This window comes from Mirounga angustirostris, unplaced genomic scaffold (assembly GCF_029215605.1).
Source record: "Mirounga angustirostris isolate CCGP_5_RB_7025 unplaced genomic scaffold, mMirAng1.0.hap1 SCAF_7, whole genome shotgun sequence".
NCBI classification, from domain to species: domain Eukaryota; kingdom Metazoa; phylum Chordata; class Mammalia; order Carnivora; family Phocidae; genus Mirounga; species Mirounga angustirostris.
Window position 1 is genome coordinate 27,286,569 of NW_026991715.1, and position 127,642 is coordinate 27,414,210.

Sequence of the window (127,642 nt, forward strand, 5' to 3'; positions counted from 1 at the left end):
TGCAGAGGTGGGCTGTTCAGGGGGACCCTGGAGTGGGGGCAGGCTGCCCTCCACAGCCTTCAGTCTGCACAAACCTGGGTCCCCCAGGGAGAAAGGCTTTGTCCCACAGATACTGGTGAGCAGAGTGGTTTCCCCAGGTCTCAGTGGCACCGGGAACAGTTACACTTTCCGACCTGGGCTAAGGCTAGGTCCTGCCTCCTGCCAGCCTGACGGCTAAGGGTTTCCCAACAGGATGGGCCCACGCTGAAGGCCTGAGTTGGGCACTCTGTGTTTAGACTGCCCATGCTCAAAATTACCATCAAAGCAACTTTAAAAAAAGAAAAGGTCCCAAGGGCACCTGGGTGGCTCAGTCTGTTAAGCGTCTGCCTTCGGCTCAGGTCATGATCCCAGGGTCCTGGGATCGAGCCCCATATAGGGCTCCCTGCTTAGCGGGGAGTCTGCTTCTCCCTCTGCGCTGGCTCATGTGCTCTCTCTCTCTCTCTGAAATAAACAAAATCTTAAAAAGAAGAAGAAGAAGAAGTCCCAGAAGGATCCCTGAATCTGACCGGATCTTTCAGTGGAGACCTGGGAATCTGAACTTTTTATAATCCTTCCCACAGTGGGGCCAACAGGGAATCGGATGGAAGAAAAAGAATGAACTTCACTCTTTTCTTTTTATCCTGTTTGAGTTTTATATCCAAATCAAGCATTAGAGACCAGTTCATTGAAAAAACAAAACCCCCAAACTCGCACATCTGGTGGACTGTAGCCATAGCCCTGTCAGCCGAGCGCTTCTTCTGGTGACCCACAAGGGTCTGAGGACAGGAGCTGGGCAGACACTCAGGGTGGTTACCAGACAAAACTGCTGCAGTTCGAGCCGGCATGCCTGACACCAGGCTGCCCTCAGGGCCCTCTCACCTACCCCTGTAGGGAGCGCATCCACATCTTGGGAAGGCCTCCAGACCCCTCTCAATAATAAGTCCACAAGAAATCAAACTCTTTCCTTTATGCGACGCTGGATTTTCCACAAAGTAAAATCAAGATAAGTAAAGATGTGGTTTCTAGATAGTGCTTGACAAAACGGAGACCCGGGCTGGAGGCGTCATCACTCTGGCCTATAAAAGCTGCTGTAAGAGGCCAAGGCCACAAGCCGCTCAGCTTAGGCCAGCCTACGGGTCTGCTCCTCACTCCTCCTGTGTTGGCTCTAGGCTCCATGGCGCTCTGGTTGACTATGGTCATTGCTCTCACCTGCCTTGGTGGCCTTGCCTCCCCGGTCCCTGGGCCTAACAGCCTAGCCCTCAGGGAGCTCATTGAGGAACTGGATAACATCACCCAGAATCAGGTGAGTACCCTCTGGCCAGGGTCCTAGGTCTGAGGGTGCTGGCGTGGGGGACTCTCACACAAGGTACTGGTCATGGCTCAGGCAATGAAGGCTGGGCCCCATCCTAAGAAGCCCCTTGGACCGGGATGGGCCCAGCCATGAGGGAGAAGAGCCAGGTTGGGGGGCAGCAGTATGGATGGACCCATAGAGGGGTTTGGTGGAGCCCCCAGGGACCACCTGTTCCTCTGGCCTGGCCCTGCCTGCCATGGAAGCAGAGGAGGGGCCAGCTCCTACTCAGCCATTCAAGAAGAGGAAAGCAGAGAGGGGCCAGCACTCTCCTAGGACTCCTTAGCTTTTGCCATCTGGTTTGAGTGGAATCATGGGGCCATTATTCACAGCATTTTGGTTAAGCCCATTATTATAGAAGGATTCATTGGTAGTCCGCTCCTGTCCCCAGTGGTGATGGCTCACACTTTCTGGGCAATGACTCTGTGCCAAGCCTAGTGCTGGGTGCTTTTCATCTCCTTCCATCACTGCCAACCACCTCAAAAGGCAGGTATGATGACCCTATTTGACTGACTAAGCCTCATTAAGGTTGACAAAAGCCAGATTCAAACCAGGCCTGGCTGACATCCAGCACCCATGCTCCAAACTGCAGTGTCCCCCAGTTCAGAAGACAGGTTTTATATACTAGCCCCCACCGCCACCTATCTGACTGACCTGGCCACCCCCTCCTCCCTCACCCAACGCTGACCTGACTCCTTCCTGGAGATGTCCTACTGACTGGCCAGGTGTTTTCTGTGCCGTGGCCCTGGCTGCGGAAGGCTTCACACCAGACTTGTCCCTTACTGGTTGTGGCGCTCAGATTTTTCTCTCTCAGCCCCAAGACCCTGGACAATGGGTCTCCCCCACTATGCAGAGCAGGAAGTGAAGCTCAGGAACACTGGGGCGGTCCCAGGCCTAGCTCTGTGCTGCAGCGGGGATGCCCGTGGGGCTGGATCCCTCTGGAGATGTGGCCGGCGCTTACTGTCTTTCTGCTCCCTCAGGCATCCCTCTGCAATGGCAGCATGGTGTGGAGCGTCCACTGGACCTGGACCGGCAGCATGGTAAGGACCCCTGGATGCTGGGAGGGATGGAGCTGAGGCTGTAGGTCTTGTGCTCATCTTCTCTGAGCCTCCCTCACACGGCTCAGGGGTTCCAAGCAAGCTTCAAGAGCTACTCACAATTTGGAGTCCTCCCACCACCCGAAGCCACCTCTCTCAGGGCTCTCCGCCCCCTCCTCCTGGAGAGTCAGTGAAGGTGCCGGTGGGGGGTGGGGGTACCCAGCAGGGCCTGACACCCCTGTGTTCTTCTCCCTGCAGTATTGTGCAGCTCTAGAATCTCTGATCAACGTCTCCGACTGCAGCGCCATCCAAAGGACACGGAGGATGCTGAAAGCATTGTGCTGCCAGGATACGTTGGCAGGGGTAAGGCCCTCTGCCCTGTACCCCCCAACCCTGCCTCCACTCCTGCCAGCCCTGGGAGCTCCAGGGGAACCTCGCTGAGCGTCTGGAAAGCAAGTGTCCACTCTGGGGCTGGGTCCACTGTGGCAGCAGGAACATGGCCTTTGGCATTTCCAGGATCTGGGCTTGTGGGCTCCTGACTCCTACCTGAGCTTCAGTTTCCATATCAGTGAAATGTGGGTAATAGTACCCCCCCACACACACTTTGTGGGAATTAAATTAGCTGGTTCCTGGAAAGCCCCTGGCGGATGCTGGTCACCTTTGCTCTGGCGTCCCACTAACACACCGGTCTCTCTGTCCTGCAGCAGATCTCCAGTGAGCGCAGCCGAGACACCAAAATTGAAGTGATCCAGTTGATGAAAAACCTGCTCACACATGCCCGGCAACATTTTCGCCACGGGAAGTTCACATGAAACATGAAAACCTAGCATCCTTATTTGCAGAGGCAGACCTGACCATTTAAGTTACAGATTCATTTTTCTTTCAGATGTCACAAATTTCTTGGGGGAGAGGGGGGTGGGGAGGGAGGGAGACACGATTTCCTTAGCTTGGACCTCAGCCTGTGCTGCCTGCCTCCGCCCAGCCGAGCCCAGCCTGCCCTCCTCTCCCGGGCTCTGCGCTCCGAGGACACAAGGGGAAACACTGCCTCGCGGACTGCGCCCCCCTGAGAGCAAACCACAGGATTACAGTGGGGCGCGCCGTGGCAGACACGCCAGGGAGGGGGCCTTGCTGTTCACGCGCACGGCTAAGGCAGACAGCAGCAGCTCGGGCACATTTCTTCTTAGCCTTATTTATTATTGTGTGTTATTTAAACAAGTGTGTTCGTCTGTGCTGGGGACAGGGAGGGACTGTTGCCTTCAGAACCTGGAGCCAGGGGCCCAATGACTTGGGCATTAGGAGTCCCTGGGAATCAGCACTGTGTATAAAACTCTGCTACCTCACTGGGGTCCTGGGGCCGACATGGGACAGGGGAGAGGGCCAGAGAAGCTGCCCTTGTCTGCCAGGCAGCAGCTGATCCTCAGCGAAAGAGTAATTTATTGTTTTTCCTTGTATTTAAAATTAAGAAATAAAATATGTTATCAAAGAGTTAATAATATATAGAAGTGCAGCCTAGAAGGCTGCATTTGGTGTGTGTGGCCTGGTGGGGAGGGGGTCACTGAATATGTTCTTTCACTGACTTTGTCAAACTGGAAGCCAGAAATAAAGGCGGTGACAAGAGACTGGATGATGTTTGTGTTTTACTTTGGCCCTTGCGGACCCTGGTCTAGCCTCCTAAGACTCTGAAGAGCTCTTTGGGAGACAGGGCAGGTGGAGGAGGGGGTCTGAGAAGGAGTGCAGGGGGAGTGAGGGAGAGGACCTGGGCTGAAAGGAAGCAAGCCCCCAGGGGGGTGGCTGGCCTGAAAGACGTGCCCCCACCTACCACCCACAGGGAGGGAGGAGCAGCTCAGGCCGGGACATCTGGGTTCAAGGAGGACATGTGGAACAGGCAAGAGACCTCAGAAGTCATCTTATGATCAGAGGAGTGGCCCTCCTGTGTCTGGTACCACCCCCACACCCTCCAGCATCTCCCTCATGGCCTCTCTGAAGCTTGGGGGAGAGGAGGCAATGTGCCCAAGGTCATACTCCTGGTAAGGAGCAAAGCCAGGATTAGAACCCAGAACTCACTCCAACTCCAAAGCCCATACACTTAACCACTCTGCCTTCCTCTGTCCAAATGTCATCTGGCCTAAATGCATGACTTTTTTTTTAAGTAGGCTTCATGCCCAGCGTGGAGCCAGATGGCAGGGCTTGAACCCACGACCCTGAGATCAAGATCTGAGCTGAGATCAAGAGTCGGACGTTTAACCGAATGAGCCACCCAGGCACCCCACGACTTTTGTAACATTGGCATCAACCTGTTTGGGCACCTCCCCTGATAGGAAGCTCCCAGATTCCTTTCTAGGGACAGCCAGTCAGTCCCTGGACATATCTCATCGTTAGTGCACACTTACCACCTCTGTGAACAAAGATGCACCAACTGACTTACGGCCCCTGCACTATGGAATGACAAGTGGAGACCCAAGGTCACAGGGCCCTGGTCAGACCACCTCCCCAACCAGGTCTTTTTGCTTCTCCCCGGGCCCAGGCCAGCACCACGAGTGCCAGAAGCAGCAGGCCGTAGCAAGCCACGGCTAATGCTCACGCCCGTCAGGAGCGGTTTACACGGAATCTCTGAGAGGCGCCCAGAAGGATGCGATGCCTCTGCATCGGGTGGTGGGTCATCAGAGACCAGTCTCAAACACTGAATGGCAGGCGGGTACCTTGCCTGGGAAGCCCCGAGCCCTGTGGGAACACCCAGAGCGATGCTCAGAAGCCAGCGGAGGCAGCCACCCCGGGAGCCGCGAGAGGTGATGCTGTGTGTGATGCACACCACAGACGCCATGGCAGGACCCGTCCCGGGGCAGAGGTGCATGGCGGGCAGCTCCGGGAGCCACTCAGAGACGGCGGACCCCTTGCACCCAGGCAGAAGCGAGGGAAGACCTAGGGAGGGGGCATGGGAGCTGAGCGTGCCACGGGCTGTCGGGGGCAGGCGCTGGACCGTCTCTGTGGTCCCGGGAGGTCTCAGAACCTGTTTGGTCCCACTACGTTTGTGGCGGCCTGCACTCGTCCAGCCCCGGGGCTAACTGGGACCAAGACCCCACACGCACTCACGGGTTCGCACCAGAAAGAAGTCTCTGAGCAATGGAGGCTCCCCCGCAGCCGCTCTCCATTCAGAGTTCCAAGGGTTTTAAGGCCAGAGGATATTTAGGGAAGACTAAGTCCATTTTTATACAAAACTTAGCCATCCATTCTCTGGCCACATCACCTTTCACCACATCCTCTGCTCAACCAGAGTACTGGCCTGTCTGTCTGAAGGAGAATGCAAAGTCTTTGGGTGAAATTCCATGTGACTCTCCCAAGAACAAAGACCGGAGCTGAGGCTGGTGCGGGCAGGGCCAGTGACGGTTTCCTAAGGATGTATTCCAGTGGTAGTCAGGAGGGTGTACGGCCCTAGGAGGGCCGCAGAGGCTCCACCACTAGGGGTCCACAGCGCGCCACGTCCTCAGCTCCCCACAGCTCCCCGCCTGCCGCTCTGAGACTATGCCCGAGACAAGGAACCTGTGTTCACGGGGTGTGCAGTCAGCCAGTGGGGCCTCGGGCCATTCCAGGAATGGTGGACCTCACGGAGCCACAGAACCAAGCCAGTGTGGGTGGCCAAAGGGAGGTGGGCCCGGCCAGGAATGAGAGAGAAAGAGGCAGATGAAACAGGAAAAGAGGGTGCGTGTCAGCTGTCATGGCCGGGAGCACCACTACCTGGAGACTGAGACCCGGGGTATTTGCTGGGAGTTTCTCTAACCATGTGGTCTCACTTCTTCCATGCGGAGAGGCAAACCCTGGGCAGGGCCCAGACAGAAGGGCGGTTGGGAAGAGACAGGGTGCTTGCTGAGTGGGAGGGAGATGCTGGTCATGGGGCCCAGGGCGGGGAGCCCCTCTGCACCCCAGGAACTCCAGGCCCCAGAGGTTTCACTGGAAGAGGGGCCAGGGCTCAAGTGAGAAGTGAGACACACTTGAGTTTCCGGTGAACTCGGCACCAAACACCTCTGTTTGCTGCTCAGATGAGGTGTCAGAAAACATTGCGAGTCACTGCTGGGGTTTCTCCAAGGCTTGGCCCTCTGAAGTGCTCAGGACTCAGGAGGACAAGGGTTTGCGTCTTGCTTCCTTGTAACCCAGCAGCTTGAAGGCTGGGGTTTATCGAATCCATCGGCTCGTGGCTTTTTCATTATTATCAACAGGAAAGTGCCTTCTGCTTAGTATCTTAATTTAGCTGGTCAGTTTGAGCAAAACCGAAAACCGTTCCTCCCTTTAGCTGACTCCCTTCTGAGCAGGCCCTGCCGAGTCCAGGCTGACTGTGTTCCAGGCTGGTCACCTGGTCTCGGACCCACGGGCCAGTCACCTGGGCCTCCCTAGAGGCCCAAGCTGGGGTCAGAGCTGATGGCTGTAGCCATGGTCACCCCTCCCACGCACGCTGCCCAAGTCCTACACTGAAAAATAAAAGTCATAAAGCCTCATTATCTTCATTCATTTCTCAGCTCCACCCAACAGCAGCAGAGTAAAGGGTTTGCAACGAACTTTCCCAGATCAACTGATTTCTCAGCAGCAAGGGAGGGCCCCATGACGAAGCCATTTGAAATCCCAGAAGCGATTTTCTACCTACGACCTCACTTTCTGTTGCGCTCTCTCCCTGCCCCTGCACGATGCCTTCTCTTGTGGAAAGTGATTCTCTCAGAGCGGTCTTCAGACCCACCCCCAGCCTGTGCACCTCCTGGGCCGACGCTGCTGTGCAGTCACTGGTGACGCAAGGCCAGCATTAAATATAGCAGCTCACGTCAGTTCCGCTCGCTGCATTGCTTGGACAAGCTAGCAAGCCCGTGGCGAGGGCAATTCCTGAAAGCCAGCCCGCCGTGGAGGCCCCTGCAGGCCAGAGGGTCCATGTGCCCCGCTGAGCCCAGGGCCCCGGGCCAGAAGGAGTCCCAGGGACACCACATTAGACAGGCAATTTCTCATTTAGTGTCTCCTCTTTCTGCTCATCTGTTTTCCCACATGTTCTGTAATGAGCATATATTCATTTCCCACTGGGGGACAAAGACAAATTTAAGCAAAAAAAAAAAAACCGAAAACGAAACAACATGAGATTGGGGACTGGTCCGTGAACGTCCGGAAGGGGCCAGCAGCACTCGCAGGACAGGCTAGCCAGGAGCCCGAGCTCGGTTCTAAGCGCCCTCTGGGAGCTGGCTGTCTCAGGGGCAGAGCTGGGCACCGGCAGGGGTCCGGGACACAGGAGGTCCAGCACCACTCATCCCAAGGGCCAAGCCGGTCCTGTGTTGCCAAAGATAGAGGAAGACACACTGTTCTTGGGGGGTCCTCACCCAGCCCTGGTCTGCCAGCCTGGAGGGAAGGGGGTAAGATGGGAAAGAGTGGGCCGCCAGTCCAGCTCTGAGGCTGCAGTGACGGATGCCCCAGGGACGGATGGAGAGGTCCTGCACACTCCTCAGCCAGCTTCCGTCTCTCAGGAGAAGGACCTTCCACCTGCTTCTCAAAGAAAAGAGAAGCCAGCAGCCTAAGGAGCTACTTCAGCTCCACTCAGAGAAGCCAGAGTCCACAGCTGTACCTGCCTTGGCCCCCTTCTCCCTGCCTTGTTCGCTCCCTCTGAGAGGTCCTCTTTGCATCTGTACTCAGGATCCCATTCTCCCTGCCCTTGCCAGGGGATCCAAACAAGTCCCAGGTGTGCCCCTAACTTCCCTCATGGTTACTCAGGCCAAGTCTTGGCTGCCCTCTCTGTGAAATGGAGCTCCATTCATTCATTCATTCATTCATTCATTCAATAAGTACCCACTGAGGCCTCTACCAGGTGTTCTAGGCACTGAGGATCCATGATGAACAAAACTAAGGTCACTTCTGGTGGGAGGACAGACTCCGCAAACAAGGGAACACAGACAGTGCAGGCAGTGGTGAGGGCTTTGGAGGGCGCTGAGGCAGTGGGCTGGGTACTGTGAGGGGAGGTCAGAGAAGTCCTCCCTGATGAGGTCAGGCAGAACGGAGATACGGACAGAGGGAGGGAGGGAGAAAGCCATTGACTGAGGAAGACGTCCAGGGAGAGGGGACAGCTAGCACTGAAGTCTTGAGTGAGCATCAGGACGAGGAGAGCAGAGGCCAAGGACAGGGGCAAGAGGGACAGGTGGTCAGGGCTCTGAGGGCAGGAAGACTTTGCTCTGGTGGGATGGGGTAACACAGTCTGGCTTCCATTTAACAGAAGCACTTGGGCTGCTGTGTGAACAACAGAACGTGGGGACAAGGGATGGGAGCGGAACGACCAGTGAGGACACTCTTGTGGAAACCCAGGTGGGATAGGACAGGGGAAGAGTGGATGTGATCAGGTTCTGGAGATGTGTTATCTACATGACATATACTTATACATCATTTACATAAACACGTATGACATCTGAGATCATAAATAAGTGTATATTATGTAATATATAAATGTTAAATATAGAACTTTTCTACCCATATAAGTCTTAAAACGCCTTTATCAGGGGAAATTTCAAATGCATACAAAGTAACTCCCCAGTATCCACAGCCCAACTTTAAGTTAGCAACTCATGGCCAATCCAGTTCTGTCTCTATCCCCCCTGCCCCCTGCCCCCATCCACACGTCCAAGCCAGCATACCCTTCAGTGTGGATACAGTTCCAAGGCAGAGGCTTTGGTGCTGGACTGGATGTGGGCCCGGGAGGCATTTACCATGGTGTGAGCACCCTGAAGGATGGGGCTGCCATTTACTGAGCCAGGGAAGCCTGGGCTCAAGTGTGTCCCTGCTGACAAAGTACTGATCCCACGGGACCGCCCCCCTCACCCCCTCACAGCACACACCCCAGCAGAGTCTGCCATCCCATCGGGTGCCCCCCCCCCACCGCACCCCAGAAGCTATCTCAGTGATGTCGCTGATTATCTCCTGTCACTAAACCCAGTGGAAACACTTCTGCCCTATCTCATCCGCCCCTGAAGAACATCTGATGCCAGTGACCACTCGCTTCTCCTCCAAGACTCTCTCGTGCCTGGGCTCCCTCCCAGCCCCCCTGGCTGCCTGCCTCCTCTCCCTCCTTCTCTCCCAGCAGCGCAGGAGTGCCATGGTCATTTCTTGTCCCCTCTCTTCCAGAGGCCCTGGGCTGGTACCGTCCTTCCCCTGGGCTTCCTCACCATCTGTCTCTACAACCCTCAGCTCATGGTCCCTCTGTCTTCCCTTGGAAACTGCAGCTCCCAAGCCAGAAACCTGGGGCCTTCTGGGTCTGCTCGCTCTTTCTCACCCCCATATTCAGCACATCCCAAGTGAGATGATGATGGTGATGGTGATGGTGCTGGTTGGCATTCACCAGGCAACACACCAGACAGACACTGTATTTACTGCCTCAGATAATCTTCCCACTCCCCTATTATTAGCCCAGTTTGACAGAGAAGCCTGGGCAGGGAAACTTCCCCAAAGTCACCCCAAGACTGAGTGGCAGAGCTGGGACTCATAGGTAACAGGGCACGTGGCCTTCAGGGACACTGCACTGCTGGGAGTCACTCTCAGACCCGCAGCTCCAAGTGCCCCACGAAATCCGAGATCTGTGGTCCACGCCCCACCATCCCTGCCAGCTCCCAGTTCTGAGCTTGAGCTCGTACTGATGGTGACTGCAGTGCTCCAGAAGGTTCCCCTCCCAGGCCTGGGGCTCGCTCAGTTTCTCCAGGCCCCAGAGAAGCCCTTCTGGCCTTCCATGAACTGTCCCCCTGCCCCCCCGGCTAAGGCCTACTTATTCCAATCTCTACGAAATATCCCTCCTTTGGAGGAGCCTTACTTTCTGTCATGAATAAGCCTGGGAGGAGCTGGGAAGGGCTCTTCTGTGTGTTGTCCCACTCAGCTGATGGAAGAGGAGGGAAGAGGACAAGTGCAGGGCTCAGGGCAGGATGGGGCCACGGGGACGGCTGGTGCGGCAAGACTCCGCAGCCAGGGCCGGGAACCTGGGCTGCTCTGCTCAGCCCCCACCGGTCCCTGTTCTCCAGGGAGCTGTGGACGGTGGGAGGAGGCGGACGCCCCCTTCCTGTGCCCTTGGGCTTGGGGTGGGGAGCTGGGGTGTCCTCCTGGAGCACTGCTGGGGGTGTCTGGAGACGGCTGAAGCAGGAGCTCTGAGACCCCTGGGCTGCAGTCTCAGCTGTGTGCTCTGGAACTCCAGATCAGCAGTGGGGGCCGCAGGGTCAGCGGCCCTTCCTGTGGGTTCTTTCTGTAGGGTCCTGGGCCCAGCCTGCTCCTCCACCCTCCCAACATTTTCATAAACACCTGCTTTTCTGCACGGAGTGCTCTCTGCATAAGGTGCCCAGGGCTATCTATGTCCTGCGGTGACTCCAGAGACCTAAGTATGAGGGCCGCCGGGCAGCAACTAACGGTGACTCTTCCAAACAAGGATAAGGCCTCAACGACTAAGGAGACACATCCAGGAGGGACATGTGTGGGGTAGTGTCCCAGGGGCAAAACCTCCACTGGCCCTGTCCAGACTCGGCTTGGCCTAACAGATGGAGTATCACAGTCACGTGACCAAGCAAAGCTATGATTAATAACAATGACAGTAATAGTAACAACAATGCTGTCACTGACAGAGCACTCACTACGTGCCAGGCACTCTTCTGACAACTTAGAAACACCAACTTATTTGTTCCTCACAACAACCACATGAAGCCGGTTGCCGCCATCGCCCCCACTTTACGGAGGAGGCTGGGAAAGGCGAGGAGCCAGCCCCGTCGGGAGGCCCGGCCTGCCGTGCGCTGAGGCAGCCTCCAGCAGTAGCCACACAGAACCTCTCACGCACTTCTCGCAGGAATCTTAGGAGGGGCAGCCACATTATTCCCATGGCACAGCTGAGGAGACTGAGACCCAGAGAGAGTTAGTGAGCTGCTCATGGTCATAGAGTTGACAAGTGGTTTGTTTGCTGGACCCCAAAACCCAGTGTTCAAAACTGTTACGTTCTAGGGTCTGAAGGGAAAGCTCTGAGGCCACACAGGAGTCGGGGCTGGTGCTTGGCCCTCACGCAGGCCGAAGGGAAAGGAGTCTATGGCTGACATAGCCAGAACCCCGCAGAGCGGTCACCTTCTCCCTGGGCTTTGGTGCCTGCCCGCCTGCCTTGTGTAATCACTACGCGCAAGTCCTGAAGGCTGGGAGAGGCGGGTGGTGGCTGTCCTCCTCCCGGATGAGCAGGCCCCATCTCCCGGGCCTCTGTCCAGCCAGCCACAGGCGCAGCTGCCATGGGCCACATTGCAGGGACAACGGGTCCTTCCCTCCTACCCCATAAGGGGGCCTTCTGGTCACTCCCTGATGTTCTGGAAAGTTTACCCTTCTTTCCCTGGCCTTATCTAACCACTGAAACAAAACAAAACAAAGAAGCTCTATTCTGTTTCTGAGCTACTGCCTCTTGTATTACATACTTCTTCGGATTTACATCTGTGCCCCCACAGCCTTAAACCTGGGTGTAGCCCTCAGCGAAGGCATGCACTCACAAAAGCAACTGCTGAATACATGGACAGCTTTGAATCCTGCTGACCTCCCCTCCTGTCCAGCTCTCCCTCAACCCCAAAGCTCTAAGACATGTGCTCTGCACACTGGACTTCCCTCTGGGATGTCTGCACTTCAAGGTTTTAAATTCCTCGAAAACTTGGACCTTCCCTCAGAAAGAGAGTATGCACCATTTACTTCAAATAATAGTTAATCTGGATTTGAAGTCTGTACCTATTCTGGAAGGAACTCTGTCTCCCCATCTCTGTCGTGAAGACCTCACTTACCCTAGCAAAGAAACAAATAACCCAATTAAAAAATGAGCAAAGGACCTAAATAGCCATTTTTTCAAAGAAGATATGTGAACGGCCAATAGATGCATGAAAAGATGCTCATCATCATTAATCATCAGGGAAATGCAAATCAAAACCACAATGAGATACCCCTTCACCCCTGTTAGAATGATTATTATCAAAAAGGCAAGAAGCAACAAGTGTTGATGAAGACGTGGAGAAAAAGGAACCCTCATGCACTGTTGGTGGGAATGCAAACTGGTGCAGCCACTGTGGAAAACAGTATGAAAAATCCTCAAAAAATTAAAAATACAAGTGCCACATGATCCAATAATTCTACTTCTGGAAATACAGCCAAAGGATATGAAAACACTCCATCGAAGATATATATGAACTCCTATGTTCATAGCAGGTTTATTTACAATAGGTCAAGACATGGAAACATCCTAAGTGTCCACGGATGGATGAATGGATAGACAACTTGTACACACACACACACACACACACACAGGCACACACACACAGCAATATTATTTGGCCATAAAAAGAAGGAAATCTTGCCATGTGTGAAAACATGAATAAGTCTTGAAGGCATTATGCTAAGTAAAATGTTAGAGAAAGACAATACTGTATGATCTCATTCATATGTGGAATCTATAACACACACACACACACAAAACCAAACTCATAGAAAAAGAGATGATTTGTGGTCACCATAGCGGGTAGAGGAAGGGGGGATTGGCTGACAGTGGTCAAAAGGTACAAACTTCCAGTTATAAGATGAGTAAGTACAGGGGATGTAATACACAACATGATAACTGTAACTAACACTGCTGTATGGCATATTTGAAAATTGTTAGAGTAAGTCCTAAGACTTCTCATCACAAGGGAAAAAGCATTTTTCTTTTTTTGTTGTATATAAATGAGATGATGGATGTTAACTAAACTTATTATGGTAATCATTCCACGATCTATGTAAGTTAAATCGTTATGCCGTATACCTTAGACCCATACAGTGCTTATTGTCAATAATATCTCAATAAAACTGGGGTGCCTGGGTGGCTCAGTTGGTTAAGCGACTGCCTTCGGCTCAGGTCATGATCCTGGAGTCCCAGGATCGAGTCCCGCATCGGGCTCCCTGCTCGGCGGCGAGTCTGCTTCTCCCTCTGACCTCCCCCCTCTCATGTGCTCTCTCTCATTCTCTCTCTCAAATAAATAAATAAAATCTTTAAAAAAAAAATCTCAATAAAACTGAGGAGAAAAAAAGAAATACCTATTCACAAATTAAAAAACAACAACAACACTGGGGTGCCTGGGTGGCTCAGTCGGTTAAATGTCTGCCTTCAGCTCAGGTCATAATCCCAGGGTCTTGGAATTGAGCCTCGCATCGGGCTCCCGGCTAGGCAAGGAGTCTGCTTCTCCCTCTCCCTCTGCATCTCTCCCTGCTCGTGTTCTCCCTCTCTCCCTCTCTCCCCGCCTCAAATGAATAAATAAATAAATCTTAAAAAAAAAAAAAAATCGGGCGCCTGGGTGGCTCAGATGGTTAAGCGTCTGCCTTCGGCTCAGCTCATGATCTCAGGGTCCTGGGATCGAGTTCCGCATCGGGCTCCCTGCTCCTTGGGAGCCTGCTTCTCCCTCTGCCTCTCTCTCTCTCTGTCTCTCATGAATAAATAAATAAAAATTAAAAAAAAAAATCTTATGGGCACCTGGGTGGCTCAGTTGGTTAAGAGTCCAACTCTTGATCTCAGGCTCGTGAGATCGAGCTCACGTTGGGCTCTGCAGTGGGTATGGAGCCTGCTTAAGATTCTCTCTCTCCCTGTGTCTATCCCTCCTTCCACCACGTGCTCTAATAAAACAAAACAAAACAAAAAACTTACCCAGAGAGATCTGGCCTTTGTCCCAGCTCTTGGGAGGTAACTTCTAAAACCCTAGAGTAAAGAATTTGGTTGGCCTTTGTTGCCAGTTCCTGGGAAGGAGCCCAAAATCCTTGGGACTTCCCAAGTCATAAGAGTGTCCAGGCCCTGAGAGTTTATGCTAATTAGGTAACTCAGGGTGGGGACCAGGAGCCCATAGTGGTAATCAAGCGCGGGGCCAATGATCCATCAATTGCACAACACGCCAGTGAAACTCTGGACACCGAAGTTCAGGTGAGCTGCCCTGCTTGGGAGTCCCCTGCGCATTGTCACACATTGAGGTGCTGGGGAGGCAGCACGTTCTGACTCGATGGGGAGAAAACAGAGGAAGCTTCACGTTTGGGACCCTCCTAGCCCTCACCCGCTGTCTGTTCTGTTGGCTTGGTGGTACTGGTATCCTTTTGCTGTAACACAGCTATGACCTTATGTATAGTGCTTTCCTGAGTTCTGTGGGTCACTCTGGCGAACTACAGAATCTGAGAAGGTAGTGTGAACTTTAGACTTTATAGCCAGTTGGCCAAAAGTGAGGATGGACTGGGAATCCTCGAAATTTGCAGCCAGTGTCTTAAGTGAGGGCAGTCTCGTGGAGGCCATGCCCTTAACCTGGGAAGTATAGCGTAACTCCGCATAGTCTGCGTCAGAAGTCATTGCTCTGAGTTTAGCAAACTCGTGCCACGGTCCAGCAGAAGGATCCAAAATATGATTGCAGGGCCTTCCTCATACACTTATCTGGATCCTGTCCTTCACAGAGCACAAGGCACTGTAAAAAGATCCAAGGCGCAGGAACAACTTAGCAGTACTCTTTTCTACGTGACCTGAGAAAATCAGTAGGGAGAGGAAGGTCAGAGAGCAGGGGAAGGGAGTGGGTGGGATAGAGAAGCCAAGTCTCGGGAGGAAAAAGCCGAGCGGTGCTGGGGCACAGGAATCCTGCTCCACCTGCGTGAGCAGTGGGGCTGTGAGGACCACACCGAGACCCGGGAATTAGACTAAGGCAGCAGGGCAGGTTGGGGGGCATTGACAAAGACAACTGGTTTGTAAACCAGGAAGATTATAGTTCTTTTTCCTCCTTAGCTGAGGATGTATTCAAGTTCCATTTACAAAGTGGTCATTCCTGAAACCTCGAGATAGACAGGGTTTGCCGAGGGCCCCTGCATTGCTAAGGACGTGTGGACCTGATGTGACCCAGACCAAGCCCCACCTCGTGACACCAGTCTTTTGCCCAAGTCCTAAACCTGAAGGAATGTGGCATGCCTGAGGGCTGGGACAGGAGAGGGTCTATGCCCATTACTTTCCTTCTACCTAGAGAAAGAGCCCCAGATCAGCTTTTCCACAAGAGGAGAGTTTCCAGGATGCCACCCATACTTGGAAGACGCCAGGCTGAAACACTATTCAAGTCAAACTTTCTTGTTATTACTCTATCTTTCCCCAGGAGGACTGCACTAAAACAAATTCGGACACCTGTGGCCTCTTCCTTCTGTGCAAACAAAAAGCCAGCAGCAACCCCAAGCTGATAAGATTAATCTAAAGAGCAAATTATGGTGTAATTTCCTATGCTGATACTTTGTAGTTAATTTTAAAAAAAGGTTTCATTTTCCTATTGGTATGATTTCACAGGAACATTTTACCTGTTTCTGTGAGGTATTTTTTCTCCTGGAAGAGAGGTGCTGATTGGCCCCAAATGACTGACAACCTGGTGTAACGAAAATTTCCAATTTCCCTCATTTTCCCTCAGTTTCAGCAATTTTAAAATCTATATATAGAGTTATCTTTGTCAGAATTGCATTGTGAGCCTCTCCTAGTAAACTGATTTGTCTCATATTGTCACTGCAAACAGAGATCTATTAATGGGTCTCACCTCCCAACTGATTCCGACTCTGGTCTGCTTACTAGCACTCACCAGCACCTTCGTCCACGGACATAACTTCAGTATTGCCATTAAAGAGATCATCAAAACGTTGAACATCCTCACAGCGAGAAACGTGAGTAAGCTATCAGGCACCATCTCTCCAGATGTTCTGGAGATGCCGTGGGTACTTCTTAGACTATGAGAAGAACATCACAACTTCCAGAGAAGTTGGTGGTTGGTGGTTGGTGACAGACAGGGGAGCAGAGCAGAGATTTCTCTGCAGGAGCTTTTTTGTCCTGAGGGCAGTTTGCTTGGTTGGAGGGAGCGACAGCTGCCCAGCAAGGGTCCCCCCGTACAGTTGGAAGTGACTCTGTCTCTTGCCCTCTCGTTCCGGGCCAGGACTCGTGCATGGAGCTGACCGTCACAGACGTCTTCGCTGCCCCAAAGGTAAGAGCTGTCCCGGGGTCTGCTTTGGCACATGAGTGACTTGGGAGAGGAAAGCCATCCACAGGTGTTTGAACAAGAAACATTTTTTTTTAACAGAAAGTGAACAGACCCAAATTAACTACAAGGTGTTAGATGTTTTTAAGAATGAAAATTCTGATCTTTACTCTCAAGCATGTTTTAGTGTTTCTGGTTTCACTTGATTTAGAAGATGTATAATGGAAAGCTTGGATTTTTGTGATCCTAATTCCAAATGCTGGTCAAGGAACAGTTCCTTCTTTTCCTCCTATATCCCAGCCTAGTACCTGGAATACAGGAGGCGCTCAATAAATGCTTGTTGAAGGAGAGTTTTTCTAGCCCGCACATTTCTGAAAAACCAAATAGTGTCACAAAAAGAGATATGGAGATTACAGGTTGAGGGAGCTTTCATTTTGTCTAAGAGACTTCCTATAGCAACAGAAAAGGTATCGCCAGAGCCCCTCCTTTTCCGCAGCCTGGTCACCTAACAGCCCACTGGCTCCGGGGGTGGCTCTCCGGAGACCTTCTGCTGCAATGTCCTGCCAAGCCCCTTCCAGCCCGGTCCGGAACTGCCCTGCCACACGGGGGTCCCACACATCCCTGGCCCTGGCTGCTTGGGCATCTCGCCTTTCTGCCTCCAGCACCGTCTCACCCCCGCCCCTCTATCTTTAGTGGGAGGAGACAGATTTGACAGCTGATAGTGCATTTTCTCTGACAAACATATGACTACAGCCATGTCAATAGGTTTGGGCACATCAGTTCCTGTTTTCATGGAAACACAAGACTGAGAATGAAAAACCCAAAGCTTCAATTTGCCAGTGGTCTCCTAACCGCCTGCTTTCCATGCGGCCTAGAGGGGACGGGGTGGCCGGGAGGGTAGCTGCGCAGGTTAGCACAGCGACACCCCAAAGGCCGGGCCACAGAACACCCCCGTCCTGCTTTGTGAGGAAAACTGCTCCTCGGACTTTGTCTGGACCATCTCATCTCATTACACATTAGTTCAGGAATCTGATAGACAATACTACATAATACCGTAATATAATCAATATATATGATGTAATATTAATGCATAATGTATCATATTCTTTAATACTATATATCACGTAATTTTGTCCTTTAGAATCTCATCCTGTTTCAGACTCTGTCCATCAGGAGGCTGGAAGGACTTGGAGATCTTATATACACATAGAAGTATATAATATATAAATATCATCTATTAACATTTTATATACATAAGAAACAGCCAGGAGTCCCACCTGGGCTGTGCCCTGGGTTCCCCAGATGGCGCCACGCTGCCGAGAGGGTTCCATCAAAGCCAAGGGCTGGGCCCCAAAGTGCCGAGCGTCTCGAAGTGACACAGCCTGTAGCCTTAGCCACGGTTTTGCCGTTAACTAGCGATGTGGCCTTTGGCCACTGTCCATATCTCCTTGTGCCTCGGTTTCCACATGTGAAGATATGAAAGTGATTTTGAAAGTTGGTTGGAATCCAATTCGTGACTTAGTGGAAAGTGTTACTGTAAAATGATATAACTCTTGGTTAAAGGCAAAAACTGGTTACAGAGGAGAGGTAATTCTAAGAAGGAGGGGCCGGTAGCTGGAAAAGATCCAACTCTGTGATTCCAGTCTGGGCCAGCTCTAGACGACCAGGCCAGTCTCATCCTTGCCGAGGCGCAGGCTGGGCCGCACCACCTTTCCGCTGTTCGTGGCCATTCTCTTCATCAGTTATCACACGGCTCCTCACCTGGGTAGACATCTGCTGAAGCGAGTCCCCACCATCTTCCCTCACTCCTGCCTGTCTCACAGGCCTTCCTCCAACTGCTTCTATTCCTCCTGGATTACACCAGTCTCCTTCTTCCATTTTTTCTTTTCCTCCAAGATATTACAGATATTACAGAATAAGCAAAGATATTACAGAATAAGGAATATTACAGATATTACAGGATAAGGAAAGGCTGTTATTTTAAAAACCCACCAAGGTGGTATGTGGCAGGAAAAGTTACTTCTTTGTGTCCCCAAAGAAGGACACCTTTCCAAAATCCAAGACTTTGGTTATCAATTTTCTTTCTTTGGGGGATCAAGAATTCTATTATCTCCAAGTCGGGTGGGATCCTGTTCTTGGCGGTTGCTGGAAGGACAGTGCGGATCTGAGTCCTGGACTTCACAGGCAATGCCTGCCCAGTATCTCTGAAACTAAGGTGGTCTGAGAAAGAGCAAAGTGGAAAACAAGCAAGCTGGCTGGTCCGTGATGGATTTCTTGGGTAGACCATTAGTGGGAAGTATTTCCTCCTTTCCAAAGAGAGCTCAAGTCCATGATTCCTCAGAGTTCTACACCAACTCTCAAATCCTTTTTTTTTTTTTTTTAAGTAGAACTAAAAGATTTTCTCATGTATAGCACTGGCTCACTAAATTTGGGCCAAGTTGGGGATAATGAGTACAAGACAACGAGGACTAGACGTTTATGGCCCAATATGAAGCTAGTCAAGAACCATGTTAGAAATCGAACAGCGTCTCCGCCACAGAAGCAGCCCTAGATGGTGTTCCACCCTTTGCCGATGTTCCCGTGAGTGCTGGGCTTCTTTCTAGCATAGGCCTAAGCTCCCCTTTTCAGTCTCTCTTCCTGAGCAGTCCTAAACTGCAAGGTCCACTAGGCTGTCGGAGTGTGCCCCCTGAGCTACGCACGACACCCTCACGCGGCAAAACCTGGACAAGCAGACGCCAGCCGTCGGTACGGGGTAGGATCCTGTAGCTGCAATTCCAATGGAACTAAAACTTTAAGGTCTTCATGAAAACTGCCTCGAGAATTAGTTCTTTTGAAGTTTCTCCATTTGATTCAAACTCTTTTCAATTCCTATTTTATCCTAACTGCCTTTAGAAAACGCTTTCAAGAATCTGTCTAGAGGGTGTTTTCCTGTATTACAGGCCATATACTCAAAACTGAGGCGGTTTAATTTCTAGGCTCCAAGCTAAAGTTTTAGAAAAGTCTCACGAGATTGTGATGAAAAAAATAAGCGAAGGGGCTCTTCTCTTTTTGGTCTTCTTGAACCTCACTGTTCTCTCCCCAGCAGCACAGCTGTCTGCCTAGATGTACATACACAGCTAACGTGTGCCTTCTCCTTGGCTTCCCCGCCTCTGCTTCCCCACTAAGCCTCCAGAGATATGGAGATTGATGGGGGTTTCTTGACTCTCACAGCCCAGAGATACTGGTGTTGCTCTACTGGTGTAGTTCCAACTACAGTCAGAGCCCAGGAGGGCTCTTGGCCAGTTCATTAAGTGCATGTCCTTCCAAAGAAAGGCCTTGCCAATGGGCCATCAAGGCCCACAGGGCAACGGGGAAGCTTTTGTAGCCTAGGGTTCTAGTACCTGAGTCTGGGTCTAGATCTTCCTGGAAAAACCCTAAAATATGAAATGCACTTCTAGAAGTTAGCCTAAAGAAATAAGAGATGAACACAAAGATTTACACAGATGACTCAATGCCACTTTATTTTACAGAAGCAAAAAACTGCAATGGTAGGGTATTACCCGATTATGGTACAAATATGCTGTAGGCTTCCATGCAGCTCTCAACCCCGTGTTCTTATATACTACTGAATGACTTAACACTAGTACTATGTATTGTGTAAAAAGGCTACAAAACAGTATCAACAGTTGGTCCCCATTTTTTAAAAAGTATTTAAAAATGGGAAGATATTTATCAAGATATCCACAGTTATCTCTGGCTGGTGGGATTGAGTGAATGCATTTTTGCTGAATATATATTACCTTTACAGTAAACATATATTACCTTAATAATCAGAAAAAATATGCAAGAACTTTAAAAACTGCCCTGACAGTACTTCTCATCTAAATCCCCTGGTGGCTTACATTAATGTACATTGTGATTCAGGATTTCTGGGGGCAGGCGTGCGGTTCTGCATTTCCAACAAGCTCCCAGGTGATGTCCATGCTGCTGCTTCCTGGACCACACTTTGGGTGGCAAGGGACTAACGCATGTCCTCGCAAAGGCTGGAGACAGCTTGATCTGAGCTGGATCAGGCTCAAGCTAAGACTGCTCTCCACACTCCATGCTTTCATTCTTCAGTGCAAAGTGAGAAGACATACCAGGCCTGATTCAGACAGAGTCACGATCCCTCTGCCAGGTTCCCAAAAAGAGCTATTTTCCCACCTGTGCATTCCCTCATCTAAGGCCCAAACGTCCCCAGGAAGAGCCATGTGGCCAGACCCGCATTTGGGCTGCAGCATTCCCCGGAGATTCTGGCGCTTCACCTCCTAGGCCAACGGCCTCTTCCAGAAGCTGTGTCCACAGCCCAGCTCAATTGCACCCTCTTCCAGAAGCTCCCTCTGATCTCTCGCCTAGCCGTGATCTTGGCACACCTCTCCAGCTACATGGGCAGATGTCTCATCTCCTCACGTGGACCCTGAGCTTTGCACACACTGCCATCTCTCAGGGGGTGGGCTAAATGGAGAGTGCGGCCCAAAGCACCAGTGTCCCGGCCACAGGATGGGCAGTCATTTATTCAACAAGCTTGTAGGATTTCCAGGGAAACCTGGACTTTAAAATCTTACAGCAATGAGACAGAGCACAATCTGACAACAAGCTCATGTAGGCTTGCATGGTGGAGAGAAACGGACATAGATCACGGGTAGAGACAGATGGCTCTAGACTCAAATCCCCACTCTGTCATTTACTTAGCTGAGTGTCTTTACTCAGGTAGCCTTTCAGCAAAATTATCCAAGGGAAAAGAGAAGTTTGCTGCATTTGTAGGTAATTGGAAGAGGTTGTTTATTGGGACCAGCAGCCTTCATTCACATGAAAGGAATATCTGAATACCTGATCCAGAGTTGAGCAAACTCACTTTCTCCACTTGTCCTCCTGAAAAGAAGCAATCACAAGGAAAACTGTCTCTCCCATGTTCAAAACAGAGGTAGCGCATGGCTAACTGTGGCATTTCTCTTTCTAGAACACAACTGAAAAAGAAATCTGCAGAGCCACAACGGTGCTTCAGCAGCTCTCTACACACAATTGCTCCAATAGACTCCTCAAAGGACTTCACAGGAACCTCAGGAAAATGGCAAACACGGTAAGCTGGATCATGCCGACCACTTGGCTCCTGACGGATAGCAGCCTGACTCCTAACCGTTCCTCCTTAAGAGTCGTAATACCCTTGATTAATCAACCCATTCATTCACTTAGCAAATATTTGTTGAGGCTCTATGAGTGCAAGGTGCTGTTCTAGGCACTGGGGATACAGTGCCTGCTCTCACAGAATGCTCTAGTGGGGGAGTCAGAAAAGCAAACAAACATGTAATATTATGTCCAGTAGTGATAAGTGCTATGAAGAAAAATAAAGGAATAAAGAATATAGGGGTCATGAGGGAAAGGGCTGACAGTTGGTGACACCATCTGAGCAAATATTTGAATTAAGTGAAGGAGCAGGCTATATGACTAACTGGGGAAAGAACATTCCAGGCAGAGGAAATAGCTGTGCAAAGGCCCTGAGGTAGAAATGAGGTTCACGTGTTCAAAGATCAGTAGGAAAGCCAGGGTGGCTGGATCAGATTGAGCAAAGGGGATTTTTAGTAGATCACACATGGTCTCTGGATTCTACCCCAAGTATGGCAGGATTCACCCACAGGGTTTTGAGCGGAACAGAGACTACATGATTTAAAATGATCACTCTGGCTGTTGTGTGGTAAATAAACTGACAAGGGCTAAGCAGGGAAACAAGCTGCCCTACTGGGAGGCCATCACAGTAATCCAGGTTGGAGGTAACAGTGGTTTCAACAGACTGGGAGCAACAGAGGTTGTTAGATTTGGGATATAACTAAAAATAGAGCCAGAAGACCCACTGTGAGGGGTGAGGGAATGAGTAAAAGATGGCCTCTTGGTTCCTAGCCTGAGTCTTTTGGGAGATGGTTGGTGCCTAGAAAACTGGGCACAAAGCAAGGCTGGAGGTTGAGCACATGATTAAGAGTTCCATTTATCAATACTAAATTTGAGGTACCTCTTGGATAGCCAAGTGGAGATGCTGAAATTGTAGGAAAAGTCTGAGGCTTTGCAAAGGGAGAGGTCAGAACTCGTGATATAAAATGAAGAGTCCTCAGAAAGATGTTATTGAAAGTCCTAGATCTGAATGACATAGAGAGATCCAAGGACTGAGCCCAGAAGCACTCTCACAGAGGTCAGGAAAAGAGGTCCAGCAAAAGAGACTGAGAAGTAGCCAGTGAAGTAGGAGGAAACCGAAGAATGTGTGGTGCCCCAGATAGCAAGTGAAGAAACTCTTAATAAGGAGAGATCCAATGTGTCAAACGTACCGGAAGGGCAAGTCAGATGAAGATGAGAATGGCCACTGGATCTGGAATGAGAGCCTGACTGGAGTGGGTTCCACAGAGAATGCCGGAGGGCAGTGAGTACAGGAAACTCTTTTGAGGTGTTTTGCTATTAGACTGCAGAGAAATGGAACAAGAGACGAAGGGTACAAGTGAGTAAGGGAAGTTCTTTTGAGGTGGGGCATATATCCAGTATGTTAATACACCAGCAGGAATGATCCAGTGGAGAGGGGAGAATTGATAGTGTGGGAAAGAGGAAGAGCCCAGAATAGATGTTATCTAGTGTCAAGTGGAGGAACTGGGGACAGTCATCCCCTTGCTGGGCGTGTCACCTGATTTTTAAGGGAAGGTAAAGGAATAAGGGAGCTGACACTACACTTGTTCTCTGTTTTAATCCTTTTAATTATCCTATAAAGCAGGCACAATTGTCCCCATTTACCAAGGGAGGAAACTGTAGCTTTTATAAATGAAGCAGTTTGTCCTAAGCAATGTAATTAATAAGTTGACAGAGCTGAGGTCCAGACTGAAGCAGTGACCTGGGGTAGGTACCTGAAATTCTTTCCACCCGAGGTGCTGTCAAGCTGGAGGGTTGCTGTTTATGGGCAGGGGGTGAATGGAACGAACCTCTCTCTCCGCAGTCCAGGTGGCCACGCAGAAGGCCCAGTATGGCAGCAGGCAGGTCTGAGCCTCCCCCGCATGTTACACCCCTAAGTGGCACCTAGCTGTGGCACACCTCTCCAGAGTCTGCGGCTCCCCCCAGAGGTACACAGTTAGTAACCATTTCTAGGAGTTTATTAGCATGCACAGAAGACCAGCAAACCGTGCTGGCCTCGTGGCAGAGACAGACTCCCAATCAGACTAGACCGGAGGCCCTGTTTGGAAAGAACTGTTCGGGTGGCGTGTGCCAGAGGAGGCCTGACTCAAGTGGGCAGGCATGAAAGACAGACTCAGTGACTCAGCAATGCAAGCTAATGAAATATGTCTTTTGCAGACCTGTTCGGTGAATGAAGTCAAGAAGAGCACACTGAAAGACTTCTTGGAAAGGCTAAAAGCGATCATGCAAAGGAAATACTACAGGCATTGAAGCTGAATATTTTAATTTATGAGTTTTTAATAGCTTTATTTTAAAAATATTTATATATTTATAACATTATAAAATAAAGTATATGCAGAATCTAACAGCATGGTGTCACTTCAATGGCACTGGCTATATTTACTGGACAACTTTTAGGGAAACCAATTTAATTTACTAAGAGACTAAAATTGGTATAGAAGTAAAAGAAGAAAAACGGTTCCCCTCTCAAGGAGGTCCCTTCCAGAGGGGGATGTAAGGCACAAAATGATTAAAGAATACAAGGCCAACGCAAGATGTACATGATAGGAGAGCATGCAGAGTGGGTCCATGAGTACTACTAACCACCAACTAATCCTGAATAAAAAAAGGTGTTAACTGGATGCTTAGACAATCCTCCCCCTGGCCCACAGCTGTCACACTGAGTCGGGGCGGGGGGGCGGGAATGGAACTCCAGCACGCTACATGGCTCTGCCCTGAACAATATTTAAAGTCCTGATCATGTAAATTCCCTTGATGTTCAAGTCTTAGAACCAACCAACCAACAAAGCACGCACGACTTAGTTGTAATTAGAGAACAGACTGTGAGTGCTACCAACCTGACGATTCAAAAGGTACAGCTGCCTCTTCCGGGGATGGGGCCCGTAGGCGTCCAGAACGGTCCAGCGTTTGACAGGCCAGCCTCGGCTGTCCCGCAATACAGCCTCTACCAAAACTAGGCTGTCCCGAACCCCTGGTAATTGAATCGTTTACCTTTACACCAAGAAGGTTGGGAAAGCACCAACATCCGCATGCAGTGTGGGCCCAGGCCGACTTCGAGGAGCTCGAGCGGTGAGACCTAAAGTCCCCATGAGATTGTCTGAAATGAAATAAGCACGTCAGCAGGGCCTATGGTGGTTCCATGGGTGTTGATCAAGTGTGCTTTACTTATCGAGGAGCAGAAAATCATTGTCAAAGTGAGGAAGGCACAAGCACAGAGTCAGAAAGCTAAATTAAAACAATAAAGCGGGACGCCTGGGTGGCTCAGATGGTTAAGCGTCTGCCTTCGGCCCAGGTCATGATCCCAGGGTCCTGGGATCGAGCCCTGCATCAGGCTCCTTGCTCAGCAGGGAACCTGCTTCTCCCTCTCTCTCTGTCTGCTTGTGCTCTCTCTGTCAAATAAATAAAATCTTTAAAAAAAAAAATAAATAGGGCGCCTGGGTGGCTCAGTTGGTTAAGCGACTGCCTTCGGCTCAGGTCATGATCCTGGAGTCCCAGGATCGAGTCCCACATCGGGCTCCCTGCTCAGCGAGGAGCCTGCTTCTCCCTCTGACCCTCCCCCCTCTCATGTACTCTCTCTCATTCTTGCTCTCTCAAATAAATAAATAAAATCTTTAAAAATAAATAAATAAATAAATAAATAAATAAATAAATAAATAAATAAATAAAGCTTTTTGGGTAATAAAAAAAATCAAAAGGCTTAAAAAAAAAGTACAACTGAAAATGGTTGAGAGATAAAAGCAGAAGGGAAGAAAGGTAGGGCACTAATACCCCCAGCTCACTTGGGGAAGGGATTAGTTGACTAATACTGTCTAAGGATGATGGAATAAGAACGAGAGATTTAAGTATTCAAAACTACACAGGTAATACAAGGCCTACAAATAATTTACTATAAAAAATTTTGGAAGGGGTAGGATAAATGAGGTAAACCCTCACTTTTCAATAGGGAAATTAACACATACTATCCAACGCTGGAGAATCAAAAACTAGTTGGCAAGAGTGGTCATTAGATGATGCTGTAGCTGGGGATGGGAACATGGGAGCTAACTGTCCTACTCTTTTATGCACGTTTTTAAGTTTTCGTTAAAAAAGTGGGGGAAAAAACCCATAGTGAGTGAATTGAGAAATCTTTTTTTTTTTAAAGATTTTTATTTATTTATTCATGAGAGACAGAGAGAGAGAGAGGCAGAGGGAGAAGCAGGTTCCCAAGGAGCAGGGAGCCCAATGCGGGACTCGATCCTAGGACCCTGGGATCATGACCTGAGCCGAAGGCAGACGCTTAACCATCTGAGCCACCCAGGCGCCCGTGAATTGAGAAATCTTTGTTTTGGAATTATGCTAGTAGCCACCATAAAAACTAGAAACAAAAAAAGGAAGGTGGTTTGTTGGGAATAGGACTTGGAATAAGGACCGGTGAAAGCAAGACAGAAGACTGTTGGCTTTCCATGTTAAGTCTGTGACCATGTGCATAAATGAGAAAATGTTTTTAAAAACTAAAGAACTAAAGTTAAAAAGACAGACAATAACAAATATTGGCAAAGATGTGGAAAAGTTGGAACTCTCATATATCACCAGCGTGATAGGGAAATGGTACAACCACTTCGGAAAACAGTGGGACAGTTTCTCAAAAGGTTAAACACAGTTACTATACGACCCAGCAATTTTAATCCTAGGTATCTACCCAAGAAAACTGAAACATGTCCACACAAAAATCTCTACACCAACGTTCATCACAGCATTATCCATAATAGCAAAAAAGTAGAAACAACCCAAATGTCAATCAACTGATCAAAGAATAAACAAACTACGGTACTCCTGTGCAACAAAATACTACTTGGCAGTAAGAAGAAAGGAAGTACCGATATACACTACAGTATGGATGAATCTTGCAAACACTAGGCTAAGTGAAAGAAGTCAGACACAGAAGACTATATACGGGGGCGCCTGGGTGGCTCAGTCATTTATGTGTCTGCCTTCAGCTCAGGTCATGATCCCGGGGTCCTGGGATCGAGCCCCACATCGGGCTCCCTGCTCAGCAGGAAGCCTGCTTCTCCCTCTCCCACTCCCCCTGCTTGTGTTCCCTCTCTCGCTGTGTCTGTCAATTAAATATTTTTTTTAAAAAGGCTATATATGGTATGATTCCATTTATATGAAATGTCCAGAAGAGGTAAATCAATAGAGGGCAAAAGTGGATCGACAGTAGCCAAGCTATGGGAAAAGCCCAGTTTCCATCGACTGATGAATGGATAAAGATGGTGTGTGTGTGTGTGTGTGTAATGGAATATTACTCAGCCATCAAAAAGAATGAAATCTTGCCATTTGCAATGATGTGGTTGGAGCTAGAGTGTATTATGCTAAGCAAAGTCAGTCAGTCAGAGAAAGAAAAATACCATACGATTTTGCTCATATGTGGAATTTAGGAAACAAAACAGATGAACATAAGGGAAGGGGAAAAAAGAGGGAAGCAACTCATAAGAGACTCTTAACTACAGAGAACAAACTGAGGGTTGATGGAGGGGCTGGGAGTGGGGAGTGGACCAGATGGGTGATGGGCATTGAGGAGGGCACTCGTTGTGATGAGCACCGCGTGCTGTAAGTGATGAATCACTAAGCTGTACTCCTGGAACCATATTACACTATATGCTAACTGTAATTTAAATAAAAATTTGGAGGAAAAACAACACAGGTAAAAAGTAGAATACTGGTTGCCAGGGGCTGGGGGCGCTGGAGCAATAGGGAGCGACTCCTAATGAACACAGGGCTTCTTTTAGGAGAGAGGAAAATGTTCTCATAGTAGACAGTGGTAGCAGCTGTGTGACTCTGTGCATATACTAAAAACTACTGAATTGTATACTTGAGAAAGATGAATTCGATAGTATATGAGTATACTTACAGTATGTATCTTAATAAAGCTGTTATTTTTTTCAATTAAAAGGGTAAACAAAAACAGTGGCAAGTTGTTGAAACTTGCCTTTCGAAGCCATGCTCTCTGCAAGAATATGGATCTAGTAACAGTGAATGAGCACTCGCGTTTCATCCTCGCTTACACGTATGTGACAAAAATTAATACTAGTACTAAAATTATACCAAAACATGTAACATCTTTTTAACCCTTTCAAAATAAGGGAACAAATCAAAAGCTTAAAGTCTCACCCTGACCACAGCCAGTTTCACCCTGCCCACATAAAATACCAGCATGCCAAGGGCAGCAAGTAACTAAGAGAGTCATGGAGCCTTCTAAGGCCGTGCTGAAAACTTTAGTTTCCTTTCTTCTTTGATTGAGACTCATTTGCATTCAATGGCTAATGTGAGCTGTAGTCTGCCACAGGATATGAGTTGTGGGTTTTATTTGTGTACGAGGCCAGGATGGTAAGAGGAAAGATTGTTGGGAAGAAAGATTTAGAAGGGGCCATCGGAAGGACAGGTGGGCTCCAGGCAGGCCTGTCATAAACTTAGTTTCGATGGTTAAGATGCAACTAACATTTCTATTTACTTCCGGATGGGTGGTTCTGGGCTCTGCATGGAAACACCCAATAATGAGCCCTTGAGTTTACCCTGAGAGCGAGAGCATATGAGCTGAGGACACACATAAAAAGAATAAGTGAAGAAACGGGGATTAAGTGAAAGGTGAGACAGTTGTCATTTAAACTCATTCACTTAGGAAACTGAGCAGCAGCCAACGCTTCAGGGGGAAGGGGACAGACGTGCCTCTGCCTGACCCGAGCGACACACGACAGTCTCAACCGCTCCCTCCCGGCCATCAGCCATCTACACCCTTTTGCCGATGAATGTATTGTATCTCCGGCATGAGTAGCTAAGAAAACACTTACTGAATAAATGAACGAAAGAAAACATGTTTCACTCAAATCTATGGTTGAATGTCTTTTATTGAAGCATGGCGGGGAGGGGCTCCTGTTGCTACTGGCTGGTCCACGCCAGTGACCCGCCCCCACATGTCATCTCGGTGGGCCCGTCGGGCTGCCCAAGTCACCCGAGAGTGGGCCACTGCAGCGCAGAGGGCAGCACGCACCGCTCTCCCGCAGCGCAGCGCAGCCCGGCCTAACAGCGCGCAGGCGGGGCCCCTCAGCTCCTACCGGCTTCCACGGAGAGCAAGGCACGCACGTGCTCTGCTCCCGGAGCTGATTCCTTGGTTCAATTCCTCAGCTCCAGCTGCAGTTCCAGGGCGCTGGGCTCCTGTGGCCCAGGACCGAGCGAGCTTCCGGGGCCCAGGTGTGCACGCCACCTGTTGTCCCAGGCCCCGGCTAGCTAGCCCTTCACCACCTTTCCACAGGTGCTTTCTCTGAAACACAAACGACGTGAGGGACCCACTTAAAATCCCTCTGTGGCTTCCCACTCCCTACTGGCCTATCGCTTTCCTTTTCAGTCTCATCGGTGCAGATGGCCTTCTGCCCTACGTCCAGCATCCTATCCGTGCCCCCAGCAGCCAGATTCGTATTACTCCTGCTGCCGGGGACGCTTTATCCGACTTGTGACATCTTCAAAAGCACTTTCCCTGGGAAGAAGCCTCTTCTGACCTTGTGGTCAGGTAGGTATGTGCTAGATACCATCTCAGCTGCTCGGGAAGAACACCGGGACTGGCCGCTCACCATTTCCACTCCTGAATGACAGCCCTCGACATGCTGAGCTGCCATTCTCATTTCCAGGGTCACCTCTCCCTCCTGGGGGAGGCTGGAGCATCGCAAAGACCTTCCACCCAGTACCGCGTGGGCACAGAGTAAATACAGAAGACACCAGTGACGGAGTGGCACAGTTCGTGATGGAGTAGAAATCAAGGCCAACATAATATTTCTGTAATGACTCTGGTACTTTTAGGTTGGGTTAGGCAATATCCTCTCACTAAGATTAGCATCAACTCCGAGAAATATTTTATGCAATTGTAAAGTCCCAGTTAAATTCCTTTGTACCACTGGAGAAATAAAGCCTTTGATTAAAAACTAAAATTTCCCCAGCCCTCTGAAAAGGGGTGGGGGAGGGGAGCAGGTGTGGAAGAATGTGTGATCTGTCATATTCTTTAGTCAGAGCCATAAACGTGTTTGGGTAAGACAAAAAGTGATGTTCTGATAACGTTGATAAAAGTAACTTGAAGATTGGGTCACAGGAAGCCCAAGATAAATGCTGAGAGGAAACAGGTTCTTTTTGAAGTAGCCTCTTCATAATCATTTTCCCACACATTTGTTCAACTTCCGAAGGAGGACTGAAGACCTAATTTGTTTTGCAAATGAAACAGCCTAAGAATGAGACATTCAGCTACTGTTGTAACAAATGTGTTTAGAGGCTCCTCCAACTCACTTGAAGTTTAGGCTGTGGCTAGAGGACTGCTCTGGCAAGCCCTGGCTAACTGTGGTCCCCTAGGCTGGTCCTCGGCTACGTTTTTTGCTTTGTTTTGTTTTTGTACTTTGCTTTTTAAAAGAGATTTCTGGAGGGTCTTCCTTAGGACAGACAATGTCCTCAGCAGCATCCTGACAACATGGGCGGGCGGTAGCAGGTGCATCTTAGTGGTATGGCTTTGGTGAAACTCAACTGGGGAAGATGGGCAGAGGATGCAAAGGCAGCACTATTTATTCTCTTGTTTAGGCCACGGCAGGTCTTTCATCTTGTTTTAGTGTTCCACACACTGTAGGAGTGTGACCTAAGTTAGCAGTTGGGAAAAGGAAGAGAGCGAGCCCAGCAAGGGCCAGAGGAGTCTCCTGTGCACAAAGCACGTTTAAGTCCTCTGAGACTTGCTGACGAATCAAAACTTCTCATTGCCTGCCGTGACTTACGTAAGGCCACCCAGTGCAAAGCCTGCTAATTAATAAACGTCTGTTACAAGAATACATGATTAACAAGAATTCAAGCAATGTTTTGTCTTGCAGATTAAGCTCATCAAAAATTTTTAAAAGAGATCATGGTACCTTAGCACTAAGAAATGTCTTTTACCTTTTAGTCAGATACATTTTACATATGCACCTCTTGAAGATTCTGTTCTCAAATACCAAGTGAAAAAGGATAACAAAATTTGGATAAAAGTATTTTTGGTAAAAACAAGTTTGTTTGTTTGTTTTTAAGAGAGAAAGAGTGCAGGGTGGGGGGCGGGGCAGAGGAGAAGGAAAGAGAATTTTAAGCAGGCTCCACGCCCAGCACAGAGCCCAATAGGGCTCAATCTCACGACCTTGAGATTATGACCTGAGCCAAAATCAAGAGTGGGACACTTAATTGAATGAGCTACCCAGGAACTCCCCCCCCCAAATGTTATCAATTAGAAGCGCGTTTTACCTTTTTATTTTTTAAAGATTTTATTTGTTTGAGAGACAGAGCCCTAGAGAGAGACAGAGAGAGAGAGAGAGCAAGCATGAGTGGAGGGCAGAGGGAGAGGGAGAAGCAGATTCCCCACTGATCCAGGACCCCAGGATCACGACCTGAGCTGAAGGCAGACGCTTAACCAACTGACCCACTCAGGTGCCCAGAAGCACATTTTATTTTATTTTATTTTATTTTTTTTAAGATTTTATTTATTTTTCAACAGAGAGAGAGAGACAATGAGAGAGGGAACACAAGCAGGGGGACTGGGAGAGGGAGAAGCAGGCTTCCTGCCAAGCAGGGAGCCCGACGCGGGGCTCGATCCCAGGACCCTGGGATCATGACCTGAGCTGAAGGCAGACGCTTAACGACTGAGCCACCCAGGTGCCCCCAGAAGTACATTTTAAAACCTTTCTCCCAGGTTTATGTTTCATGATGATTTCTATTTCAGGACTCACAACATGAAATATTTTGGGTGTAAAATGACACTGGGCTCTCTCAACTATACCAAATTGAGATGCCAAGCACAAAGACCATACCTACTAATATCAGGATGGACGTAAACACAAGACAGTTCGGGAAAGAAGCAGACCACCACTACAGGTATTAGGTAAAGATTTTTATTTCTAACTTAACCATGCTGCATGTATACATACAATATCAATATATACAACTTGAACAAATACAATTTATACATAAAATACAATGAAGGTGTGGCTTTTGAAATTAATGCAACAAACTCATTATAAGATTTGCAATTTTGGCCAGTATACAGTATTGTAGTAATCCTACTGAAGTTATTAATGATTTAAATTAATCAAACTACAGTATAAGTTCAAAGGCACTAGGAAGATCTATGTTTTCTTCTAGCATTTTAAGAACAAAGAATCACTAAAAAGGAAAACAAATGTATACATTAAGAAATTGGGCAGACACTGGCGTGCTTAAATGTAAACTCTACCCATTCCTTAATTCAGAGCCCTGTAGGAAAGAGGGACTTCCCTTAATATAAGAGTTAAGGGGAAAGATGTTTTTAAAAGACTGAAAACAACAACCCAAAATCCATAATCATAACTTTTAAAAAAACATGTTACAGATGAAGTAGTACTGACCCCCTCCCCCAAAGTAACCTTAAATTTCTTGCTGCAAAAAAGGTCCCCTTCCCCCAGAAAAAAAGAGGACATACCTTGTCAAATGGACTCTACTTGCCAGATAAACACAAAGATGCAAGCCACCCCCCTATACCTTGGTTAAGCTTATATTTTACAAGAATCTAAACAAAAATGGGGGGGTACTACTATATTTTAATATCTTAATTATTAGTATATATAATTGAGATTTTAAAACAGGGTTTATTAAAGAACATACATTCTACCAAGGTATCTTTTAATAAATAAACATCACTTTTTTAAATTAAAGAGAAAATACTCGACAACCTATTTATATGTGACACTCATTTTAAGATTTTTTTTTTTTTTTTTAATTTGACATAGAGAGACACAGCAAGAGAGGGGACACAAGCAGGCAGAGTGGGAGAGAGAGAAGTAGGCTTCCTGCTGAGCAGGGAGCCCGATGTGGGGCTCGATCCCAGGACCCTGGGATCATGACCTGAGCCGAAGGCAGACGCTTAACGACTGAGCCACCCAGGTGCCCCCGTGACACTCATTTTAAATTTGCCTATTTATTTCAAATAATGAGGTTTCTTCATCTATATCCTTTCACGAAATTAACACTGAAGTTACAAAATATTTCATTTTATGGACAAAGACACAGTACACGTGAAGAAACCACAGAATTGCTATGATTAAAGCTAAATGAATAACTCTAAAGTCAGTATCCATGTTTTCATATGGATATTCAAGCCTGGCTTGAATATCTTATTTTGCTATTTCATAAAATGAATATCTAATGTACATCTGGTATAATCAGTTCTAATGTAAATGCTTTAAAAAAAATAATAACTACTAAAGTGGCCTGTTTTGTAAATTCCTCAATGTTTTGACTTTTTACAGATTTCTTTTTGTTACTGCAGCGGAAGTGGAATAGAAAAATAAATCTAACATACTGGCTTAAATGTCCTATGTTTTAAATAAGCTTAATGCTAAAGTTATTCCTTTCCCACAGCAAAGGGAATACAGTCAACGATATTTTAAGAGTGCTGCCTGGTGACAGATGGGGAGCTACACTTGTGGTGAGCACAGCGTAACAGAGCAGGTGAATCATGTTGTCCACCTGAAACTAATGGAACACACACGGTGTCAACTCTACTCAAAAATAAAATAAAATAAATAAAAAATAAAGTTATTCCTTTCCTATTAACTGGATGGCTAAAGGCTAGAGATAAGGACTTTTAAAAAGAAGTCTGCATCTGTTTTTTTCTACTGGTAAAATGAAGACATTTCTAGAGCAAATACTAACAGTTAAATGTGCATCTACAATTGCCAAGATATTCTGTGCACACCAAGCTTTTACAAGACACAAATTTACCTCTAGTCTTCACAGTACCTAAACAATGCCCCACAGAAGTCATAAACTTCTAACTATCTTACACATTACAAAGAAAATGCTGCCAGTTAAATGCAATTCTTATTAACTAGAAAATATTCACTATACACAGGACATTTAGTACACCACCTTTGGAATGTACTTTAAATTTAGGGACACATTTTTACCACCACCTCACAAGTCCGCCACCTTCGCTCACCCCCACTCCATATACAGCTTTGTAACTACAAACCAATATTTAACCAAACTTATTAAAATACTGTTCACTTAGTAAATACTTATTTATGAAGTCTCAAACTTGCAACCAATGGACTTCAGGGCTGATTACATAATTTTAAAATCATAAAAGATAAAATATTAAGTGGTTCAGGAGTAGCTTCACTTACAAAAAATTTAAAATCTTGTAAGCAGCCAACATAAGAACAATTCTACTACAACTTATTTACTATAAAATAAAATTTCTTATTTTTAGAGAAATATGGTCTAACTGGGAGTTGTCAATAAAAGAAATTAAGGGAAAAATATTTTCTTTTTATAAAATATTAGTAAAAGCAAAACAAAGTGTTTTAAAGCCAAAGAATTAAAAGACACATATTTTCTGCTTTGGTTGCATTTTGTGGAGAATGGAGACCTTTCTCAGTTGGGAGATACAGAGCAATTTCCATCACAATTAGAACTCAGACACAGGAAAGCAAGCATCCATTAGTCACACTTCAAAGTGAATTTTAGAAAATATACACATATGGGCAAAGATCAGTGACCAATACTAGCTTCTTAATTTTCTGCAACTGTGACTCCTTTCTATCTACATACAAATCCAATGCTTCAAGAGAACACAAAACCAGAACAAAAATAGTGCATTTGACTTGAAGTGGCAAAAAAGGTCGAGAGGTCCAGAAGAAACATATTTCCAACTTTTGTATTTTAAACATGTATACTTCTAAAGACTGTTGAATAATAAAATTTTCTAAAGATCAGTAACATGAGTTATCTTATACTTAAAACACAATGTTAGTATAAAAATTAGAACATTTTTAAACAGGCCACGCGGGTGTTAGGATCGAATGTCGTCTTCGATATGTAGCCCACACATTCATATATGACAGCACAACACAGGACAATGAGATCTGCTACTTTCTGTGTGCAAAACAGGACTTACGTTTTTCTTCTATTTTGACTATCTAGTTACCTAATCATTACAGCAGTTGAATAAATCACTAGCAGATTTACGTATACATTTAAACTGCGACTCTCTATAGTATGAGCTGCTCCCCCAACTTCCCTTCACAGTATAAACTGGAGCGTAATATGACAATTTGAAGAACTACCAGTTGTACAATTTTAATATGACATTAATATTTATATTGACTAAGACTTATTAGGCAATTCATTAGTTCCAGTCTTACTCCACAACTTACAGCTTCCATTATTTGAAATTACAGAATAGTCTTCAGTGTTTTAAGTAAAGATTTTGTCCAGGCATGAGAATATCACTAATTTTTATTGTGACTTTAAGTCTGTAACATTTACTGAAGTAAAGAGTCAAGTACAGTTTCAGGCTTTGCAGAACGCTTTCTGTTTGGAGGAGAGAAAAAGAAAACATGAATGCTTTCCTAGAAGACTGAATGCAAACACTTTACATTAGGAAGCAGGTAATACAGGGTGGCCATAAGGTCTAGAAACAGGCCAACGTTTGACAGGTCTATGTTAAGAGATCAATTAAAGCCCACCTTTTTAGGCCAGGGGAAGCTGCCTCAAGTAGGAGCGAGAGCACGGCACTCCACGCCCCCAACCAGAATATAAGGGGTTGAATGGATGAAAACTTCTAGAGCTGGACTAGATAGGCTAGGCCACGCGGGCTGCATTCTTGTCAGACCTGAACCCCTTGATTATCTGTTCTGGGGCATGCTGAAGGTACAGGTTCACTCAGTGAAAAAAGGAGACACAAATCATCTGAAGCAACACCTTACAGACAATGGACCAATGGAAATGCTACACGAACATACTGTGTTCACTGGAATTTTGCTTGGCACATTGACCTATGCATTTCTAATAAGGATATCCCATTGAACATTATCAGGTAAAGTAACGCAGTATCAATAAACCTTATGTTATGTATATTTACCTATGTTTATGGCCATCTATTATTTTCATAATACAGAAGGCTAATTTTGGTACACAGAGAATGGTAAGTGTGGCTCACCTAATGTAGGCTCAAATGAACTTTTTTTATGTTAAACCACAAAATAAATATTTTTAAGTGAGTATTCTGAAAACTGTAACCACATACCTTATCAAATTGTTTGTTTTAGGTCCTTATGGTTAAAAAAAAAAGTGACAAAAACTGTGAGATGTCATGTAAATAATCTGGATTTTGGCTCCTCCTTTGAAACGAGAAGATCCAGCAGCAATGGGCCCTTTATTCTCCAAACTAACTAGGAACAGGGGTAGTAGCCACTTACTCCAGACAGACCACTCTCCACTTTGCCCCAGTCCCAGCCACTGTTTATTTTTCTCCTACACTGAGGCCAACTGCCTTACCGCTTATCATCACCCTTCACTATAATTTTTCTTATCAACTGCAGAGTTAAGAGGAAAATATCTCTATTAAAAAATGGAAAAACAAAAGATCTAATGGAATTTGTGTTTCTTTGACTTCTTCACTCACTAAATATTACGCACATGGCTTCTGTTGACATACAAAAAGTTTTTAACAACTGGAATCTAAATGCTAAAAAAGGTAAAAACTCGTATACTTTTAAAATGCTACTGATTCCTCCTGAGTTCAACTATACCAAATTTATAAATGTTAGGCTATATCTATGATATTACATAACACAAAAATATTAAAACCATACAACTTTATCTTACATGTAACTCAGAAGTCTCTAGACTCAAAGTAGGGAGAAAAATAAGCTTATTATTTCCTATCATTTCAGGAGCCCCAAGTATTACAATCGGTTTAAATAAGCAGAGTAGTACTTGATGTAGGGAAGGGAGAGAAGAAATAAGCTCCATCCCGATTTCCCTGGGCTTGTTATGATACATATAGACTACTCAACAGTCAAAACCAGTACTCAAAGGAGAGGGAAAGATGGTCAGACAAGTTTTCTTTAACTGGTGACTGAGAAGGTCAAGGTTGTTGGGGCAAAGTTTATGATAGAAAAGCAAGGCAGCAAATACAAGACCTTGGGAGTCGACCAGGCAAATGAATCAGCATCTCACTAGAAGAATTACTATTAAGAATTAAGGGATTAAGATAACAGATGACTTCTAATACATTCGGATAGAACAAAGTAAATTAAAAATAAACTCTGTTACTGAGGAGGGCTAAAGAGGTTGGAAGACTTAATTCTTTAGTTCTCACTTACTCAAATCATAACTACATAAGGGCTAATATTTATTTAAATACATCTAAAATGCATCTTTTTAATACAGCTAAAATACTTATTACAACTAAATTTCCTCTAAATGTGTCTAATTAGAATATCCTGCTGCCTTTATTTCCTAGTACTGAAAGGCAGTCCTTACCTTCGCCCTGTCTTAGGCCTTGCTTTCCCCTTCGAAGTCCGTGGCCTCTCTAATTTCATCAAGGACTGCCGGAGGCTCTCCTCAGTGTAGGCAAGATACACGTGGGAAAGGTCCACTTCAAAGGGCTAAGTAAAGGGAACAAACACAAGACACTCTTATAGGAAGGATTTAAACCAGATGTTGAGGGAAGATGTAAAAAACTGAATAAACTCCTAGAAAAAACCTGCAGAACACAAAACCAAAGAAATGTCTAAGGATATCTTCTAATGCCATTTGTCTCAGATATATTCACCAAGGGATGGTAAATAAGAAGCCCCAACACACTATAAATTCCCTTACAGGAAAGGGGGACTGCTACTGTTTTCCCTGCAACTGCTGCTCTTGCTGACCCAAGTCTAGGTCTAGTTCGCAGAAGTACAGACCCATTCTGGTCTCCAACTATCCCCCCACAGCCTGGAGAGGGGGCAAAGAGTGCTCTGAAGAAGCCGCCATGCCCCTCGTGTCGTACAAAGCATAAGCCTGCCCTCATGACTGAGAACAGAAAGGTCCTCTATCACCCCTCCTGGGGCTTCTCTTCCCAAGAGATCCGCCTATTTTTCAGCAGAGCTGATTAATTTATATCATATTGATAACAGAATTTAGTAACCCAATTCCTAATAAAGGAACTGTAGTTACAAAAAAAAAAAAAAAAAAAAAGCACTCTTACATCTTTCTCTTTTTTATCAGGAGCTGGAGTCTGCTTCCTCATGTTATTTCCTGTGTAGGCAACACATTTCTCAAAAAAGGAAAAAACGGGGAGGGAGGAAAAATGTCTTAATTAGCAATTAGTACTATAAATAAGGCAAATTACTATGAGATATACTGATGTTATGCTCATAAAACATGCTCAAAATTTGAATGCTGAAAAAAAAAGGGATTTACAGATCATACAGTCCTATGAAGCCCCAAACTACACCATTTCCCCTGAAAAGTCTGTGTGCTGTGATATAGTTAATTAGGAAAACATCTTATCCACCCTAGTGGATTCTCATCTGATTCATTCTCTGGACCATCTTTCTCCCCTCACAGCCAGCACAGATCCAGTCTATAGGAAACACTCCATAAGTATTTCATGGAAGGATGCAGATAATACTCACTAGCTGCCATTCTCCTATGTCTTCATTCCAATGGACATAGTTTTCAATCATTTCCTTTTAAGAATCAAAGATGATCTACTTTTAATATTTAATAACATTTGAAATACTGGAAAATATTCACAAAACTAAAATCTTATTAAGTAAAAAAAAGATGCCTCAAAACATTATATACTGCATTATAACTTTTTTATATATTTAAAAATACAGACTTTGAAAGAATACATGTAAATGCAAGTAAACTATATTCTTCCATAAAAAGCAAGGAAAGAACATGAAAAACATGGGATTCAGGATGATGGTTACCTTGAGTTGCAAGAGGCAAAGGGATGGAAGAGGGAAGAGGAAAACCATTTGGTTAGAAGTAGGTTACTGTTGTGGTATTAGCTTTTGTTATTGATGACAAGTTCACTACAAAATAACCAAAACAAACAAACAAACAAACAAAACTAACCCCAACTAAATAAAGGCAGGTCATCCAAAGACCAATAAGAAGAATGTACCATGAACCAATAATTAATTCTGTGCACCTGAGGTCCAAAGGAAAAAAATATTAAGGCTTATTTTCAGAAAAAAATCTTGATATACTCACATTTTTTGAAAAATCAGTATGTTAAGGTTTACTAAAATGTACTAGAAAAATAGAAATTTTGAATAAAGAAGAAGAAAGGCTGAGATTTTAAAGTTATACTAGAATTAAGAATCAGCATCCACCTGGAGATGGATAGCAGGGATGATTGCAACATGCTGTGAATGTACTCAATGTCACTGAACTGTATTCTTTTTTTTTTTTCTTTCAAAATTTATTTATTTTGGAGAGAGAGAGGGAGAGAGAAAAAAGAAAGGAGGGAAGGGCAGAGGGAGAAAGAGAATATCAAGCAGACTCCCCTCTGAGCACAGAGCTGGACGCAGGGCTCAAACTCACGACTCTGAGATCATGCCTGAGCTGAAATCAAGAGTCGGACGCTTAACTGAGCCACCGAGGCACCCCTGAACTGAACTAATCTTAAAAATAGTTTAAAAAGGTAAATTTCATGTTATGTTTATTTTATCATATACACCACACTACGCCATACATACACACACACACACACAGTTGGTATCCATAAGCAGGAAGAAAAATTAGCAAAGGAGTTCTGTTTATTCTATTTATAGGATTAATTATATTGAATGTATAACTAGGACCTATACCTTGATTCTGAATGCAATTATATAAATCTAGGTTCCTCCAAAGGGCTGAGAAATTCTTAGATACTTACATACTCACAGAATTATGTATTAAGAAAAGTTAACAGCTGAAGTGAAATGTGATGGCATTAGTTCAAGAAAATTTTACTGTCAATAACTGAAATGCAGATATTTACCATCAATTAAATTATAATTTACATTCCTTATTTCTTCACCCCAGCCAGTGATATAATATCTAGAACAGAGAACTTCCCTCTTACCTGATAATCTTGAGGTATGAAGTTATCAATGATAAGCATCTGAAGCCGGAGCTCCCGGCTAAGCTGTCGAATATTCTCCAGCAGGCCTTCAATTTCCCTCTGGTGCTCCTGTTGGAGATCAGCCATCTACCAAAAAATCAATAAAAATATTAAGGGCAAACAAGATTTTAAATATAAAACAATTTCAACTGATAAAGGCACTGGCCTAAGAAATCCTATAAGAGCTTACTCAATTCCTTCAACAAACAATGGACAGAATGACACTATCCATCACTATTTCCATGTTATTAAGGTTGGAAATATACAATACAGCTTAATAGCTAAAATTTGAAATTGCACACAAAGGAGAAAATGTTATTTCTTTAAAATTGTAAGCATACATTAAGATCTCTTTAGGATTCTTAATCATACTTACTCAAAGAATTTTTTTTTTTTTTAATTCAGAGCTACCTTTGGAGGTAATTTCTAGGAGACCAACCTCTGATTTGGCAGCCATCAGCATAGTCCAAACTTTCTTTAATTTCTTGGTTTTTCCCTGTGCTTCCTCTTGCAAGCTGGTATATTTTTCTTCAATATCCAAGCGTTCTTGCTACAACAAAAATTGATAAACTTTAGAATAATTTTCTTCATTAAATCAAAAATTTAATTTTTTAACAAATGATAAAAATGTTTAGCAACTATTATCTTTCAAAGCAATTCACAGATCTGCTTTAAAATTTCATTAAGATTATAGATATAAGATAAACACCATATGATTTCACTTATACGTGCAATCTAAAAGATGAAACAAATCAACAAGCAGACAAACAAAAAGCAGAAACAGACCCATCACTACAGAAAACAAATTGATGGTTGGGCTTGGGGGGAGACAGAAAAATGGGTGAAGTGGAGTGGAGGTACAGGCCTTTGGTTACGGAATAAGTCATGGGGATGAAAGGTACAGCATAGGGAATATAGTCAATCGTACTGTAATAGGATTATACGGTGACAGATGACAGCTACACTTGTGGTGAGCACAGAACAACATATAGAGAAGTTTAATCACTCTATGTTGTACATCTGAAACTAGTGTAACACTGTGTGTCCACTACACTTAATTAATTAAAGATGACAGATATAAAGCTTTTCACTAGAGGACTTAAATACTTAAGGCAAAGTGTCAACCAAAACCAGAAAGTCACATTATTACCTCTTTTTCCTCAAGTTCTCTGCGAAGTTGCTCTGCTCTTTTCCTCCGTTCTTCCAGTTCCATATTAGATTCTTCAAGAAGTTTCTCTTGTTCCTCAGCTTTTGCCAACAAATCAACACCACCCACAATTACCTTCTTCTCCAGTGCAGATAATTTCTCTAGCAAAGACTGATGTTCTTGTCTGTTGATTAAAAATGAGAATATCCATCAATTATCTACTATTCTACCAATATCATTTCCCAAAACTTTACAGGTATCTGGAGGCAAAATTTTAAAATTGGGATATAATTATGTAACACCTCTATCAAATTATATCACAGGGTAGTATAAATTAACTTATGATTTAATCTATAACATCCAAGTTCACTGATAATTTTTCCTCCTACACAGAGATGAAATAATAAAAACAGATGTAATTTTTGGATATAGAACACATACAACAAAACCCTCTATCAAAAAAGCTATTCGAGAGACAAAAATCAAGCCTTTAACTACTATTCAATTTTCTTTCTTATATATCCTATGAAAAATACCAGAAATTTAAATCACGAATCCATCTCAATTAAGTAATACTCACTGGGCCTTAAGAAGATCTTTCTCCCGTTTCTCTAATTCAGCTCTAGCCTTGTTTCTTTCTTCTTCTTCCATATCAAGCTTTGTTTCAAGCGCTTTTCTCTCCTCATCAATTTTTGCTTGCATTTCAACCATCTTATCTGGGGATACTTTCTTTTTGCCTATATGAGTCATTTAATTCCAACAATCACTTTGGAGCCAATTTTTCAGATTTGTGTAAATTATCTTCAATTATAAAAGATACATTCCTCAATAATACAAAACACAACATTTTAAGGAAATCAAATATTTTATTTCTATTTATTATGTTCCTAGAATAACTTTTTAACTAATTGCTAAACAAAATGTTGTGTAATTGTGCGATGATAACTAAGAACAAAAGTATGTGAAAGAGAAGCAAAACAGGTAAGTAGGAAAAAAAAAAAGAGAAAGGTTAATAAAGGAAAGCCAAATAAATTTAAAAAACCAAAGGATCTATGGGTCCCCAAATAAGATATCTGTTCAAAAAAGCAGTATAATTATTTAGTTACTTTTTTCTGATAACTAGGTACAAAATCAAGTGGCCTCCCAAAATACCTCCCCAAAACTTACTAAAACAAATGAATAAACAGAAGTCACATATAGACATAAATTGCACAGATAAAAGTGTCAGGCAAAACAGCAAGTTTCTAATACGTATCTTCAGAGTTTTTCTAAAATTTATGTCTAATAAAATTATTTGGAAGTATTTCATCTCATACCTAGTATACCTTAAAGGATGAAGTTTTATCCTAATCATATAATGATTATATTATAATTAACCAGGCATTTTACATAAAGTTGCTGAGCTACCATGATCTAGCATCATATCTTAAATGAGCAACTAAAATAGCTCGTTACTATGTCAAACTCAGGATCCTAAACCTAAGCCATTTTAAATATGCCAAGTATCAAACATAAGTAGAAATACTACCAAATAATAAAGCTGGAAGTACAGCTTCCAATTGATTATTTTGACTACAGTGCCCAGTAGAGTGTTTCATACACACACGACAGATGTTCAATAAAAGCTTATTGAATGAATTTGAAAATCATAAAATTAAAATGAGAAATCAAAAAGAGAAAATAAAAAACTACGTTATTAAACTGGTTATGAAACTGAACCAAAGAGAATTCATTTCTGGAAATACCATTTCTTTGAAACACACCTTCCTTTAGAAAAACAATCAAACTTTTCGTAGAACTGGTGTGAGGCTCTCCTGAAAGCTCTCTGTCATTCTTAACTTCCTTCCCAAAGGACCACAGAAGGATGTAAACCAGAGGAGTTTATAAACTGTTAATGCCTCCACCCAAAAGCTAGCCCCTCCTGCTAACAAGGAAAGAGAACTGAAAAATAATGATGATGCAGATATATATCTGAATATATACTTTCAGGAACTAGGAGATGAAGAATTATTCATAGACTTCAAATCTTTAGGATACAATTATATTTAAAAAAAAAAACCCAAAATACCCAAGGGTTTAAAATACGTTACCCTTCCCTTCTATAGAAATAAAAGTCCAAAGTGAACTTCAGCCACAAAACAAGTCAGTTACATAAAAGAGTAAATAAGAGCACTGATCCAAATTCATGCTTTGGTGTGGTGTGATTCATTGCATTCCAAAAGTCAGGATGTAGACCTGAATATGTTGGCTTCCTTGGCACAGTCACCCATATTGAATGTTCTGATTTATGCTGTTAAAAAAATAATTTTAAAAAGTAATCTAATTCCTGTTCAGAGTGAACTCCTAGAAAGGATTTCTACTCAGTAGTACTATTTCTGAGAAATTTGAGGGGGGAAATTGTAGATTCAAGTATAAAGTTAAGTGCATGCAGAGGGTGCCTGGCTGCTGTAGCTGGTAGAGCATCCAACTCTTGATCTTGGGGTTGTGAGTTTGAACCCCACGTTGGGTATAGGGACTATGTAAAAATAAAATCTTTAAAAATAAATAAAGTGCATGCATTAAAAAATTATAACTTACTTTCTACCTCAGAATTACAAATATCTAAAGAAAAAACAGCAAGTATGTTAAGATAAAAAAACCTCTGAAGACATGGATACTAACAGTATAGTGGAAATGATCTGATAAACATATGCACATTAATTTTTAAGCATGTAGGGTTCTAACTGTTTGGTTAACTGTAAGTTAAAAACTTACAGTTTCCAACCCCATTAAGAGGCAGTAAATTAAAAAGATATTACATGTAGAAATACAAAAGCACAACCTGTTGATGAATTACTACTAGGCCTGAATTGCATTAGTTACTAAAAACCATTCAGGTAGTATTTTCCAACTTATGCTTTAGCAGCAAAAATCTTACTGTGCTCTTACAACATTCTCATAGAGATGTCCATGCATTTATAGCTAGGTTCAGTTTCAAAAGTTTGATATTTAAGTAACATAATTTTTAGCCAATATTATTCAGATAAATCACTGTATTTCTCTCCAAATAATATATTAGGCTAAGTGTGAATATATTCCAACTTTCCTAACCAGGCACTTAAAATCATGACATCACTAAAAATCACTTTTAGATTGTTTTTTTTTAAGATTTTCTAAAAATCTTAATCAAAACAACCAAAAATCCTTCTTCTAATACTGCATGATACAATTCAACACAAAATTTCAGGTAAACAAATCTTTAAAAAAAATGGTGATGTCATACAGTATTTAATTAAGCCAAACAGGAGTAGTAATACTTTTAGTTGCTCTTTGCCACGTGTTCCAACCAAAACTGCCAAAATGAACTTCGGCAAGATAAAGTGAAAGGGAAGAATTTTGGGAAGACTTAACTGAATTAATTTTATTTTCATTACATGAGCACCTATGGACATAAGTAACCAGGCATTTGACTCCTTGCTTTAAAAAAAAAAAAAAAAAAAAAGCTTGAAAGTGAAAATCATTTAAATTTGTATTACCAAAATTTGCTTTAACGGGTCTTTAAAAACTTAGGAAAAAAGATCATGTCATCTGGTTCTGGTGTTATATTTGTCTATTTTGTCAATTAGGTCTAGAGAATCCAGTATTGTTGTCACTGTCAATCTAATACTTCTGAATTGTTCTTCTAAAAACATAGTTTGGAAACAAGAATGTTCCTAATACCTTCCTGAACAAAAACTGAAATGAATTTTTTTTTTTAATTTAAGAGAAAAAGTTAAAAAAAAAAAAAAAGAGCTAATGTTGAAAGATTTTTTGAAATACAAAAGACAGATACTTACCTTGAAAAAAACTATTAAATTTAAAAAATGTAATGTAGTTAAATAACAAAGTTCTTTATAGTTTAAATAATTGTACCATGTGGGGTGCAAATCAATCACACCAACCTGCTTGATCTTTCAGTAAGAGTAGTAAGCAAATCGTAGACAGGAAGCATATGCACAGAGATGAAGAGGAAAAAAAGAAAATCATTATTTCCTTTGTAAAACAAAGAAAAATGTTTAACAGCATTTATTTATAGTATAAATATAGAAATAAATCATCAAAACTGAAAAAGAGCAGCTTTATGTAAAAAGAAAAACATATTCAACACAGAGATGTAATTAAAGCAAATAACATTAATTTAGACTAAGATTACAATTCAAATCAATCTCAAGAGCTTACAATGACTCCCAGACTTCTGCAAATATAACAGTTCAGCCCCAAGTGGTTATACTAACGGTACACATGGAATTGGGAAACTGCTAAGATCTGGGAAGTAACGTAAAAGGACAAAACAGAAAATTATGTCAATTTGAAAAATCAGTAAGTTAAAAGTAGCAAAATTTGCACTGTCAATTTCCAAAATTTCCCAATTCAATGTTCTAATATAAAGATCCCATACAGGTGTGCCTCCCCTTTAAGAAAATCCAACACAAAAACCTCAATCAACTAAAGAGATAAATTGGATTATAGTAATCTGCAGTGATAATTTGATTAACAAAAGGATTTAATAAAGAAATGTTAAGGACAGCAAGTTCTCCCAACAGATTTGATTTTCTAATGTGATTTATAAGCAATTTTTTCAGAAAAAAAAATTAATTGCATAAAGTGAAGTACACCTGTATACTAACGAAGTTGCATTCAATCCATTAGTAGATGGTTAAGGGTAATTATAATCCCATTGAGGTAAATGATCAACTGATGATTCAAGCAAAGAACACCTTAAAAAAAAGCCATTCGTATTTTTAAAAGGGAAGGTACGTACAAGTTACACACAGCAACCACATGCTAAGGAAAACCATTTTTCCACTTCACCAATATGCCCACATCACAACAGAAGAACTTAATGTTATGTGCTAGGTACACAAACAGTAACCAAAACTCCATGAATTGAACCAAGTACAACTCATTTCATAACATACTTTCATATAACTACTCTTTAAAGATTAAGGTAAATTTTAAAACCGAAACTTAAATTATAATGCTACTCAGGTATTTTCTCATATCTGACCATAATAATACCTCTATATGGTTTCTAAAGCAATTTCTTGTATTTCATAAATTGTCCTATAAAATTAATTGTTTTGGTAAAATGTACGAATTGTCAAGACAGAAAATGATTCCTAATATTCTTGGAATTCTTCCTCTAGAAAGCTAAATGCGTAAGAATAACCAAATGTGTTTGTTACTAGTTTTAGAAAAGTTAAGTACACAGATAATGCTTTAAAAGGCAGTAAGCTGCAATCTAGTAGAAAAAAAAATCAATTCCCTTTTCTTCTAAAAATATAAATAAAATTAGTAATACTTTTCAACTGATTTAAGGTTTAAGAAAAAGCCTTTATGACTGAAATACGTCTAGACAGATCCTGCATTAACTTCTTGTGGATCTGAAGTCTCTAATCATAGCTTAGAAAGTTTCTTAAAATCAAGCAGGTAGTTGAGAAACAGAGGAAAGTGGCCATTTGAAATAAAAGACTATCCAATGTATCTTTACGTGCTTCAAACTTTGGGAGCTTTCAATCTTAAGCTACCCCTAAGAGTAGGACACCAAAGCATAAAATCTTTATAACTTAAGACATGTTATAATGGGCATTGGTGTGTTGCCAAATGTAATCGGTACTTTTAGAAATTCAGGCTTCATGACTGCACGTCCCTTATACTGACTAGGATTGGAAGTTTATCCTGACACATAAAAAGGAACCATAAGAATTATTCTTTCAGACAGCTTACTAGCTCTCTTTACATGATCTCAATCGCAAAAGCACGAATCTCTCTTCCATTGTCTCAAACAGAAGCGTTAAGCACACGTTTTAGCAGTTACAGTTAACTGGAAGCAATGAGGAAGGGGGAAATCATCACATGCTTTGTTCTGCTAAGAAGTCCAACATGTACTCTTTAAGTAATGACGGGGAGCAGCGCAGCATTTCTGAAATGAAGCCCACGGGTGATGGGAAAGCCAAAGCTCCGTGAGAGAATGTAAGAGCTAGCACTCACTGGGCAAGGACTTATCCAGAGGCTTCTCTATGACAGAGCATGTAGAGTCTGAGCTACTGCCGCTGCTGCTGCCTGGAAGACAAGGAAGTGAGCCCGACGGGAGCCAGAGGAAGAGGAGACAAGAAAATGAACACATACACACGGGAAAATTCAGTTCCACAGAGAGAATTTTAAAGAAAAATCACGCTTTGCATTAAAGAACATTTCAAAATGTACTTTCCCTTAATACCAGTCTTTGTAGACTACCCAATGTTCTCTTGTTACAAAGCCAAACGGGGCACTTAGAAACTGCGTTCCTGGGGCGCCTGGGTGGCTCAGTCGGTTAAGCGACTGCCTTCGGCTCAGGTCGTGATCCTGGGGTCCTGGGATCGAGCCCCGCATTGGTCTCCCTGCTCAGCGGGAAGCCTGCTTCTCCCTCTCCCACTCCCCCTGCTTGTGTTCCCTCTCTCGCTGTGTCTCTGTCAAATGAATAAATAAAATCTTTAAAGAAAAGAAACTGGGTTCCTTTAAGCGTCTACGGTGGGCAAACCCCACTGCCCACTTACAACGCAGTAACTCAAGAGGCTTGGAATGACAGGAATAAAAAACAAGGCATTTGGTGACGTTTAAGTCTATTTCAACTATTTACCTGGTAAGCTACAGGAAGTGAGTTTTAAATTTAAAGTTATGCACAATTAAAACTATAGGAATGATGAGTTACCCTTCATCACAGATAGCTTGGCTTGTCTCCAATTTTACTCTCCACCAAAACATCAAGCAACTGGATATAATTACGTATGTTTCAGGTTTCATGGCAAAACTGTGAAAGGCTCACTAAAAATTTTAAAATTTCTAAGCCTGGAAGGAAGGTAACCTACTAATAAATATTTTAACGTATTAAGCAATAGCTTTTTTTTCTATTTTAAATTTTATTTGTAACAAATCTATGAGCTGCTCTAGCTATGAACAGTCTATGAAAAAATAGTATGAACAGAAAACCATTTATCTAAATAAGGGGTCAGCAAGCATTTTCTGTTAAGGGACAGACAGTAAGTGCTTTAGGCTTTGTGGGCCATACAGCCTCATCGGAAAGCAGCTGTACACCATCTACAAACAAATGAGCATGGATGTTTAATAACATTTTCTTTATAACAACAGGTGGTGGGCCAGCAGACTGTAGTTCTACTCTAAATCATGCTCTTCCTCTAAATCATGCTCTTCCTGTCTTTTGAAGTTACAGAACCTTTGGTTTTAAAATTTGGGACTCCTGGGTTTATTTTCAGCAAGATCATTTTAATAAGACAAGCAAAATATGCACCAGCTTGAAAACAATGATCCACACATTAATGATCCACGTTAATGGAAGAGAGTTCTGAAACAAATAAACATTAAGAGCAAAAACGTTTGAAAAGTGGGCCATTATAATATGTCTCTCTCTTTTGCCTGTTATCTATATCTTTATCACAATAAATACAAACTTACTTCACACTTGGCAACAAACGCCCCATAAAAGGGTAAGAATGAAAGTACATTTTATAAGGCAAAGTATTAAATTAAAAAAATAGAACCCTCATACAAATTCATCATTTAAAAATTCACTGACTTCTAAAGCCGAACCATGCTTGAGAAAAACGCCACATTATCCTGACTTCCTAAAAAAAATTTTAGGTTCCCAACACAAATCCAAGTCCTCACATAAAATTAAGACCCTGAATGAAATCTTTACATGGTATAACCACTGTCACAGATTTTTACAATTCTAAACTGTAAAAGAACATATGGCATTATGATTCAACTGTAAGTAGGAGATCAGCACAGGAGACAAAAATAAGGCAAAGTTAATCATGTATATGGCATATTTCCTCTGTGTGAATTGCTACCATAACTAAAAATGGCAAAAGAAAAGGCACGCACTCAGATGAATGTTAAACCATATTTAGGTAGCAATCCCAGTTAATTTCTAGAACACTAAGAAGAACTTACCCCTTCTTTTTTTCCTTTTCTCTCCATCTTCTCCAACCTCGCCCTCTTCATCATCCTCCTCCTCCGATCCACTGATATCGGAGCCTGATATCTCTTCCCCTTGAACAAAATTTTACAAAACAATTTATATTCTATGCCAGGTTATGGCCTGCCATTAAGTTTGTTGCCCTAAACAAAACGTATTTTAATATTCCTAAACAGTATATCACATGCTAACCTCAGGAAAAGATATAATGTACACAGAGGCTTTATTTTAAAGTTCCTAAAGAGAAGTTAAATTCTGATCTACTTAAAGGGCGCCTGGGTGGCTCAGTCGGTTAAGCATCTGCCTTCAGCTCAGGTCATGATCCCAAGGTCCTGGGATGGAGCCCCACATCCAGCTGAGGAGAAAATGCAGAGCCTTGCTGCACCTACCTGCTCATACTGCCCTCCTGCTTGTGCTCCCCACTTCTTGTGCTCCCTCTCTTGCTCTCTCAAATAAGTAAAATCTTTCAAAAACAAATTCTGATCTACTTACAATTTCAAATCATTAGTTTAAATAAAGTTCTATGTATATATAAAAATTTCAAGTTAAAGTCATTATTTCAATTTTTTAAAAAAGTAATCACTTTGGGGGAGCATTTTCTCCTCAGTTTTCTGTATAAAATTTTATTTTTTAAATATTTTTTAAGTAATCTCTACACCCAACATGAGGCTCAAACTCACAACCCTGAGATCAAGAGTCACATGCTCCATCAACTAGGCCAGCCAGGCACCCCTTTGTTGAAGATTTTTAAAAATTCATTCAACCTGCGTATTTTTAAAAAACCATAAAACTCATCTAACACAGTGATCCCACTTTCAGGACTATATCAAAAGAAAAGAAGAAGGGCTTATTTGTACAAAGAGTATAATAACTTAAAAACAGGGACGCCTGGGTGGCTCAGTCGGTTGAACGTCTGCCTTCGGCTCAGGTCATGATCCCAGGGTCCTGGGATCGAGCCCCGCATCGGGCTCCCTGCTCAGCGGGGAGCTTGCTTCTCCCTCTGCCTGCCGCTCCCCCTGCTTGTGCTCTCACACTTTCTCTCTCTCTGGCAAATAAATAAAATCTTTAAAAAATAAATAAATAACTTAAAAACAAAAATCAAAGGGTATAATTAAACTAATAATGCAAATCAGTACTATATTACCTTCAAAATAGTTATTTAAAAATAACACTGTCCGTGTATGAAATGTGTAAAAAAACAGGTATTTGGGGAGAAAAATAAATATACAATAATCACAAATGATAATATCTAAACCAGTAAATAATGGATAGGAAGAGATAAGCATATTGGAAGAATTCATTAAAAATATTTTCTTTAGGCCTAGTAACAATGACACGCTGGTAGTAATGAATGCACATAATGCCCAAGTCTTAGTTTCTAAGTACCATTCTCCACTAAAAAGGAGCTAGGGAGAAATAGATGGTTTTATGCCAGGGTAGGGAACGTATAAAATGAGCCTAAGGGACGCCTGGGTGGCTCAGTCGGTTGAGCGTCTGCCTTCGGCTCAGGTTATGATCCCAAGGTCCTGGGATCAAGTTCCACATCTGGCTTCTTGCTCAGCAGGGAGCCTGCTTCTCCCTCTGCCTGCTGGTCCCCCTGCTTGTACACTTTCTCTCTCTGACAAATAAAATCTTTAAAAAAAAAAAAAAGAAGAAGAAGAAGAAGAAAAGAAACATCTGTGGTGCTGGAAATAAAGAAGCACTCAAAACCAAAAATCAAAAAACTGATGGAAGTATGCTGAAAGGATATAGCAACTACCCCTGAATTCAGGAGCTCCTATGGCAAAAGCTCAAACAATCTGAGCAATAAAACAAATAATGATATTATTGTATTATATAATGCACAGACTAAAATAAATATCCACGAGTCAATACTGACATAAATAAATAATTGAATAAACAAATGGGGGAGGAGGGACTACTCCCCCTTACAACAGAATTCCAAACATTAAACATTAGAAGGATGCTGAGAAGACAAAGTCACCAAGGAGCAAATGCCACAGAATTATTGTTGCTGGCAAGAACCCCTGACGGATGCTCAAATTAGTGGGAAAAAATATAAGAAACAGGACCTTTTAGTAGTTTCAAAGTATCTCACCACAAGACACACCTTAAGTTCAAAGGAAAATATAAGATTATAGAATTTAGAGTGAAGAAACCTTGCAGAATACTTATGAGAGAACTACAGACGACCCAAATTGAGGAACATTCTACAAATATGTAACTTTTACAGTGTCAAGACCATGAAAGACAGAGAAAGGTGAGGAACTGGAGACTAGAGGAGACAACTAAATACAGTATGTGATGCTAGACTGCATCCTGGACTAGGGAAAAGGGCACTGGAGGGCAAACTCAACATCTGAATAAGATCGACAGATGAGTTAATAAGTCTGTATCAACATAAAACTCCTGATTCCAATAACTGTAAGATGTTCAATGTAAGATGTTCCAGTCATATAAGATGTTAACATAAGGGGAAGCTGGGTGATCAGTATATAGGAACTCACTATACTTCCAAGTTTTCTAGAAGTCTATAAAAATTTTCAAAAATTACTCTTTTAATGTTTTTGCCTGATTTTTATTATTTATATGATCAACTGTATTTACCATATCATAACACTCAACTGTAACTGGATTATAAAAACAAATGTCATAAGCATCAGTGAAATGAAATGTCTTAAAAATAAAGTCAGCATTACCCCATGATGGATCAATTCCACTTCTGGGTATATAACTCAAAGGAACTGAAAGCAAGAACTCAACACAGATCTGTACACCCACATTCATAGCCAGATTATTTACAGTAGGCAAAAGGCAGAAGCAACCCATGTGTCCACCAAAAGATGAATGGATAAACAAAATGTGGTATATACAAACAATGGGATATTATTCAGCCTTAAAAAGGAAGGAAATTCTGACGCATGCTATGATACAGATGAACCTTGAAGACATTATGCTAAGTAAATAAGCCAGACACAAAAGCACATGTACTATATGATTCTACTCATATGAGTTATCTAGAATAATCAAATTCAGAGACAGAATAGTGGTTACCAGGGGCTGCGGCAAAGAGGGGGATAGAGAGTTAATGTTTAATGGGTATAGAGCTTCATTTGAGGATGATTAAAAAGTTTTAGGGATGGATGACGGTAATGGTTACAGAACAATGTTAACATACTCAATGCCACAGAATAAAAATAGATAAAGTAGTAAATTTTACGGTACGTTTATTTTGCCACAATGAAAAAATGTAAAAAAATAAAGGCAGCAAAATAAAGGTGTGAACTGAACGTTAACAAATCTAAGAAATTTTAAATCTTTAAAACATATTGACTATAAATACCACCTAGTGGTCATATTTAAAATACCAAATTTCATTATCTAAGAGGCAGCTCAATTACTGCTTTTCCTCAAAAATCTTACTCAAGTTTATTGAATCAGTACCCTTTCCAAACATCTGTGATGGTGGCATCTCTGCAACTCACATCTGTTCTATCCAGTTTCCCCACAAACTGTAAAAAAAAAAAAAAAACCATTCTGAAGCCTTTTGTTTACCTGGTTATGAAAAGGAGCCCTATGCCAATCGGTTCTTAGCATGAAAGTGTAGAGTCACTGAGCACTTAAAGACAGTCTGTAAAGTTCTCATCCTCATGAACAAGGTCTTCAGACTTTCTAACCTTCTAACATCTTGTTAGAAAAGGATTCCCCGGGGCGCCTGGGTGGCTCAGTCGTTAAGCGTCTGCCTTCGGCTCAAGTCATGATCCCGGGGTCCTGGGATCGAGCCCCGCATCAGGCACCCTGCTCAGTGGGAAGCCTGCTTCTCCCTCTCCCACTCCCCCTGCTTGTGTTCCCTCTCTCGCTGTCTCTCTGTCAAATAAATAAATAAAATCTTTAAAAAAAAAAAAAAAGGATTCCCCAAACAGAATCTCATGTTCAAATTTAAGCATGAAAGCATATTTTCAAAGTCACACAATGAATTTTTACTTATAGTAAATTCTGTTTACCCATGACTCTGATAGATTTCTTTCCTTTGAATATTAGTGACTGAAATCTTTCTCAAAGAACTCTGGGTCATTCTCACCTAAATACATATATGGTAAAACTTGCTGTTATACAAAGACAAAAAAAATTCATTATTTAGTAAGTGGTCAAATGAAATCTATAAAAGGAAATGGGGGCTGAGATGATTGAGATGGAGGTTTAAATTAAATGAATTTTTTTAAAATTACATACACAAATATTACATAATTATACTTAAACTTAATATGAAAATGCTAAAGTGTGTATGTATCAAGTTACCTTGCAGAAATATCGCTTTCAGTATCAAAGTTAGATGCTCAAAGAATTTTAATAAGTTGTTTTTATTAGAACACTTCGTGGTTAAGCAACATATTTTTAGCCAATATTCACATTAATATTTTGAGGAAAAGTTACCTTCTTCAAGCTTTTTTTTCAGTTCCTCTATTTCTTTCTGAAACTGGCGAAGCAAAGCATCCTTTGGGTCTTCATTAATTCTAGCTTTATTTTTAATATTCTTAGCACGGTTAGCATACCGTAATGTACTGATAGTTTCATCATAATTGTAATCTGCTGGCCCAATATTTGCACACTGTTGAATTAGGAATACAAAACATTTTACACTTGATGCAGTTAAAATTAATACTACCATTATGAATACATCAAAAAGAATTTTTGAAATATAGTTGTTCTCCTCTAGCTTTCTTGAACAAGAAAGCATTAACCACATGGATTTCCAAACACCATTATATGGATTAGCATACACAGCGTACTTGAAAAAGAAAAACCACAAATCACAAGTGAAATAATCAATAGTTTTAAAAATGTTATGCATAGCAATTACTGGCATAAACAGGAATCTGAAATTTTCCTGATGATAACTATTCTACAATTAAGTCTTACCATCATGGTTTTTGAATTTCCTCCTAAGGAATCCTGAAGAAGACGAGTCAATTTAGAGTTGCGATAAGGAACATGAGTGCTTTTTCCGTCAACCAAGGCAGAAATTACATTACCAAGGGTGGAAAGCGAAAGATTGATTTTTGTGGCTTCCTTTAGACGCTGTCCAGTAGCTCCAGTTTTTGCTTGTCTTTCTGAACCCTAGCAATAAACAGAGACAGAAATAAAGCTAAAATTAAAAATACAGAATATTCCTCTGAAAGTTTAAAACAAAATTTGACACTAAAAAATCTGCTATGGTATCTGGAATTTGCTTCAAAATAATACAGGCAGGGAAAAAGTGGCTGATGGTAGAAATGAAACAGAACTGGCCATGAATGGATTGAAGTTGGGTCACGGGTACATGGGAGACCATACTATTCTTAGTACTTTTGTAGACATTAGAAGTTAGGAATATTCCATAATAAATAATAAGTTAAAAACACATACACAAGTAAACAACTTAAAAACTGTATGTAAATCACACATTTTCACTTGAATTTTTATTCACTTATAAAATGCAAAAAAATCACAAGAGTTATTCCTTGAGTAGCGTCTTGTTACTTACAGCAAGATCTACAAGATGGAGCTTCCCCATTCTGACATGCATGTTACCATCAACGCCTTTTTCACTGCATTCTATAGTAATTGTAAAGATGGCATGGGAACGGGAACTATGTTCATTCATATTAGTTGCACCAACAGAACCTTGAAGAAAGGAAGGAAATTCTTAAAAAGTATAACAAGAGGGAGTATTTTTAAAAATAATTAAATATCCAGAATGGTTTAAAATACTTAATTTCATCATAGCGAAGAGCCAGAGAGCATGGCTAAACCAGAAAAGCATAGGTTTATTTAACATTAGAAATTTCTCTGACAATTCATGTTGATAACAAAAGAATGTGTAACGTTTCTCATACTACAAAGGTAATTTTAGGATAAAATACTTAATTTCAATCCCAAGTATTACTGACTAAAAAAATAACTAACTTAGGTTAAAAAAAAAGTTAAATAATTTAAAAAATTATTGCTGTTTCAGCTGTCTCTAAAAAGTATTACGTTCCGAGAATCTAAATCACAGAAATACTTGCATATATGCATGAGATGATACAGGATATTCAGTACAGCACTGTTTGCAATATCAAGAGATCAGAAACAACCAAAAGGACAGTGGTCAATCTATTATAGAACAGTCATGGGGCACCTGGGTGGCTTAGTCAGTTAAGCGTCTGACTCTTGATTTTGGCTCAGGTCGTGAGATCGAACCCTCCCTCTTCCTCTCCCACTCCCACCCCCACTTGCATGCTCTCTCTCTAAATAAATAAATAAATAAAATCTTAAGAAAAATAGTCATACTATGGACTACTAAACCGTCCTTTAAAAACACAAAACAGATCTGTATGTATGACGTGGAAAGATACCCATAACATATGAAAAAAAAAAAAGAGAGAGAGAGAGAAAGGAATATATAGTACGACTCTATTCCTATTAAACAAAAGCACCCACTCAAAATATACCAAGTATTTATGTAAGTATAAATATTTTACATAAATATATTATGTAAATAAAGAAAAAGGTCTGTTTTGTTTTTTATAATAGGCATGTATTAGTTTTTTTTAATTGCCAAGTATTTGAAAAGCATTTTGTTAATTTTAGCCAATGTCAAAATTATCTTCTTACTATATATTCATGCAGAACTTCTCCATGCAAGCTCTGATTTTATAATTTGAAGACTAAAAGGGTATTCTTTATTAGCATATGGTTATATTAGAAGTCAGATAATTAGAATGTAAACTGCAGTCATAAAGGAAAGCCCAATGGAAGAAGATAAAACAAAAATTAGTGAAAGAAAATACAAGGATTTGTGACTCCACACAAATTTTCTTTTAAATCATATTACAAACTTACGTATTTTTTCCAAAAATACTTAAAAAATAAATCCAGGGGTGCCTGCCTGGCTCAATCAGTAGAGCATGTGACTCCTGATCTCAGGGTTTTAAGTTTGAGCCCACATTGGGTGCAGAGATTACTTAAAAATAAAATCTTTAAAAAAACAAAATAAAATCTAACACCATTTCATAACATCTGATCAGTAGTGATACACATACTGAGTATTATTTTATCTTCTGGCTTTTCCACTTAAGATTATCTCCTATATTTCCATGTCCTGGGATCGAGTCCCACATCGGGCTCCCTGCTCTGCGGGGAATCTGCTTCTCCCTCTGCCTGCTGCCCCCCTGCTTGTGCGCTCTCTGACAAATAAATAAATAATCTTAAAAAAATAATAAATAAATAAAAATACATGCTTAGGCATACAAAGACAGTATCAGGAAGGGGACATGACAAAGTAATGGAGTTCCAACAGGCGTGGGAACTAGGTGACTGAGACCCAAGGGTAGGAGAAAGACTTGTTTTTCTTCTTCTTTTTTAAAGATTTATTTATTTGACAGAGAGAGACACAGTGAGAGGGAACACAAGCAGGGGGAGTGTGAGAGGGAGAAGCAGGCTTCCCACCGAGCAGGGAGCGCGATGCGGAACTCGATCCCAGGACCCTAGGATCATGACCTGAGCTGAAGGCAGACGCTTAACGACTGAGCCACCCAGGCACCCAAGACTTGTTTTTCTTTTTTTCTTTTTTTAAAGATTTTTATTTTTATTTATTTGAGAGAGAGAGATTGAGACAGAGCACATGAGAGGGGGGAGGGTCAGAGGGAGAAGCAGACTCCCCGCCGAGCAGGGAGCCCGATGCGGGACTCGATCCCGGGACTCCAGGATCATGACCTGAGCCAAAGGCAGTCGCTTAACCAACTGAGCCACCCAGGCGCCCCCAAGACTTGTTTTTCAATGTATACTTTGGTGCCTTTTGAATTTTACAGCATGTGTATGGATTACCTATTCAAAAAGAAAATTTTTTAAAGAAAATGATAATGGTTTAATGGCTGAAAAACCCTACTCTACAGAAATATTAGCCAATTTACAATGGTGCCCACAATGCGAATATAAGTGACTATTTTAAATTTGCATTTTAATTGCTAAGCAGGTCACCTATTTGTTCATGGAATGAAAGGCTTATTTTCTTAAGTGCGATATTAACTATTTCTATACTATGACCACCTGGACAAAACAGGAACTAATTTTATATTTGTACCAATTTTTCATCTATTTAAAATAGCGGCTTTTACTGTCACATTTCCTCCCTCTGCTATTTTCCCCTGAATAGTTATTTTACTCTATTTCAATATGATAAAATTAGTATTTTTATGTTAGAAATTTTCTACTCGGGTATCTGTAGTATCTTGGATATTTTCTACTTGAATATTTGTAATATTGTAAATGTCTAATTCTTAGACTCAATCTATTAAATAAGAGTATTTTCCTCTGCTCTCTTAGGTCTTCAAATGCCTTTGTCTTCATTTCATTTCATTTTATTTCATTAGAATTGTTTAGTTTTCGGGGCGCCTGGGTGGCTCAGTTGGTTAAGCAACTGCCTTCGGCTCAGGTCATGATCCTGGAGTCCCGGGATCGAGTCCCGCATCGGGCTCCCTGCTCAGCAGGGAGTCTGCTTCTCCCTCTCCCGCTCCCCCCTCTTGTGCTCTGTCTCTAAAATAAATAAATAAAATCTTTAAAAAAAAAAAAAGAATTGTTTAGTTTTCCTTGAATGAATCTCACATACCAAATTAAACTTTCAGTTGTTAATGGAAGGTTTTTTGTGGGGTTTTTTGTTGTTGTTGTTGTTGTTTTTAAAGATTTTATTTATTTGACAGAGAGAGAGACAGCGAGAGAGGGAACACAAGTAGGGGGAGAGGGAGAGGGAGAAGCAGGCTTCCCGCCAAGCAGGGAGCCCGATGCAATGCGGGGCTCAATCCCAGGACTCTGGGATCATGACCTGAGCCGAAGGCAGACGCATAAGGACTGAGCTACCCAGGTGCCCCCGTTTTGTTCTGTTTTTAAGGGGTGGTTTTGATCATTACTGTGAACAGAATCATAAGTCAAAATTTTTTTTACTGAATAAGCAATACATGCATATACTCCTGGTATAAAAAAAATTCAGAAATACAGACATACAAAAACATAAAGTAAAAGCTCCATATATCCCTGTTCTCCAATCTTACCTCCCCTTACCTAAAGGTAACCACTATTAAATGTCCTTTCACTAGTGTTTAACAAACACACAAGTTGATAAACACATACACACACACTGCCCAAATACATAGCTGTTCAACAATTTGGCTTTTTTCCACATCTATAAATGCGATGATGCAGTACATACTATTCTGTAATTTGCTTTCTTTTCACTTAACGATGTATCTTGAAAATCTTTCAAGTCTCTACATGTAGATTTAACTCCTTTTTTTTATAGCTTCATTACAGTCCATAGTATTTCTGTGCCATAATTTATATAACCAATGTTTTACTGATAGTTAGACTGCATCGAACTTTTTGCTATTATAAATAATGTTTCAATAAGGCATTATGTCTAAAGATACTTTTCTAGATATTTACCAATATAGATATATCGATATGTATCTAGATACATATTAAAATTAGAAACCCTGGGTCAAAAGAAATGCATTTTAAAAATTTCAGCAGATACTGTTACACTCCCCTTCAAAAAGGCTGGAGCACTTGACATTCCCATCACCAGTGCCCATCTCTTCAGAGCTTTATGAACCTGATATCCCTCCATCCGAAACAACAGGTAAAATATCTCCCACTGTTGTTTTAATACCCATGTTCCCAATTACTTGTCAAATTGAATATCCTGTGGTATGCTTGTTGATGTGTATAGTTCTGGGAATAACATATTCATGTACATCTTTTGCTCATTTTTCTGTTACAATTTGGCCTTTCTCTACTTGGTTTATAAAAATGCAACTCATTTTTTAATTTTTTCTTTAATTTCCTCGAGTTTGCTAGATTTATAGTCTAGCCAAAAAACACTTTTAAAAAAATGCTTACTTTCTATGTTCTTGTTCTTTACCTCTGATGTCTAATTGCTGCTAGCAACATCACTAGTATTAGGCCTGGGGCATTTTGTGTATTAAATAGCACTGCAACTTTTTATTCTTTAGACAAAACTTCAAACCCTTATTAAAAAGAATATCATTTAGGGGCGCCTGGGTGGCTCAGTCGTTAAGTGTCTGCCTTCGGCTCAGGTCATGATGCCAGGGTCCTGGGATCGAGCCCTACATCGGGCTCCTTGCTTGGCCAGGAGGCCTGCTTCTCCCTCTCCCACTCGCCCAGCTTGTGTTCCTGCTCTCGCTGTCTCTCGCTCGCTCGCTGTCAAATAAATAAATAAAAAATCTTTTAAAAATAAAAAAAACAAAAAGAATGTCATTTAATTTTGGTTTGCTTTTCTTGTCAACAAAAGAGAGGCAGTAAAGTGCTCAGTTAATGATGACCAATGGCCTAGGTTCAGATACTCACTCTGCCACTTACTAAGTAGTACATAACCTGGGACAAGTTACTTAGACCAAGTCTCGGTTTCCTCAGTCACAAAATAGGAATTTAGTACATTCATAGTTCAGTTTGAGAATTTTAAAAAGATCATTCTTATGAAGAAAGCACTTAGCACAAGCACTTACCACACAGTAAGTGTTCAATAAATGTAACCAATATTATTATAGCTAAAAAGAGACAACTAGCTGTATGAGTTTCAAATATATAGCAGTATTACCAAGAAACAAAATTTTGGTCAGCACAGAAGGCAATGTGTGATCTCTTTCATTCATGTATGTCCTCTACATAGTAAATAATCAAGGAGAAAGGGTTGTCAAGAAACTTTAAAAATCCAGTCTCTGTGGGGCAAAGTGCCATCACCAGTTTTGCTTCTAAAAGCCTACTCAATACACAAACGTTCAATCACAATTCTGTACTACACTTACGATTTTTGTGGCCTAGTGTCATAATTCTATCCATATCATCAGCATTATTTACCACGTAAGCTGATAAATCTTTGATGTAAACTCCCACATCAGGTCTTTCTTTAACCTAAAAAAGAAAAAAGAAAAGAAAAAATGACCCTAAGATTTTATGCACATACCGTAATTCCACCACAGTTATCAAACATGTACTATGTGTTGGACACTCTGCTAAAAAGTGAGGATACAGTGATGGACAAGGTAGATGTGGTTTCTACACCTGCAGAGGTGACAACCTACGATGAGAACGTACAAATGAGTAACACCACACACTAATTATTTCAACTGGGATAATGTCACGAAGGAAAAAGACACAGGACACTATTGAGAATACACCATAGAGAGACTAAGCTAGTAAAGTAGGGACATGCAGTTTCCCCAAGATGATGTTTATTATTTTTTTTAAAGATTCCATTTATTTATTTATTTATTTAAGATTTTATTTATTTGCGAGAGAGAGAATGAGAGACAGAGAGCATGAGAGGGGGGAGGGTCAGAGGGAGAAGCAGACTCCCCGCCGAGCAGGGAGCCCGATGCGGGACTCGATCCCGGGACTCCAGGATCATGACCTGAGCCGAAGGCAGTCGCTTAACCAACTGAGCCGCCCAGGCGCCCCCATTCATTTATTTTTGAGAGAGAGAGAGAATGAGCACACGTGCAGGCAGGGGGAGTGGCAGAGGGAGCGGCAGAGGGAGAAGCAGACACCCCGCGGAGCAGGGAGCCCGACTTGGGACTCAATCCCAAGACCCCGGGACCATGACCCGAGCCGAACGCAGACGCCTAACTGACCGAGCCACCCAGGTGTCCCCCAAGATGACGTTTAAGCTAAGACTTGATGAAATAAGAGGTAGCCAATCTGGGTTTGGGTAGCAGGAAAAGATTATGTGCTAGGATCCTGAAATGGGCCAAAACCAGGCACTTAAAAAAAAAAAAAAAAAAAAAAAAGCCAAGTTGGCTGGGAAGAGTAGGAAGCACAGGTAAAATAGGTGGGATATCTGGCGAGAGAGGTACCCAGAGGTAAGACTAAGCATAGTTATTGGTCTTTATCTTAACAGCAACTTGAAGATCATGGAGGATTTCAAACAAATGAGTGAAATAAACAGATCTATGACATCTATGTAAAAATGTTACCTTTCTGTGAGTAACTTTATTTACCAAATATGAAGGATATATAAATACAGTCAGAAATATAAAATTCACTTTGTAAGGCCCTAGAAGTCACCGCCACAAGTAACAAAATACATGTATCCTCAAGAGCTACTGTAGGTTGGGTTGCAGACCACCACAATAAAGCGAATACTCAAACCATGTCAAACGAATTTCTTGGTTTCCCACTCCATATACAATTACGTTTACATTACACTGTAATCTTTTAAGTGTATGATAGCATTATGTCTAAATAACAGTAATATATAACTTAATTAAGAAATATTTTATTGCTAGGGGTGCCTGGGTGGCTCAGTCGTTAAGCGTCTGCCCTCAGCTCAGGTCATGGTCCCAGGGTCCTGGGATCGAGCCCCACGTTGGGCTCCCTGCTCGGCAGGAAGCCTGCTTCTCCCTCTCCCACTCCCCCTCCTTGTGTTCCCTCCCTCGATGTGTCTCTGTCAAATAAATAAAATCTTTAAAAAAAATTTTTTTTATTGCTAAAAATGCTAACCATCATCTGAGCTTTCAGCCAGTCGACACCTTTTTGCTGGTGGAGGGTCTTATCTCAATGCTGACGGCTGCTGACTGGTCAGGGCGAGGAAGCTGAAGGCTGGGGTGGCTGTGGCAGGGGTGGCTGTGGCAGTTTCCTAAAATGATACAACAAAGCTTGCGGCAATGACTGACTCTTCCTTTCAAGAATGATCTCTCCATAGAACGTGATGCTGTTTGCTAGCACTTTACCCACAGCAGAACTTCTTTCAAAACTGGAGCCAATCCTCTCAAACCCTGCCACTGCTCTATCAACAAAGTTTATGAAATATTCTAAACCCTTTGTTGCCATTTCAACAGTCTTCACAGCATCTTCACCAGGAGTAGATTCCATCTCAAAAAACCACTTTCTTTGTTCATCCGTAAGAAGTAACTCCTCATCCATTAGGTTTTATCATGAGATTGTAGCGATTCAGCCACATCTTCAGGCTCCACTTCTCAACCTAGTTCTCTTGCTGTTTCCACCACATCTGCACTGACTTCCCCCACTGAAGTCTTGAACTCCTCCAAGTCATCCATGAGGGTTGGAACTGACTTCTTCCACACTCTTGTTAATGCTGATATTGTGATTGCTTCTCATGAGTCATGAATGTTCTTAATGGCATCTAGAAGTGTGAATCCTTTCCAGAAGATTTTCAATTTACTTTGCCCAGATCCCTTAGAGGAATAACTCTCTATGGCAGCTATAGCCTTAGGAAATGTATTTCTTCAATAACAAGACTTGATCCATGGGCTGTAGAATGGACGTCATGTTAGCAGGCATGAAAACAACACTCATCTCATTGTACATCTTCATCAGTGCTCTTAGGTGACCCGGTGCACAGTCAATAAGTAGTAATATTCTGACAGAAATCTTTTTCTCTGAGGTCTCAACAGTGGACTTAAAATATTCAGTGACCCATGTTGTGGACAGACGTGCTGTCATCCGGCCTTGTTGTGCCATTTATAGATGAAAGACAAAGTATATTTAGCATAATTCTTAAGGGTCCTAGGAGTTTTCCGAGTGTTAAATGAGCACTGGCTTCAACTTATAGTCACCAGTTGCATTAGCTTGTAATAAGAGAGTCAGTGTGTCCTTTGAAGCTTTGAAGCCAGGCACTGACTTCACTTCTCTAGTTATCAAAGTCCTAGACAGCATCTTCTTCCAACAGAAAGCTGTGTGATCTGCATTGAAAATCTGCTGTTTAGTGTAGCCGCCTTCATGAGTTATCTTAGCTGGAACTCCTGGTTAACTTGCTACAGCTCCTACATCAGCAGGTGCTACTTCATCTTGCACTTTCATGTTATGGAGATGGCTTCCTGAAACCTCATGAACTAACCCTTGCTAGTTTCAGACTTTTCTCGTACAGCCTCCTTACCTCTCTTAACCTTCACAGAATTGAAGAGAGTTAGGGCCTTGCCCTGGATTAGGCTTTGGCTAGGAGAATGTTGTGGCTAGTATGACCTTTTGTCCAAACCACTAAAACTTTCTCCACATCAGTAACAAGTCTGTTTGCTTCCTTATCATGTGTGTGTGCACTAGAGTAGCGCTTTTCATTTCCTTCAGGAACTCTTCTTTTACAGTCAAAAGCTGCTAACTATTTGGTGCAGGAGGCCTAACTTCCAGCCTATCTTGGCTTTCCACTGCCTTTCTCACTAAACTTAATCATTTCTAGCTTCTGATTTAAGGAGACGCGTGACTCTACCTTTCACTTGCACACTTACAGGCCACTGTGCGGTTAATTGGCCTAATTTCAGTATTGCTGTCTGTCAGGGAATAGAGAGTCCCAAGGAGAGAAAGAGAAACAGGGACAGGGCAGTCAGCGGAGCGGTCAGAACACACACATTTATTAAGTCTGCTGTTTTATTTGGGCATGGTTTGTGGCACACCACGAACAATTACGATGGTAACATCAAAGATCACTGATCACAGATCACTGTAACAAATACAGTAACAATGAAAAAGTTTGAAATACTGCAATAATTACCAAAACGTGACACAGAGACATGAAATGAGCAACTGCTGTTTGAAAAATGGTGCCAACAGGTTGCTGGACACAGGGTAAAAAATGCGGTATCTGGAAAGCGCAATAAAGCGAAGCACCGTAAGACGAGGTATGCCTGTAAAGTGAAGCTGAGGCTGAGGTCGATGGCTGCCAGTGGAGTGACCACAGGTAGCAGGACCTCACAAAGATGACAAACGAAAGTTTAAAAAACAATCCCAAGACAAAAATCACAAGGGCAGACGCTCCAAGTTCCAGGTGTTGACTTGAGATCTAGTTGGGGGTTTGGGAGTTTTTTGTTCTTTTTGGGTAACAATTTATAAGATATATTAATATATTAGGAAAAACTACTCTTTCTGTCATGGGATATAAATATGCCCTAATTTATTAGTAGTAAAGGAGTAGGCTGGCCTCTATAAACCAGTGGGGGTCGAAATGTGCTGTGAGAACCCCATGGTGCCCTGCGGAGGCTGCTGTAGGAGTTTGGGTGTCCTCAGACTGAGACAAATTCTAAAGAGAGCTTCACTTTCGTGTGAAGTTTTGACACTGTGCTTCCATGTAAAGGTCTGGTTTGATGAATGTATTTAAATGCATTAAAACTTTTAAATGTTTGAAAATTACTGGTCTGTATCAATGCTTCTCAGAAAATCTATGGTAAAGAACAATGTGTGTATTTCTAATCTGCCAAACTGCTATTTCTGAAAAATATAAAAATCATGCATCTGATGTCATGGCAATGTCAAATTGCTATAAGCGTTTACTCTCACATTCTGCACTCATGTCACCGCAGACTGGAAACACGCTTCTAACAGGCATTAGTCTGCAAAATCTAAGGTCATTTCCAATCACAATATGACATTAATTCAAAATTCAATTAATAAGTGTAAATAAAATGATTAGATATGAAAGATGAAGAAATCAAATGTGATTCTAAATTTGTGAAAGTTGTTTTTTTTTTTTTTTTTAAGATTTTATTTATTTGACAGAGAGAGAGATAGCGAAAACAGGAACACAAGCAGGGGGAATGAGGGAGACGCAGGCTTCTTGCCGAGCAGGGAGACCGATGTGGGATTCGATCCCAGGACCCTGGGATCATGACCTGAGCCGAAGGCAGACGCTTAACGACTGAGCCACCCAGGCGTCCTGTGAAAGTTTTTTTTTAATTGGGTAATACTTCAAATAATTTTTGTCAGGGGCACCTGGCTGGCTCAGTCGGTTAAGCGTCTGCCTTCGGCTCAGGTCATGATCCCAGGGTCCTGGGATCAAGTCCCGCATCAGGTTCCCTGCTCAGCGGGGAATCTGCTTCTCCCTCTGCTGCTCCCCCTGCTCATGGGCACGGGCTCTCTCTCTTTCTCTCACATGAATAAATAAAATCTTTAAAAATAGTCATTTTTGTCATAAAAATATAGAAATTTAACTTCTGTAACAAATACTGTTTATAACACTAGAAGAACAGATCTCAAAGGAGCAGTTACTCCCAACCTAGAATGCTTCAGAGATTTAGAGGGGGAGTTTCTGGTTCATTTGAGGGCACTAGTGGCATTCATAGGCAGGAGCAACGGGCACTGAACATCCTGAAATGGGTGGGATGGTCTGCCAATAAAGAAATGCCCCCACAATTTTGAATGTCTTAGCATATATTCACATGGGTGAAAAAAATTCCTTATGATTACCTGTGTCTAGACCCTGACTCTGTTTTATATATATAAACAAAGTGCTTTTCCACAATAATAATAAAGGAATAGAAATACAGAGAACTGAAGAAAGAACTACTACTTTATTTTGTTCAGAACCCTACCAAGAACTTGTCACTATTTTAAAAAACCATTTCATTGACAGTAACACCACTCAAGGTATTTAGATCACCAAGACAGCATATCTGTAACAGTCTGCATTTATAGCTGTTGCATTCATAATGATTACTCATGCCTCTGACTACTTCATTATGTCATTGAGTGTTGTCACATCTAAGCATTTATATAATGAAATACTAGCATTTTATTTTTTCAGTACTTTGTTCTCATTTGTATTACAATTGGTCACTATACAAATAATTGAAAAATTATGTGTGTAGGTAGATTTTATTATCTATGAATTTTATTTCAGAATAGTTAAAGGGACATTACAAAATATATGTTATAAAAATGGGGCCCTGGGTCTAATACAGTTGAGAATCATTGACGAGAATGTTCCTGAGAATAAATCTGATCTGTAATTACTGATACAAATGGAAATGTTTTTTCTAAATGATTTTTATTCTAATAATTTCTGCAATAAGAAACTTTTAAAAGGTGAAAGTATAGAATTAAAGTATCCATCAAAACTGACGTCAAAGATGACAACTAGAAAAAAAGAAACTTACCTTGACATTTCCTGTGTATACATCATCATTACAGAATAAGCTTTCATTAAGGTCCAGCAAATAATACCTAAGCCTGTAATACACTGCTCCAAAAGCTCAGTTTATACAGTAAACTTAAAAAGGGTAGGGGCTCCTGGATGGCTCAGATGGTTAAGCATTCGACTCTTGATTTCAGCTCAGGTCATGATCTCAGGGTCCTGAGATCAAGCCCCGTGTCGGGCTCTGCACTGGGCATGGAGCCTGCTTAAGATACTCTCTCTCTCCCTCTCCTTTCCCTCTAAGGGGAAAAAAAAAAAGGCTAACATTTATTTAATACTATCTTACGTGTCAAGCCTTGATTTAAACACTTTGTATTAATTTGTTAATGCTGGCAATAATCCTATGAAGTAGATACTGTTATTACTTCCATTTGCATGTGGCAAAACTAAGGCTCATATAGGTTAAATAACTTGCTCAAGATATCATAGCCAGAACTCAAGCTATGATGGAAGGACTCCAAAAACCATCCCTGTAATTCTAGATGATACCACCATTCGCCTGCTACATGACTGTCAGGAAACCCCTCTAGGTTTTGGTTTTCACAGCAACAAAACTGAACTGCTAGGAAGATTAAATGAAATAAACTATGTACTACTACCACAATTTACTGTACTGAATGCCTACTATCACATTACAAGAGCTTAATAATAGTAGCTGCTGTTATTCTACATGTATTCTACACCATTCTACAAAGGTGGCTACTGTTATTCTGTATTCTATTCAGCTACTATATGCACATTATTCTTTAATTATTTTACTGACAATGGAATTCTAAACAAAATTCCAGTATTAACATTTTAAAGGCTAACCCTCTTTTGTCTCACATCCTAAAATATTCGGCAATATTTACCAATGGTTCACCACCTGACCCAGCAATCCAGCTTCAGGAATTTATCCTCAGATATGCCTGCACATGTATGAAGTCATATATATAAAACACGACTTACTACAGAATTGTTTGTAACAGCAAAAGATTAGAAACAATCCAAGTGTTCATCAAGAGAGGGCTGTTCCCTATAAAGAACAGTATACAGCTTTTTTTTTTTTAACATTTTTTTTTTTTTATTTATTTGAGAGAGAGAAAGAGCACAGAGGGAGAGTGAGAGAGAGAAGCAGACTCCCCACCGAGCAGAGAGCCTGACGCTGGGCTCCATCCCAGGACCCTGAGATCATGACCTGATATCTATGACAACTGGATATCCACATGCACAATAATGAAGTTGGTCCTCTACCTCAACCATATACAAAAATTAACTCAAAATGGATCAAAGATCTAAATATAAAAGCTATAACTATAAAACTCTTCGAATAAAACAAAAACATAAATCTTCATTCAATTCTGGAGTACTCTTAGCCCTTATACCAGAAAATGAAAACTTACATTCATGTAAAAATCTGTGTGCAAATGTTCATAGATGCTTGATTCATAACAGCCAAAAACTATAAACTGCCTAGATGTCCTTCAACAGGTGAACGGTGGAACTTTACATGTATACACCATGCAGTGCCACTCAGCAATAAAAAGTAAATGAACTATCAATACATGCAACAACTTGGATAAATCTCAGGGGGGTTATGCCAAGTGAAAAAGGCTGATCCCAAAAGGTTACATATTGTACAGTTCTATTTACGTGTCATTTTTGAAAAGACAAAATTCTAGAACTTGAAAGCAGATTAGGGATTGTCAGGGGTGAGGGATGGTGACAGAGCAATGCAGTCTGGCTAGACGTGGACATGGTCATAAAAGGGTAACAGGAGGCATCTCTGTGATACGACTGTTTAGTACCTTAATGTGGTAGTGGATCTGTCAATCTAAACACAAAGAGGACAAGAAAAGCTGGAGCACTGTGAGTACAATCTGTAGACTGTATCAACGACAGTATCATGGTTGTGATACTCTACTACAGCTCTGTAAAATGTTACCACTGGGGAAAACTGTGTAAAAGGTACATCTATGTAAAGGGAACTCTCTCCATATTCTTTCTTACAGCCACATGACTCTACGCTTATCTGAGTAAGAATTTTAATTTTAAAAAAAAGTGCAGATCAGGGGCACCTGGGTGGCTCAGATGGTTAAGCATCTGCCTTTGGCTTAGGTCATGATCCCAGGGTCCTGGGATCAAGTCCTGCATCGGGCTCCCTGCTCAGCGGGGAGCCTGCTTCTCCCTCTGCCTCTACCACTCCCCCTGCTTGTGCTCTCTCTCTCTCTCTGTGTCAAATAAACAAATAAAATCTTTAAAAAAAATTTTTTTTAATAAAAAAAGTGCAGATCAAGGTACATGTGTAACTACTTATGGAGTAGAAGTAAAATTGTATTTGTTGATACTTACATAAAGGAACAATGAAGGAATACTGAAAGCAGTTATCTTAGGGTAAAAGTGAGCAGATGGGGTAGGAACAACTTTTCAAAGCATTAATTTTCACAGTATTTTAAATTTTGAATCATGATCATATTACCAGGTCAAAAAAATAAGTAAAATATTAAAAATACCTTTGGACAAAAAGAACCTTAATTTAAAAAAAAAAAAAAAAGAACCTTAATTTAGTAAACTTCTACTACTTTGGAAAGTACCCCAATTTCAGTTATCCTTACCTCTAACCTCTGTGTCTGATCCTTGCCCAAAAGGTCACGGACTTCTTCATTATATATTTCCAAATAAGACACTCGAACCAAAAATCTATAAATAAAACATCATTTTAGGAAGCATAAAGAGCAGAGAAATACTTATAAGAGTAGTTTTCAAATGTGTTTATAAGCTTTATATCTATATGCCTTTCTTGTGTTTGTACTTCTCAATATTAGAAAATAAAAGAATTCTCTTTTACCTTGTATCACCCTCTGCTTTTGCAATATGACCAAATATGTGAGCAAATGAATTTGGAATGATTCCTCTAAGTTCAGGAACAGCTCGAACACCTTCCATGGTAAAAGTTTTGCCTGTTCCAGTTTGTCCATATGCAAAAATAGTTCCTGAAAATGATGAAGAGAATCAAATCACTTTTTATTATTTTTTATTTTTTTCAAATCACTTTTTAGAGTCTAATGCTACAGAACAATAATAACTCTTAAAAGTAATTTCTTTGACACTGTGATGCAATTTCTTCCCTGGATTTAAAATTTATTCAAGTACAAATTTCTTTTTTTTTTAAAGATTTTATTTATTTGACAGACAGAGACATAGCAAGAGAGGGAACACAGCAGGAGGAGTTGGAGAGGGAGAAGCAGGCTTCCCGCCGAGCAGGGAAGTGTCTGAGCCAAAGGCAGACACTTAATGACTGAGCCTCCCAGGCACCCCTACAAATTTCACTTATATTATCAACAATAACAATATGTACTCTGTGCCACATGAGCCAAGCACTGTTAAAGTTCTCAAGTCAATGAGATTCCTAATTATTAATGAAAAGTATTCCAAGCCCTAAAAGCAAAATTTTACATTATGGCTAATTATAAGAAATTTACTATAATGTGTATGCTAATTACTTAATGTGGACATTAAATTGGAGAAGGTAGTGTAATTGCAGCAATAAAAGAATACAGGTTCTATAACGGAAAGACCTCAGTGTGAATCCACACATCTGCCACTTTTAGCCACCTGAGCTTAGACAAGAGATTGTCTCTCAGACTCAGAGATTGTCTCCTCAGTGGTAAAACGAGGATAAGAATAACTACCCGACATGAACAGTAAGAACCAAATGAAACAGTTTACTCCTCATGACCAGCATGATGCCTGGTAGAGTACAAGCAAATGGCAGGTTTTTTTCTTCTTAATCCTAAAATAAATTCATTTTAAAAATACGTATTTTTTAAGTAAAATCTGTAAGGAATGGGGGAGTTAAAAAATGTGACAATTCTTATAGGTAATTATAGATACAATTTGAACTTTCTACATACCTAAATTCATTAATTCAGCAACTACTTAGCACACACCTGAGTATGGCATATGCTAGGCACCAGGGACACAATGACAAACAAGACAAACAGAATCCTTAATTTTATGGTGTGCATCATCTTGGAGAGGGGATACTGGTCAAATATTTACAAGCAGGATGAGTGTTGGGAATAAGAAACGGAGTTCTAGCTGAGAGTAAAGGGATACAATCTAGGCAGGAGAAATGACACAAGGGGAAAGTGGAGGGAAGTCAAGAAAGGCGTTCCAGAAAAGGTAAGGTTCAAGATACAATCTGAAATATAAGTAAGAATTAGAGAGCAACAGAGTGGACAGCAAAAAGAAAGAAAGAGAACAGAGGTTTTGAGGAAATGAAATGAGATCAGAATGGAAGAAGCGGAGATGGAAAATGAAGGCAGATGGACACAGAGGTAAAGACACCACAAGGGCCTAATTGCACACCGCCATGAAGGCCACGCTGAGGTTTTAAGAACTAATCCTAAAAGCAAAGTGAAGCCATAGAATGATTTTGCAGTTAGAAGTGACATCAGGATCACTATGGCTACACTGTGTACAAAGAACTGGAACAAAGCAAGAGGAGATGTGAAGAAGCCAGTCAAAGAGCTGGAGTGGTTAGCCAAATGAGACACGGTGTTGACAACAGAAGAGAACGAGAAAAGGTGGAAGGATTTCAGAGCCATGTAACCGTTAGAAGCAACAGCACCTGGGAAATAACTAGCCAGGGGATCACTGAAAAGGAGGAATCCAGGATGACTTTTCAAATTTCTGGCTTGAACAAGGGATGTATGGCTGGTGAACACCACCAGAAGAAATGACGGTTTGAAGGGAAAGACTGAATTCAGTTGAGTGCATGCTGAGCTCTAAGTGCCCATGACAACCCAAATGCATGTGGCAAGCAGGCAGGTGGAGGGATGAGATGTATGTGCCCAGTGAAGCCCTGGGAGCGGGTGCAATTTCTGCAGGAGACAGCACAGTGTGAGAAGACAGCACAACTGACACGGCTTTTCAACTACTTCCACCCCATGCAAGTAACCTCTTATGTCCCCATCATTTTCAGACTTTCCGTGACAATCATCACAATACTTAATCATGGCAGAAGCCATTTTTTATACATGGGAATTAAAAAAATCTTGATTTTTTTCTAACTCGCTAAATATTTCAAACTATGCCATTAAGAACGTAACGTATTGCCTTCAAGAGAGCTGAAAATATTATGAACTCACAGACCGTATGTGAGAGCCGACACAATGGCTATCATTTACTGATCATCTACTATGTGCTAGGTCACGTACTTTACACACATCCTCACTGAATTTTCACCCCAATCCTAAGAGCAAGGCACTATTTATTTTCCCATACTTTAGCTAAGGAAACAAAGGCTTAGAGAGGTTGAGTTACTTGTTCAATGTCATAGTAAGTGGTAGAAACAAGATGTGAACACAGTCCATTTGGCTCTAGAGCCCTTATTTTTTAAAAGTATGTAATGGCCAAAACTTTAATTCAAAGTTAATTTCCAATAAAATTTCTATGAATTCATTAAATAATGAAGATTACGGATTCAAAAAGGATATTGATCTGTAATTTTAAAGCTGAGAAATGAGGACCAGGAATCCCCTAGAATAAAAGAATCTCATCTCATTTTCAGAGATGAAATTCCAAATTTCTAGTTTTTGTATGTCCAACTTAACAAATCTAATGCTAGCATTTCTTTAAGATGAACTTCTCTTAAAACTTTACTTTTTAGGAGCACCTGGGTGGCTCAGTCGTTAAGTGTCTGCCTGCAGCTCAGGTCATGATCCCAGGGTCCTGAGATCGAGTCCCACATAGGGCTCCCTGCCCGGCGGGAAGCCTGCTTCTCCCTCTCCCACTCCCCTTGCTTGTGTTCCCTCTCTCACTGTGTCTCTCTGTCAAAAAATAAATAAATAAAATCTTCAAAAAAAAAACAAACTTTACTTTTTAAAAACTAAAAATGACCTGAAATTTTACCCAAACTCCCCATTTCATGACTACATCTTAAAAATGGTAGAAAGCCTACAAAAAATCTGCATATGGATGTTTAAGCAGTGCATATTCATAACTACCAAAATTTGGAAGCAAACAAGATGTCCTTCCATATGTAAGTGAACTGATAAATAAACTGTGGTACATCCAGACAATAGATTATCATCAGTGCAAAAAAAGATACAAGCTATCAAGCCATGAAAGACATGGAGAAAACTTCAGTGCATATTACTAAGTGAAAGAAGCCAAACTGAAAGGTTACATATTATACAATTGTAACTGTATGACATTCTAGAATAGGTGAAACTACGGAGACAGTAAAAAGATTAGTGGTTGGTAGGCTTAGCCGGGGAAGGAAGGATAAACAAGCAGAGCAGAGGTGAAATTATCTTTTATGATATTATAATAGTGGATACACATCATATTTTTGTCAAAACCCATAGGATGTACAACCCCAAAAGTGAACCCTAATGTAAACTATGGACTTTGGATGATACTGATGTGTCAATGTATGTTCATCACTGTAACAAATGTACCACTGTGGTGAAAGATGTTGATAGTGGGGAACTTTGTATATGTTTGGACATAAGGGATATGTGGGAAATCTCTGTACTTTCCTTAATTTTGCTATAACCTAAAGCTGTTCTAAAAAAGCTTATTAATTAAAAAAAAAGTTTTAAATGGTGGAAGGATTATGTACTTGCCATTGCACATTTGAATAATGCCAAGTAAACACTATTTAATAGCATTCCTGATTTTTGTCCTTTTTAAACATATTGTTCTATGTTATCATCAACAATTTTCAGTCAGAAGAGGTGGAAAATAGGTGAAAAGTCCCTTGACATCTATATACTACTCCGTACAACATTTATTTTTTAAAATACACAATTCTGTTATTTCAAAATTAAATGAGTGACACTTCTGCTTCCAACAAAGAGTAACAAGGACCAGATTTACCCTCTTGACGGAAACAAAAAGCAGACAAAATATATGAAGCAACAGTTTTCAAGACAATGAACCTCAGTCAATAAAGGGCTGTGATCCCCAAAGTTGGCAAACAGGTAAGTCAGGCCCTATGACTGCCCAGCTTCCTGCCTTGGGAGAGAATCAACCACAGAGCAGGAAGGGGAATCCAAGGAGTGATGAGCAGATTCTCTGAGTCAAGAAGGAGCCCAGAGTCCAGAGAGACCAACGCAGCTAGAATTTGTAGGACACAGTAGCGGAGAGGATAACACCGTGCAGAAAGCTGCAGATTCCAGAGGTCTGCAGGTCTTCCTCAAATATTCAGCTGAGTACTAAGCATCTCAAGAGTATGAGGAAACTATCTAAATGGGGGTGGGGGGTGGGAATCATTTGGAAGGAAGAGTCCTCAATGCTCACAAAGGCCAGAAACAGTATCTGTTTACACCAGCCAGACTGGAAAACCTCATGAAGCACAGGAAATTAGGTACAGTAAACAAAAGGGTCTTGCCTCTGAATTAGGGGAATAACCTTAGACCGATCACTACTCCAGTCCTAACTAAAGATCTTAAAAAGATCTGAAAGAGCCAGAGAAAGATAAATACCGTATGATTTCATTCATATGTGGAATTTAAGAAACAAAACCGATGAACATAGGGGAAGGGAAGGAAAAATAAGATGAAATTTGAGAGGGAGGCAAACCATAAGAGACGCTAAACTCTAGGAAACAAACTGAGGGTTGCTGGAGGGGAGATGGGGGGATGGGGTAATTGGGTGATGGGCATTAAGGAGGGCACTTCAAGTAATGAACACTGATGAATCACTAAATTCTACCTCTGCAACTAATAAAAAAAAAAGATCTGAAAGAATCAAACCATTTTCAGATAACTGCAACTGAGAACAAAGCTCATGAACACTTACAGGAATTAAAAAAATCCAAGAGCCAAGGTAAAATTCAGTGTCTGGCATCCAACCAAAATTTGCCAAGCTTGCAAAAAAGCAAAAAGATACAACTCATAATAAAGAAATCCATCAATCAGTCAAAACCAATTCAGGACTGACACAAATGTTAGAATTAGCACACAAAGACATTAAAACAGTTATAAAAACCATATTCTACATGTTAAAAAGTTAACTGGAAACTTTGGACGGAAGTTTGGAAGAACTTGGATGGAAGATACAACAAAGACCCAAATCAAACTTCTAGGGATGAAAACTACAATGTGTGAAATGAAAAATATGACAGATAAGATAAAGGTAGATTAGACACTGCAGAATAAAAGATCAGTTAACTTTAACACATACCAACAGAAATAATAAAAAATGTAATACAGAGAAAAAATAGAAAAAAGAAAAACAGCATCAATGAGCTGTGGGACAATTTCAAGCAGCTTAATATACATGTCACTGCAGTCCCCCAAGGAGAGAATGGGGACAGGAAAAATATTTGAAGGAATATGGCTGAAAATTTTCCAAATTCGATGAAAACTACAAACTCACAGATACAAAAAGCTTAATGAACTGTAAGCACAGAAACAAAGAAAAACAAACCATGGCACATCATAATCAAAATGCTCAAAACCAGTGATATAGAAGAAAATCTTAAAAGCAATCAGAGCAAGACATGTTATATAAAGAAGAACCAAAATAAGGAAAGCAGAATTCCAGTAGGACAAAAGGCAAATGAGATGACAGTAGAGGAATATCCTTCAAGTACTAAAAGAAAAAACTATCAACCTAGAATCCTACATCTCATGAAAATTTCTTTCAAAAACAAAGGCAAAGGGCACCTGGGTGGCTCAGTCGTTAAGTGTCTGCCTTCAGCTCAGGTCATGATCCCAGAGTCCTGGGATGGAGTTCCCCTGCTCCACGGGGAACCTGCTTCTCCCTCTCCCACTCCCCCTGCTTGTGTTCCCTCTCTGTGTCTCTGTGTGTCAAATAAATCTTTAAAAAAACAACAACAACAACAAAAGGCAAAAAAAATACTTTTTAGACTACAAAATCTGAAAGAATTAATCATCAGTAGATTTGCACTCTAAGAAACATTTGAGGAAGTTATCCAATGCAGAAACAGTGATACTAGATGGGAAATATGGATCTACATGAAGGAATAAAGAGTCCCAAAAATGGTGACTACATAAGTAAGAAAATAAAATAGTTTTTTTCCTATTATTTAAATCTCTTTAAAAGACAACTGATGGTTTAAACAAAAATAACAACAATATGGTTTGGAGTTTATAACATGTAGAAGTAAATGTACGACACCACCACCACAAAACTTGGGAGGAGACAACTAGAAGTATAGTTTAAAAAATTTTTTTTACTATACAAAAAGTAGCATAATATCACCTGATGATAAAGTGTGATATATTAAAGATTTATACTATAAACCTTAGAGCAACCACTAAAATAAAACAAACATGTATTGCTATAAGCCAATAGAGAAGACAGAACAGAATAATAGAAATAATACAAAGGAAGGCATAAAAAGGAAAAGAGGACAAAGAGAAAACCAACAGCAAGACATAAATGGTTTTGATAACCCAATTAAGAAGCAGAGACAGCAAGATTGGGTTTAAAAAACAACAACAACAAACACTACCAACTATACAATGCCCTGCAGATGAGAGCTAACAACAGATGTGGGGCCACTATTCTTTGAGAGGCCTGCTTTCAAGTTTGGCTTTTGACTAGCATCTGGTAATTTGCATTCAGGGAGGGTTCTCGCCAATCCCTAACAAGTAGAGTAGCTCATTATGCCTAAACTGTATAAACAAGGTAGTTTATACTAAACACCTGCTTTCTCTCTTCTATGGGTGGGGGATCTTGGCAAGTGCAAGGCTGAGGGTGCCTACGTGAGCAGGCTCCGACAAAAACCTGGGACACTGTGTCTCTTACAGAGCTTCTCTGACAGACAAGATTTCACAAGTATTGTCACATTAAATGGCAGAAGAATTAAGCACATCCTGTGTGCCCACTAGGAGAGGACTCTTGGAAGTTTGTTACCTGTTTCCTCCACACTTCATTCCGTGCACCTTTTCCCCTTGCTGTTTTTTGTTTTCTTTTTTCGGTATCTTTTTTGCTCTAATAAACCAAAGCTGTAAGTACAAGTATATCCTGAGACCCTTGACTTCTCCTACCAAGCTCTGAATTTGGGGTAATCTTAATGACCTCCAGTATAGGAGGTTCTAGAAATGCACTTTCAATATAAAAACACAAATATGTTAAAAGTACAAAAGAGGAATGAAGATATACCATGTTAATACTAAAACAAAAGAAAGTTAAAATGTCTATATTAATATCAAAGAGGTTTCAGAGTAAAGAACATTACTACGGATAGAGTAATTTCATAATGAAAATGAGGTTAATGTATGAAGGGGACTTGAAACTCCTAGGCATTTATGCATCTACTCACAGGGTTTCAAAATACATCAAGTAAAAAGTGATAGAACTGAAAGGAAGAGGCAAATACAAAAATATTGTAAGAGAATTCAATACCTGTGTCAGTAATCGATAGACCAAGTAGAAAATTAAGTAGAAAATTTGAATGATACTATCAAGCAAATTGATGTAAAACATTTATAGATAGAATGCCCTATCCAACAACAGCAAAATACATATTCTTTTCAAGAATGTACAAACATTTAATAATAAACTTATTCTGGGTCATATAACAAGTCTCTAATTTCAAAAGATTCAAGTTTTACACAGTATGTCTCGGACTAAAACGGGATTAAACTAGACATCAGTAACAGAAAGATTTCTGGAAAATCTCAAATTATCTGGAAACTAACACATTTCTAAATAACCCAAGGATCAAAGAAGAAATCAAGAGGGAAGGGAGAAAGTACCTTGCACTGCAGAAAATGAAAACACAGTATGTCAAAATCTGTACAACGCCACTAAAGCAGTACTTAAGGGGTAATTCATAGAATTAAATCTCCATATTCGAAAGTTAGGAAGGTCTCAAAACAATGACCTCAGCTTCCACCATAAGCAGAAAAAGAGGAAGTAGGAGAACCTCCTCCTACTTTATTAGTCCTCTGCCAGACTAATCACAAGAAAAAGAGATGACACAAATACCATATACCAATATCAGAGAAAGATTACATCACCACATTCTAACACAAGAAAAATGGAGGATATTCAAAAACTTAGATGAAAGAGACAAATTCGATGAGAGTAAATTTCCAGAGCTCACTAAAAGAAAAACAAGTAACTCAAAAAAACCTATATTATTAAAGACATTGAATCTTTAAAAACCTCACAAAAAAATACTCCAGGCCCAGTTGGCTTCACTGGTAAATTCTACCAAACACTTAAGGAACATATAATACTAATTCTGGACAAATTTTTCCATATGATTAAAAAGGAGGGAATACTTTCCAACTCATTCTATGAAATTAGCATTATCCTGATACCAAAACCAGACAAAGACATTACAAGAAAACTACTATATCTCTCCTGAACATAGACAAAAAAGTTTAAACAAAATTTTAGCATATCAAATCTAACAACATACAAACGGATAATATACCATAACCAAGTAGTATGACTGGTTTCACATTTACAATCAATGTAACTGAAAATATTAACTAAAAAAAAAAAAAGATGATTTCGGGTGCCTGGGTGGCTCAGTTGGTTGAGCGACTGCCTTCGGCTCAGGTCATGATCCTGGAGTCCTGGAATGGAGTCCCGCATCGGGCTCCCTGCTCAGCAGGGAGCCTGCTTCTCCCTCTGACCCTCCTCCCTCTCATGCTCTCTCAATAAATAAATAAAAATTATTAAAAAAAAAAAAAAGATGATTTCAATAGGTGCAGAAAAAAATACATTTGACAAGATCCAAAATCCATTCCTACGGGGGAGGGGGGGAACAAACCAAGAACACAGGGGAACTTAATCAGATAAAAATCTATAGAGAACATCATACTTCCTGGTAAAACAGTGAATGCTTTCTCCCTAAGATCTGGAACAAAACAAAAATGTCCATTCTCACCACTCGTATTCAACACTGTACTGGAGGTTCTAGCCAGTGCAATTCAGGTAGCAAAAAGATGGGAAAGAAAGAAATTGTACTATCTTTATTTGAAGGTAACACACTCTTGTATATAGGAAGTCCTAGGGGCGCCTGGGTGGCTCAATCATTAGGCATCTGCCTTCGGCTCCAGTCATGGTCCCAGAGTCCTGAGATCAAGCCGCACATAGGGCTCCCTGCTCGGCGGGGGGCCTGCTTCTCCCCCTCTCCCACTCCCCCTGCTTGGTTCCCTTTCTCGCTGTCTGTCAAATAAATAAATAAAATCTTTAAAAAAAAAAAAAAAAGAAAAGAAAGAAAGAAAATCCTAGGGAACTTACCAATAAATAAATAAAAGCCTACCAGAAATAATAAGCAAGTTTAACAAGGTTGCAGGGTACAAGGTCAATACACAAAAATCAATTGCAAAACACAATGAGATATCACTTCATAGCCACTATGATGCCTGTAACCAAAAAGACAAACAACAAGTTTTGGCAAAGATGTGAAGAAATTGGAAACCTCATACACCGCTAGTGGGAAGGTAAAAATGATGCAGCTGCTATGGAAAACAAAAAACAATATGGCAGTTAACCTTTTGACCCAGCAACTCCACTCCTAGATATTTACCTAAGCAAAGGGAAAACATACATTTACACAAAAACACATACAAGAATATTCACAGCAACATTATTCATAATAGCCAAAAAATGGCAACAACACAAGTGTTCACCAACGGATGAATGGATAAATAAAATATAGCATATCCATTCGATGGAGTATTAATTGACCATTAAAAGATGCGGTCCTGGGGCGCCTGGGTGGCTCAGTCAGTTAAGCGTCTGCCTTCGGCTGGGGTCATGATCCCGGGGTCCTGTGATGGAGCCCCACATCAGGCTCCCTGCTGAGCAGGGCCTCTGCTTCTCCCTCTCCCTCTGCTCCTCCCCCCTGCTTGTGCTCTCTCTCTCTCAAACAAAATCTTAAAAAAAAAAAAAAATGCAGTCCTGATACATACTATAATGTAAAAGAACACTGAAAACATTAGACCAAGTAAAAAAAGCCATACATAAAAGACTGTATAGCATATGATTCTATTAAATGAAATGTCCAGAACAGGCAAACTCATACACATAGAAAGTAAATACATAGTTGCCAGGGTAGGAGGGAGCAAAACTGGGAGTAACTGCTAATAGATACATAGTTTCTTTGGGGGGTGATGGAGATGTTCTGGAAACAACAGTGACAGTTACACAACACTATGAAGGTACTAAAACCCCTGACTTGTATACTGTAAAATGGTTAAAGTAGTGAATTCTATGTTATTTGAATTTTATGTTGATAAAAAAAAAACTACTAAAATAATCAACTGCATTTCTATGTATCAGAAATATACAATTCTAAGAATGAAATTATAATAATTGTATTCACAAAAGCATAAAAAGTACCTAGGAATACACTGTATGTTAACTAGAATTTAAATTTTAAAAAGGAAGAGGTAGGGCACCTGGGTGGCTCCGTTGGTTAAGCGTCTGCCTTCGGCTCAGGTCATGATCCCAGGGTCCTGGGATCAAGCCCTCCATCAGGCTCCCTGCTCAGCAGGGGAGTCTGCTTCTCCCTCTCCTTCTGCCCCTCCCCCTGCTTGTGTGTGCATGCGCGCTCTCTCCCTCTCTCTCTAACAAATAAATACAAATCTTTAGAGAAAAAGGAGGGTGCCTGGGTGGCTCAGTTAGTTAAGCATCTGCCTTTGGCTCAGGTCATGATCCCAGGGTCCTGGGATCGAGTCCCACATCAGGCTCCCTGCTCTGAGGGGAGCCTGCTTCTCCCTCTGCCTCTCTCTCTCTGTCTCTCTCATGAATGAGTAAATAAAATCTTAAAAAAAAAAAAAAGTAAAAAAAATACTTAGGAATAAATTTATCAAAATAAGTACAAGACCTGTACATTAAAAACTACAACAAAATGCTGATGAGAGAAATTAAACAAGATATAAATAAGAGAGATACCATGTTCTGGATTAGAAGACTCAATATTGTCAGAATAACAATTCAACACAATCCCTACCAAAATCCCAGTAGGTTTTTTGGTTTTTTTTGTGGAAATTGACAAAGTAATTCTAAAATTTATGTGAAAATGCAAAGGATCCAGAAAAGCCAAAACAATTTTGAAAAAGAATAATAAAGCTAGAGAACATACACTACCTAATTCCAACACATAAACCTACAGTAATAAAAACAGGATAGACATGGAACAGAATAGGGAATCCAGAAATAAACCCACACAACTGCAGTCTGTTGATTTTTGACAAGAGCACCAAGTTAATTCAATAGGGAAAGGATAGTCTTAACAAATGGTGCTGCAACAACTGGATATCCATAGGTCAGAAGGGGAAAAACAAAAAAAGGCAAAGAACTTACACCCTTAATAAAAATTAACTCAAAATGAATCACAGACCTAAATGTAAGACATACAATGTTTACAACTTCTGGATAAAAACATAAGAGAAAATCTTTTTGGTCTTGGGTTCTGCAAATATTACCTGCCTATGTCAATGAAAGCATGATGATAAAAGAAAAAAAAAAATGATAAACTGGACTTAATCAAAACTCAAAATCTTTTCTCTTCAAGAGACACCATTTTAAAAATGAAAATACAAGCCACATACTGGAAGAAAATATTTCCAAATCACTTATCTGATCAAAAGATTTGAATCCAGAATGTATAAAAAGCATGACTCAATAATAACATAGGCAATGAAACTGAAAAGAGGGTAAAATATTTTTTTTTTAAGACTTTATTTGATAGAGAAAGAAACAGTGAGAGAGGGAACACAACCAGGGGGAGTGGGAGAGGGAGAAGCAGGCTTCCCACTGAGCAGGAAGCCCGATGCAGGGCTCAATCCCAGCACCCTGGGATCATGACCTGAGCGAAAGGCAGACGCTTAATGACTGAGCCACCCAGGCGCCCCAGAGGGTAAAATATTTTAAAAGATACACAAAGGGCTAATACGTACGTGATTAAATGCTCAACATTGTTATAGGAATGTAAGTTAAAACAATGAGATACTATTACAGATCCTCTAGAACGGCTGTAATTAAAAAGACCGACAATCTAAATGTTGGTGAGAATGTGAAGAAACTAAAAGAACCCTCATAACACACTGGTGGGGAAAAAAATTAATAGTCACCACTTGGGAAAATAGTTTGGCAATTTCTTCAAAAGATAAATATACAGTAACCATATGACCCACCAATTCTACTTCTAGGTATCTACCCAAGAGAAACTTCAAAACTTATCTGCACAAAGAACTTTCTATAAAAGAATGTTCATAGCAGGACTATATATAATTGCCCAAAAATTGGAACAATCCAGATTTTCATTGAAGATCGTAAAAGGTGGTATATTCATACAATGCAATACAATTCAGCATTAAAAAGGAACAAAGTGGGTGCCTGGGTGGCTCAGTTGGTTAAGCAACTGCTTTCGGCTCAGGTCATGATCCCAGAGTTCTGGGATCGAGTCCCACATCGGGCTCCCGGCTCAGCAGGGAGCCTGCTTCTCCCTCTGACCCTATCCCCTCTCATGCTGTTTCTCTCTCTCTCTCTCTCTCTCTCTCTCAAATAAATAAATAAATAAAATCTTTAAAAAAAAAAATCATTTAAAAAAAAGGAACAAAGTACTGATACATACAACAGCACGGTTGACCCTCAACAACATTATACAACTGAAAGAAAACAGGTTATAAAGATGAGATAGGGTATGATTTGATTTATATGAAATTTCGAGCAAAGACAGAACTATAGGTAAAAGCAGGTCAATGGATGCCTGGAGGTGGGACTGCAAAGGGACATATAGGAACTTTGAAGGGTCATAAAACGGGATTGTGGTGATGGTTTCACAACTGTATGTATTTACTACAACTCATCAAAGTGTACAATTACAATGGATGAATTTATAGGGTATTAATACCTTGATAAAGTTAAGAAAAAGTGAACAATATACTCACCATTGTAGCCTTCAAGAACAGAATCAATAATAGGTCTTGCAGTTAAGTTATAAACATCAAGTTGTTTACTCTCTGGTCCAAAAACAGTATCAAAAGTAAATGTCTTTGGAGGTTCATTGGAAGAATCAGTCTTATGTACAGTAATAGTTCCCCTCATCTCATCCACACTGACAGCCTGTTTATAGCACATTGATTTCTCTCTCTCGTTGAGGGGCCGGCACCTAACCACCACCTTCACATTATCACAGCTTTCAGGCTTCTCTGATTTATTGATCTGGTGGAGAAAATATTCACAAATAATGGAAAGAACATTTACTTTTACCTTCAGCAAATTAAATTTCAAATTTGAAAAAGGCTACTGTGCCATCCCAGTGCCTTGCACGTATTAAGCACTCCACAAATATTTGTTAAATGCAATTAAAGATCTTACAGCTACATGGAAAAAGCTTATTAAGTGATATGAAAAGGCAAATAGTTTTTTACAATACAAATGAGGAGAAAGAAAGCCTAATTTACATTTATAGTAAATAAATGCTGTTCAAGCAGAAAATGAATCAGTATATTATGGACTGTCTTTCTCCACAAAAGTCCCTGACTTCCTCTGAGTTTCCTGCCTGAAGGAAAACACATGTGAACATGGTTAACAACTTTAATCAAGAATATAGTAGTACGTCCTGTGTTCCCCTGAGACTTTGAGTTTTATTTTCTACAATGCATCGGTAAAATGTTTCTTACCATGTAACATATGTAGTCTATCTTCTCTATAGAAGACAACATGAAACACAGCAAATAAAGTCCAATGGCAGAGAGAAATGTTTTAATATCCCTCTAACCTTATGAACATCTATATACGTAGTTTCAATTTTTGAAATTTTATGATTAACCATCTATGTTAAAATATAACCCTAAGCAAAGACACTCACATGTGGAATCTAAAAAACAAAACAGAGGAACAAGCAAAAGTCACAGGGAACAGACTGGTGGTTGCCAGAGGGCAGTGGGGTACAGAGGTGGACAAAATGGGTGAAAGAGATCAAAGGTACAAATCTCCAGTTATAGAATAAGTAAGTCATGTATATATAATATACAGTATGGTGACTATAGTCAATAGTACACCGCCGCATATTTGGAAGTTGCTAAAAGAATATATCTTGAAATTGTTCATCATAAGAAAAAAAATTTTGTAACTCTTAATGGTGATAGATGGTCACTAGACTCACTGTAGGGATTATTTCACATGGTACACAAATATCAAATCATGTACAAGTGAAATTATTGTGTTATATGTCAATTATACTTCAATTAAAAAAATACAATCCTGTTACTGAAGTGAAGTTCAATAGCTTAGTTGAACAGTACCAATATAACACACTTCTCCCCACCTCTGCTTTCACCACCTAAGTCTAGGTCACCATGATCCCACCCTAAACTGGACACCGGCATCTAGTTAGGTTCTCTTACAGTCTGTTCTCTACAGAGCAGTCAGCTTCAACACAAATTTAATCATGTTGCTCCCTTACTTAAAACTCCTCAATGGTTTCCCACAGATCTCAGGATAAAAATCACAATCCTTAAGGTGGTCTGTAAGACCTGGCTCTGGCCCAGGTCTACTTGTCCAGCCTTATTTCACAAGCTACCCTGCTTGGCTTTCTTAGCCACAGCCACATTAGCTTTTTTTAAGCCTTTTCTTGTCACCATGCCCTTTCTCACCACAGGCCTTTCCCTGTGCTGTTCCTCCGGCCTAGAACATTCCTCACTCTCCCCTTCACTTATTCTCAGGTCTCAGCAAAACAGCCAGTTCACTTGGGAAGACTTCCCTAACTAGGTCAAATTGTGGTATAGGCCCTGAGAGCACCCTTCTCCCTCGATCATCTACCACCAGTTTCAATTCTACTTTTGTTTGCTCCTTACTTGATTAATGTCTGTCCTATCCGTCTACACCAAAGGTTGCCAACTGGTTGTCAGGGGCTGAATTCAGCCCACATATATCTTTTGTTTGGCTCATAGCACTTAACAATATTTTTGAATTAGTTGTTAAAATTTTTTAAAAATGGAGAAATTTCATAAAAATAACAATTTCTATAGTCTCTTGGAAAAAAAAAAAAAAAAAAAAGATGATCTGGCATCTGTAGGCCAGCATTCCTCCTACATGGGAACACTTCACAATTGACCAGAATCTACTTTCTATTACATGCCACCCATTCGCTTCATGAATGATAGGCATCTTGTCTCTATCAACATGACTTTCACCTCTGGCCATGAAGGCAAGCTTCTGTCTTCCCAAGTTCAAGAACCTGGCTGGTTTTGCTCAGTATTTTGCCTCCAGTGCCTAACATGTGGTTGATGCCGGATATCTGCTGAATGAACTAGTAACTTGAAAGCAACGACACGGAACAAATATTGAGCACTTAATGCTAAATGTCAAGCACTGTCCTTCAATTCCGCTGTGCATTACCTTATTTCATCCTGATAAAATCCCATGAGAAACAGTTTAATTATGTGGGAACTAAGAACCCAGAAAGATTAAATAATTGTCCCAGGTCTCGCAACCAGGAGAAAACCGACCAAAGCCCAAGTGTTCTCCATGACCCTATATTGGACTTAGGACGCCCCCTATTAAGTGTACGGTAACACTCTGTGAAAGCCTACAAGACAAACATGCCACCCCCCACCCCCCCTCACACACAAAGACACCTACGGGTTACATTCTGCACTGTAAGCTAAAGCACCACGAAAGAAATGACAGCTCGAGTCAAGGGCTGGAGTAAAAGCAAGCAGCTCTCGCCGCTACCATCCAAGGGTCGGCTCTGCGGCGTACAGACCCCACCAGGTGCGGAGCATCCAAAGCCTACCCCCCGCGGCCGCTCCCAGACGCCCTACTCAGCTAGCAGGGCTGGGAGCGAGAGCGCATCCTCTGGCGCTGTGCCTTTATGTCAAGCAGCGCAGGCCCTGCGGGATGCAGCACCGGCGAAGGCGGCAGGGCCTGGCCGGGGCCCCTCCCAGGACCGGCTGGAACCTCGCGGGCCACGGAGCCCACCCGCCAGGCTCCCCAACCGCTCCGGCCCGCAGAGCCGGACCCTGCCCCGCCCCACCCCGGCCGCCTGCCTGATCCGCGCCTCCATGGCAACGGCCGCGCCCCCGAGCCAGGCCGCTGGGATGAGGAACCCCAGCCACTGAGCGACTCTCCTCACCGGCATCGTGGCTCCCTCCTGTGCCCGGCGGAGGCCCCCGCCCTGGGCGCAGTCCAACGGCGCCGGGTTCGCGGGAGAGGTCTGCCAGAGACTACCGAAACACCGCCTTGGCGCTCTCGAGACTGCGGCTCCTCGGGCGAGAGCAGGCAGTGCGCAAGCGCACTCCGAGCTGCCCCGCCCCGTCCCCGGGCCTCACGCTCCCTCGGCCTCCTGAATTACGCCTGCGCCGAGGCTTTCGGAGTCGTCGCCTAGGACGCCAGACTGAGGCCGCGCCTGCGCAATGCTGCCGGTCGGCTGCGCTAGAAATCTGGCCCGCATTGGGGCGGGGATACCTGGCTGCCACTGGTGGGGAGAGGGAGGTATTCCTAGGTCGCACCGCTAGTCTTCTGGCCCTTGGAGTACTCCAAATATTGGAAACAACCATAGCAAATAAACAAATAAATAAATACACAAATAAATACAAGCAAGTGTACACCGTGTCCATCTCATTAATGCGCTTGATTGCTGACTTGTTTATAAAACCCGTATCTTTATTACAGATGTAGTCAGGAGGAGCTTTGTCTGTATTCTCACAAGTATCTCCAGAGCCTAGAATAGGACTTAGAATAGGACCTAGCACAGGACAGGTTTTCAGTAATTATTTGTGAAAGAACCAATGATCTATCCTCTTTCCTGTCCGGACCTCTGCTCTGAACACCAACTACCGAGCTTGGATGTGCAATAGACATTTCAAGATTATCATGTCCAAAACTGAAAGGTTGATTCCCGCCCCCGCCCACACACACTATATTACTGCCCATCCCCACCCCGCCCCACCTCCAAACGTTAAAAAAAAAAAAAGTGCCTTCTCCTACTTCCCTCAGCATAATAAATCTAAACTGAATTCTGACAATTGCTTGGTCACAGTACAGTCTCTTTCCCTCATACCCAATGTCCAATCTTTCAGTAGAGCTTGTTTCTATCTTTAAAGTAGAACCAGAATCTGACCACTTCTCACTATCACCACCACCTCACATCTGTATTACCACAATAGCTCAAAACCGGTTTCCTTGAGTGCATCCTTGTCCCCTTTTAGTAAGTTTTCAACACAGGAGCCAGAGTGATGGTGTTAAAACATGAATCAGATAGTGTCTTTTCTGTATTCAAAACCTGCCAATGATTACCTATCTCACAGACTCAAAGTCACAGGCCCTCTCCCCATTTCCTACAATCTTCCCTCTTGCTCATTATTCTGCACCAGCTCCACTTGGCCTCCTTGATTCAACAGACATTCTGGGCATGGTTCCATCTTAGAAGGCAAGGGCTTTTGCACTTGCAGTAGGAGCTAATAAAAACAACTATAAAGCATTTGACTTAGTGTCAGTGTACTGTTCTAAGTGCTTTACTTTCTTTTTTATTATTAATTTAATCCATATAATAGCCTTCTGAAATAGGTACTATTAGTCATTTTACTAGAAAATAGGAACAACTATTTTACAGATAAGAAACCCAGGCTCAGAGCCATTATGTAACTTGTCCAAGGTCAGATATTTGGGCAGTGACAAAGCCCAGATCCAAACCCAGGCCCTGGAAAGCTCTCCCCCTAGATATCCACCTGACTCCCTCACCCCTTTCAGAATGTCTTTGTTCACACATCACCTTCTCCATGAGCCCTACCATGATCTCTCTACTTAAAATTTCAACTTTTAGCCCCAGTCTTATCTCTTCTCCATATTTTGTATTTCTCCATAGTACTTATCACCATCTGATATACTGTATATATGATATATATATTATGTATATACGTATACCCTGTCTTATTGAGATATAATCACACATACAATTCACCGATTTAAATGTAAACTTAAATGGTTTTTATTATATACACAGACCACAACCACAATCAAAACATTTTCATCACCCCAAAAAGAAATTCTATAATCATAGCAGTCACTCCCATTCACCCCCCAGCCCCTCCTCTTCAACATCCCAGCCTTAGGCAAACACCCATCAACTTTCTGCCTCGCTTGCCTATTTGATACATTTCATATAAATTGAATCATGCAATGTGTGGCCTTTTTTGAGTGATTTCTATCACTTAGAGTAATGTTTTCAAGCTTCAACCCTATTGTGGTATATACCAGTAATTCTTTACTTTGAATGGCTGAGTAATATTCCATTGTGTGGATATGCCACATTTTTATACATTTGTCAGTTGACAGACATTTGGGTTGTTTCTACTTCTTGGCCATTATGAGTATTGCTGCTGTGTAAGTTTTTGTGTGAACACGTTTCATTTCTCTTGGGTCTAATATGCCTACAAGTGGAATTGCCGGGTCATTCAGTCACTCTAATGTTTAACATTTTGAGGAACTGCTGAGCTGTTTTCTACAGTGGCCACACCACCAGCAATTTTATATTCTCATCAGCAATATATGAGGTTCACAAATCCTCCACATCCTCCCCAACTCCTGTTTTCTTGTCTTTTGACTACAGCCCTCCTACTGGTGTAAAATAGCATCTCATGATGGTTTGGATTTACACTTCCTTGATAACTAATGACGCACCTTTTTCCATGTGCTTACTGACCATTTGAACGTCTTCTTTGGAGAAATGTCCATTCAAATCTTTGCCCATTTTATTTGTCTTTTCATTACTAAGTTGCAAGAGTTCTTTCTAAATCCTAAATACAAGTCTCTTTTCAGAAATACAACATGCATAAATTTTTCTCCCATTCTGTGGGTTGTCTTTTCAATTTCTGGAGCGTGTTCTTTGAAGCTCAAAAGTTTTTAATTTAGATCAAACCCAATTTATGTATTTTTCTTTTTGTTGTTGTTGTTTCTTTCATTGTACTTTTGGTACATATCTAACAAACCATTTCCTAACCCAAGGTCATGAAGACTTATTTTTGTCAGAATTTTATAGTTTTAGCTTTTACATTTAGATCTATGATATATTTTAACTTCTTTTTTAATATGATATAAGGATCCAGCCTCATTTTTCTGTTTATGAATATCCTGCTGTCCCATCACCATTTGCTGAAAAGCCTATTCTTTCCTCCACTGAACTACTGTGGCACCCTTGTCAAAAATCAATTGATCATGAATGTGACTGTTGAATCCTAGACTCTCCATTCAATTCCATTGGTCTAAATGACTAACCTAATGCCAGTACTATACTATCTTGATTGCTATAGGTTTGTGGTAAGTTTTGAAGTCATATAGTTTGAGGCCTCCATCTTTGTTCTGCGTTTTCAAGATTGTTGTGGCTATTCTGATACCCTTGCATTTCCACTGAAGTTTTGGAAGGACCTTGTAAATTTCCACCAAAGGGCAGCTGGAAACTTAATAGATTGTGTTGAATCTACAGATCAATTTGGGAAGTATAGCCATTTTAACAATGTAAGTCTTTTAATCTATGAACATGGAATGTCTTTCCATTTACTTAGGTCTTCTTTAATTTCTTTCAGTGATGTTTTGTAGTTTTCAATGTATAAATGCTGCACTTTTTTGTTATATTCTTAACTATTTTATTCTTTTTTATACTACTGAAATGGAGTTATTTTCTTAATTTTATTTTCAGATTGTTCATTGGTGTTGTATAAAAATAAAATTGATTGTTTTCTAGTACATTGACCTTGTGCTCTGAACCTTCATGAACTTGTTTATTACTCCTAAGACTTTTTTAGTGGATTCCGCAGGTTCCTGGTCACACAAGATCTTTATTTCTCCAGCACTTTTGAAAGATAATTTTATTAGATAAAGAATTCCATGTTGATAGTTTTTTTCTCTCAACACTTTAAATATTTCAGTCCACTTTCTTCTTGCTTGCATGATCTCTGAAGAGAAATGCAATGTAATTCTCTGCTCTTTTATAAAGAAAGTTTCTTTCTCCCACTCTGGCTTCTTTCAAAATTTTTTCTTTACCTTTGGTTTTCTGTAGTTCGAATACAACATGCCTAGGTATCATTTTGGGGCACTTACCCTGCTCGGTGTTCTCTGGGCTTCCTGGTTCTGTGGTTTGGTGTCTGATATTACCTGGGGAAATTCTCAGTCATTACCACTTGAAATATTTCTTCTATTCCTTTTCCTCTTTCTTCTCCTTCTGACAATCCCATATATTTTAATGTAAATTTAATGTAAAGTACATTTTTAATGAAGTATATCTTAAAGAAAAGTGCAATAATCATAAATGCACAGCTTGGTCAGTTTTCACAAAGTGATCCCATGTGTGTAATCAGCATCTAAATCAAGAAACAGAACATTACCATCCCCCTAGAAGGTCCTTGCGATCCTTCCCAGTTACCATCCACTGCCCCCTAACGGTAACCACTATCTTAACTCTTAACGTTATAGATTTTTTTCTTGTTCTTACACTTTATAATAATGGAATCATCCAGTATGACGTCTTTTGTACCTGTCCCTCTACATTCAGTATTATGTTTGTGAGATTCTTTCTTGTTGGGTATAGCATTCGTCCATTCTTTTTCAGTGTGGTGTAGTATTCGATTGTGTGAACATACAACAATTTGTTTATCTCATTCAATTGCTGATGACATTTGGGGCTATTACAAATACCGCTGACCTGAACATTATGTAGGTGTCTTTTTGGTGCACATATATGAATTTCTGTTGAGCATATACTTAGAAGTGAAATCGCTGGGATTCTACTCATGTGTATTATCTATCTTTCCTGGCTAGAACGTAAATTCCATGTCTATTTTATTCACTGTCGTGTCCTAACACATTGTAGGCCTTCCACTGAATGACTGCTGATCGGGGAAAAAAATGTACGCATGAAGGAACTACTTTGTGAGGAAGATATTGTCGCTTTTTAAGGGACGAAGTAACCGAGGCTGAGAGCTCAAGTCGCCTCCAGGAGATCACACAGAGTCAGAATCCCATCTCAAGCTTGTCTGAGTGAGGGGCGCTCTTGACGCTTCTCTACCCGGTGCTGTGCGCCCCCCAAAACGTACTGTGAGGTAAGACGCAGGGTCGGCGGCCGGGTGTCCTTCTCCCGGGCCGGCGTGGTCGTCATCAGCTGCCCCGTCCCGAGTTGGGGACTCCGGTCCCGGGGCGCGGGCTCCGGGCGGGGAAGAAGCTCACAGTGGGCGGCGGGGGGCGGGGGGCGGGGGGCGCGGGGAGCGGGGATCCCTCGCCCCCCTGCGCGCTCTCCGGGCGCCGCGTCCCGGGAGCCAGGGCCGAAGCCCGGCGGGCTGGGCGCGCCAGGGGCAGCTGCGGGCCGGGGCTGGGCCGGATCCCGAGAGCCTGCCCCGCCCGGCTCCCGCGTGGCCCCGGCTGCAAGTCCCGGGCGGCGGGTTATAAAAGGCCGGCTCTGGCGGGTCTCACACCTGGGACGCGGCGCTCGCCATGGCTTCGGGAGGGCGGCTCCCCGCGCCGGCCGGGAGAGGACCCCGAGCTGCGGCCCCCGCCCTCCGCGCCGCTCCGGGTCCGCGCAGCCCGCGGACCCCCGTCGGGCCCGCGCCCTGGCCGGTGCCCTGCGACAGGGGAGGCCCTCTGGACGAGCGCCGGCTGGTCGCCCACCTGCAACTGGCGCTGGGTCGCGAGGCGCGCCTGTGGCGGGGCGGCCAACCCCAGGTAGCGGGCCGCGGGCGGGGGCCTCCCGGGAGCACGTCCGCCCCCTTCCCCGCGCGCGCCCCGCGGCCGGGGTCCACCTGCGCCCGCGCCCCGGTGAGCCGCCCCCGGGGCGCTGGGACCTGCCCCAGGTGCGCGCGGGGCACGAGGCACGAGGCGGGAATCGCGGGCCGCTGTCGCCGAGGAGGAGGGCCTCCGCAGTCCCTGAGCCGCTGGGCGACAGAGAAGCACGTAGGCCCACCGCAACTGAAGGTGCAGGGACTCCTCACAGCCCCTCCGGTCACCTTCGGCAGACCTGCGCCACGGGAGGACCGAGACTGGCCACCCACGACCTTCCCGGCCCTCCCCTACCCCCTCTTTCTGGCAGGTCGAGATCTGCCACAAGGTCCGGGACCTCGTGTTGTGGCTCCTGGAGCTTAAGAACATTTTTGACTTCTCCCAGACCACTTGTAACCTGGCTCTCACTACCTTCGGCCGCCTCCTGGTTTCATTAAAGGCAGGGAGGCCTGTGAGGATGGTAATGGGGTGGGAGAGGAAACCGACCTCTGCTATCCCAGATGCTCAGAGGCTCGTAAACTAAGGGACTTGCTCGAAACTGTAATGGGAATCTCTTTACATGGCGCTCGCCTGCCTGTCTGGCTCAGTGTGGTGTGGCCTTCCGAGAGGACTTGGTGGGGAGAGGACTTACCGTGAGATAAGGTGTGCTTGTCTGGATGGGCCCAGTGCAGCCTGAGGCCAGGATGGGACTGTGTGTTCCCTGAGATGGTGCTGCATTTCCCATCATTCATTCCCCTAACAAAGGACTATTGACTAGTCCCTTGTGGTTCTGAAATCAGGAGCATATTCACTGGTCAAATCTAAAAATGGCACTAACTTGTGGAGGAATACAATCAATCTCTTTTTGAAAAAAGGAAAAAATGTAATTTCCTAGAGAAACCCACCAGTGCTTTACCATTTGTTTCTGGCATTCATGTTCTGCTCAAATGTGTTTGTTGCATACTGCAGATAAGAGAGAGAATACTCCAATGTGCCATGATTACTTCCTTGAGACTCGCTGCCAAAGTTAACGAAGAAGAGGAGGTAGGCGTCCGTGGCAGTCGGCTCTGGGCTGCTTTTGAGGTAGAGGAGTGTAACACGGGAGCACTCAGACTTCCTGAAAAGGCTGTGTCCTTAGGAATGTTGGGCATGTTGGAAAATTCATTAACTTCCCAGGATCTCTGCAGTCCCTTCTCTAGCCTTATTGCACCCCAGACACCCACAAATGGGCACTTAGAACAGCTGAATTCTCCTGGTCCAGCAGACCCAGAGGCCTGACCTCCTAGCAGATGGATCTTACCTCCTTGGTTGATGTTCGATGCTGCCTCCCACTGGACAGAAGCCTCTGCTGTTGAGCTAGGAGAAAGGCCTCCCAAACCAGGTGGCCTAACGTCCACCCCTAGAAACTACATCTGAGAAATCTGTTTGAGATTTAAGGACTTGTCTGTGTCAATGAAGCTGGCCCTCAGGGACTCTAGGACTCTTCTCTGAGAGGGGCAGGAGGGCCATGCACTGGGGGTAGAGGAGACGCCCCCTTACAAGTGCTTCAGGCTTGCTTGGACTTTGCAGTTTCACTGTGGTTTCTGTTCAGAAGATTCTCTCCGAATACCCTTCCCAGAACCCCCCTCCTTCCCTCTCTACAACCTGTCCCCCTTTGGGGATAGTGAAGTCTCTGTCATTTCCACAGGGTCCCCCTTGGCTGAGCTCAGAGTCTGAGGGGTCAGAAAAAAAATCGCTTGTGTGTCCAGTTCCAAACCTTCCATAAAAATGCTTTTAACCAGGGCGCCTGGGTGGCTCAGTCATTGGGCGTCTGCCTTCGGCTCAGGTCGTGATCCCAGGGTCCTGGGATCGAGCCCCACATTGGGCTCCCTGCTCGGCAGGGAGCCTGTTCCTCCCTCTCCACTCCCCTGCTTGTGTTCCCTCTCTCTGTCAAATAAATAAAATCTTTAAAAAAAAATGCTTTTAATCCCTGTTCTTTAGAATATAATCTGTGCTCCCCCAAAGTTGCTTCTGTCCAACTAAAAATCAAATGACCCTTAAAAGAAGCATTTGCGGAAGCTATGGTAATACTTTGTTTACCTAAAAAAGGAGCTAGTCTTTGAAGCACCTGTACTTGAACGTGTACCCATAGACAAGCCTTACTAGTCCTTCTGGGAAAAAGTCATCATTTTTCCAGAAATGAACTGCCTTAAATCAAGGTTAAAGGAAATGTGGTTGCAGCCATGGTGTTGCCAAAACCATGGGAGGATTTGTGAATGAGCCTGTCTGGTGTAGACCAGGAAGCTCAAAGGCATACTTTTTCTCTCTGGGACAAGTAATCATGGTAGGGATCAGGAACAGGAATGATAGGAACGAAAACCATGGGTGAGTTCATGCAGCTGAATAGGGCAGTCGGCACAGCCCCACCCTCAAAATCACCTTTGGTATGAGCTGGCGTGTATTTGGGGATCGAGACCCGTTTGCAGTAGATCACTATATTATACACCTGAAATTAATATAACACTGTATGTTAACTCCACTGGAATGAAAATTAAAACCTGCTTGCAGAGGGTGAGCATGTGACACTCACTACATGTTGTCCTAACTACCTGGGGACTTGACATGCTGCCACGATCTGACTTGGTTTTTCTTTCTGAAGCATTTTCTGTGGCAGGTCACCAGAAGACAACTCTACTAGGGTCATGGATTCCCAGTTCCCATGGATAAGAAAACAAGTTACCATTAACATGATACAGGGCTTTGGCCTCTTTATTTTCTTTTTACAGTTAATTCCACGCGTAAAAGACTTCTTAAAGCACTATGGCTCTGGCTATACCCCAAATGAGCTGCTGAGGATGGAGCTGGCTATTTTGGACAGACTGCACTGGGACCTCTATATTGCGACGCCGCTGGACTTCTTGACCATAGTAAGTACGAGGGGTTGGCAGAGTCTACCCTAGGCTCATTTGTACCTTTGGAACAGCTGTTCACAATGTAGGACGGCCAAGCACAGGCGGGCACACGCCCTTGAGCATGCACCACGGGGAGGTGACCCACAAGGCTCATGACATACGTAAGAGTGAAAATGTATCTTAAATCCAACACAGTTCCACCAGACTCCCACTTCTAAAAGACATTAAATTAACTTTATAAAGATTTTTAAACGGCACTATTGTGGCGAGTTTCTCTTTTAAATACACACTGCAAAAATATTTAGCTTTCCATTCTATGAATACTGTACATAAAAAGCTGTCTGCTTTTGCTACACTTTACACACATTCACTTAGCTGTCTTTATTCACCTACACACAATCCTTATTGAGGCTTTAGACCATATTGATCTGGCACTTAAAAAATGTCGTATTAGTTGGTATTTTTTTAGTTCGGGAATGATGGTCATCCTTAAAGATATGATTCTGTTAGTAAGGCAAAATTATGCAATGTGGAAATGTCATGGGGTTTGGGTCTATTATGAAGCATGAAGATTAAATCACTAAGGGCTGTTTCATTATGGAAACTAGCCACTGTTGCCAAGTTGCAGTTTCTTCTCACGTCAAACAGATACAAGTAACTTTTCTGCTACCTTAATCTTGAATAGTATGCTTCTGTTTTTCAGCATGGAAACATTGTAATCTAGGTACTTTAAGCTCATAATGACCATGTCAGGAAGCAGATTGTCTCTTCTCTCCAAGGTTGAAGCTCAGCTTGGCCACAGAATGAGTATTAAGCCTCAAGTCCCTTGGGGGGCCATGGATGGGAATGAAAAGGGTGGGGCAACTTTTGATGTTCCCTGATGGAAATTGAAGTTGTTTGCACTTTTGGTCATTTATCTATGAAAGGTAGGGGGGTTTGTGTTCTAACATTAAAAACCACGGTCTCTAGTTCCACGCCCTGGTGGTCGTGGGCTGGCCCCACGTGGTGGAGCTGCTGCCTCAGAGGAATCCTTCCCTCCACGTCGCGTCCCTGACCAGGCAGCTGCAGCACTGTATGGCGGGCCACCAGCTGCTGCAGTTCAAGGGCTCCACACTGGCCTTGGTCATCATCACCTTAGAGTTGGAGAGGCTCATGCCCGACTGGTGTACTCCTATATCTGATCTGCTAAAGAAAGCACAGGTAGACATCAACTTGGCCCCAGACCAGGCTCTCCACTTTGCCCCTTTAGCTGATGCACTCTGCCCCCAAAATGGTACACATCACCCTTGTGGGCTCCAGAAGATGCTCTGGCCAGTGACTCTGTGAAGAGTCTCCCCTAAGGGCTAGCCTTTGTACACTTGGCATGCCCTCTGAATGAGTATGGGATACATGTTGCCTTTACTGGACCAATTGGTGGGTTTCTCTGACAGTAAGAAGAGCTTTATCTCAGTGGCTGCCCTTGTAGTCAAGAGGATGGGGTGAGGTCAGTGGGACATGCACAGCTCAGGAGGAGGCAACCCTGAGCTTAATATGGAAGAGGTTAAATTTCAGACCCCTCACGCTTTATAGGACTCTATGGTACCAGGTACTGGGGTACCATGAGGCAGGTATGGAAGGGTCGGAATCCCTGAGGACGGACAGGGTAAGATGGAATGCATAGTTAGACTAACAACAGCTTTGCTGAGGTTGGAGATGGATGTCCCTGAGATGGTGGGGTTAATGCTCTGAAGTCGAGTGGTTAGACCTTCCTGAAATTGCTCTATGCTAACAATTTAGCACTCAAACTTTGACTTAGGATGTAAAATGGTTCTGCTTCAAGGATGACCACTCTATTTTAATTACAGGTCAGTACTGAGCAGTTGAGCCACTGCAAGGGACTGGTAAAGCAGCATCTGAGAAGTTTGTAGTCCTCCTGCTCAGACAACTTTCTGTCCCACCTCCCGGCCTCTGTGCCCCTATCCCTAGTACCCTTTCGAGCATAATGGCAACCCCTTCTTGCTGGGACTCCTCTGAATTCTAGGCTTTACTGATCCTGTAACAAGGACGTAAAAAGGCACTGGAAAGCAACCGAGAAAAAGTTCCTGGGTCATTAGAAGGCAATAAAGAGGAAAAAAGGCAGGTCAGGGTCACTGGTGGGAAGGACAGTCTGAAAAATCAAGACCCTGCTTTCCTCTCTCCCATGGGTCTGAGACCAGGGTGAAGGAATGAATAGTCATACTGTAGCTTGGTTTTCCTTCTGCAGCAAGGGCTGGTATGGGTCCCTCAGGGAGCTGGAGTCAAGCCAGCGGTGGGTCTTGCTCAGGTCCGAAGGGCCGGGCTGGTTCTGACTGACCAGTTCTCGCTGCTCCACTGGCCAGAGCTGGCCAGGTTCTTCCAACTTCCCAGGCTTATACCAAGCACAAACCTAGCACTTCAAGTCCCGGTGACCCTGCCCATCATTGCAAAAATGGGACCATCTCTCCAGGTGCATTTCCCCTGACTTGGTCCTGACTTAGGTCTTCTCTTACAAAAACTGGATCATAAAGTATGCTTTGTTTAATGTACAGCAAGTTGATCAAGCTTAAAACATGTTTTTTCCTTTGTTACTCTTAATCAAAGTAGTCTCTGAGCTTAGAGGAATTTTGTGCTAAAGAATGATCTTAGCAGCCGACCCCCAGTGGGGGAAACACAGCTCTGAGAGCTTTGGGTTGAAATGAGCAGGTTCTGGGGCTGAGCCTGCTCCAGCCACGGTGCTGCTACAAGGCGCTTACCAGCATGGCTGTGAGGGAGAAGCCCGCTCTCTGACACCGCGGCACGGCAGAGCCATTCCCCAGGCAGCCACGTCCGCCAGTTGTGCGGTGGATAGGAATGACTGCAGCACTGATTACCAGTGCTTGGTGAAGTCTTGCCACTGTGAGCAGTTTTTGTAAGTGCGCTAAGCCTCGGGGGCGGCTAGTGGGTGCAGAGCAGTCGGAGACCAGATAAACTATACCAGTGTCTGTACAGATCTCTACCTCCTCTCCACACAAATCTGCTCGTTGGAGCTTTTGTAAAAATAAACTTGAATTCCTTTCAACCTTGTCAGAATCTTATTTTCAGTGTATCAGATACCATGGATGTAGACTTGATAGTCCAGTATTCTTGGAATATCCTGTCCTGGGTCCCAGCAACAACTGTCTCCCGTCCAGCACAGAGGGAGAAGCTGAGAGGCAGCACGCTGCTCAGGGCAACTCCCACTGGGGGCCACGACTGCCTTCTGCCTCCTTCCTTGCACTTGGAGTGGGCGCCACAGTGGGCGAAATATGGGCTCACAGTGAGGGCCCACCCAGGGCAGGCTGTCTCTGACTTTGGAGAACTGCAAAGTCTCTTAATCAGGTAGCTCTGGGTGTAAACTGGGTCCTCAGAGCTAATCTCTCAATCAGAGCAAATGAGTAAAAGGAGAAGGCAGACCTGTGAGCCCTGTACTGGGATAAGGTACAGCCCTGTTGTTCCATCTTTCAGTAAACCATATTCCTCTTCTTCGGGAAAGCAAACTTGTGCATTGCCAAAGTACCACTTGTGAGTTTAAGAGAAGTTGTTATGCTGTTCAAGTGTGCCTTGGGATTCCAGGTCCCATCCTACTCTCCTTTTTTTCTTCAGGAACTCCTTTCCCACCTCAGATCAGAGATCGGGGATCACTGTGGTGGGAGAAATATGGACACAATCTGTCTCGCTCTTGTCCCCATCTCCAGAAGGGCAGGGGCTGGTGAAGGACCGTGGCTGCAGAAAATGGAGATGTGTGGAGACTCGGGCAGATGGGCTGAGAGCAGGATAGGTGAGTAGCATGGGCCTTTTTACTTCTTATCCAAATACTACTTCCCCCAAATGGGTGAGCTGAGTTGTACAGTGCTGTTCCCTCCACCAATGAGGCCCTTCTCTCCTCTGGTTTCCTGGAGAGTCTCTGTCCTTCAGAGCTCGAGGAAGACTTTGCTTCCCTGGTACCTGTCTCCCTGCAGGCAGAGCTGAGCGGTACTTTCATGAGAGAAGTCTGCAACACAAGGCTCCCTGCTGGGCTGTCAGCTCCCTGATCTTAGTCTCCCTCTCCTCATTTTGGTCTTCCCAAAGATTAATCTAGTACCCAACAGAGAAAGCGCCTCAACAAGTGGATCCACGAGCTTGTCATCACTTCCCTCAACCGCCCGTCTGCCCTTCTTCCACCAAATATTCACCCAACAGGGCATCCCATCTCTACCAAACCATCTCAGGTCCACCAACCCACAGTGTCAGACTGCACACTTGAATTTGGGCTACATTTTCACTGTTCTTCTGTGATCCCATTGGGTTGCCACGGAGGAGCTATAGCTCAGGAGTTAAGGACACAGACTACCAACATGCAAATCCCAATTCCCCTAGTTACTAGCTGTGTGACCTTGGGTAGTGACTTTACCTCTCTGTGCCTTACCTACAAAATGGGGAAAACAGTACCTAATCATAGGATTATTATGAGGATGAGAGGAATTAATGCACATAATGCAACTTAGAGCAATGGCTGATATACCACAAGAACTCAAGTATCAGATGTCCCATGTCAAGCCTACTCCACAAGGATGTAAACTCTTAAAAGGCAGTGTTTACCCTCTCCTGGTCCCGCACCCAGTCCCCCAGTGAAGATGCCTGGACCATAGGCTGTGACTTCTCTTCCCTAACTTTTTCCTCCATCCCACACCCCTTCCAGAGCCTTTCACAGATGCCCAGAGCAGAAGTCGCTGTTAAAACATAACTCCTATAGAAGCTGGTCAACCCCACAAAGTTCACAGAAAAGACAAGCTGTGTTTTACCAGAGTTGTAGCAGATTAATAGGCTAGGAAACGGGTTAAATCAGAAAAGCTACTGCCCAAAAAAGACACCACAAAAACTCAAAATAAATGCAAAATTTAATGGGAAAAAAAAAGAGTACAAAGTGAATGGAAAAGAACAAAAACAGTCAATGTATGAAGGAATAAATGAATTAACAAGTGAAGCAGTTTTAGAAAAGCTTGTTAACATAACGGAGGAGCAAGCCACACTTCCCTCGGGCCTCTTATCCAGTAATACGAGCCCCACTTAACAAGCACCCACACAGAGACACACAGAAACATATATTCAGTCAGTCTGTACAGTTTCAAACCACCTAGACTCAGGTTACCCATCACCAGGGTGACCATACATCCCGGTCTGCCTGAGATCATTCCAGCTTACACCTGTTGATCTGGCATAATTACTAACAGGACCTCCTTTTACTCTGAAAAGTCTCAGTTTGGACAATAAATTACATGATTCTACCCAAAATCAACTTGGCTTATGAAAGACATGCTAGAAATGCCCTGCATAGCCCCACTGACAGCCCTGATAATGCCAAAAGGTGATTCTGCAAAGGAGTGGCACATCAGATACCGCAGGTAGGCCTCCCGTCCCGGGCGGGGGAGCTTGTTCAATAATGGCCCGGGTTAAGCTCACCTCGTGCACCCAGGACTAATTTGGTCTCAGCTAACGATGATAAACTTCCAAACACAAGCAGCACAGACAGAGAAGTGCAGTGAGGCTCACTAAAGCCAACGGGACCTGCGGAAGCAGCTCAGACCCCAGAAAACGTAACAGTGCCAGCTCTCCCCAGAGATGCTGGGAAGCGTTGCACCCACAGGCAGGTAACCAGCCACAAGTCTGGCGTTCCAGTATGCCTGGGGTGCAGCCCACAGGCTGTGGTGGGTGGATGGCAGAATATATCCACTCCAGAGTCCCCAGATTGGCCCATGAACCAGGAGTCTCCATTTCTTAAATAACCAGTGAATCCGCGGGGTTGCTGTGCCTCATCTTCAGAAATATGTTAGCTCACGGAGGCTATCTTAAAGGTCACACTTCAACCCAACTGAAGACACTCTCAGGCATATAATCCCCCTAAAGCCAAGTCACTTGAGGCCCACGTGGGCCTTAGGTATATGCCCATTTGCCTTTTGAATGCCCACACCGAAGCCCCTCACAATCTGGATCCACCCCTGGTCACGGCAGGACACTTGGCAGAGTTTCACTCTGGGCATCCTCCCCACTCTGAATGGAGCCCCATCGCGGAAGCACAGCATGAAGCCAGGACTTGGTCCTGGAGATCAGTAAAGCCAAGGGGCCAAGGCAGAAAGGGAGAAACAGTGATGGGAAGGAGGATGGAGGACAAGGAAAAACAAACGACCAATGCAACAATAAATTAGTGCAGCTTCCCAAGGCTTCTGACGAGGGAGTGCTCTAGACCGTGAGCTCCTTGAGGGTAGGGCTGCGCGTTATTCCGGGGAGTCTGTGCCCAGCACAGTGCCCCATCAACATTAAATGAGCTCCTTCCTTTGAGCTACTCATTTTTCATCTCCTATTGTATCACGCCATATCCTCAGCCCTGACACTCCCACTGGCTCGCAAACCCACAGGAATGGAGAAGAATCAATGCCACTAGTTCTTTCTTAAAATGATCCCCTGAAGAACGCAGTGGAGAGGGGAAGGCTCCCTCGCTGGTAGCGTTTTCTGAAATTGTCCACACGCATCAGACACCTTCATCTCTTTTCCTTGTGACTCAGCCAGGAAAACAGAAAACAGTGACCTTGAGATAAAAAAACCTTTTCCCGGCTGAGTCCTCTGCATTTGGGAATATGTAGGCTTGGTTTGGGGGTCTTAGTTGGAATCAGACACTTAACACACACGTGGAGTTGGTCCCTGTTTATAGGCAGCACCTCTGGAGCCCACAGACAATGGCTTTGGGCTACTTTCCATCTACATTCGCATTAAAAACACTGGACGTGGTCCTTGTTCATGACCCACTTTCATCCGTAAAGAAATTCCGAACACTGTCCTCACAGGATGTTTATTGCCCACCTCTCCCTAAATATTATAGGGATGCTTGATACATAAGAAAAATTTAGAGATATTTTTAGTTCTTAAAAATCAGGGAATCTGGGTTACTTATGAAAATAACGGGAGAGGGTATTATCTGTCTTCACGCTTGTGCCAAAATAAAAATTTAGAAGTCTCCTAAAAGTTATTATTGAAATTAAGCTCTAGGTTAGAAAAATTAAAATGAAAGGGAATCAGGTGACTTTTGCAGCATGTATACCAGACCACGCGGCCGCCCCTAGGGCACCGCGTGAGTTGCCATCTTGACGCTGAACAATTAGGCCAAGCATCGCCGGCTGGGGCCTTCGCGAGAGTGGCACATAACTGCTCCGTCAAGGAATAGTGACACTGTAAATGGAAGACCAGCCACTGGCTCTGAAAAAAATAAACCTTGTCAGTTTTGGATTCCAGCATTCATGGCTTTGACGTGTTTGCATAGAGAAGGGTGGCCCGCCAGGCCCAGGGCAGCCTGGGGGTGGGGGCGGGGGACAAAGCAAGGCTGTAAACACTGGAGTCTGTACCGGCTCCCAGTCCGTCCTCACACCATGTTATGGGAGAAGAAGGGTCACAAGGTGTAACTCAAGCAACTTAACACATGAAAGTCTAAAGTCCGCTCTTGACATGTAAGTCTGTGCGTGCGTTAACTGAAAAATAAAAATAAAACAAACAAAACAAAAACAGACACATTAAAAGATACGCAGACGACCAAATCAAACAGAAACAAAAGACAGCGAGTTGGACGCTGGGAAAGGGCAGTCAGTTTGGCATTTGTGACGAGCAAAGCAGAGAATTCGCTTCAGTTTGTGGCATCCCAGGCTGAGGGTCAAGATCTGATTGGGAGGTAATTTTGCAAAAATGGATTAAAATTTGAAGACCAAGTATAACCCATCAAAGCAATTCAACTAAACGGTCATGAAAAACAACCCCCCCCACCACCACCACCTCGAATGCACTCCACACTGACCCCCTTCCCAGGACGGGAGGAAGGAGCGCTCCCAGCCACCTTGCCTAGCCCACTCCTGGCCCCCCCCCCCCAAGGCCAGCACGGGAGCATAGGGTCTCTCCTGGTGGCCAAACTGACTGAAGCTTTCTGGCATGTCCAGCAAGCTGAGAACACCTGTCTCCCAGACCCGGGCCACATGGGAAAAGCAGGGAGCCCTGACACCGGGGACAGACTCCCACCCTGAGGGCTGTTCCCAGGCAGCCAGCCAGCCTGCTCTCCACCCCCCGGCCCTGACCTGGCCACCGGTCCTCATCTTCCGCTTCTGAGGGGTTTTCCATAACTTACTTCCTAACGGACTCTCCTTTTCTGAAACCAGATGGCCTGGGCACCACAGGCAAGGAGCAGGGCAAAGTCTTGTTAGGTGCCAGCACCTGGGACACAGACCCACACATCCCTTTCCAGGAGAAACCAGATTTCTGAGCCACTCGCTTAAAACCCACATGGGTTCCAATTTACAGAGTCCCCAGGCTCACCAAGCCAAGAGCTGGACATGGGGCCGGGGCTGGAAACAAATGCAAAGCAGAGAGCAAATTCACATGGCGGAGGGTGGATTGGGGGCTAGCGTCTTCCCTGGGGACAGGCAGGGGATCATCTCTGCCAGCAGTACCAGCAGATGGGGGTGGGGGTCACCAGTGAGCAGGATGAAGGAGGCTATAGAAAGGAGGAGGGTCTGTCCCAAAGCAGAGGGCAGGCCTTAGGCATAAGAACTAGCATTCAATTCCTAAATGCCTGGCTTTGTCCCCCTGGCCTCCCCCAGGGAGCAGCTCATGAAGTTTCTTTTCCGTACATGTGTCTACGCTGCTGTGCTTATGCATAGCTTCCTGTGCCCTGGATGGCCTTAACCACAGGGCAAGGAAAGGAGGACCCGGACACACACATTCCCAAACATTCCAGGAAGAAATGGGAGTCCAAGGAGCCCAAGGATGAGGGCAAAAATGGAATCACCCGCCTAGTTCCTCAGCTGACAAGAGAAAGAGGGTACCTGACACAGGCCAGGGGCAGGGGAAGCAGGGATGGACAAGATCCCACAGTGGGATGTGGTACGGGACACTGAATGAAGTGAGCTGGAGGAGGGAGAGCCCCAGGAGCCAGGGCATCTGGACTCCAGCTGAGAGTGTGGAAAGAGCCTCTGAAAAAAGCCAAGGAGAAATGATTCAGAGTTGCCCCCACCTGGCCAAGAAGCTGACTGCAGCCTGGAGGCTGGGAAAAGCCTCCTTGCCCTCCCCAGTCCTCTCTCCTCCAACTCTAACTTGAAGGGCAGCCCGTCTATGGGGCAGAACCCCCAGAGCCGCCTACGGGGAGCTGCTGTCCTTCCTTCCACCAAGCAGTGAGCCTACTGCCCAAGGGGTCAGTGCTGCCTGGGCTCAAGTGTCTGCTCCCTCCATCACCACCTGCCAGCCAATGCGGGTCCCCCATCCGCTGTCTCAGAGACTGAGAGGGATGCACCACAGCTGCCCAAGCAGAAACCACAGGAGCTTTTGGAATCTGGAAATGCTCACATTCCCAGGCCCTGCCCCTCTCTGGGCCTGAAAGACCTTTGCTGAGACCTCTACACCCTCTCAGGGCCCACACCCTGCCTATATATATGGCCCAGTCTTCACCACCCCAGCTCTGAAGGGGCTGCAGGAGGGGGGAGAGAGGGGGGGGGAGAGAGGAGAGAGAGAGAGAGAGAAGAGAGAGAGGAGAGAGAGAGAGAAGAGAGAGAGGAGAGAGAGAGAGAAGAGGGAAAGGTGGGGGGGTAGCAAGGGGTCACTTGTGCAAGACAGAGAGTGCACAAATACCTTGTATCCTGAGATATCAAGCTCACCAGTGAGAGGGAAAGAAAGGTGGGCAAGAATGAGGTGGGAACGCAGGTGGGAATGAGAGCAAAACGGTGAACAGGTGCGCATGGGCGAGAACCAAAGTAAACTGAGTGGCGCCCAGAGGGAAAAAGAGCCAGTGTGGACAGGGGGCCCACCACCTACTTCTTCTTGTCCTTGTCCTTCCTCAGAGGCTGCTGCGAGGTGGCATGCAAGGCCTGGGACTGCAGGGCCTCCACCGCGGCCTTCCTGCGGTTGAAGGCATTGGTCTCCTCCTCCAGCTCCCGGCGCTTCTCCTCCACCTTGCGCTTCTCCTCCTGGTGGACCCGCTTGAGGTGCTCAAACTTCTCGTGGAGCTGGGAGCAGAAGTGGGGGAGCTCTGGCTTCGTGGGGACCCCGCCAGGCCCCGGCCTCCCTCGCCTGGCCTCACCACAAACCCGAGCCCGCACACACCTCTCTCTCCTTCTCCTTCAGCTCCAGCTCTGTCTCCTTCACTTTGTTGACAAACATCTGCCTCATCTCTTCCTCCTTCCTCTGCAGCTCACTCAGGAACTCCTTGCGCTTGGCCTCGTAGGTCCCCTGCAAGCTGTGGAGGCCGAGACAGAAGAGGCCAAGGGTAGGACGGCGGCGGGCCGGGGGGGGCAGAGCCAGAGAAGGGGGATGGCGATGCTGCGGCCCCCACGGCCTCTCTCCCGGGCTCACGAGCCCCCAGGCGCGGACGCCAGCGTGGCTGTGGAGACAGGCGGTCACCTGAAGGGCTGGCTGTCGCCGTCGCTGTCCTGGAAGCCCATCTCCTCCAGCTTGCAGCGGCGGTACAACTCATAATGCCGGCTGTGGGTCTGCTCCCGGAGGTCCTCCATGTTCACCCGGATCAGCATCTCCCGCAGCTTCACGAAGTCGCAGTGGGCCTCGTTCTCCACTGAAAGCGCAGGGCACGTGGGTCATCAGGCGGGCACGCAGACGGGCACCGGGAGGAGAGCACACAGGACAGCGGTCAAAGTGTTACGGGCAGACTCCAGAGGCGGGACGGGCAAGGGACGGTCCCAGGGAGGACACGGGACGGAGGCTGCGGGCGGCCAGGAAGGACAGGATGCTCCACCTGGGCCCCCGACTGCGGACACGCTCTCCCCACCGCACTTACCCTGCACCACGCCCCAAGGGTACTGCCGTGCCCGGACCAGCTTGTTCCCCACCTTCACCTCCTCAGTGCTGCCCACCACAGCGAAGGGCAAATGTGCCTAGAAAGGAGCCCAAGGATGGCTGAGCACGGGGCTGACAGACCAGTGGACAGACCCTGTCCTGGGCCCCAGGGAGGGGTGGCCAGACCTGAACAAGGCCTGACCAGGGCTCACCTCCTGGCTCTCTTTTGGAGAAGTATCCTAGAGCCTCCAAACAGGGCAGCAGGCTGAACCTGCACCCCGTCTTCCTCATGTTCGAGGGGTCCTTTTAGCCCTTGGGCTCCCCAGGGGCCAGTAGAGGCTCCCTCACAGGACTTGCAAGCCTGGCTTTCTTCCAAGTTCCCAAGCCCTGGCATCTGGCCTGCTTACTCCTCCAGGTTTCAGTTCCTGCCCAGAATCCTTATCTTGTGAAACTTAAACTCAGGGAAGGCCCAGCACCAGCCCAATACCCGATTCCTCCCAGCTCCTGGCCATAGGACATAGGGCCGGCTGGCTCCCAGATGCCCACCCGTCTTTCCTGGAGAAGCTAAGGCTGGGATCCTGGGAAACCAGAGTCTCTGGAGCTACGTGTCACAGATCTGTGCTGGCTCCAAGCCCTCTGGCCCCAAGGCCAGTGCCCCATGCTCACATTCATGACTGCGTTAATCTCGGCAACAGCCTCGTCATCGGTGGGAAACTGGTAGATCTGAACCCCATTGCTGACCAGCTCGCCCATGATCTTGATCTTGAACTTGTGGAGCTCACTCTTGGAGATGGTGTCAGCCTTGGCAATGATGGGAATGATGTTCACCTGCCAAGATCAGGGGAGTGGGCAGCAGGTTAGTTCTCTCTGACTATGGACAGCCCTGCCCAGGCCACAGCCCTGGGCAGACGGGCAGGAGGCCAGAGAGATGCAACTGCTTCCATGGGCAGTCCCAGCTTGAACCCAGCCACTGGGGCCTCTCTAATGGGTGGTGCTTCTTATAGCCCTGGTTCCCCCAAACCACATCCAGCCCCAAAGTTAGTCCTCTGGGCAAACCCAGCTTTGACCTGAAAATAAGAATCAATTCAGCTAAAAGGAAGGGGCTCAGGACCAGACCCATGAGACAGAGCTCTAGAGAAAGAGCCCAGAGTGAGGGGAGCCCACTGGAGCAGGAGGGACAAATGCAAGAGAAGACAGAGAGAGGACCAACCCACGGGCCTATCTGCAGGGCCCAAAGCGGCAGAGCCCCTGTCAGGGACCACAGTGGGCAGTCACACCACAGCCCCCAACTCAGGGGAGGACCATGAAGCCCAGGGAACGAGTCTGGGGGGTGCACACCTTGCTGTCTAGCTTCTTCATGGTCACCAGATCCAGGGACTTGAGGGAGTGCCCCGTGGGCGTGATAAAATACAGGCAGACGTGGATCCTCGTGTCGTGGTAGTCAAAGAGGGAACGGCGGATCTTCAGTTCCTCCTGCAGGTAGTTTTCAAACTGCGCGTCGATGTAGTCGACTATGGGCCTGTAACTACAGACAGCTCCATCACCCAGGAGGCGGGCACTGAGCCGCAGGGCGTGGGGCTGCCCACCAGCCTTCCCTCTGTGGGGACAAGCGGCTTCTGCCTGGGGGGGGGGGGGGGTCCCTGTCTGGGGACAGGTGGCCGACCCTGCCTCCTAACCTCCAAAGAGGTCTTCAGGAGGTATTCCCTGAGAGGCCTTCCTCTGGCCCCTGTGAGGTATGAGGCCGGCTGATGCGTATGGGGGCAGCTTGGAATGAAGAGTGTCAGGGCAGGGTGAACCAAGGCCGCCACGGGGGAAGGGAGGGAGGGAAGTGGGATGAGACTAGGCGGGCCACCCTTCCCGCCTCTTGCCTCTCATCCTTATTGATCTGATCCCCGAAGCCCACAGCATCCACAATGGTCAGCTTGAGGTGCACATTGCTCTCTTGGAGGTTATAGGTCTGTGGCCGCAGGCACACACACTCCTCATGGTGACTGGCTTCCTCGGTCTCGAAGGTCGTGTTGAAGAGCGTGTTCATCAGCGTGGACTTGCCAATGCCAGTCTCCCCTGGGAGCAAGGAGTGGAGGAGAGAGGATGTCAAAGGCTGGAGCCGGGGCTGTCCCTGGCTGCCGGCTAGGATGGGTGGGGCTCAGGCACCCTCAGCGTCCACACAAGAGAGACGGGCAGGCCTCTCACTCCATCCCTCGCTGTTCCCCTCCCCAGAAACCATCCTTCTCGGTGGCCTCAAAAATAATATGTGGGGGGCGCCTGGGTGGCTCAGTCGGTTGAGCGACTGCCTTCGGCTCAGGTCATGATCCTGGAGTCCCGGGATCGAGTCCCGCATCGGGCTCCCTGCTCGGCAGGGAGCCTGCTTCTCCCTCTGACCCTCCCCCCTCTCATGTGCTCTCTCTCTCTCATTCTCTCTCTCAAATAAATAAATAAATCTTAAAAAAAAATAAAATAAAATAATGTGTGGAAGCAAGGGCCAGAAGGCTGACTTGGACATAAGCCATGGCTATGTGGGCAGTTATGAGATCCACTGGACAGTAGCCTCTGCTGGCCTCAGTGGGACCCAGTCACCTGCTCTGCACACCATCCTTCCTGGGCCCAGGCTGGTCATGGGCCCAGCAGGGCCAGGGTGTGAAGCCACCAGTGGCCTCTTGATCCATCTAGCTTTATCTGGCTCAGGATAGGCTGCTCCCTGAGGCGCACCCACAGCCCAGCAGATGCCAGGGCGTAGACACCTGGAGGGGGTGGTCTGACAGAGCTCTTTGTGCCCTCTGGGAGCATTGAGGCACATAGAACCTCCCAGAGTCTCCCTGTTTGGGGCTCTGTTTGTTCAGATGTGTCCTGGAGCTCACATGATACTATAATAGAAGGGGAGTCTTGTTTACCATAGTGTCCTTGACACACAGTAGGAACAACAGTGAATGTTTTTAACACAAACACACAAATCTAAAAACCTCTGTGATAAACACTCTCAGTTTACAAAGCACGTTCACAGGTCTAATTTTGTTCACTCTTCAAGGCCCCTGGAGTCAGGCCCCCCAGCTCCGTCCTTAACCCTGGCAAAGACACCAGTCAAAGCGTCGCCCTGACCCCCCCAAAGAGTCTGCCTGGGAGGTCCCTGGTAGCTCAACAGGTGGACGGGGCAGCAGCACCCCATCTCCTGGATGGCTCCTGTCCCCCACCCCACCCCGTCTGAGACCACCCCCAGCCAGACCATGACACATACCCACACAGAGGATGTTAAAGCTGAAGCCCTGTGTGACCGACTTGCTGACCAGCTGGTCCGGGAGGCTGTCGAAGCCCACGTGGCCCCCAAGGGAGAGGCTCCGAGGCTCTGGCTCTGCATTCTGCCAAGAGAGAAACGGAGGAAGCAGTGAGCCCACTGGGGAAGGGGGGCCACGTGGGGAGAGGCCAAACCCCAATGTCCCGCCCCCCTTCCCTTGTCTGAATTCTCAGCAAATCTCAGGACACAGTGTGAGCGCACCAGAGCTCCAACTCCCGGAGGAGCTTCTAGAGAGGAAGCCCGGGGCATGTCAGGGCGCCTGATTCCATCCCAGAAAAGGGCTATCACCCATGCCTCTTCTCTACTGGGGCGTCTCCTGGCACAGATGGCCCAGGAAACCATCTATCCTAGTTGCTACCCCTGAGGGCTCACCTGTCCTCCTGCCGAAGAGGGGGCCCCAGATGGTCCCCAGATCTTAAAGATTTCAAGAGGCCAAGAGTGGATAGCGTGTATGTTCCGGCAGCTCCCTCCCAGACCTCACAGACACTCCTACTGAAGCAGGGCTCAAGCAGAGACAGGTCTGGCCTGACCCCTTCACACTAGTTCTCCATCAGAGGGCCTCCCCACCACCAATGGGCCGGGCTCACAGTTCTCCACATGCACCCCTTGCTCCCCATGCACCCAAGCATAGAGAGCACAAATGGGCCCTGCTCACGGGGCCGGTGCTCCCTCGCACCCGCCACTGGGTCTCAGGGCTAGTCTCTGAGGCACTGTGACTGAGGCCTCATCCCTCCTGCCTCCGTGGTGCTGTCTAGGGACTCCCAGGCTCTGGCTCATGCCACCTTCCCACACCCACTCCAGCCTGGTCATTTAGACAGAGGATTCTGGATGAGAACGTGGAGGCCTGGCCTCAGGAGAGAGGCAGGCAGCAGGTCCCGAGTGAGCTGGGGCCACTGGAGCTGATCCACAGCACTATAAAAAGAAACCACCAGGACCCGAAGCAGAGGGTCAAAGTCAGACTCCAATCTGTGCGGATGATTTCTCCGCTTCCCTGGGAATGGGGATAAAATGCTGTCCTCCCAAGGGAAGGTTCCCAGGCTCAGACTTTCCAGCTTCGGCCCTCGTGAGGGCAGGCCTCTGACAGCTTCATGTTGGGCAGAAACACATCTGCTCTATTCTTGAGCCCCTCGGCCCTGGCTGCCCACTAGAAAGAGCAAGGCCAGGGAAGGGCAAAGGTGTAAGCCCCATCCTGCCGTCCTGTCCACAGCTCCAGAGGGGGAGGAAACAGGCCTAAATGAAGGCAGCCCTGGGAGCTACTGATCAGTAGGACGGTGGCAGTTCTCACGCCAGTGTGGATCCCAGTGGGCTGGGCCCTGGCTGCCTGCCCTCCTGCAGAGGGATCTGCTCAGCACCTCAGCCTTCCCTAACTCCTTAGTAGCCACAGCCTGTTGGCTCAGCCTGAACCCCTCTAACCATTCTCTCCTCCCAACCACAGCCCCCTGGCACATACACTCAACCTTCCCTTCTTGACCAATGATGCCCATCCCTCTCCCCGCACCCCCCACCCTGGCTCAGTCACTGCAGACTTCAACTGATGATAGCCAGGTGTGTGTGTTGGTAGCCTAGACTCCACGTGGACCCTCTGGGCACTGGTACCATCTCCTCAAACAAGTCAGGGTTACCCCTACACCTGCTCTCTGATGACCCTCTCACCACAGAGCCTCTGTTCTTACAGCTGACCCTTTCTCCATCTCCTATATCCCCAGGGGATCATCTTACAACCTCCCCACTCAAGCCCAGGCTCCCCCCAGGACTGCAAACATGACCCAACAGAGAGGCCCTAAAGGCAGCTTCCTCTCACTGGTGCCCACATTAGAAACAGTAAAGACAGCATAGGATGTCCTGGGTCAGGTCCAAACCCCCAGCATGGCATTCTGGGCCCTTGATGGTCTGAGGCCTTCCTCAGAGACCCAGCCAGTTTAACTCTGAATTCATTCTTCCAACCGGTCCCTTTTTCCAGACTCCACAGCTCACTCTCCCTTTTCCCTGGCACCTGCTTCGACCTGGCCCTACATACTTACATTCCACACCCCTCCCTTGGCTATGACCCCATTTCTTTGCACTATGCGTTGTCCTTTTTTTATGCATCCTGGTTTTCCAACTCTTCGTAAGTTCCTCGAGGCTGCTGCAGGCTGGGGGAGGTCGGGCTTTCTGCTCTTCCCACCCTCCCACCAGTATGCCCAACAAGCCACACAACGCCGCCATTTATAAGCCACTGAACACTGCCTTCAATCGCTACGGCACCGGGGCATCTGCCCACCTCACACAGAGCTGCATTATGTAGTCTCGGTTCCACCTGCTCATCGAAGCCTAAGGATCAAATGGAGGACAGAACGGTTAATCTAGAGCATTTTTTTTTTCAGGCGAGACTGAAAATCTCCAAAATTTAAGGCGTGCTGTGCTTGCAGAGCAGGCTCTGTGTTTATTCATCATCTTCTTCCAAGGGTGACACAATCAGGATGCAATCCAACATCCTGTAGCCTGCCGCCAAAACCCACCCAGTCAGCTGCATCTGGAAACCACGCGCGTGCACTCAGCTGCAGAGTGCTTGCCCAGGAACAGAGACCATCCCATTTCTGAGTTTCCCACTCTGTCACAGTTCCAGGCTCCTAAGGCTAAGAGCAGCACTAGGGCGGGGGGTCCTCACGTAAGTCCACCTACCCTCCCTCGCTCAGCTAGCCCTGGCTGCCTTCATGCACACAACTCCCAGGCTCTCTCTAGAGAAGTGTGTGGAGTCCAGGGAGGTGTTTATCTCCAGACTGTTGCCCAGGCTGCACTCTGTCACTCCAGGGACCACAAACCTGGGGCAGTCGACGCCTGCTCAGGAGCTTCAGGGCCCATGGGAATGTCAATCTCCAGGGCATGCGTGCACACACGCACACACACAGAAGAACGGCCACTGGTCCTGAGGAGGACAGACTGGTCCTCCTTCCCTGGTCTGGGGAGACTGATCTGACTTCCTGGCTCTACTGCGGTGTGACTCTCACTAACGCCAACCTCTCTGATCCTATATTTGGCATCAACAACATATGATCCAAGGTGCACTGCTCACTCCAAGGTGCCTGACCCAGGTGTCTCAGCTGACCCAGGCTTGGAGGAGCTAGCAGTCCCCGAAGCATCACCGGCACGTCTCGGCTAACGCAACTCAGAAAGAAATTTCAGATCTCCCAATGGCTACCTGGTGACGCTGCAAAATGCCCTGCAATTTGCAGGTAAGACTTCAGCTCCCACTCTAAGGGTAAGTCCTAATAGCCCTGACCCCATCAGCATGATCCCATGGCTGGCTCGGGGACAGGCAGGTGACCCAGGCTAAACCTGGATGACCATCTCGTAACCATGAGGGGAGCTAGCATCAGGCTGCAGGCCACTCAGAGGACGGCAGTGCCGAGAAAACCATGGAAGAGAGAAAGCCAGTTTCTACTCTACCTCCGGGCTTTTCCCTTTACCCCTGGCCACACCTCCCCTTGACTACCTCCACTAGTTGAGTGGGCCTATCCAGCACTCACAACTGAGAACATCCTGACTGCTAGGGTTTCCAAAGTGACACTCTGAATGCAGAGGAACAGAGAGAAAGCAAGGAAAGTAAGGACAGGGAAGGAAAGAGTGCACAAAGTAAAACATCTCAGTGTTTGCAACCAAAGAAAGGAACAGATGTCAAATGAATGACCCAACAACTCACTGAGGACCGCTCTGTGTAAACCAAGCTAAGTGGCTTACAGGCTCCTACGCAGTCCCTCCCCACCCTGTGTGGCAGACACCATTATTATCCCCATTTTATAGGTAAGGAAACTGAGGACTACGGACACTTAGAGAACAAATCGGGGCAGAGCCAGGATTTGAGAGTAGCCAAGCCCTGGCCCCAAACCACCAGGCCATACTGCCTTCCCTGTTCTCACAAGGCTCCTGACCCCTTCATTCAGTCACTTGGCACACACACGCAGGACCCATCCGCTGCATGTGCCAGGCACTGGGATGGCTGCCAAGGAAAAAATGAGGACACCGGATCCTAGACCTCAGGGGCTCAGTCGAACGCAGTTTAAATTCAAAGGCCTAGAGAGGCCAGGCAGGTAATGTCAATGGGTGAAGAGGAAAAAGTAGAGTCACAACAAGGACAACAAAACCTAACAGCTATGGAGTGCTTACCACGTACGGCTCTGAGTGTCATTTTGTCCACGCATCAGTCCTGTGAGCTAGGCGGTCATATCCCCTCCATCAAACAGATGAGACAATCGAGGCTCCAGGAGATTAAGTAATTTGAGAGTAAGTAATTTGCACTGCTCAGGCGGGTGAAGCCAGGATCTGAATGGAGACAGGATGACTGCAAAGCCCAAGCTTCCAGCTACATCACTGCACGGCTTGCTGGCTGTGAGACCTGCTGACTTGGCTGAGTGTGGAGTCCCCCAGGGAGAGGTGGGAACGCCAGAGAATTGCAGAGCCTGTGCTCGGTCCACAACCACCACGGTGCGGCAACTCCAGCCAACTGTGGGAACGTAGGCACGGTGCTGACCGATCCAGCAATGTTTGAAGAGGATCCACAAATCCAGATCATCATATGCAATCCCCTAATTGTTAAAGGTTGGCACCCAACACAAATTGGGAATGCCATGGGGCCCAACATAACCTGTCTGGGCGTTGTACCCGGTCTGCGGCCTGACAATCCGCAACACGGCGTCTGGTAGGAGAGTGAGCTGGAAGGACAACCCACCCGTGTCTCCACTCTTGGGGCGCGGCGGCCAGTGGGAGAGCGCTCCACAGGAGGAGTCTTCAGCAAGACAACTCAGCTCAGCCCCGGGTGAGGAGCGGGCCCAGCTTCTGGCCCTGTGCACACCCCCAGGTCCCTGAGGTGCTGGCTCAGGGGTTCCAACTGTCCTCAGAGCTCCAGACCAGAGAGTCAGCAGCTCTGAGCTCTACACACACAGGGCCATCATCCCCTCTCTAATCCCTAACAAGCTTTTCGCTCCTGAGCCAGGCCCCGGGCTTCTGTGACATCATTTCTTGGGCACATCAAAGTCAACGACCAAAATAACCACTCAGGCCAGCCATGTTCCTCCGTGTTCCTCCGTGCCCGGCCATGCAGAACAAAGTAGTGAATGGCATTCTCTTATGCAGCCCGGTGGAGAACGACGATGTGGATAACAAGGACGTCGTTTTCCTGACCAGGAAATGCTCGGTCTCAGCTTTCAGGAGCATCCCTAATTGCCAGCCCAGAGGAGCTACTCCTCTCACCAAGAAGAGAGGTGGGCTTTGGAGAGAAACCATGTCTGAGAGCTCGCCCACACAAAAACATGATTTTATCCTGAAGAAATTAGAAATCTGCTGAATGCCTGAACCAACAGAGCCAAAGAAGGTGTGGATGAATAGAGAACTCTGAGGTCAAGCCTCCCAAACTCGGTTGGTCATTGGGATGGAAGCAGAAATGGTACCCCACTGTACGGGTATTTGGCACCTGAATCCTGGACAAAGAGCAACTCCCCACCCGAGGCCTTCCAAAGAGTTCTCCGGGGCCTTGGTCTTCAGACAACTCTTTTTCCCCCGGCTCCCAGGCCTAGAACCCATTGGCCTGAGCACCTGCCAGGCAAACAGAAAGCCCACTCCCCAGGAAAGCCCCAGCCCTAGGGAAGCCCTATTAATCTTGAGCAAGGGACCAAGGAGTCATTGCCCCACTGGGAGCCTTCCCCACCCATGTTCCTGGCATAAACCACACCACCCCCAGCTCTAGCTACTCTAAGCAGCCTGGGCCTTAAATAGCCAGAGCAGAGGCCACTGGCCAGAACCCGTGGTCATAGCGCAACTGTCCTTGAGTCTGAGAGGAATCCTAGGAATTTTCCCAGGAAAGGCTTAGGCTCATATCCCAGGATTCCACAGCAAGCCTCTAAGCCCAGGTCAAAGGTTACGGGAAATAACCAAAGGGATGTATGCGGGAGGGAGCAGGGGAGAATGCTGCTCTCCTGGGCCAGAAGGGGAGGACAGAGGCAGGATTCACCTATCTGTAATCAAGGAGACTCCTGTGAATGAAAGTGTCTCTCTCCTAATGCAGCACCAAAAAACCCAAAAACCTGGGGGGAAGACACGAGCAGGGATCAACCTGCACGGTGCCACCATGGTGGACATAATGACAGACACCAGCTAGGCCCCAGGAGGAGGCCACCATCACTCTCGAAAGGCCAGTCATCTCTTCCTCCCTCCTGGGAAGTGAAGGAGCTTTAGGAGCAAAACCACCCCCCAGGAGCCTAAGGCCACCCCACGCCCTGACCCCTATACTCCATTCTCTCGGCTTCCCTGTCTCACTAGCAGGTGCTTTCCTCCCTTTTCGTGCACACAGAAAACCAGGGCTGCCGTTTAGCAACATAGGATAGTTTGTTTCACACTTCTCAAGTCAAAATAAGGTTTCTAAGAAGCCAAGCGCAGTTACTGGTCTCTAGGTCCAACCAGCTTGCCCCAAGCCTAGGACACAACAACTTCTTGGGCTTTATGGTGCTGTCCGAGAAGGAGTGGTCCTTTCCACCATGGAGGAGAAGAGAAAGACGCTCTGGGCCTCAGAAGGTACTGGAAACCCATGTGTTCATACTTTCCCACTTGGCTCGGGGACTCCGGCGACAGCCCCCACTGCTTTGCAGCAGGGAAAGCCGTAAGTAGTCTGGACATCACTGGAAGGAAACAGACTATGTTCCACAGTGAATGAGACCCTACCCTTGGAAGGGGGGATGTGGACATTGAAGGTGACCCTCCCCCTCTCCAATCCCAGGATGGATGCCGGCACTGGGAAGGGGTGAAGAAATGCAAGGGCACCAACATGGGCCGGTGCAGGCTCAGGGCTACAGTACTATAGTTTTGCTGCTTGCCCCATTCACCCCAGCCCCAGGCAAAGTATCAGATTCGCACCCTGGCCCCACAACCAGGTCCGGAAAGTGGACTTGGGTTCATGTCCAAAGGCTCTCCAGAACCCTGGGCCCCAGGTGGCCCAAGCCCCAGAGGCCTCCCACAGAGTAGCTGGCACCTGACATCTGAAATAGGTCCTTATTCCCTCCTCCCCTGACTCTATCCCTCCAACATGGCTTCCAGGATAGGGACCAAGAACTGCGTAGAAGCCAGGTGTTCTGAGGAGGAGAATATCTAATTTGCACCAAGACCACTCAAGGCAATTGAAGTATAGATACAACTGAGATGCCCCTTGCCCTGTCTTCCACCACCTCTTCCCAGCCACAGTTCCTCATATAAGTCCTGAGGATACAGAAGTCTCCAGCAAAGAACACTCCGACTCTAGTATGATGGCACGCTGCCCTTGGAAAATATCCCTTCCCCGGTCAGATGGGTCTCCCTCCTGCCTGCACAGCTCCAGGTCTGGCTGCCTGGGAAAGCCTGTGCCTTGGGGGCCATGCCTGGGGATCCCGAGACCCATGCAGGCAGCACAGGGGGCAGAACGGTTGGAGAGGCTGCAGGGGACACCCAGAGGCTGGCCAGCCCTCAGGCCCTTTGCTCTGTCATCCTGCAGCTGCTCTCTTCTGGTAGCTGGACCCAAGCCACAGAGATGTTCATGGTAGTTAATGCCCCCAATACATACCTCCACCTCGCCCATCTTAGAGCCCAAAACTCAGAGGGCTTCACCCTCTTTGTCATCGCAAGGGTTACTTGGGCACTGGGGTTGGGTCTCAGGCCTAAACTGACCAATGACCAGCGTCTGCAGCCTCACCCAACTGTGGGCTGCCGGCATCGACAACCTGATGGGCACAAAACATCCAGAGCCCTCCCTGACATCCAAAGCTTTCGACAAAAGTCAGGCCTGGCGTCCCAGCCTCCATCCATTCTCCCATCTTGCTGGCACTGTAATTAGGCTCCTTCTTGCGACCTTCTCTCTTTCTACCCTGGTAAGTCCCTTATCATGTGTTCCCTTGGATCGCCAGTGGCTTCCCAGCAGCCTCCCTGCTCTGACCCGTTCCAAGCAAGGTCCCAGGCAGACCTTCCTAAAGTTGGCACCCATAGCAAGGCGCGATGTCCGTGAGGGAGGTGGGCAGAGCTGCAGCCTTGCAGGTGGTGCTCACTTATGACCTCTCAACACCACCAGGCACCGAGAACTTCACAGATGTCCCTTGCTGAGCTCTCTTCTCTCTCTCAGAATGGCTCAGCAGGAAGTGCCTGGCCATTTTTACAAGACAGGGAGGTACCACTCCATGACAGAGCCCTGTTGCACGAGAGAGTTGCCTCCCACACACCCCTTCCCACCAGTTTTTGCTTTAGGGAGGGAATAGGCACTCCCTGGATAGCTTGCTTCTTGGGGAAGTGTCAAGATTACAGGGTGACAACGGAAGTGACAGATGGTGCCGGGGATAAAGCGGAGATGGCGGGGGGGGGGGGGGTGCGGGGAGGAGGTGACTGGCTGGGAGGAATGCCAGGCGTGAGGCTGCCATGCTGCACGCTTCTTCCCTCTCCCCCTCATAGCCGCACTTTCTCCTGGCTCTAAAGCCTCCCTCACCTTGGAGGGAGATTCTGACAGAAGAAACACAGGAGATGGCCCTGGAGGCAGGAAACTCCGGGACCCAGTAAGTGGGGGGGGGGGGGGGGGGAGCGTCCTAGTAAGGAGGAGGAGCACAGCAAGAGTGCACAGGAGTCTGGCTGCTCAAGGAAGACAAGAGGCACCAGAAACTCCCCAGAAGGCTGTCCCAGACACACACATCCAGGAGATGTCAACCCTAACCCCACGGCTGACCTAGGGTTGAGCAGAGGCTAGCCCGGATGTTAAAGGCTACTAAGACTACTTATATCATGCTATGTGGGGACTAGGAACCCAGCACTGACCTCGAGGTACAACTCTGTATGCTCATCTAAGCTCCAGGATGGGACAGTTTCCAGGCCAGCCAGGGCTGAGCTGACCACCAAGCCAGCCTGGGGGGGTGGAGAGGGGTGCAGGGAGTGTAGACCTACAAAAGCTCCATCAAATCATACCCTCATGGCCAATGCTTAACACCAAAGTCAACCCTGAGGCTGGAGAGACACCTAACCATATCTCTAAACATGCCATAGACTGCAATTAACCTTCCACAAACTCTCTGAAGAATATTAGTATGGTTGGGCCCATTTTATAGCAAGATAGAAAAAGAAATGATTTTCCCAGGATGACAAGCCAGGAGAAGAGAACAGAGTCCAGACTCCTAAATTCAGGCCAAACCCCACCCAAGGTCTCCACCCAAATTCAACCCTATGCAAGTCCTCCCAGGAGGCTGACAGCTCAGAGCGTGGAGGGTGTGGAAGGCGTCCATCCAGCCAGCTTAACCTGGCACAGTAACCAAGGCCCCTGAGTTCGGGCCGTACAACCATACCTGAGTCAGTCCCCTGTCTGTGCCTTGACCCAGCAAGGAGATGATACCCAAACTCCTCACAGAAATGCCGACACGGGAATCTGAGGGGAAGGGCCTTGCCAGCCCACCTCCCAGCAGTGCTTTCAGGACTCTCAGCTCAGGGTCTGAGGACCATCTCTGGGCGTGCGGTGACAGGAGCCCCAGGGAGGGCACCGAATAACGGAGCAAACTCCTTTTCCGCTGCCTTCTTACACAAAGGGCCAGTGTCCACATCCACCCGGACACCAGGTATCACACATCATTTGCTGAATCCTTACCACGTGCCAGACACTGTTCTAAGTACCTCACCTGGATTTTCCTACTGAATCCACCCAATAACCCTAGGAGTAAGGTAATATTTTTATCCCAATACACAGAGAAGAACACTGAGGGGTTAACTAACGTGCTCAAGGTCACATGGCCAATAAGTAGGAGTCCAGGATTCCTATCGGGCAGTCTGATTCTGGTTACTCTACATACCGTTCCCACCAGCAAGACCAGCTGTTAGAGCAACCTCTGGCCACAGACAAGACTCAGACATAACTTTCTGGTCAGCTGGGCACAGAAAATGTACACAGACACGCACGCACAGATGTGCAAACACTCCCAGATCTCTTGGCCTCCAGCTAATCAGCAGGTCTCTTAGGATTCAGGGACTGCCCTCCTTGGGTACATAAATTCCAATTTACAGTGCAGGGGTGAGGTAAATCTCTGATTCACCCAACCTCTGAGTCGGCTCCTCCTGTTATTTAAACTTACTTGACTGACACAGAGCCCCCTCCTCAGTGGGAATAAAACACCTCAGAAATTACGAAACCAAAAGCTCCTGCTTCAGTTATGCATATTTCCAAAGTAGACCAACAAATGTATTTTCAGATTAAAGGTTAAATTTACATACATAAATTCAGATGATAGTATTTATAGCATTAATTACATAAGTCCTAGCTCCTTAATTTAGCCCCAGAACCAATTCCTTATCAGTCACATATTCAACATTTTCCCCCTCCCCCCCCCCCCTACAGCCCCGGGCCCTCCCTCCCCCTTCCCGCCCGACCAGGGCCTCACATGCTGGCAAGAGGACACAGCTCCCTTTACTGTCACAGCCCAGCCTCCCAGACACACCCAGATCCAGCCTTAGACACCGGGGGACAGGCAGACACAATCCCCAAAAGGCCCCCCTCCCCCAGGTGAATTATAAACATCTTCAGGAAGTTGGCTATTGCCGGGCTCAGCCCCACAGACACCCCCGCAGGGACCACCGGAGCCGGTAGCCCTGCAGAAGGCAAACTCAGACTGGGGCCCAAACAAACATCCACTTGGCTGAATCTGGAATCGCTCGTTCGCGGGGGGAATGGCTGCCTCAGACCGGACCACTGAGGCGGGACCCGCCTGGAATCGCCCCCAGGATCTGGGCGCTTAGGTAGGGAGTGAGGTTGGGAGACGAGTGGGGGGGGGGGGGAGGCAAAGCAGGCCCAAGGTCTTCAGGATCCAAGTCTGCAACTACCCTGAGCTCATGTGAAGAACTCCCTCGGATCCTTCTGGGCTTCATTCTCACAGGCTGTGCCCATCCAACAGCACCTGCGCGGCTAGGAATCTCCCCAGGGAGGTGTGGGGGTCGGGAGGATCCTGGATTCCCCCCGACCCCCACCCCGCGCCTTCCTCCGGCTCCTGGCGCCCCAGTCTGTCCTCGCACCTGGCCCGAACCAGGCAGGGCATTTATTTGCTCCTTCCCGCGAAAGGGGTCTGCCTCTCGTGTGCCCAAGGGGGGCGCCCCCGCCCGACGCCCCGGGGCCCCAAGCGAGCGCTGCCAGGAGCCCGCTCGGGGGTCCCCACGCCGGCCCCGCGTCGAGGCCCGGCCGCGCGGAGCTGACAGCCCGCCCGGCGCCCCCGGCCGGCTGCAGGGCGGCCCCCTCCCCGCGCCTCCCGCGCGCGCCGCGGCCCGGCAGGGCCCTCACCGAGAAGCGTTCCAGGTCAGCGGCCGCCATGGCGAGCTCGCGCCGCGCGGGCGGGCCGGGGCGAGCACCCGGGCCGCGACGGGGACCAGCCGGCTGCGGGACGCGCTCCGCCCGGGCGGCTGCGGCTGAATGGATCCAATATGGCCACTTCCTGGAAACTCCCCTTGGCTGCGGCGGCGGGAGAAGTCGCGGAGCCGCCCCCGCCCCCGCCCGCGGGACCGGCCTCCCCGCCCGGCCCCGCCACGAGCTCAGCCGGAGCCCCGCTTGGACGGCCGGGGGTCTCCGCTGCGAGGCGGGCGGTGCACGCTGCGGGGGCTGCTGGGACTTGTAGTCCGCGAGTTGGGGGGCCGGGAGGGCAGTGCCTGGGGGGCCAAGGGCCGATGCGCGTCTCTCTGGGAGGCGCGGGCCGAGCCCGGGTGGTTTTGACAGGGCCCCGCGCGCTAGGAAGCCACTTCCTTGGCGAAGAGAGTGGGGTGGTGCGAGCGCCTAGGGGTGTCCCCCACCAAGCCGCCTGCACCCCGTCGGAGCCTGCAAACGCCCTGGGACCACCGGCCAGAGTGTCCGCGGGCTACTTGCCGCCCGTCCGGGCCAGGAGAGGCCCCCTGAGCCTCGTATGCCCGTGCCCTGGGCCCCACCTGATGCTCTGATCGGAGCCAGGGCGGGAGCCGGGGAGGGACCCGCGAGTCCGGCTGGGCGGCCTTCCCGGGAAGGGACCAGCCTTCCGCTCCTGCAAGTTGACTCCTTGCGCAACGAATGCGCAGGATGCTCATTTCACCTCGACGGTCAAGGCACCAGATTGCAAGTTGTCATCACCCTGCCCCAGGGACTTGGGGCGACGTCGTGGTGCAATCTGGGCCCTGTGCAAAGAGAATCACAGATCCCAATGCATGCACATTCTCTCTGCTAACCTTACTACTCAAAATGTGCACAAATCTCAGAAAAAGAACACTTCTGCCCAAGCCGATGGCTTCAGCGAGCTCTGGTCCTTTTCCCTGACTACCAGTACAAAATCTAGCTCCAAATCTAAAAACCTCCTTTTTTCTTACCCTTCCTTCTGCCTTTCTGCTCTCAGGAAATAGGGCAGGGTTGGCCTTCTGCTCCTCCACTGGCCTCATCTCCCCACATTCCACCCTCCATACCTCCCCCTCATCACTCCCAATATCTTCCTGAGAAAAAACCTGGCCTGTCCCTCCTACTCAGAAACTTGTGCTGGCTAGAGGTGCCCAAAGACCATATCTGGACTTGGCACATCCTGATTTAAGAGAAGCCCCCTTCCTGCCCCTTCCACTGGCTTACAGGCAGGTAGGTGACCTTGTTACCCTGAAATGGCTTTCTCCTCTTCTCGCCAAGGCAAATTGTAGCTTGTCACTAAAGTGAACTGACTCAGGGCGCCTGGGTGGCTCAGGTGGTTAAGTGGCTGCCTTCGGCTCAGGTCATGATCCCAGGGTCCTGGGATCCAGCCCTGCATCGGGCTCCCTGCTCAGCGGGGAGCCTGCTTCTCCCTCTCCCTCTGCCTACCTCTCTGCCTACTTGTGCTCTTTCTCTCTCTGTCAAATAAATAAATAAAATCTTAAAAAAAAATAAACTGACTCCACTGGTCCTTTTGGACTCAATGTGTTCACTTTGTTCCTCTCTATCATGGTGTTTCATATGCTATATAGTAGTTACCTATAAGAAATAGGCAGAGCAGTAGTAAAGTGAGTTGGACCAATGGCAAACCTCCTGGGTTGGAATCCTGCCTCCAATCCCAGGCTAACTTTTTAATGTTACGCAATTAACTGTCTTTTTCCTCATCCTAAAAATAAGAATTAGAGTACCTCTGTCACAAGATTAAATGAGACAAAATAAGTAAAGGGCTTCAAACTGTACTTGAAATAAAATGCTTAATAAAATCTCTCTCTCTCTAGACTATAAAGGCTTGGGGGCACCTGGCTGGATCAATCAGTGGAGCCTGAGACTCCTGATCTCCAGGTTGTGAGTTTGAGCCCCACATTACAGGTAGAGATGAGTTAGAAATAAAATCTTAGGTGTGCCTGGGTGGCTCAGTCAGTTAAGCATCTGCCTTTAGCTCAGGTCATGATCCCCAGGGTCCTGGGATCGAGCCCCGCATCGAGTTCCCTGCTCAGTGGGGAGTCTACTTCTCCCTCTGCCTGCCACTCTCCCCACTTGTGCTCTCTCTCTCTCTGTGTCAAATAAATAAATAAAATCTTTTTTTAAAAAAATTAAATCTTAAAAAAATAAAAAGACTATAAAGCCCTTAATGTCAGAATAGAGAGACAGACACAGAGAGAGAGAGACAGAGACAGAGATCAATGCTGAACTGACCACTCTAGACCATACCTGCTCTTTCCTTTTTTCCTCCATAAGCAAGAAATCTGTCACCAATGCCATTTTCCCCGCGTTACAACTCTCTGAGATCTGCCCTAAATTATTTTTTTTAAGATTATTTATTTATTTGAGAGAGAGCGAGAACAAGCCGTGGGCAGAGGGAGAGAGTGAGAGAAGCAGACTCCCTGTTGAGCAGGAAGCCTGGTGCAGGGCTTGATCCCAGGACCCAGAGATCATGAGCTGAGCCGAAGGTGGACACTGAACCGACTGAGCCACCCAGGTGCCCCCTAAATTATCTTTAAAATGATCTTTTTTCCCCTAGTTGGGCATGTTTCAAAATGTCTGCTTCTAGTAGTCCCAGCTGATGGCTGTGAGAAGGAACAACCCAAATTACAACTGACTTCCTTCTCTTGGGATGTGTTCACTTCACTAGGGGAATTTACACCTACTCCCCAAGCCCCAAATTTCTTTTTCTTTCTTCTTCTTCTTCCCCTGCCCCTTCTTCATCTTCTTCCTCTTCTCTCTTCCTCTCTCCTCCTCCTCCTCCTCCTTCTCCACCCTCTCTACTTCCTTCTCCTTCCCTCCAGTGCTACTATGGTCAAAACTACTGAAGGAGTAAGAGTTACCTGTGGGGACACAAAGCTGAATGCAACCACCATATCTCACGTGAAGCAAAGTGTTATTTCTCATGGCAGCATTTTCATGTCTTCCTTATACATGCAGGAGAAGTTCATATATGTTACACACACACACACACACACACACACTGATCCCACAGTTAAATAAATAAAATAACTGTATGAATGCTGAGTTCCACACAGGGAAAAAAATGATCTCTGTAGAAGTTCTCAGATCTTTTGATAAGCTAATATGCATTGTCACTATCTGAGAGGTAAAGGGAATGAATATGCAGCTCTCCTCAAATTTAGGTGACCACCCCTCTCTTCCCACCCCACGTACACATCCGGCACCACACTGAACTTGAACATGACAGACTTCACTATTACTTGTCTTTTACATTTGTTTATAGTTTCTTTTGCCATGCAAAAGTTCAAAATGTTGGTGTTGTAAGGTTTACCTATTGTTTCCTTTATGGTTTTCACCATAAAACCTCTTTTTAAAAAATCCTTCCCTCTCTCAAATTCATAAAGATATTCCCTTTGTATTTTCTTACAAAGTGTTTTTAAAATTTTTGTCGCATTTAGGGCCATCAGTGATTTGTTCACAGTCTGGATTTCTATATTCATATGTGTAGGTAAGTGCATCAGTTAGGATTTGGTTCCATTGTTTCCTCAAGATAGAAGTTCCTTTTTTTTTTTAAGATTTTATTTATTTATTTGTCAGAGAGAGAGAGAGAGAGAGAGCATGCACAAGCAGGGGGAGTGGCAGGCAGAGGGAGAAGCAGGTTCCCCACTGAGCAGGGAGCCTGATGTGAGGCTCGATCCCAGGATCCCCAGACCACAACCCGAGCCGAAGACAGACACTTAACTGACTGAGCCACACGGGCGTCACAAGATAAAAGTTTCTTTCTTGTTCACGTTATCCACAAAGGCAGTCTAAGTGATGTGACATTCTATACGCACCTTCTGTGTCCCTTTGCTTTGAAAGGCCTTGACCTCATGCTCCCATATAGAGATATCTGCATTCCAGGCAGCAGGAAGGGATGAAGGTGATAAAAAGAAAATGAGCAAGTACTCTCCAATGAGGCACAAGCTGCCTCATGGTACGTCTGCTTACATCCCATCAGCCAGAACCCCAGCTGGGAAGTGGGGTCTATATTCTGGCCACCATGTATACGCTAAAAATTCCATAAAATGTTAAGAGAGTAGACACTGGGAAATAGCAGTCCTCTCTGCCACGTCTGTTTTTTCGACTATTTATTCTGTTCCAGTGAGGTGCCTGAGAAAATTTTGTTTCTAATATTTAAATTTTTTTCTTCATAGATGTATCGGAAAATTAAAATATTAAAAAGTGACAAGCAAGAAAATAATCAGCTGTATACGACCTTTCAGAACTGACCACAGAAATGACCATTACATCACATTATTCCAGAAAGCTTTCTGTGCATAGTTGAAGATAGGAGGAAAGGTCACAGAGATACTTCATAAGAATTGGACCATAATACAGATGCTATTTTAATTCAAAGTATTTTACTTGAAATTGAAGGAAGAGTTGAACCTTCAAGTAATGTTTCTTGACCACAAGAGACATTAGTTGTTGAAAGGTACCTCTGAGGGTAAACAAAAATGGTGAAAAACATTAAGATATTCAGTCTTTTTTTTTAAATGATACATTTGAATTGTGTGTGTGTGTGTGTGTGTGTGCAGACGTGTGCAGGCACTCGAAGGCATCTTAGCTCTCATGATTCTTTTGGTTTTTCCATCTCCCTTGACCTTGTCTCCTGTTTGTTACTTATTGTCATTACATTGTACAGGTTTATGAGAAACATACTCTGTTCTGTAAAAACATAATTGCATAGTTACTTGGTATACATTCTAGATTTAAATGAATTCTAAGCCTTTTATCAAGGCTTCTCCATTTGCAAACTCTTCATTTCAATTCAGCTCTTCATGGACTGAGTTTCATCATTACGCTGTTTTATCAAGAAGGGTTTTGAATGTTTAAGAATGTCTGTCTGTTGTCTTTACACAGGAACCAGATCTTGGCTGGTTCTGGCCTGTATAATATTCTTGGGTCTCACCTTCTTTCCCATAGAATACGGTAGGTGTTTCCTTTTATTCTCTGGAAGAAATCTGAGACAAGTCTGAATTTTCCCCCTTGTAGGTGACCCCTTTTTCCTGCTTGCATGCCTAAAGAAGTCACTTTCCATCATTTTTTTTTTTTTAGTTCAATAATTTAACTAAGACATGTCTTGGTATTAAACATTCTGAATCAAGCTTTTCTGGATCATAATGGGTCTTTCAATCAGCAGTTTACGTTTTTTCTGCATTTGACATTCTCTTTTGGCTCTATTTTTGATTTTCCTTCTTCAGGAATACCAATTAATCCTTATATTGGATCATCTTTGTATGTATTCCATTTCTATTAATTCTAATTTCTCAAATCTCTTTACTTAGTTTAGCTGCCCAATTCAGTAATGTGAGTTCAGTGTGGTTAGTTGCTCTCTCTCTCTCTCTCTCTCTCTCTCTCAAATAAATAAATACATCTTTAAAACAAAACCATAAAACAGTGTTAGCTATCACTGGCTTTCTTGTTAGTTCTAAGTTATTTCTTCATTCTATCATGATGCTGTTTTTGTCCTCAGTTTGTTTCTTTGCTATCGATTCTCCTTTTATCATCCCATCTTTGAGCCTTCGATTATTAAATTCATGTTCTAATTAAGTTGTTTTCTATGTGAAGCAATTGAAAGCAATTTTCTTTGACCGGGGGCGGGGGGTGGTGTGGGGTGAGGAGCCTTTGTCTTTTGCCTACGGTTTTCCCTCTACTTATCATTAATTATGTGCTGCCATGTGTTTGCATCCATTTCTTTTCATCTTGATTTGGTGGCTCTGTCCAGACCTACTTTATGCTGCTGTAACATGATGGCAGGAGAGAGGAGCTCATTGACTATCTCCTCACTATTTGACATCAGTCTGTTTTTCCCTCTGAGCTAAGTGAGAGGCGGGGTATTTGGACTTTGTACACTTTTTGGTAGTCAGATGTGGAGGAAGGGAAAGAGGAGAGTTCAACCAAAGCAGAGTGCTGCAGCCTTTGTTGGAATGCATGTGTTTGCTCCCGTCCTGAGGTTCTGATTAATGTCCTGCACAAGGCTCAGGTCACCTGAATGGGGATGGAGAGGAGGATACTATACACCTTTTGCAAGGAAAGGGGAGAACCCGGGCTTTGCATCAATTTCTGAAGTGGGAGTGTTGTTCTAGGGGTTTTCTTTCTATCAACTGAGTCAGCTCCACGGGTCATGTCCTTGCTTCCCCTATTTCTCCTCAGCACACTTTTTAATATGGTTCATTCAAAAGAGGAAGAATATAAGGGCATGAGTCACATTTGTTTCCTTTCAGATTCAGGAGCACTAAGGAGAATGTTCAGGATTTTGTCCATTTCTGGGCGTTCAAGACAGGGGAGGGAGCAGAGATGTGCTATGCCATGCCATGTCATTCCAGAATCTTCTGTATCTTTCTTTGGATGCCAAATTTGAAGTTTATTGTATGGGTTGCTGATAGTAAATTTCCTCTGTGGTTTTGTCTACTTTCTTTTGTTAGGAGTTGAGAAAGAGAAATGCTATGAGGAAGCTTTAATCCACTATCTATATCTAGAAGTGTCTGCATACATTTTTAAAAACAGTGTTTGCTGGGCACCTGGGTGGCTCAGTCAGTTAAGCATCTGACTCTTGGCTTTGGCTCAGGTCATGATCTCAGGGTCATGACATTGAGCCCTGCATCCGGGCTCCATGCTCAGTGGGGAGTCTGCTTAGGATGCTCTCCCTCTCCCTCTGCCCCTCCCCCTGTTTGTGCGCTCTCTCTCTCTCTCTCTCAAATAAATAAATACATCTTTAAAACAAAACCATACAACAGTGTTAGCTGTCACTGGCTTTTCTACATCTGACCGAATTAATGGCTGCGAAACAATGTGAAGCCAAGAGCAGATCCAAGAAGCTGACTGGGTCCTAGGCAGTGAGCTCACAAGTCCCGAGATGTCACAGGCAGGCAAATGCTCCCATTTCATAAGACATGACTCTTAAAAGGAGATTTAAGAACTGTAGTCAAGCACCAGGACTGCCAGGTTGAAACCTAGACCAGGAGTCCCAGCCTGATGGAAAAGCCATCCTGGAGAGAAGGGACCATGTCGACTCCTCCTTCCAGAAAGATTGGCCAAAGTTTGCATCAAAGCTGGATGTAGGAGCCGTGTGGCACAAGGGGAGCACCCAGCAGAAAGCAGCCCTTCCCTAGCCTCCTGGGTTTCCACGGTGGGAACTGCATGCTGCAGACAGGACAAGAAGCATTTCAAAACTTGGGCCTCCCTGCCTTCTGCCAGAACATCTGTCACGGACGTCCCGTACACAAAGTACTCAAATAACTTGAAAAGCCTTGGAGATGAGCATCTTTGCCTCCCCTAGAGGCTCCCCTAGAGCACGGGTCCCTGGGTCCCCTGGGAGAGCCCCGAGACTGTGGTTTGCAGGGACACATCCAGGTTTTTGAAGGCCTGAAGCTTCTAGAATTTGGAAGGCTTTCTTCGAGAAAGAGAATACACAATTATAAATACAAGATTAGGTACGGAAATAATTATTTCTTTAGAATGAGAAAAGAATGGAACTTGGAAAAGACCCACGTAAGTGAGAGGCCTGGAAATTTAAGTTTCGTGTGTTTCAGGGGGTCCAGGATGCCCTCAGTAAATGGGCCACAGGGACACCCACAGGTCCCCAGTCCCAGTCTGTAGGGACTCCTGAAGCAGTCCTTGTGGTCCAGAGCTGCCCGCTGGGGAGGAGAGCCCACTCCAAACCTGGCTCAGAGGGCCTGAGGACAGGGCTTGATACCAACTTTACAAAGGGCTTCATGGGACTTGTCAGAAGATCCTGCTCACAGCTCTGCCCACACCCTCATCTCCTAACAGTCTCAGGGAATCCCAGCCTCCCTGAGATGGAAGCATTTCTGCTCCCCCAAGGTAGTTGTGACCAAAGAGGATCCTCTGGAAAAAAATACATCAGTTGTCCAATAACCAGAGAGCTATGGCCTGTAGACATGAAGGACTTATAATGCTCACATGGGGGAGAGACCAGGTGATGGGCAGCAGGCTGGCCAGCCTTTTTCAGCATGGCCTCCATCCCTGAAGGCTGAACAGGTGAGATGCAAGCAGGTGAGAGGAAGCCCCATCTGGGGACACACTAGACAGCGATGAGAAGTTGAAATGTTGTGCTTGTTTGGGAAAATGTGACCTTAAAAGAGCATGAGGCAAATGGAGAGAAGACAAATGCTTCCTGCTGGCCAAGGGACTCAAGGAAGAAAGCCATGAGGAAAGGTGACAGTTAACTGGGGAGAAGCAAATCAGGGTACCGAGGGATGGTTTTCAACCTGGGCCCAAGCATGGGGAGGGGCAGGGGCCCATTGGAGGGGCTGGACCGTCCCCCCACCGCAGACCACTCCATTCCATCTGCCCTACATAGTGGGCTTTCACTTCAACGAAGGGTTCCTCTGCAATGTAAAATAAGCCTGAAAGCCACACCTGTGGGGGGAATCCATTCAGACAGACAAACTGGGTCTGGAAAGGACTGCTGCTAGAAGGAATCCTGAGAAACCGGTGAGTCTGAGTCAAGATAGCTGAGAGGCAAGGTTTTCCCTGGAACCAAAGGGTTGGCCAGGGAGACTGGAGGAATGATTTCAAGGGACCTGAGAGAAATTACTCTAATTTGAATTCTAAATAGAAATAAAAACAGATTAGTAATAAGGAACATACACACAAGGATGAGGCCAGCCGACTGAGGAATGAAGACAGAACCTGGTCAATGTACAGAACACAATCTAGATGAACTGATGGACCAGAGGGCAAGGTCCCATAATTCACCTGCTTGGTTCATATTACTGCTTTACTAAGTATTCCTCCCCTGCTTGGACAAGACAGAAGCTCTTGGGAAAGCAGACAAAAGTTTGAGGGGACACTCCTCCATTCCTTCGCGTGTGATAGAACTTCTGCTACAGGACTCAGGGCCCATGGGTCCAGGCCCTGCACGGGTAGGATGGTGGCATAATCAGAATAATGACCGCCCCAAAGACAGCCCTGCCCTAA

General features: G+C 44.8%; 4 protein-coding genes and 1 pseudogene across 10 annotated transcripts; 3 read left to right on the plus strand and 2 right to left on the minus strand.

Annotated features, from left to right (window-relative positions):
- Nucleotides 1–1,031: 1,031 nt before the first annotated feature.
- Nucleotides 1,032–3,278, plus strand: IL13 (interleukin 13). The gene is given in 5 exon segments (XM_045889202.2): nucleotides 1,032–1,085; nucleotides 1,088–1,321; nucleotides 2,347–2,406; nucleotides 2,662–2,766; nucleotides 3,108–3,278. Coding segments are annotated over 5 exon segments (561 nt in total). The 3' UTR covers nucleotides 3,216–3,278.
- Nucleotides 3,279–15,948: 12,670 nt separating this feature from the next.
- Nucleotides 15,949–23,917, plus strand: IL4 (interleukin 4). The gene is made up of 4 exons (XM_045886478.2): nucleotides 15,949–16,083; nucleotides 16,350–16,397; nucleotides 21,370–21,489; nucleotides 23,730–23,917. Exons 1-4 carry the CDS (start codon nucleotides 15,949–15,951, stop codon nucleotides 23,820–23,822), a joined length of 396 nt encoding a protein of 131 aa, XP_045742434.1. The 3' UTR covers nucleotides 23,823–23,917.
- Nucleotides 23,918–24,077: 160 nt separating this feature from the next.
- Nucleotides 24,078–24,814, plus strand: LOC123854166 (large ribosomal subunit protein eL34-like; annotated as a pseudogene).
- Nucleotides 24,815–31,473: 6,659 nt separating this feature from the next.
- Nucleotides 31,474–84,880, minus strand: KIF3A (kinesin family member 3A). 2 transcript variants are annotated; one of them, XM_045892467.3, is made up of 17 exons: nucleotides 84,695–84,853; nucleotides 81,504–81,777; nucleotides 68,450–68,594; nucleotides 68,217–68,301; nucleotides 59,510–59,615; nucleotides 54,193–54,332; nucleotides 53,589–53,786; nucleotides 53,103–53,277; nucleotides 48,644–48,742; nucleotides 41,253–41,409; nucleotides 40,676–40,856; nucleotides 39,965–40,075; nucleotides 39,487–39,612; nucleotides 38,042–38,095; nucleotides 37,612–37,680; nucleotides 36,906–37,030; nucleotides 31,474–34,949 (listed from the first exon to the last, which is right to left on the minus strand). In XM_045892467.3, the coding sequence occupies exons 1-17, from the start codon at nucleotides 84,698–84,700 to the stop codon at nucleotides 34,901–34,903; spliced, it is 2,100 nt and encodes a 699-aa protein (XP_045748423.1). In that variant the 5' UTR covers nucleotides 84,701–84,853; the 3' UTR covers nucleotides 31,474–34,900. The 2 variants fall into 2 exon arrangements, with proteins under 2 accessions (XP_045748423.1, XP_054367410.1); XM_054511435.2 differs by lacking the exon at nucleotides 37,612–37,680 and having other exon boundaries at nucleotides 84,695–84,880.
- An 8,150-nt stretch (nucleotides 84,881–93,030) lies between these two features.
- SEPTIN8 (septin 8) lies at nucleotides 93,031–118,856 on the minus strand. Of its 6 annotated transcripts, none has more exons than XM_045892507.3 (10): nucleotides 118,580–118,856; nucleotides 107,236–107,356; nucleotides 105,872–106,067; nucleotides 105,342–105,522; nucleotides 104,670–104,831; nucleotides 104,005–104,101; nucleotides 103,614–103,782; nucleotides 103,317–103,449; nucleotides 103,029–103,219; nucleotides 93,031–94,379 (listed from the first exon to the last, which is right to left on the minus strand). In XM_045892507.3, exons 1-10 carry the CDS (start codon nucleotides 118,607–118,609, stop codon nucleotides 94,214–94,216), a joined length of 1,446 nt encoding a protein of 481 aa, XP_045748463.1. In that variant the 5' UTR covers nucleotides 118,610–118,856; the 3' UTR covers nucleotides 93,031–94,213. The 6 variants fall into 6 exon arrangements, with proteins under 6 accessions (XP_045748463.1, XP_045748455.1, XP_045748446.1 ...); XM_045892499.3 differs by having other exon boundaries at nucleotides 93,031–94,376; nucleotides 105,342–105,528; nucleotides 118,580–118,852; XM_045892490.3 differs by having other exon boundaries at nucleotides 105,342–105,528; nucleotides 118,580–118,852.
- Nucleotides 118,857–127,642: the final 8,786 nt, after the last annotated feature.

What these genes read in the sequence shown, in the direction of transcription:
- SEPTIN8 (XM_045892490.3), bottom strand. Translation starts at nt 118,609, where the DNA reads ATGGCGGCCGCTGACCTGGAACGCTTCTCG. An exon ending in CTTTAACATCCTCTGTGTGG is followed by an intron (nt 106,068 to 107,235) that starts GTATGTGTCATG and finishes CCTTGCTCCCAG; the next exon opens with GGGAGACTGGCATTGGCAAG. An exon ending in CCCTTGGGGCGTGGTGCAGG is followed by an intron (nt 103,783 to 104,004) that starts GTAAGTGCGGTG and finishes CTGCGCTTTCAG; the next exon opens with TGGAGAACGAGGCCCACTGC.
- IL4 (XM_045886478.2), top strand. Translation starts at nt 15,949, where the DNA reads ATGGGTCTCACCTCCCAACTGATTCCGACTCTGGTCTGCTTACTAGCA. An exon ending in ACGTCTTCGCTGCCCCAAAG is followed by an intron (nt 16,398 to 21,369) that starts GTAAGAGCTGTC and finishes TTCTCTTTCTAG; the next exon opens with AACACAACTGAAAAAGAAAT. An exon ending in TCAGGAAAATGGCAAACACG is followed by an intron (nt 21,490 to 23,729) that starts GTAAGCTGGATC and finishes TGTCTTTTGCAG; the next exon opens with ACCTGTTCGGTGAATGAAGT.
- KIF3A (XM_045892467.3), bottom strand. An exon ending in GAAAAGGAAAAAAAGAAGGG is followed by an intron (nt 41,410 to 48,643) that starts GTAAGTTCTTCT and finishes TGACTCATATAG; the next exon opens with GCAAAAAGAAAGTATCCCCA. An exon ending in TGATGGCTGCCAAATCAGAG is followed by an intron (nt 39,613 to 39,964) that starts GTTGGTCTCCTA and finishes ATTTTTTGGTAG; the next exon opens with ATGGCTGATCTCCAACAGGA.